Here is a 144,179-nt window from a genome sequence, read left to right on the forward strand (position 1 = left end):
TGAGTTGTAACAACTGCCCCATTCTCCTTGCAATAACTGCTGACTTTGGCTTCTGTAAATAAAACTGCTAGTTTGCTCTGAAAATTGCCCACTAGGTAAAGCTGTTTACCTTTTCTTATCAGTAACTGCCAGAATTGCTGGCCTTTGCTTATCAGAATAAGCGGCCCAAGCTAATTTCATCTTGGCTCCTGTGACTTGTAATAAGTAAATAAGATCTGTTATTTCCACCACTACCCAGACAATGTGTAAACTAACATTTATCTTGACTTCTGTAAACCACTTAGGTAGCAATCGGAGTGAAAATAAGTCCCCTAGCCCTTGGAATGTCCGGAGGCCCCCACCCCCATCCCTGCCCAGAAGGTGATTTATGGAATCCCCTGGCCCTCAGAATGTCTGAATCCCTTCAGCCCCACCCCCACCCCACACCTTCCCCCGAGATGGTTTACGGGCATAAAAGGTCCTGTCGCCCTCCCTACCGCTGGCCGCGGGTTAGAGAGACGTGAGTCCTCCGTGGTTGCCGGCAATAAAGGCCCTGCAATTTGGCATACTTTTGTTTTGGTGAATTATTTTAATCTCGCATTTCAATACAGCAGTAGGAGAATTGCTTGAACAGGGGAGAAGGTTGTAGTGAGCCAAGATCGTGCCACTGCACTCTAGCCTGGGTGACAGAGCTAGATTCTGTTGAATAAAAAAAAAAGAAGAAGGAAAAAGAAAAAAAGACGGGGGAAGAACTGGAGGGAATTCCACAGCAGCACTGAATATGTTCACTATCTTGATTTTGGTGATGGTTTCATAGGTGTATACTGTAAAGGAACATAAAAAATCTCAAAATCCCCAAACTCATTATGCCAAAGGGAAATTTAAGCCTGGTTACTTCAAAACCTTGTGTCAAAGTGCTATACATTAGCCAGATCCCTACAAAAGGAAAAGGTCTCAGGTATCTCCAGATGACTGCCCTCACAAATTGCTCATAAAAAAATTCTTTCCTGGCTCCTAAACCTTTCAAGATGTATAATAAATCTTTCCAGAAACAAGGACATGTCAACTGTCACTTTAAGTCTGCAACTTAAGTCTAATTCCTTGACCAGAAACCTAAAGTCTGGTAAAATTCACACTGAGGATGTCAATTATAAGCTTTATCTTCCCAAGTGCAAAACAAAGGCAAGATGAGATCAATTATTCTTCTCCCTATCCTGAGAAGTCTGCATAATGAATTCTTCCTTTACTCTCTATTTTTGAATGTTTGCCTTGGCTCATGTATAGCATGGATTTACTGGGCACCAATTAAAATCTCACAGGAATATCATCATTTGCCTCACTGCCTATCTCCCTTCTCTGTATGCCTTTTCTCTTAAAGAGATGTGTAAATACCAAGTCTCTTGAAACCTCTCCCAAGGAGCACAGGCCATAGACTCACGTTTCTGTGACTCAGGGATTTCCTGGGCACACCTTCAAGCTCTGGCTCAGTACACCTGGATTGATTGAGACTCTTGCCTCAGTCTCTCATTTGCATTGACAACACAGATGTCAGGACATTAGATTGCATTCTGTAAACATGCAAAATTGCCAATGTGAAACTGTCAAATATACCTCAATAAAGCCGTTAAAATTAAATTTTAAAAATCACATACTGATATGTAATGTTTGTTATTTTACTCATTTATTTGCCTTTTCTTTCATTTAACAAGAGTTTATTGAGTGTCTAACTGTTGTGCCGGAGGCTGAAAGAGGAATGAGATGGTCTGCTTTCAAGTCTAAGTGGTGCCAGTTCTCCTTGATATTCTTGTTGAACATGCCCATAGGAAGCTAAGAATATAGGAAGATTAGTGTGTAGGTTGGTGTGTTGGGGAAAGACTTCAGAGGACCTTCACCTTGAGCTGAGTTTTGAAGGATGAGGAGGTGTTTTGGACAGTGAGGAGCGGTTGTGGGTGGGAGGCAGTGGCAGCTTTCCATCTTCAACAAGGCCTAGGGATGAGAGAGCAAAGTGCTGTAGGAGGAAAAGAGGCAGGATAGGTTAAGTTGGGACTGATCAGCAAAGGCCTGGAAAGCTGTGGTCAGGAATCCAGCTCTACCGCTGAAGGTCTGGGGAGCTAGAGCAGGTTTTAAGCAAGGGAGAACACATTCAGATAGCCTGGTGATTTAACAGCACAGGCCAGTCGAGTTGAGCAAGAGAAACCATCTTGCCCTTAGGTTGGCTATCATTATGGTTAAACAAGTTTATTTAATTAGTTTCCAAGTCATGCTAAGAGCTCATCCTTAATCATTTTCAGATGTTCCAATTCTTTCCGTCCCTGCTGCAGTTACCTTAGTTCTGCCTCCATTATTGTTTGCTTAGATTACCCTAATATCCCCCAATGGCGGTTTCCTTGTCTTCAGTCTTGCCTCCCTCTAAACTCTTTGCTACCTGCAGCATAAAACATTTTTCTAAAATTCAAGCCTGATCTTCTCACCTTTAACTGAAAGCCTGATCAACACCATCTCTGTATTTCCAATAATGATCATCACTGTAATAGCACACTTAGCAAGCATTTACTATATGCCAGGAACTCTGCTAAACACCATGTGCTTTTATTTTATTAAATCTTCCCAAAACATTATTATTATCATCACTAGTTTATAGATGAAGAAACTGATTATTAGGAAGGTTTAGTAATGTGTCTAAGATTATATAGCTAATAAGTGTAATTGAATAACTTGTCAAAAACCAAAAAACCCTTAAAGACAAAGTTGGGTAGGGAATATAATTTTTTTTTTTTTTTGAGATGGAGTCTAGCTCTGTTGCCCAGGCTGGAGTGCAGTGGCACTATCTCGGCTCACTGCAACCTCTGCCTCTCGGGTTTAAGCGATTCTTGTGCCTCAGCCTCCTGAGTAGCTGGGATTACTGGCACCTGCCACCACGCCCAGCTAATTTTTGTATTTTTAGTAGAGACAGGGTTTCACTGTGTTGGCCAGGCTGGTCTCAAACTCCTGACTTCATGATCTGCCTGCCTCGGCCTCCCAAAGTGCTGAAATTACAGGCATGAGCCACCACCCAACCGGGAATATTTGCAAGAGGGACTAATTATTAGAGAACTGGCTTTTTAAACAAAAATATAGGCCAAGTATTTGAAGTAAAAATCACAAGGATAGACAACAGCTCAAATTGTTATCAGTTACCAAGGCTGCTTGGATGTATGTGGGTCAATTTTGTTAAAATCTAGATGGTCCTTTCTATTAAAAAAGTTACAACACATCAACACCAAACAACAGAAAAGAAAATCCGTATGTCCCTGTTTTTCATGGTACATCTGGGACTATAGGAAGCATAGGCCTTTTCTAGACTATGGAATCTAAGTTTCAAGAAAAAATCATTGGCTGGGCGCAGTGGCTCACGCCTGTAATCCCAGCACTTTGGGAGGCTGAGGAGGGTGGATCACGAGGTCAGGAGTTCAAGACCAGCCTGGCCAACATAGTGAAACCCCATCTGTACTAAAAATACAAAAAAATTTAGCCAGGTGTGGCAGGCGCCTGTAGTCCCAGCTACTTGGGAGGCTGAGGCAGGAGAATCGCTTGAACCCTGGAGGCAGAGGTTGCCGTGAGCTGAGATCATGCCACTGAATTCCAGCCTGGACAACAAAGTGAGACTCTGTCTCAAAAAAAAAAAAAAGAAAAAGGAAAAGAAAAACAACAACAAAAAAAATAATTTAAGCTGCAATATAAAGAATAGTCTTAAGGGAGGCAGAATAGACCAGTTATAGGAACCCAGACAAGCCATCATAATGCCAAACTAAGGCAATGGCAGGAGGAGTGGAAAGAACTGGACCAGTTTTAAAAAGATTATGGAACAGGAAAGGTATGCTGCAGTCCCTTCAGCCAAATTGCAAGTTTTGAATAAAGAGTTATCCAAACATTATCAAATGCATCCTCAGTGATGACTAACTACCAAGCTTTTTACTAGAAACCCTCTTTACAAAAGAGGGTTCTCTCTGGTTAGAACACAGAAGCTGGTTAAAAACAATATTTCTTAGGCAAATTGATCTTGAACATGTATCAAGGTTCACTGCCAGCAGGAGAATCGGAGAGTGTGTGATAATGAAAAGTTATTATAGTTGAGAAAACAAGAGTTTACATCAGCAACTAAGAAAAAAGCAGCTCATAAGTGGATGAATGTGTCATAAACACATTATATATGAGTTATCATGTAGGAAATCTAAAGCAGAATACTGTGAAATGAAAGGTGTGTAGCTTATCAACAATAATATAGCAAATATGCCACTCAACTAAGAAGGAAATGATGAGTCGGCACCTGGGGCTGTTGACTGGAATAATGAAGTTTCCTTTTCTTATAGTAGTTCCTCAAGATTCCAGTTTACATGGAAAGACAGAAAGTTGTTACACCCGTCTCAGGAACAGAACACCCAAGCAACAAATTCTAATTTTGAATAGGCAGGTGCCAGTGCATTTCTCAAACTGCAGACTAAGATGCAGAAACACGATTTTCCTGTTTTAAAATTTTGGACCACTTTTCCCCCTCTAGCACTCCAGAGCAGGTTTTAATTGTTGTCAGGTGAGATGGTGAGTTAACTTTGAGTGTTGAGGGGACAGTGGGATGTGAGTCCAGTTGAAAGGTGGATATATATAGATCCAGACTCGAGTGATTTAGGTTGCAAATAAATTGATAGTGCATTTATGAAAATCATTAGAAAAGAAAGGACATTCATTATGATTTAATCGCAGTTGAATGTAAGCAGCACAAAGGGCTTATACTTATTTTTTTTTTTAATATGCTGTGTCTCTTTTGTTCACTCTATGCCTGGTTCCTGGAAGTGCGACTGGCACATAGTAGGTGTTGCATGCATACCTAGTTTCAGAATGAGTTTTTTAGAAATCAAAATTCGCCAAACGTGCACATGGATTTAATGTTCCCTTTTTTTCCAGGCGAGGTCAGGGCGCCCTTCGGTTTCGCGCTTCTGCCCCTTTAAGAAAGTGGAGGAGAAAGAAAGCGCTGCTGGGAAAGAGGGCGGGGCCACGAAGTGCCGCTGTCCGCCCCGTCCTCGCCCGGGCTACCGCCCTCTGCTAGCGCCTGGTTCGTTTTTGGGAGCGGGACCCCGAAAATGTAAAGAATGCGTGGGCAGAGTCTCCAGGGCGAGTGACAGGCGAGCCCTGTTCTTTACTTCCGAGGGCGGTGTCAGCAAAGCTAGGTAAGGAGACAGGCAGGACGGTGCCTGCCCCTTTAAGATCGACTCTACCCCGCCTCTGGAGGAAAATAACGCCGTCGTCTGCACTTTCTGGAACGTAAACCTTTTCATCCCGCTCCTTCTCATTAACAGAAATACCAAGTGGCCACCATAGTCACATACTTCATAACCCATGCCTCATTGGTGCTGGAGCGGGAGAGGGAAGCGCTGGTCTAAATGACATGGGGTCCAAATCCAAAATAATCTCATACTTGCTCTGGGTTACTTTGAAACCTTAGGCTGTGTTGTGTGATTCAAGGGACAACCTGGTACTGCTGAACAGAATTAGTCTAATGGGATACCAGGCCCAGAGAGACCCCTGCGATCCCAGGACATTGATGTGGGGTAACTAACCCGAAAGTCTCTGCTGAGTTCACAAGCTATGACCTGATGTACATTTTGGCCTGCCCTATTTTGATCCTTGAATGAGTTGCTGATGTTTAAACGCAGAAGCTGGCCAGGTGTGGTGGCTCGCGCCTGTAATCCCAGCACTTTGGGAGGCCTAGGTGGGCGGATCACTTGAGGTCAGGAGTTCCAGACCTGTCTGGCCAACATGAGGGAACTTCGTCTCTACTAAAAACACAAAAATTAGCTGGGCGTGGTGGCACGTGCCTGTAATCCCACTACTCGGGAGGCTGAGATAGGAAAATCGCTTGAACCAGGGAGGTAGTGAGCCGAGATCAGGCCACTGCACTCCAATCTGGGCGACAGAGACTCTGTCTCAAAAAAAAAAAAAGAAAAAGGAAACCAACTTGTCAATATCTACATTTTTTTTGATGATTTTGAGAAATTGGAGGATCCAGCAGCATGTTCCTGCCCGGCCCTTTTGAACTGTTTGAAAACAGTCTCCAGCTTGCCACAGCCCTTCTGTTATTTTACAGCCTACATCACTCATTTATGATGTCCAGCCCCTTGTAGGCATTTGGATTTTTGACCCTATTCTAAATACTTCAGTGGATTTAAGACAATTTAAAACATGTATACAGAAGAGATCCGAGGTCCCCAAACAACGGGGTGTATAGTTGTGTTAAGTTGCTGTTTCTCATTGTCATTTATTCTTATCCAGGTGTTTTTCTATATATATATATATATATATATATATATATATATATATATATAATTATTATTTTTTAAATAAGTCTTAGTGATCTATTGCACGGGTGTTTTTCTATTGGATCAAATCTTTTCGGTTTAGGCTTTGTAAAATTGAACTATCAGATACTTTTACAAAAAGAGATTTAGGAGTTGATGTTCTTTTATGATATGATAATCTTTAATGAAATAGTGTAGTCTAAAAATACAAAATGAGCCGGATGTGTTAGCGGTCGCCTGTATTTGCAGCTACTCGGGAGGCTGAGGCAGGAGAATCCCTTGAGCCTCGGAGGTAGAGGTTGCAGTGAACCAAGATCATGCCATTGCACTCCAGCCTGGGCAACAAGAACGATACTCTGTCTCAAAAAAAAAAGATTGGATTTTCCCAAATTGATGCAACAAAGCTTTCATCTGAAATGAACTTGCACATGTGAATCATCAGATACAGAGCTTATACTGTAATATTTTCTTATTATATAATAGGTTCTAGAAATGTTGCTCTTCCTCAGAATTTTCAGGTTTTTTGTTTTTTGTTTTTTTACAGAGAGCAAGAGATTCCACTTGAGATCAGGGTGGGAGACAGACCCTTGTTCATTCTCCATGAGAAGCAGCCATTATCAACAGAACATTGACGGAACCTCGTTTGACAAAAGGACTGATGGCTCTGAGTCTAGGTTGGAAAGCACCCAGGAGCCGCTGTGGTCTCCTCCTCCAGGCTGTGCGAAACAGTGGTCTTCTCTTGTTTCCCTGTGGCCAGTGTCCCTGGAGAGGAGCTGGAAGCTTTTTGGACCCTGAAAAAAAGGCTTTCCTGGAGGAGAACACTGAAGTCACCAGCAGTGGCAGCCTCACCCCTGAAATCCAGTTGCGGCTTTTGACCCCCAGATGCAAATTCTGGTGGGAGAGAGCTGACCTGTGGCCCCACAGTGATCCTTACTGGGCAATCTACTGGCCAGGAGGCCAAGCCCTATCTAGGTACTACCCTATCGAAATGGGAACCTTTAAGGCTGCTACAGATCTTTGCCCTTTTCAGTCCCCTCTAACTCCAGCCCCTACAAAAAAAACAGAGCAACACTGGGCATGGTGGCTCATGTCTGTAGTCTCAGTACTTTGGGAGGCTAAGACTGGAGGATTGCTTGAGCCCAAAAGGTTGAGGCTGCAGTAAGCTGTGATCCTGCCACTGCACTCCTACCTGGCCTATCTCAAAAACAAAACAAAACAGAAACCAAAAAGTCTTCTTGTTTTCTTCTTTATTTCTTTCTTTCTATTTTTTTTTTTTTGGCAGAGACAGGATCTTGATATGTTGCCCAGGCTGATCTTAAACTCCTAGCCTCCTCAGCCAACCCCAATTCCTGGTATTACAGGCGTGAGCCACTGAGCCTGGCCTTATTTTCTTATGTATAGCAGTTTAGCCATAATTTTTGGTTGCTTTGTTACATAATTTCCCCTTGTAACCCGAGCCCATCAAGGTATTTTCCCAAGTAGCTATCTCCCCAAGAGAAATCCTAAAGTCAGCTGTCAAGAGCCTGGATAGCTATAAGTGATCCAGAAGTCTCACCTGTTATGAGCTTCACGGTTCATAGTGCATGACTATTGCAGAGTTCCTAGATGGAACCTAAACACCCAGTCCTTCAGTTCTCCTTTAATTCAGTGAATGTCGCTCCATCAACCTCACATTCCTTCCAGAGTTGCTTCTTTTCCCATAGAATAGTAGCTGTGAGTGAGTGGGCTGCTCAAAGATCCCTCTTCTATTGGGTGCAGTGCCTGTTATCCCAGTGCTTTAGGAAGCCAGTGCAGGAGGGCAGCTTGAAGTCAAGAGTTCAAGACCAGCCTAGGCAACATGGTGATACCTCTATCTCTACAAAAAACCTTTTTTTTTAAATTAGCCAGTTGTGTCTTGTGCCTGTAATCTTAGCAACTCAGGAGGCTGAGGTGTGAGGATCACATGAGCCTATGATTTCTAGGTTACAGTGGGCTATGATTGCGCCATTGCACTCCAACCTGGGCAATAGAGCAAGACCCTATCACCATTTTTAAAAGAAGAGGCTGGATGCGGTGGCTCACGCCTGTAATCCCAGTACTTTGGGAGGCCAAGGTGGGCGGATCACCTGAGGTTGGGAGTTCAAGACCAGCCTGACCAACATGGGAAACCCTGTCTCTACTAAAAATACAAAAATTAGCCAGGCATGGTGGCGCATGCCTGTAATCCCAGGTACTGGAGGCTGAGGCAGGAGAATCACTTGAACCCGGGAGGCAGAGGTTGCGGTGAGCCAAGATCATGCCATTGCACTCCAGCCTGGGCAACAACAGCAAGACTCCGTCTCAAAAAAAAAAGAGAGAGAGAAAAAGAGATCCCTATTCTCCAGAGGCGTATGGAAAACTTGGGCCAACTTTGGACTTGAATCTGTATTTTAAGCCCGCCTCCCTGCCTTCTAACTCTCCATATTGCAGAGGTCTTAGGGCATTTTCTGGCATAGCCACACTATATTTTTTACTGAAACACAGTTGATGAAATAAAGGCAAGACCTTTTAGCATTTTGATCTGGTCTTTGTTGTAGGATTGGTAAATGATTTCATCTGTTTATACCCTGGGGTTATAAAGCTGTGAAACAAAAAATGTGATAAGGACTTCTGCTTCACAGGAATGGTATAGCCTACATAATTAGTGTTAGATGTAGTTTTATTTATTTTTTTATATGTAGTTTTAAAATAAGTATATAAATGCAAACAGAGCTTTTTGGGGGGAAATTCCAAGAACTGGAAAGCTTTCCAGTTGGTACAAAATAATGCCAATTTTCTGATTGTAATGTTACTAGACATTCAAGCTTTATTTAGTTACATCCTGTTTTTAGGATGCAGACATCTTGATGTCTATCTATTAAAGTGACTGTTTATCAACTTGAAATAAAATCAACTTGTTTAAGAGACAGTTAGATGTCATAAATTGGTGACCCATAGGTGTGTTTTTTTTTGGCCTGTACTTGTAAACTTCAAAAAAATTAGTTGCTGATATTTAAAACTGGAGAGATTTCATGTAAAAATCGACTTAGCTTTGAAAAACAGGGATACCTGGTAAGCAGGGATCCTGCGTGGCAACCGTGAGCTGAAGACAGGTAGCAGCTATTTATTTATTTATTTAGAGACAGAGTTTTTGCTCTTGTCACCCAGGCTGGAGTGCAATGGCATGATCTCAGCTCACTGCAATCTCCACCTCGTGGGTTCAAGCAACTCTCCTGCCTCAGCCTCCTGAGTAGCTGGGACTATAGGCACCCACCACCATGCCCAGCTAATTTTTGTATTTTTTATTTTTTAAAAAATTTTTGAGATGGAGGCTTGCTCTGTCACCCAGGCTGGAGCACAGTGGCATGATACCGGCTAACTGCAACCTCCGCCTCCTGGGTTCAAGTGATTCTCCTGCCTCAGCCTCCTGAGTAACAGGACTACAGGTGGATGCCACCATGCCTGGCTAATTTTTGTATTTTTAGTAGAGATGGGGTTTTGCCATGTTGGCCAGGCTGGTCTCAAATTCCTGACCTCAAGTGATCCGCCTGCCTTGGCCTCCTGAAGTTCTGGGATTATAGCCGTGAGCCACCGTGCCCAGCCTACAAATTTTTTTTTTTTTAATCGACTTGAATAGCATGATTAGTCAGTTGTGTGGTACTATGCTTCACACCTGCTGAAGAGAAAGACCAAATGACTAGGTTCTTTCTTCTGCCACCTCTGCCCAGCTCTGGAGATGGACTTTTTGTGTCACTCTAGTCAGACCAAACTTGCCAAGGTTGGACCAAGTTCTTCTGCTAAGTTCCACTATTTCTTTTGTCAAGTCAACCTAAAGACATCTGTTTTCTTTCCTTTTCCTTCTTTTCCTTTCCTTTTCTTTTTTTAGATACCTCTTACCTTTTCTCATCTCTCTGAGACATGTTTCTCCTTTCTTTTTAATTTAGGTATCTTTTGGATAATCCTGATGTTGTCAGAGGAAAATCTGTATTAGATCTTGGGAGTGGATGTGGAGCTACAGCTATTGCTGCGAAGATGAGTGGGGCATCAAGGATCTTGGCCAATGACATAGACCCTAGTAAGGATGCATATTTTAAAATATTTAAGGCTCATCTTTTTTTTTTCCCCTCCAGGATAAATGTGTACACGTGCTTAGTGTGGTAGTTTATCGCTACATGTATTTTGTGATCGGACCGTGTGAATCTGTATGCACTGGGACATTATCTGTAGGAATCCTCTCAGGTCTGAGTTGATGGTGCATTTTACCCAAGATGATTTATGTCTGCCAGACATCCTGGAGGGAGCACTTATTTTAATGTATTGGCTAGGAATTTCCTGAAATATGTAAATGGTGTTTATTTGGCTGGGCATGGTGGCTCACACCTGTAATCCCAGCGCTTTCGGTGGCTGAGGTAGGCGGATCACGAGGTCAGGAGTTCGAGACCAGCCTGACCAACATAGTGAAACCCCATCTCTATGAAAAATACAAAAATTACCTGAGCATGGTGGTGCGCACCTGTAATCCCAGCTACTTGGGAGGCTGAGGTAGGAGAATCGCTTGAACCCGGGAGGCAGAGGTTGCAGTGAGCCAAGATCGCACCACTGCACTCTAACCTGGGTGACAGAGCAAGACTCCGTCTCAAAAAAAAAAAAAAAAAAAAAGGGAAATAGTGTTTATTTAGCCCCAAACCCACGTGAGTATTGGCCTGTCTTCAAGGGTGATTTTTATTCCATTAGAATCCAGGTTGAGACAAGTAAGTTTTTATTTGATCTGATTTTCTTCTGGTCTACCCTTTCACTGAGGATATAGACCTTGGAAACCTTTATTTTGTAGAGGGGTCTCAGTTCTAATTTATTGCCAGGCTCAATCAAGCCCAAGGCTTGTTTCCCTGTCCACAGTGAAAAACCAAAATCTAAAATTGAGCCATCTTATGATTCTAGATTTCAGACATCCTAGAATTCTAGCATTCACATGTCTTACAATTCTATAATTCACACATCTTATGATTCTGAAATTCAGATATCTAACATTCCAGAATTTAGCCATTCTATGATTCTATAATTCAGATAGACAAGGATTCTAGAATTCGGCCATCTTATGGTTCTAGGATACAGATATTTGTATCATTTTGGAATTCAGACATTTTACGATTCTGGAATTCAGACATCCTATCTTCCAGAATTCAGATAGTTTATGATTCTAGAATTCAGACAGGCCAGGATTCTAGAATTCAGCCATCTTACAATTCTAGAATTCAGACATCCTAGAATTCAGATGTGTTACAATTATAGAATTCAGATATTTTATGATTTTGGAATTCAGACATCCTGACATTCCAGAATTCAGCCATCCTATGATTCTAGAATTCGGAAACATTTATAACTGTAGAATGCCGATGTATTAGGATTCTGGATGTCAGACATCTTAACTTCCTGATAGCAGACATGTTATGATTTTAGAATTCAGACATACTAGGATTCTAGAATTCAGCCATATTCCGATTCTAGAATACAGACATTTTACGATTCTGGAATTCAGATACCCTAACTTCCGGAATTTAGACGTTTTATGATTCTAGAATTCAGACATGCCAGGATTCTAGAATTCAGGCATCTTATGATACTGTAGTTCAGAAATATTTAAGATTCTAGAATTCAAGCACCTAGATTCTAGAATTCAGACATTCTATGATTCTAGAATTCAGACATTTGACGATTCTAGATTTCAGACGTACGTGGATTCCAAAATTCACCCTTCTGACGATTCTAGAATTCAGACATCCTAGAATTCTAGAATTCAGATGTCTTACAATTCTAGAATTCAGACTTCTTCTGTTTCTGAAATTCAGACATCTAACATTCCAGAATTCAGACATATTACGATCACACAATTCAGATACAGAAGGATGGTACAATTTAGCCGTCTTATGATTCTAGAATTCAGACATTTTTACAACTGTAGAATTCAGACATTTTATGATTCTGGAATTCAGACAGCCAAACTTCCAGAATTCTGAGAATTTAGAATTTTAGAATTCAGACACACTGGGATTCGAGAATTCAGCCATTTACAATTCTGGAATTCAGACATCCTGGAATTCATACGTCTTATACTTCTACAATTCAGAAATTTTATTATTCTGAAATTCAGACATCCTAATTTCAGGAATTCACACATTTTATGATGCTAGTGTTCAGACAAACTAGGATTCTAGAATTGAGCCATCTTATGATTCTAGATTTCAGACACCCTAGAATTCTAGCATTCACATATCTAACAATTCTATAATTCACACACACACACACACACACACACACACACACACACCAAAATCTCTTGGTGAATGAGATCAGCAAATGTTCCTAAAATCCTAGCATTTCTAGATGTTTTAGATTGTTTTGTTTTCAGGATATCCAGTCATATATTTGGAATTGTGGTACAGCTTTTGGCATAAACTTTACACTTCTTTACTTTAAAAAACAACTTTCAACAAAAAGGGAGAAAAATATATTGTTAGCAAATTTTCTAAATTATTTAATCAGGGAATTATAACAGCACAATTCATTTTGTGCTTTTATTTTTAAGTTGCAGGAATGGCTATTACACTAAATTGTGAATTGAACCAACTGAATCCTCTTCCTATTTTAATCCAAAACATTTTGAATTTGGAACAAGATAAGTGGGACCTTATTGTTCTTGGCGATATGTTTTATGATGCAAACCTTGCAGATAGTCTTCATCAGTGGCTGAAGAATTGCTTCTGGACCTATGGAACTCGAATACTGATTGGTGACCCTGGGCGGCCCCAATTCAGTGGACACAGCATTCAGCACCACCTGCACGAAGTGGTAGAATATTCACTTCCGGAGCCTACAAGGCAGGAAAACAATGGACTGACAACAAGCACAGTGTGGGATTTTCAGCCTTGAGTTGTCGAAGTGCTCCCAAGTGTGAATATAGTAATGTTTGGATTTGACCCTAAAAGTTTTCTCTATAGGAGATACTCTCCAGTTTAATGAATGTAATTCTTGTTAAATGGCAAATCTTGTTTCTAAATATGAAGGTTTAGAGTTTAGTCTACTTTTGTCATGTAACTGGTTCTGCATTTCTATGCATGCCAATTATACACATTTCTATCTGCAATTTTTTCTATTTTAACTGCTGAAGGAATATGATTATACAGTGCCATACTCATTGGTGGCAGCATTTAAGTAATGGAGAGGAATTAGACATTGTAGCCAAATCTATTTCTATAGTTGAGGGCAGCTGTGATGTAACTTTGAATTAAACAAAACAAAACATAGAAGAATACTATATATGTATTTTTTCTTTTTTTAGAGACGGAGTCTCACTTTGCTCCCAGGCTGGAATGCAGTGGCTGTTGAGAGGCTTAATCATTGGGCACTGCAGCCTTGAACTCTGGGCTTTTTTTTTTTTTTTGAGATGGAGTCTCACTCTGTTGCCCAGGCTAGAATGCAATGGTGCCATCTCAGCTCACTGCAGCCTCCGCCTCCCAGGTTCAAGTGTTTGTCCTGTTTTAGCCTCCGGAGTAGCTGGAATTACAGGCGCGTGCCACCATGCCTGGCTAATTTTTGTATTTTTAGTAGAGACAGGGTTTTCGAGAGGCAGAGGTTGCAGTGAGCCAAGATCGCGCCACTGCGCTCCAGCCTGGGCAACAGAGACGTCTCAAAAAAAAAAAAAAAAAAAAAGAGAGAGAGACAGGGTTTCACCATGTTGGCCAGGCTGTTCTCGAACTCCTGACCTCAGGTGATCCACCCACCTTGGCCTTCCAAAGTGCTAGGATTACATGTGTGCACCACCACACCTGGCCTGCCAATGTTTATTTCTATCACTTCCTTTTGATTTTTTCTTATAGCTTCTATCTCTGCTTACGTCAGCCGTCATTCTTGCATGTTGTATGCTTTTCCTATTAGAGCCTTTGCATGTTAATCAGTTATTTTACATTTGTGATCTGATAATTCTAAAATCTCTGCCATATCTGAGTCTGGTTCTGATGCTTGTTTTGTCTTTTCAGATATTTTGTCTTGTAGCATGCCTTGTAATTTTTTGTTGATAGCTGGACATGATGTATTGGATAAAAGAAACAGCCAAACTAAGGTAATGTTAGGTTTTAAAATCTGGGTAGGGCTACTGTTTGCTGTAGTGTAGGTGTTACAGGCTAAATTTTCCTTGCTATAGTGTCCTTGCTATTATCTCCTTTGTTATCTTTGAGTTTCCTTAGAGATTCCTTCTTCTTTCTTTTTTTTTTTTGAGACGGAGTTTCGCTCTTGTTACCCAGACTGGAGTGCAATGGCGCGATCTCGGCTCACTGCAACCTCCACCTCCTGGGTTCAGGCAATTCTCCTGCCTCAGCCTCCTGAGTAGCTGGGATTACAGGCATGCGCCACCATGCCCAGCTAATTTTTTGTATTTTTAGTAGAGACGGGGTTTCACCATGTTGACCAGGATGGTCTCGATCTCTTGACCTCGTGATCCACCCGCCTCGGCCTCCCAAAGTGCTGGGATTACAGGTATGAGCCACTGCGCCCGGCCGAGATTCCTTCTTATGTAGAGTCTGAGGCTTGTAGTTTTTTCACCTGTAATTCCCTGTTATTATACAGTAGCCTAATTGATATAATAAGGTATGGGAGAAGGTATGTTTTATAGTCCTGTGATTAAGTCTCAGTCAGTTAAGTCAGCCTGCGCCCCTGCTATGACCTTCACAAGTGCTTTCAGCTTTTTTTTTTTTTTTTTTTTGGTCCGTTTGGTGAGACAGGAAGGCTAGAGGCAGCTGGAGTTGGGTACTTCCTTTCCCCTAGATCAGCAGGGCTCTGGTAAAATAGTTTCCCTTGAGAGCTGGCTTTTGTTAAGGAGAATTGAACACTTGGGCATACTGCAAAATGGTTACTTTCCCCATCCTCGTACCAGAAGTAAGAGGGGATTTTTCTCTGATCCTCACCTGAGAACCCGGTAGGTATTCTGGAGGTAAAACTATAAAAGTGTGGTGTCTCCCCTACGAGTGGGCCCACTGGAGTTTGTTTGTTTTAATTTAACAAAGTTTAATTGAGCAAAGAAAAATCTGTGAATTGGGCAGCTCCCAAAAGCAGAATAGGTTCAGAGTAACTGCAGGGTTGCCACACATGGTTAGATAACATTTATGGACAGACCCCTGGAGCTTTTGATTCTTTTTTTTTTTTTGAGATGAAGTTTCACTTTTGTCGTCCAGGCTGGAGTGCAATGGCATGATCTTGGCTCACTGCAAACTTTGCCTCCTGGGTTCAAGTGATTCTCCTGCCTCAGCCTCCCAGGTAACTGGGATTACAGGCACCTGCCACCATGCCCAGTTAATTTTTGCATTTTTAGTAAAGACAGGGTTTTGCCATGTTGGCCAGGCTGGTTTTGAACTACTGACCTCAGGTGATCCACCCACCTGAGTCTCCCAAAGTGCTGGGATTACAGGCGTGAGCTACTGCGTGGGGCTGGAGCTTTTGATTCTTAAGTCCATCCACACGGAGCCTCCAGCAACTCAGGAATTACAGCATAAATGTTCCTACTGGTACTGGCTCCAGCAACAGGCTTCTGCTCCCTGTAAGCTGTGGTTCTTTGTATTTGTCTTTCTAATTTGTGAGGCATTTTCTCTTTAACCTTAATTCTCTAATGGGTCTAAGTGTTGCTGATTTTTCAGTTTATTCAGCTTTTTTCTTACTGTGAGGATGGGAGTGAAGACTTCCAATTTCTTTTTTTTTTTTTTTTTTTGAGATGAGGGTCTCACTCTGTCACCCAGGCTGAAGTACAATGGTGTGACCTTGGCTCACTGCAATCTCCACCTCCCAGGTTCAAGTGATTCTCCTGCCTCAGCCTCCCGAGTAGCTGGGATTATAGGCATGTGTCACCACCCCCGGCTAACTTTTTGTATTTTTAGTACAGATGGGGTTTCACCATGTTGGCCAGGTTGGTCTTGAACTCCTGACAGGTGATCCACCCACCTCAGCCTCCCAAAGTCCTGGGATTAGAGACATGAGCCACCACGCCCGGCTCCAATTTCTTTATATTAGAAAATATAAATCAGACTAGAGACTGGAAATGGTGTTTTTTTTGGGTGGTGTTGGTTTTTTTGTTTTTGTTTTTAGACAGGGTCTTGCTCTCTCATCCAGACTGGAGTTCAGTGATGTGACCATGGCTCACTGCAGCCTTGATCTTCCAGGCTCAGGGAACCCTCCTTCCTCAGCCTCCTGAGTAGCTAGGACTGCAGGCATGCACCACCATGATGCCTGGCTAGTTTTTTTATTTTGTATGTTTTATAGAGATGGAGTCTTGCTACATTGGCCAGGCTGGGTATTACTGGGTGTTTCTTTCTTTCCTCCTTTATTTTTCTGTATTTACTTATTCAGTGAATAGTTGAGTGTTTATTATCTACCAGGCACTGTTCTAGGCACTGGAGATATGGGGATATAACAATGAAAAAACAAGATAAATATTTTGTCCTTATGAAATTTATATTCTTGAGTGGGGAGACATAAGGAACAAATAAAACAGGCATCAGATGGTGATAGGTAGCAAGGAGAAAAAGAGGTAAGGGTGATAGGGAATACTGGGTACTGAATGGGGTACAGATATTTTAAACAGAGTGGTGAGAAATAGCTAATACAACTAGCAATATAAAGAAGGAAGAAGATCAAACTAAAAACCGTTTTAGGAAGATAAATCCTTCATAGATCCGAAGAAGCTCACAACTTAGATGTCGAAACTAGTTTCTGCAAAAAGGGGAAAATGCAATTGACTTGGTTAAATATTCAGTTTAAATTTTATTGAATTTGTCTTTAGAAAAGTTTCATAGATAGAACAGGCCTTACCCATTTTGCACATATATACATATGTGCCACCTTTGCAGTGGCAACATATATATCCACACTGTACACATCTCACATTTATAAAGTAATAGTAAGGATAAGAAATGGAGTTGAATAAGTACCCCCCAAACATACACAAGAAAGTTAGCATACTTTCCCTGTTTTTCACTACATCAGAGGCAAAATAAGAAATCTTTTAAGAAAAATCCCAAGACAGGCTCATGGCAAAATGAATATGCTAAACTTGGAGGTTAGTTTAAGCATAGTATGTGTCAGGTAATTTTGTGATTACCAAAGAGTTTTCACTTGAAAACTAAGACCTTTGCTGTTTATTTCACAATGTGAAATCAGTAGAACCTGAGGATACAAATCTCTGCAGTGATATTCTGTATTTACTCATTTTTACACATTTTTGAGTGCAATTTTGCTAGGGAAGAAACGCTTACAGATGAATAAAATGTAATTGGGAAGAGCAGCCATAAAAATCAATGAAATAAGTAGCCGGGCAAGAGTCTCTGCAATACTAATATGCTGAATGGCTAACAAGTTACTTCATTTTGGCAAAACAAATAATACCTAAATTCTTCTTGAAGAATTAACAGGCCTGATATTCAGGTTGGCTTTTGGCAAATGGGCATTTAAATACTCCAGAAAGGTAAGAGCCAGAAAACAGGAAGGTAAACTATGCTTTTAGAAATACTTTTACTTAGATTCTCCCAAGGTTTATACATACAGGTAAATTTCTCTTATAACAATAGCTCAAATACCTACATAGGAGAAGGAAATCTCAAGGGAAAACTGTTAATTTTAAACTTTGTTATTTAAGAAACAAAATCCAACACCCTCCCTCCCCCTAAAATAGATCAGAGTTCATGCTAGGATTATGGTTTCAAAAGTAATAATTCATCCAACAGATATTGAATAATAGCACTATTAAGACGTTTAAGAATAAAGCACAAACCATGTATATACAAAGACTTTAATTCTCTGAGTTATAACTTAAGGACAATGAAATAATTAAAATTATTGTTAAATTAAGTAGAATGCAAATCTCTATAGATGGTTTCCTGGGAAAGTGTTTTTGATAAGCTTTCCTAGTGTTGATCATCTTCAAAAAAGCATCAATAAACAGTCCATGTCACCTGCTTTAGTTTGTTTGGGCCTACTAATTGTTCCAACACTTCTCGTGAATGATCTATAAAAGAAAACAATGAAACTATATTAATTCACAATAATAAAAAATGTTTAATGTTTCCTCATGTCTAACTGGAGGTGATGTTAACTATTATACAATTATTTAGAGGATTAAAGGAAGTGATTTATAAAGCACAGTATACAACTAATTCACTAATAATTAGTTAATGGTAGCCCTCACTATTATTAGGTATAGTGCACCTATCATGGTAATGGTAATACTTGTTTAAAAAAAAAAAAACAGGCATTTGTTGTTTTCTCTGTAATTTCATCATAATTTCACCAACCAGAGTAATGGTGTAATTTCACCATTAACCTGTGTTAATGGTTAATAACCTTTTTCAGGGTCTTAGCCAGAAATGGATGATTCACTGAAGTGAGGTGGCTGAACAGGATTTAATGAAGGGAATATTTACCAAAACAGTGAGCAGGATTAAAGAAAGCCAGTAGGGATGTTAAACCACCTTGGGAAGCTGCAACACATCCAGAGTTAGAGGAGGTAGCAGTGACCAGAATGTGACGAGTTGACCAGTAGTTGAACATCTTTCCATGTCTGTATAATACTATTATAAAGCATGATTTTAAATAGATAACCATTATATAAATATACTCCTGGCTAAGATGGCAAAACCCTGTCTCTAGTAAAAATACAAAAAAAGTTAGCCAGACATGGTGGTGGGTGCCTGTAATCCCAGCTACTTGGGAGGCTGAGGTAGGCGAATCGCTTGAATTTAGGAGGCAGAGGTTGCAGTGAGCTGAGATGGTGCCACTGCACTCCAGCCTGGACGACAGAGCAAGACTCAGTCTTAAAAAAAAAGAAAAGAAAAAAGAAACACCATTTGACAAGAACCAATCCATTCCACCAACTAAGAATAGAAGAGAACTTCCTCAACCTGATAAAGGGCATCTGTGAAAAAACCATAGCTGGCAGGGTGCAGTGGCTCATGCCTACAATCCCAACACTTTGGGAGGCCATGGTGAGAGTATCACTTGAGCCCAGGAGTTCAAGACCAGCCTGGGAAATAGAGTGAGACCTTGTCTCTGCAAAAGAAATTTAAAAATAAAGTGTAGTGGCACATGCCTGTAGTCCCAACTACTCTGGAGGCTGAGGTAGGAGGATCTGCTTGAGCCTGTGAGGCAGAGATTGCAGGGAGTGTGTTTACGCCACTGCACTCCAGCCTGAGTAACAGATCAAGGCCCTGTCTCAAAAACAAACAAGAAAAACCTATAGCTAATATCATACTTAACAGTGAAAAATTAAATGTTTTTTTCCTAGGATCAAGACAAGACAAGGATGTTCACTTTTTTTTTTTTTTGAGACAGAGTCTCACTCTTGTCCAGGCTGGAGTGCAATGGTGTGACCTTGGCTCACTGCAACCTCTGCTTCCCAGGTTCAAGTGATTCTCCTGCCTCAGCCTCCTGAGGAGCTGGGATTATAGGCACCTGCCACCACACCCAGCTAATTTTTTGTATTTTTAGTGGAGACAGGGTTTCACCATGTTGGCCAGGCTGGTCTCAAACTCCTGACCTCAGGAGTTCGAGACCTGATTCACCTGCCTTGTCCTCCTAAACTGCTGGGATTACAGGCACAAGCCACTGTCCCCAGCCAGGATGTCCACTCTTGCCATTTCTATCCAACATTGTACCAGAGGTTCTAGCCATGCCATGGAAATTAGGCAAGAAAAAGAAATAAAAGGCATTCAGGTTGGAAGGAAGAAGTAAAACTATTTGTAGATGATATTATATTGTACATACAATATCCCAAGGAATTCACTAAAAAAATAGAATAAATGAGTTCAGCAAGGTACAAGAACAATATATAAAAATCAAATGTATTTCTATACAAGAACAATTAATAATCCAAAAATGATATAGAAAATAACTCCACTGATGTTACCATCAAAAAGAACAGAATACTTAGGAATAAATTGAATGAAAGTGAAAAACCTTTACTCTGAAAACCATATGACATTATTGAAAGAAATTAAAGATCTAAATAAACAGAGACATCCATGTTCATAGATCAGAAGACTTAGTATTAATAAGGTAACAACGTTTCCCAAATTACCTACAGATTCAATGTAATTCATATCAAAATACAAGCTGGTTTTTTATTTTTTGCAGAAACCAATAAGATGGGGCCTAGCAGGGTAGCTGACGCCTGCAATCTGAGCACTTTGGGAGGCCACCGCAGGCAGATCGCTCGAGCTTAGGAGTTAGAGACCAGCCTGGGCAACATGGTGAAACCCCATCTCTACTAAAAATACAAAAATTAGCCAGGAGTGGTGGTGCACACCTGTTGTCCCAGCTACTTGGAGGACCAAGGTGGGACAGTCGCTTGAACCCTGGAGGTCAAGGCTGCAGTGAGCCGAGGTGGTGCCACTGCACTCCAGTCTGGGTGACAGAGACCCTGTCTCAACAACAACAACAAAAATAAATTGATGATTCCAATATTTGTATGAGAATTGGAGGGACCCAGAACACTCCAATGCAATTTTGAAAAAGAACAAAATTAGAGACATACATTTCCCAATTTCATTTTAGCTTGTGTTTCTATGATTATTTTGGCATTTTTCAAGTTGTGAATGTTATCAAACATTATATATAAATATTTATCTTCTGTCTACATTTGTTACTCTTCTGTGGGAATTCACTATTGCACATTATAGGAAGATGCTTTTCCCTCCAGTAGTAAGCATGTAACATTTGAATGTAATTTAAAATTTTTGATGCTAGATGGCAGTATTATATTACAGTCTCCTTAGGCAGCTTCTTCCCATGAAGATAGAGTATTTAGGACTGTGGGTTTAAATAGTAGGAATATTCAATGCCTTTATTATGCTTCAGGGAAAACTATGGGGTTGCTAAGTATTTCATAATCCCTTGGCAGAATATTTTATAGAAACATATACTATGCAGACTGAAAAAGAGCTAATGGGTCACTTATGCTAATCACATGACTGATGCTTGATGGCACCTCCTATCTGTTTCCCTATCCTAGTAACAGTTAAGCCACTTTACACCAAAGGCTCAGGAAAGAATTATAGATTGTGGTTCAGATTACTTAGGTTTTACTTCCAATTCTATCAACTATTTCTAAGATGTGGGGCAAACCACTTAAATCAATTGTATCTCTGTTCCCTTCTCTTTAAAATGAAGGAGTTGTATAGATGACCCTGTTGGGGCTCAGAAAACGATTCCCCAAAGTGTGGCACTTTGGCATGCTAAGTACTTTGAACTAAAGGACATTGGAAGGCCTCAGAATCAGCCTCAAAACCAAGGTCTTTGACCTTTTCCTGCCTTCCTATCTCTTACCCTTTATTCTCCCCAGGTGAGTCACAGAAACCAGGATTCCTCTTCCCCCAGGTGGGTCAGAGAGACTTGAACCCTTTTCCCCAAAGTAAGCCATAAAACCTAAAAATATTACTCTAAACTTCCCCAGCCTTTCTACCTAGGAGGTGGCCATAAAGAAATTCTCTGATCTATCCTTGTTGGATAGGAGGTCAGAGGGGCCCCACCCTGTACCCTGATTCCAGAGGGGCCCCACCCTGTACCCTGGAAAAAGGAATGCCACAAAGTAAGGCCAAGAAGAATCTGAACAAACAGGCCTTGCAGGGTTTCTCCACTCTGTTATTATTAGCTCATTCTCTTCTCCAATCACATTTCTAAATGGCTGTTCATGCTTCATAAGCATAAAAACAAGCAGTTTTTCCTAGGTGTTTGGTTCTTCATTTCTGAAGTCTCCTATAAATCTTTGACTAAATAAACCTGCTATGACTTTCTCTTATTAACCTGCCTTTTCCTATAGGACTGTCAGCCTTGACCCTTATGATGGGTGAGGAAAGGTATTAAACCTTTCTGCCTCCCAACCTCTAAGCAACTGTTGACCACCTCTGTAAAAATCTATGACAATATAGATGACAAGATAAATGTATCTTTCAAAGATACATGAATCTTTGAAAGATTCATGGCAGGAGCATTTGGAGCACCAAGAATAAGAAGAAACTATGGGAAATACAAACTATTAACAAAGTATTTTTTTTTTTCAAATGTTCAAGGAAAATGTAATTTACAGTTTGTTTGTTTGTTTGAGACGGAGTCTCGCTCTGTCGCCCAGGCTGTAGTGCAGTGGTGCAGTCTCAGCTCACTGCAACCTCCACCTCCTGGGTTCAAGCAATTCTCCTGCCTCAGCCTCCTGAGTAGCCAAGATTACAGGAGCGTGCCACCATGCCCGACTAATTTTTGTATTTTTAGTAGAGACAGGGTTTCATCATGTTGGTCAGGCTGGTCTCGGACTCCTGACCTTGTGATTTGCCCGCCTCGGCCTCCAAAGTGCTGGGATTACAGGTGTAAGCCACCATGCCCGGCCCAATTTAGATGTTATTATAGAACACACCGTGAAAAAAGTATGGCTTGAGCATATTTTTACAAATGATGATCAAAGTCCTAATGCTTCATTACAGTGATCTGGCAAAAAGTTATGTCATGTAGGATCAGGAATGAATGAATGAATGAATGAATGATGAGAAAACAATATAGAATTAAGACAACTATGAAATAAAAAAAATGAGTTATCACTTTAAGCAAAGAATCAACTTTAATTAAAGGGAAACCCTGAAGCAAACCACTTGGGTCTTAAAATACTGTTTTGGGGCCAGGCGTGGTGGCTCACACCTGTAATCCCAGCACTTTGGGAGGCTGAAGTGGGTAGATCGCTTGAGCCCAGGAGTTTGAGACCAGTCCGACCAACATGGTGAAACCCTGTCTCTATTTCTAAATAAATAAATAAAATTTAAAAATACTGTTTTTGGCTCTTTGTTGTAAATCTTAATGTTTATATTATCCAGAATCTAAGTAAAGAACTTGCCTTTAATTAGGTTGAAACAAATCCTCAGATATGACTAAAATTCAAGTCAACTAAATTGAAAGTGGCAGATTTCCTGATGGATTTTCCTGCCTCTCAGTGTAAAACATAAGGACTCTCTAACTGCTTTATTGCCCTTCTAAAATCCTCCATGTCTTTGAATACTGTGAAACATGCTTAATTACGAGAAACAGAAAAGCATGTCTGTTGTAGGAGATTACAAAGGTATGTAAGTTGAACTTACTGCCAATCATTGCAGACATAATTGAATTAAAACGATTTAGTAAGTTTAAAAACTATTTTCATGCTGTTATGACATCTATAAAACTATAATTTTCATATTTCAAATAGCAGCTTAGTTTTTATCTCTTCTGCAGAAACCAGCTCAGAGTGCTTCTAACAGTTTCAAGTCTTAATTGATAATGTGAAGTTACATTTTAGTCTGACTAATGTTAAGAAATTTTATAAATACTTAGAAACATAGTAGAGAAGATAGGTTAATTCAGGAGATCTGATGGGAAATGACAGTGAGCACTGCTAATTTAATTTGGGAGTCAGGTTGTTTTGAGGGTAACAATATTATAATTGCACATGCATATGCAAGTATAGTAAATACTTTCTATAGAGTATAAATGTTATTGTTTTAAATATTCATATGTGAGCAATCATGAATATATAAGTAAGAAGAATCATGTTATATAAAGTGTCATGAAGAAAGAAAGGACCATCAAACAGAAAAAAAAAACCCCACAAACACAACAAGCATTTATCTTCCTTGGAAAAAGAAGAAATTAAAAATCAAATGTAAGGTGAATATGTTAGCCCACTTTACTTCCATTCAATAATGTTAGCAAAAATACATCATTATAGAAGATTTAGGGGTATTGATGGGAAAGTGGGAGAAGTAGGAATGATCTAGATAGTTAAAATTTCTTCAGCTTTTTTCTCTTTAGAGAAACTTTATTAATAAAAGCCATTTTATATGAACTACTTAAAAAAATTTATTTTTTTATGTGACGACTCAAGGTTGAATATATTGTATGAACTCTTGCATTATTATGTTTATTTTTTTAAATATTTGAGATGGAGTTTCGCTCTTGTTGCCCAAGCTGGAGTGCAGTGGCACAATTTCAGCTCACTACAATCTCTGCCTCCCTGGTTCAAGCCATTCTCCTGCCTCAGCCTCCCAAGTAGCTGGGTTACAGGCATGCACCATCACACCCGGCTGATTTTTGTATTTTTTGTAGAGACAGGGTTTCACCATATTGGCTAGGCTGGTCTTGTAGTCCTAATCTCAGGTTATCTACCTGCCTTGGCCTCCCATAGTGCTGGGATTACAGGCATGAGCCACCACGCCCAGCCTCTTGCATTATTATTAATATTAGATCTCTCAATGTTATGATAATTGGCCAATATGCACATGGGAAAGTTGAGATCCATAAGAGTTAAGTGATGCATTCGATGTTTTGGAGAGATGGCAATGGATGGGGTCAGTGCTCATTTTGCTATATCTTAAGATTTTAGTTTTAACTTAGCACTATTATTGTTTTTTTAGAGACCGAGTCTCAGTTAATGTTGTGCAGCCTTGTTTCAAACTCCTGGGGCCTCAAGTGATCCTCCCACCTCAGCCTCCTGAGTAGCTGGGACTACAGGTGTGCACCACCATGCCCAGCTAATTTACAATTTTTTTTTAATAGATGCAGGGTTTCACTATGTTGCCCAGGTTGGTGTCGAATTCCTGGGTTCAAGCAATCCACCCACCTCAGCTTCCCAAAGTGCTGGGATTACAGGCGTGAGCCACCGCACCCTACCACAAATGACATTTTAATATCTCACTTTCTTATTCTGTGAAATCAGGGATCAGAAAAATAATACAAATGGAGTTGGCTAGGTCAATTAAAAAAGTGTTCCATGCTAGAAATTCGGAAATGCTTGGATAAACAAAGTTAAACAGTTTCTTATCTACAGTATTTCTCAGAGGTTTTGACAAATTAACATTCATAATAGTGGCATGTTGCACTTCACAAACTTTTGGACATATAAACACTTTTTATTTTATGTTATGCCATACTATGTAACTGTAGTTAATCTGAAGCATTTCAGGGCAGAACAAAGAAAAAGAATGTGACCACAAGGTGGCAGTGGGACACAACAAGCTCTTTTTGGACAGCGCTTTGACAGGTTTGCATGCAGGGAAGTCCCTCACAGCATGAAAGCTGCCAAAGGCAACAACAGTGTAGGGCAGCCACTACTCAGAAGTGGGAGGGTAAGAGAATTCCTGGACGACTAGAGAGAAGGGTGTATGTGTCATGATGTTGTTTAGCAGAAAGATGGGGGGATCTCTGGGTTAGAGAGCTCCAAAGGACAGCAGTGGGTTGGGGTCTTTTATACGCCAGGGTTTTAATCTTATATATGGGTAGTAGATGTTGAGTGTAGTTTGCAGGGTATGTAAAGCAGGTGGGCTCTAGATGGCTAACAGTTTGCTTATTTAGGCTATACTTAAACAATTGGATGCGTAAAAGTTGGATTTGGTGCTGAGGGGCTTTTGAGCTAACAGTCCTGGTTGCTGTGAAGAAGTAAACAACACAGGGCCCCAAAGGTCATTTTTAGATCATTTATGTAATAGTAACACCTAGTCTAGCATTTACCAACTGTGATCCAAAAATATTTTTATTCTATTCCAAATATTTTGAACTCCTGCCATTTCTATGTCTACTTTCACCACTTCTGGCAGCTACATGAAAATATAAGAAGTGATTTGGAAGGGATATGCTATTCTTTTCTTTTTTTTGAGACAGAGTCTCACCCTGTCACTCAGGATGGAGTGCAGTGGCACAGTCTTGGCTAACTGCAACCTCTGCCTCTCAAGCTCAAGTGATCCTCCTGCCTCAGCCACCAGAGTAGCTGGGATTACAGATATGTGTCACCGTGCCCAGCTAATTTTTGTATTTTTAGTAGAGAGTAGGTTTTGCCATGTTGGCCAGGCTGGTCTCAAACTCCTGACCTCAAGTGATCTACCTGCCTTAGCCTCCCGAAGTGTGGGGCTACAGGCGTGAGCTAACATGCCTGGACAGAAAAGGATATGCTATTCTTGCTGCAAATCCTGAAGTTGACTGATAATTTTTCTTTACCATAAAGCAGTGGTTCCCAAAGTATGATCTGCATTTTTTTTTTTTTTTTTGAGACAGAGTCTCCCTCTGTCACCAGGCTGGAGTGCAGTGGCACGATACCAGCTCACTGCAACTTCTGTTTTCTGGTTTCAAGCAATTCTCCTGTCTCAGCCTCCCGAGTAGCTGGGACAACAGGCACGCACCACCAGGCCCAGCTAATTTTTTGTACTTTACTTTAGTAGAGATGGGGTTTAACCATGTTGGCCAGGATGGTCTTGATCTCTTGACCTTGTGATCTGTCCGCCTCAGCCTCCCAAAGTGCTGGGATTACAGGCATGAGCCACTGCGTCCAGCCTGATCTGCATATTCTATAGTCTGAGACCCTTTCAGGGATGTGAACTGAACTAGTCACTTTTCTCATGGAACATCATTTTTACTTTTTAAAAGAATGACTGATACGGTTTGGCTGTGTCACCACCCAAATCTCATCTTGAACTGTAGCTATCACAATTCCCACATGTTGTGAGAGGGACCCGGTGGAAGGTAATTGAATCATGGGGGCAAGTCTTTCCTGTGCTGTTCTTGTGATAGCAAATTAGTCTCATGAGATCTGATGGTTTTAGAAGGGGAAACCCCTTTCACTTGGCTCTCATTCTCACTTGTCTGCCGCCACGTAAGACGTGCCTTTTGCCTTCAGCCATGATTGTGAGGCTTTCCCAGCCATGTGGAACTGAGTCTATTAAACCTCTTTTTCTTTATAAATTACCCAGTCTCGGGTACGTCTGTATCAGCAGGGTGAAAACAGACTAATACAATGACTGGCAGTGTAAGGTTATTCTTATTTGAGTACTTGGCAGAGTATTTTATGAAAATGGGAGAAATGAGGCTGTCATTTCAAAGAAAAAAAATGACAAGGATTTGTTATCAGTGATAAAACTTTAGCTTTCAAGTGAATTTTGGAAGCCTTGTAGCTGCCACTGTGATCTTGAAAGCTATCCAGGTCCTTTCTAATGACATCAGTCATGATATTAACAATTGATTTTTGTTTTGGATAATGAAATATGTCCAAACTGCCAATGCATGATGTTACAAAATCATGCATGGGTAAAGATCAACTCAAAATTCAAGACAGACTAGTGGATCATAACACAAATGTATGAAAAGTTCATTGATATGTTTTTGACTTCCACATTGCAATAATCCTTAAGCAATTACCATGAACTGAGTTTTGGGGTATCAAAGAAAAGTATCCACAATGATCTGAAAAGTGATGATCTGAATGAAAATATATCTCTTTTCTAGGTAATAGATTTATAATTTTTAAAAAATGTCTTAAAAATTTATCTGTTTTAATAGAAATTTTAATTTAACGATTATACAATACATAAACAAAAACTCTTTGGGATCCTGTAAATGGGTCCTGGGGCCGATTTGAAAAATACTACCAGAAAGTATTATTTCAACTATTGAAACCTACAAATGGTTAAGTATTTTCTCATCACCAATATAAAAATATGAAGTAAAACCAATAGAATTGCTCTGAAACATAAGGAGAAATACAAAATCTAAGGTGCTTCTTCAGTGAATTACATTTATATCATATATCTTTTAGATTTTTATAATTGTAATTAAATTTTGTTTTCTATAATTTTTTGTTGTTGTTCAGATGGAGTTGCCCTCTGTTGCCCAGGCTGGAGTGCAGTGGTGCAATCGCAGCTCACTGCCACCTCTGCCTTCCAGGTTCAAGTGATTCTGCCTCAGCCTCCCAAGGAGCTGGGATTACAGGCGCCTGCCACCACACCCAGCTAATTTTTGTACTTTTAGTAGAGACAGGGTTTCACCATGTTGCCAGGCTGGTCTTGAACTCCTCACCTCAAATGATCCACCCACCTCAGCCTCCCAAAGTGCTGGGATTACAGGCATGAGTCACTGTGCATGACCTATAATGGTATTTTAATTTGCATGTTGAACAAGGATGGCTCTTAAGGTACAACATTAACAGCAACTCTACTTTTTCTCCCTTGGTCCCTCTAAAGCTGTTCATTGAAGAATTATTCTTCCCCTGCTCCTGAATGAAAATTTAGTTAATACTATGACTTTCTAATTGTTTCCATTATATATGCTAAATCACATTTTAAGTTGCAAAATATAGACTCTCTTTGTTGAGATCCCACCCATCGCACCATGCACCCATCCTTCTATAATGGCTCTCCCTCCCACTATGCCCAGTCTGGCTGGTGGGAAACACGTACACATCCTCAAATTCTGGGAATTTAGGCTGATAATGAAGCAGTGGCAAACCTCTTCACTTCTGTCTGAGCAGCTGATCTCTGCCCACTCCCAACTGCAGAGGACACATGTAACAGGCCCTCTGCCACCCTCTCGTGGGGCTCTAGGTGAAAGGTGAAGCAGCAGCATGAATTTAGTTCTCAATATTTCTTTTGAAAAGCTGCAGCTCTGCCATTTCTTTCACTTTAGAATTTTATATCTACTGAGTCTTGCTAACTTAATTGCAATTTCAATTATAGAATAATATAATTTTAATTTTATAATAAAGAATTAATTATACCTATTTATGAGTATATATTATATGTATAATACTGTACTATATATGAAAGACAGACAAATACTTACATGGCATAATCCTGTCCTTTAGAAGTTTACAGATTACACTTTCCTGGTTTCTGTAATCAAACCAACTAGGCATTTATCTTAAATCCATGATCTGTTAACATATCTTTGGTTACTAGTGATCTCCGTAATGACATAATTTATCTCAAAAGACTCCTTGGTTTGAAAATCTGATTAACCACTCCAGTATATTTTCTAGACTTGAAAATTGGTATGTAGGCCGGGCATGGTAGCACACACTTGTAATCCCAGCACTTTGGAGACCGAGGTGAGTGGATCACCTGAGGTCAGGAGTTCAAGTTCAGCCTGGCCAACATGGTGAAACTCCATCTCTATTAAATATGCAAAAATTATCTGGGCATGGTGGTGCATGCCTGTAATCCCAGCTACTCTGGAGGCTGAGGCAGGAGAAGGGCTTGAACCTGGGAGGTGGAGGTTGCAGAGAGCTGAGATTGTGCCACTGCACTCTAGCCTGGGTGACAAAGTGAGACTCTGCCTCAAAAAACAAATAAAAAAGAAAATCGGTATTTGTTCCTTACCTCTACAGATGCTTTTCAACTTATGATGGGGTTATACCCTGATAAGGTTATAAGTCAAAAATATACAAAATCGAAAATGGATTCAATATACCTAACTTACCAAACAACATAGCTTAGCCTAGCCTACTTTAAACATGCTCAGAACACTTAAATTAGCCTAGAGTTGGCCAAAATTATCTGACACAAAGCCTATTTTATAATAAGTGTTAACAATCTCATGTAATCTATTGAATACTATACTGAAATAGATTCTCGAAGTATGGCTTTACTGAATGCATACAGCTTTTGCACCACTGTAAAGTCAAAAAACTGTAAATTGATCATTGTAAGTCAGGGATCATCTGTGTTCTGACGGCCACCACACCTGGCCAATTAATTTTTAATAGTTTAAAAATAATTCACATGATATAAAATTCAAAAGATACAAAAGGGTATACAATGACAGTGTTCCTACTCTCATCCCTTTACAACTTTCTGTGGAGTTAACCACTGTTAACAGTTTCTTTTTTTTTTTTTTGACACAGGGTCTCACTCTGTCACCCAGACTGGAGTGCAGTGGCGTGATCATGGCTCACTGCAGCGTCGACCTCCCAGGCTCAAGTGATCCACCCACCTTAGCCTCCCCAGGTGCTGGGATTACAGGCATAAGCTACTGCACCCAGCCACCAGTGTCTAATGTGTCCTTGCTAGCTCTAGTTTCTTAAGAAATGTGTTTGCATAAAGTAAGATATAATCTTCACTACAGATGTCACTGATACCCAAATACAATCTATGGTTACAGCCTCAGTTAAGGTTAGCAATCTAAAAATAAAAGTGAGAAGTTGTCAAAGGGACTTCCTAAAAATAAAAGAGAAGTTGTCAAAGGAACTTCCTAAAACTGAAAGAGAAGTTGTCAAAGGAACTTCCAGGATAATAACTTAACCTACAGAATAATCGTTTAGACTGGCTGGGCTCGGTGGCTCACGCCTGTAATCCCAGCACTTTGCGAGGCTGAGGCTGGTGGATCACAAGGTCAGGAGTTCAAAACCAGCCTGGCCAATATAATGAAACCCCATCTCTACTAAAAATACAAAAATTAACTGGACATGGTGGTGCAGGCCTGTAGTCTCAGCTACTTGAGAGGCTGAGGTAGGAGTATCACTTTAACCTGGGAGGCAGAGGTTACAGTGAGCCGAGATTATGCCTCTGCCCTCCAGCCAGGGTGACAGAGCAAGACTCCATCTCAAAAAAAAAAAAAAAAATTGTTTAGACTGTAATTAAAGAAATGAGCTGGAATTAAAGAAATGACTGGGCATAACTACTGATTTACAAGTGAGATCCAGTTTATATTATGGTATGAGATCTATTATAGGGGTAATCTGAAAGGGTGAGGCACCATGGTTTCTGCAGTAGGAGGATATATACCATGGCTCTTATACAGGCTAAATGGCCTATTGCTACTTCGTTCTCCTTCAGTGAAGAGCCGCATTAGCCTAAGAGTCCAAATTATTCTGATCTTAATGTCTACAGTTTGGTAACAGTTAAGAAGTCATTTAGTGTATCTGATAGATGTAATATTGTAAATTTGAAATTTTCTTATTGTTTATATAGAGCATCATGTTCAATATCATGAACACAACCATTGCTCCCATCATCATCCTCTTCATAGCTAACATTTATTGAGCACCAGTCACCACCACCACCTTCATTATCATTATCATGACTAACATTTTTTTTAAGAGACAGAGTTTCACCATGTTGATCTCCTGACCCTCGTGATCCACCCACCTCGGACTCCCAAAGTGATTACAGGCGTGAGCCACCGTGCCCAGCCTTATCATGACTAACATTTAGTGAGCTCTTACTATGTGCGAGGCCACCATACAAAGAATTCACAGATAATCATGACCAAGTCTATGAGGTAGGTACATTCGTTATGCCTGTTTTACAGATGAGGAAACTGAATAATGAAATGGGTTAAGTAATATACTCAAGGTCACACAGTTAGTAAAAGATGAAGCCAGGATTTGAACCCAAGCAGTCTATCGCACTAACCTGTTATCAAGGGGCATCCATGGAAGAGTAATATACGTATCTGAGGACAGTAAGTAAGGACAGCTTCAACAGCCCCATCAGTCAGATTTACACAATGTCCCATATGAATCTCCTATGCAAAAATAAAGAAAATAAAGTCTAATGAAAACATAGATCTATAATAACAATATGAACAATTTTGAGAAACCCTCTGATACAAAAAGTACCAAATATCTACTTACAAGAAAAACTATATAGAAAAGACCAGTATAAGTCTGAAGTAATTTGGAAGGAGCACCCTAAAAGTTAAATGCCCAACCATTTTATAAAGTAATGTGTAATATCTATTAAAGCTGGAGATGAGTATGCCCCAGAACCCAGCAATTCCAATTATTAATATATGCTATAGAGAATCTCTTCTACATGTGCACAAGGAAACAATTTATAAATATGGCCTTTGCAGTATAAATTGTAATAGTAAAAAAATGGAGAACAGGAAAATCAATGGTTTATAAATAGAATAGAATAAGAGAAAATAGCTACAATGAAAAATACTTGTATTAATAGATATAAATCTCAAACATATTAGCTCAGACCCTTTGGAAAACAGTATGGTAGTATCTTATAAAACTAAACATGTATTTGCTATATGACCCAGCAATTTCACTCCTAGGCATTTACCCAAGAAAAATGAAATATATGTCTACACAGAGGCTTGTATGCAAACATCTGTAGCAGTATTTATAACAGTCCAAAATTGGAGCAACCCAAATGTCCATCAAATGATACAATTATTATTATTTTTTAATTTCCATAGGTTTTTAGGGAACAGGTAGTATTTGGTTACATGTTTAAGTTCTTTAGTGTTCATTTGTAGATTTTGGTGTACCCATCAACTAAGCAATATACGCTGAACCCTATTTTTAGTCTTTTACCCCTCACCCTCTTCCTGTCCTTTCCCCCTGAATCCCCAGAGTCTATGGTGTCATTCTTATGCCTTTGCAACCTCATAGTTTAGCTCCTACTTATGAGTGAGAATATATGATGTTTGGTTTTCCATTCCTGAGTAACTTCACTTAGAAGAATAGTCTCCAATCCCATCCAGGTTGCTGTGAATGCCATTAATTCATTCCTTCTTATGGCTGAGTAGTATTTTATTGTATGTATATATATATATCACAGTTTCTTTATCCATTTGTTGATTGATGGGTATTTGGGTTGGTTCCATATTTTTGCAATTGCAAATTGTGCTGCTATAAACATGTGTGTGCAAGTATCTTTTTCATATAATGACTTCTTTTGCTCTGGGTAGATACCCAGTAGTGGGATTGCTGGATCAAACGGTAGTTCTACTTTTAGTTCTTTAAGGAATCTCCACACTGTTTTCCACAGTGGTTGTACTAGTTTACATTCCCACCAGCAGTGTAGAAGTGTTCCCTCTTCACCGCATTCATACCAACATCTATTATTTTTTTCTTTTTTTTTTGAGACAGAGTCTCTGTCATCTAGGCCTGAATGCAGTGGTGTGATCTTGGCTCACTGCAACTTCCACCTCCTGGGTTCAAGCGATTCTCCTGCCTCAGCCTCCCAAGTAGCTGGGATTACAGGTGCATGCCACCACGCTCAGCTAATTTTCATATTTTTAGTAGAGTTGGGGTTTCACCATGTTGGCCAGGCTGGTCTTAAACTCCTGACCTTAGGTGATCCACTCATCTCGGCCTCCCAAAGTGCTGGGATTACAGGCATGAGCCACCATGCATGGCCTGATTTTTTTATTATGGCCATTCTTGCAGGAGTAAGGTGGTATCACATTGTGGTTTTGGTTTGCATTTCTGCAATCATTAGTGATATTGAACATTTTGTCATTTTTTTGGCCATTTGTACATATTTTTTTGAGAATTGTCTATTCATGTCCTTAGCCTACTTTTTGATGGGACTGTTTGCTTTTTTCTTGCTAACTTGTTTGAGTTTGTTCTAGATTCTGGGTATCAGTCCTTTGTCAGATGTATACATTGTGAGGATTTTCTCCCACTCTGTGGGTTATCTGTTTACTCTGCCGACTGTTCCTTTTGCTGTGCAAAAGCTCTTTAGTTTAATTAAGTCCCAGCTATTTATTTTTGCATCGAATGGTAAAATTATAAATAAATTGTAGCATATCCATGCTATGGAATACTACTTAGCAATAAAAAGGAATGAAATATTAACATATGCAACAACATGGATCAATCTTGCAAACATTATGCTTAGTGAAAGAAGTAAAAGAAAGAAATAAAAACCAAAATACTATATTATATTTTGCAGAATTCCATTTATATAAAATTGAATTTATATACAATTGTAGAAAAGGCAAAACAATGACAAAGTAAATCAGTGGTTGCCAAAGAGAGGGTCACAGAAGGGGATCAACTGCAAAGGACAAGAGACCAAAAAAAAAAAAAAGAAAAGAAAACCACAGAGAAAACAGAAAACTTTTTAGGGTGATGAAAATGTTCTATATATCAATTGTGGTAGTGGTTATATGGCTGTATAACATTTGCCAAAATTTATCTAATTATACACATAAAATGAATGAATTTTCTTGTATGTAAATTATACCTCAATTACACCTGAAAATTTTCAGAAAACGTAATTCTGAATAACACAAGTTGTAAAGGGACATATATAATATGAAACTATATAAAACAATGCTATATCTTATTTATGGATTTATACATAATAGAAAAAGGATCCATTTCTGTCTCAGCAAGGTCCACAGGAAAAAAAGAAAGAAAAAGTATCCAAACATGCAAGAAGAGATACATAATCATATTTAGGATAGTGGCTACCTTTGAAGGCAGAAAGGGAGAATAATGGAGTGGGGCTTTAGATGTAACTTTATTTTATTTTATTTTAGATGAAGTTTCATTCTTATTGCCCAAGTTGGAGTGCAATGGCACAGTCTCTGCTCACTGCAACCTCCGCCTACTGGGTTCAAGAGATTCTTCTGCCTCAGCCTCCAGAAACCAAAATCCTGGGAAAGAAGACTTCTTAATATATTTAGAAATAGGTTACAAGTGCATTAGTCATCCAATTCAAAGGATGTACACAAATTCGAAATCTCTTTTAGACCAGGTGTGGTGGCTCACACCTGTAATCCCAGCACTTTGGGAGGCTGAGGCAGGAGGATCACCTGAGGTCAGGGGTTTGTGACAAGCCTGGCCAACATGGTGAAACCCTGTCTCTACTAAATATACAAAATTAGCTGGTGGCACACGTCTGTAGTCCCAGCTACTTGGGAGGCTGAGGCACGAGAATTGCTTGAACCTGGGAGGTGGAGGTTGCAGTGAGCAGAAATTGTGCCACTGCACTCTAGCCTGGGCAACACTGCAAGACTCTGTCTCAAAAAAAAAAAAAAATCTTTTTAAATGATCATACAATGTGGCTATTGAAAAATAGAATGACAGGATGACAAGAGAATTAGTACTCCTGGTAGAAATATCAGTCAGACCTGAAATCCTATTATAAATTTAGACTAATAAATATTTACAATCTTCATCCATAATAAGATGATTCTTAAATCTGTTAGAAGCTAAAGCTTCTGCCAAAAAAGACATTTTACTAGAAGTAAAATGAGTTTTTACTTTAAAACACCTTTATTTTATTTCCTTACTTAACAGCTTTTATTTACTCTGGTAATAAAGAGATAGAAACCCCCTCCCCCAAAAAAGTCCATAAAATACTTAACTGATAAAGCATTGGTTATCTGCTAGGTTTTAGAAATAATTTCTGAGAATATAAAAATCTAATCACCACTATCTTAAAAATTATTTTAAAATTACCTCTAATTTCTTGGCACAAGGTCCACTAACAAGCGCAATCACACCACTGTCAGATACCTAAGCAAAGGGGAAAAGAAACACAGCCCATGAGAGCAGACAATGGAAATAGAATTTTTAAAAATGTATTACTTATTTAGATATAGTCTCATTGCTTCCCATTCATCAAACATGTTTTAGCCATATATACCTTCCACCCTTGTTACTTGAGAGGAATGTGCCAAAATATATTGCAATTACTTAACCATAAAAGCATGAAATAGTCAATAATTTCAACAAAACCAAAATGAACTAATTATTATACGTTCTTATTAGTCATGAAAATACATTTGGCAAACACATTTGGCCTATATGTCATTTACCTGAGTAGCTGAAAAGTCAACACACTGCAAAAACGGGCAGTTTTTTCCTAATGCATGTAAGGACACATCAGTAATACTTAAGCAGCCACCTAAATCGATGATCTTTAACAGCTGGCAATTGAGTGCAAGAGCAACGACTCCTTCATCAGTGAGATTGCAGCATCGTTTCAATGAAGCTTCATGTAGGTATGAACAAGATGAAGCCACAGCTTTTATTCCTGAGGGAAAATATATCTTAATACAAACCCAATATTGGGAAAAAAAAGGTCTATAGAGGGGAAAAAAGGTAAAGATTCACTAATTCATCTAATAGTGACATTGAACAATGAAGTCTGTCTAGCTATAAAAAACTATGCTTTGCACAAACTGATAGGAGAGTGCCTGGTAAATTTAATCTAATGATTAATTCTTTTGTAATACAGCATCAAAGAAACCTTAACAAAATATGAACTGGTCATTTCTTGTTCCACTATACCAGGCAAAATATTTAAAATATAGACATATGCATCCATGATTTCTTTAATCTTTATTTTTTAGTTATTTGAGACAGAGTCTCCCCATGTCACCCAGGCTGGAGTAGCGGTGCAATCTTGACTCATTTCAACCTCTACCTCCCAGGCTCAAGGTATTCTCCCGCCTCAGTCTCCCAAGTAGCTAGGACTACAGGGTACACCAGCATACCTGGCTAATTTTTGTATTTTTTGTAGAGACGCGTTGTGGGTGGGAGGCAGTTCACCATGCTGGCCAGGCTGGCCGAACTCCTCAGCTCAAGTAGTCCACCAGCCTCCCAGCTAAAAAAGTGCTGGGATTACTGGTAGAAGCCACCTAGCCTGGCCCATGTTTATGTTAAATATGTTTAAAATACAAGGTAATGACTTACCCAGTGTCTTTCTTAACATTGAGCACTGATTATAAGCAAGAATTCTAACTTGGATTATTTTCTTAGTCTGAATGTTTTTACTGATAAATATAATTTGTATTTCTTTGACATCTTCATACTCTGTTTTGATGTATTTTCTCCCTTACTCCACAATTTTACCAGATAGTGAATAGTAATCTACCAATGTACTCAGTATTAATAAACATACCTTCTGAAGTTACGGAAGCTCGATTCCCTTTTGAACAATTTAAATTTAATTTCTTTAGTTTTCTACAGGTAGACAGGTGCAGGAGAGCAGCATCTGATATGTCGCAGCTCCGTAGGTCTAGAGTTTGGACTTCAGGATGTAAAATCTGTAACAAATAAGTGATTTTGAAAAATTATTTCTTTTAAAAATTTTATCATTATTATTATTGTTATTTTGAGACAGTCTCTCACTCTGTCGCCACACTGGAGTGCAGTGATGCGATCATGGCTCATGGCAACCTCGACTAGTTCAAGAAATTCTCCTGCCTCAGCCTCCCGAGTAGCTGGGACTACAGGTGCACACCACCACGCCCAGCTAATTTTTGCAGTTTTAGTAGGCGGGGCCTCACTATGTTGGCCAGGATGGTCTCCATCTCTTGACCTCGTGATCTGCCCATCTCGGCCTCCCAACCCAAACTCTTGGGATTACAGGCGTGAGCCACCGCAGCTAGCCGATTATTTCTTTCTATAAATACATTTATTCCACATTCAGTGTTTTGGTGGTCATAACAGACAAGTGGCTGATGTAAAATACAGCAAAGAATACAGAAGCATATCCATGTAGAGACAGACACATAAAGCAGGAGAAAACCAAGTCGACATCCAGCTGGAGGTGCAGCTTTCACTGCTAGCAAAGTCCTTATTGGGACAAAAAGCACTGTTGAGATGGCTTATTCAGGGAAAGGATCCACAGACCTGAGAAGCTTAACCAATGTGACAGTGAGTAATAATCTTCTGGTAGCTGCTCTCATTAGAGACTCTCCCTATGAGCCTCTGGGCTTAGGAAGTATGAGTCTTTAATCACTTGCGTACCAAGTGCTTACAGAGCACTAGAATTGCTTATCTAGAACATTTGCCTTCTGTGAGATATGGCAAGGATTTCTCTTCAAACAGCCTGCTCAACCTTTTATTCAATTCCCAGTACCTCCCCCTACTTTCTTCTTTTCTTCTTTGCCCAGACCTGCCACAACACCATGGAGTTATCAGCACCAGCTCACATTCCTACACTTATTTAAAAAAAGACTGAGTCTCTAGTCCACCACAGACAACCCCTTCCACCTTTCCCCTCTCTCCCATCATGGGTCCACCTTATCTAAAGTAGTTTAAATGTTTAGCCAATTTGGTCTAGTGTAGATTGTGCAGTCCGACCCCAGCCAATGGGGAAAGGACACAGAGACAAGAGTCGCATTGGAAATAAAAGCTTCTACTCGCCTTTATTTGGGGTGCTCTCGTGGCCAGCCTTACAGGAGGCATCCTGGTACACAGAAGTAAATTTACTTTACTGAAAAATCCTTTGTCTGAGTACTCACTTTTCCTTACAACTCCAAGCTTTATTTCTAACATATATCATTATTTTTGGGATCTAATACAAACAATCCCAGAATTATTGGGTGTTTTCTTGAGGTCGACAAATAATAGATTAATTCCTAAGCATTTTGAGTTCTTTCCTAGGAGTATTTTTCTGTTCTTTATTTTTTTCCAAAATAGAAATGGCTTTACCTTTCTGAAAATAAAAATAATGTATTATTATTGTAAAACATTCAGACAATAAGCCAGGCGTGGTGGCTCATGCCTGTAATCCCAGCACTTTGGGAGGTGGAGGCTGAGGCTGGTGGATCATGTGATATCTGGAATTTGAGACCAGCCTGGCCAAAGTGGTGAAGCCCCATGTCTACTAAAAATACAAAAAAAAAAAAAAAAGCTAGGTGTGGTGGCACACACCTGTAATTCCAGCTACTCAGGAGGCTGAGGCAGGAGAATTGCTTGAATCCAGGAGGCGGAGGTTGAAGTGAGCTGAGACTGTGCCACTGCACTCCAGCCTGGGCAACAGAGCCAGACTCTGTCTCAGAAAAACAAAAACTAAACCAAGAACAAACAAAAAACATTCAGACAATATAGAATAACTATAATAAATTATAATAATGATTTATATTTATTAAGTGCTTACCAAGAAGGGTACTAAGTGTCATCATATATATTATGTTATTTAATATTCTCTCTCTCTCTTCTCCCCTAAGGGGTTGGTCATTGTCATTTTACAAATAGGAAATTGAGACCCTGAGAGCTAGTAGCCTACATAAAGAACATAGCCAAAAGGAGCAGAAGTAGGATTGGAACCCAGGTCCTTTCAATTCCAAAGCCTATATTTTTAACCTCTATAACTAAAATTACCCATAATACCAATACCCAGAGATAAAATTATATTAGTTTTTTAAAAATTTTAGATTCAGGGATACCTGTGCAGGTTACATGGATATACTGCATGATGCTAAAGTTTAGCTTCAATTGAACCCATCATCCAAACAGTGAACAAGTACCTGACAGGTAGGTTTTCAACCCTTGCTTCCCTCCCTCCTTCCTCCCTTTTGAAGTCCTCAGTGTGTATTGCTTCCATCTTTATGTCTGTGTGCACCCAATGATTAGCTCCCACTTATAAGTGAAAGCATGTGGTATTTGGTTTTCTGTGTCTGCATTAATTCACTTTGGATAATGGCCTTCAGCTGCATCCATGTTGCTGTAAAGGACATGATTTTGTGGCTGCATATATTCATTTTGATGTTTTTTTGAGTTTAAAAAACCCTTTGAAGAACAACAGGATCAGATCACATATAAGATGAGCCCTTTTTTTATAAAATCAATAGATTGTGGTTGCATACTATTCCATTTTCTGCAAGTACCGTAACTTATTAAATGCACTGGCAAACACTTGAGTTGAACATTTAGGTTGTTTTATGGAGGCAACGTTGTGCTATGATTAAGAACATGTGCTCTGTGGGCAGACTGCCCAAGCTGGAACCCTATGATTGTGATCAAGCTCAGTTTTCTCTCTGTGCTTCACTAGCCTTATTATTAAAACAGATGATATGTTGTGAGAAATAAAGGTGTCTTGCTTATAACATACGCTATACAAAACTATGCTTATTATTACAAATGATATTATAATGACTATGCCTGTGTACTTTTCTATTATCGTCCTGAGATTTCTACAGGAAGTAAACTGTTGAGTTAATAATTAAGCAAATCTGTAGAACTTTTGACAGTTAATGCCACTGTCCTTCTAAAAGGTTATTTTGAAATCAATTTACACTCTCACTAGCAGGAGATAAAAGTGACAGTTTCTCCACATTATTGCTAACATTGGGTTTTGGGTTTTTTCTTAAGTCTCTGCCAAATTGAAAGGCAAACTGTCACACTGATGACTAGTGAGGTTAAATATCCTTTGATATGTTATTGGAGATTTGTATTTTTTCCTCTGAGTATTTCCTGATTCTTCTGGTTTTTTATTTGGTTGTTTTGTTTTTCTTATTGGTTTGAAGGAATTCTTTATATTGTCAAGATAAAAAAGCCCTTAGATTTTCATAGATATTGTAAATATTTTTCCAAGTTTTTGACTTTGTTTCTTTTTTCTTCTTGCCATAAGGAAATCTGTATTTTTATGTAATCAAATCCATCCATCTCTTTTTTTCTTGGTTTCCAACTTTGGTATCCTGTTTAAAAAGGCCTTCTCCATTCAGAGAGTATAAAAAGATTTGATTTAGGAAATACTTCAAAAACAGTCATCCAAAGATGTGTGTAACTTTGTAACAGATGTTGTATCTAGCTTTTTGAATAATGTCATAAGCAGGACTCTCGTTAAGGGTAGAGACTAGAGGGAGAATATCCAGAAAAATCATGTCTTGTTTTTCTAGCTCATTCACTCTCTTTACTTCTCCTTTTTATTCAGCTAAAATAAGCTTTCAAAAATGGTAAGGATTGCCATCAAACAAAAACCTAAGTCATTGAAGTATAAGCTAAAGGGATAGAAAGAAATGAGGATGGTGGAAAAGTGAAGAAAACCACCATTTTTCCACAGAGTCATAATGATTAATCTATGAGTCACACATAACATTACATACTTCAACAGAACCATCAACAATAAGAACCTGAGATATGATTCTACTTCCACAGAGCCAAGCAAACTACACCACTAAGATGTCTATGTTCAAATGCAAGCTAACATGAAGAAAATAAAGCATTATAATAAAGGTATATCAGGTTAATGCAGAAGAAATGTTAGGGACAGGTTGACGTGCAATTCCAATGTAAAGTCACAGGGCTAGTCACATGCTCTACCATGTGGGCTGGGGCAGTGGCTCACACTTGTAATCCCAGATCTTTGGGAGGTCAAAGTGGGCGGATTGCTTGAGTCCAGAAGTTTGAGACCAGCCTGGGCAACATGGTGAAACTCTGTATCTACAAAAAATACAAAAATTATTTGGGTGAAGTGGTGGGCACCTGTAGTCCTAGGTACTCAGGAGGTGGGAGGATCACCTGAGCCCAGGAGGTTGGGGCTGCGGTGAGCTGTGATTATGCCACTGCACTCTAGCCTGGGTGACAGAGATCCTGTCTCAAATAAACAAACAAACACCACAGAAAAACATATGCTGGAGTGCTATCATCAGAGCTTACTTACTTTGATTACGGGCATTAGGTAGAAGGTAAGGTGAAGTCAGAGAAATTGTGGAGTCCTAATTATGGAAAAGCAGTCAGGCTGGCAGGACCAGGGTAATAAAAACATAAAGCAGATAAGCTATAGGTCTGCCTTTCTTTGTGGCCCAGAACATATAGCCCTCCTGTGCAGACAACGTATGTAATTTACAAACTTCTTGCTTATCACCAAATGATTTATCATCAAACACCTCGGCTGCCAGAAGGATGCAAGTTAGCTCCCTGCTACCTTGGTGTTGTCAATCAGCCCAAGTTCCATTCTATATAATCCCCAGCAAGCCTTTGTCTCCTGGCAGTTGGCTCCTCTCTTGCTGGCTCTGCCCGTTGCTCCCTTGCAATGTATTTTCATATTTTCTCTAACAAATCTGCCTTTCTTTACCTATAACTGTCTTGGTAAATTATTTTCCCACCATCCCACCAGCCCGGATAGTTGTCATTCACCCTTAATAGCAATTAGCAGTTCTAGTCTCTGCAGACTAGATGGTGATGACTGCAGAGTGGTGATGGCTGCAAACCCGAAGACAATATTTAAATATAAGTAGTGTAGAAATTGCTAACTAGCATTTTCAGTTTTTGAAACACAAATACCAAAAATACAAAAGATAACACAGAAGTAATAGCAAAGGAAATTATCTACTCTGTTATTTAATAACCTTTAAAAATCAGGAGCTGAAGGTTAAGCCCTAATCTGAGGGGCTGTTTAGCAGAAGGAAGAGTGATTAACTGTCTTTTCCTGGTGCTTGGGGTTCTCTGCCTTGAAGCTCATCCCTCCAGCCCCTCTCCAGGCCTCCACCCGCTATGTCAGCTCAGTAGGGCTAATACAGTCTTGTTTGTAAATAAAAAGAGGAAGCAGATAAGCTACAGGTCTGCCTTTCTTTATGGCCCAGAACATATAGCCCTCCATGAAGCACCAAAGGAGGATCTGGCCTCCTTTACTCTTGCCACTACCAGAGAGTCTACACAGATATGCTCACAGGACAGAACAAGACACCTAGAGAGTATCACTATTTCAAAAGAAAAACAAAGATTACTGATTCCATCAGGAGCAGAGGATTTAGAACACAGGGGCTAAAGGTATTAATAAGCATAATAGTATGCTAAAATAAATAAGAAAAGACTAACAAGATAAAACAAGAAACCATAAAATGGTAAATTGGAAATACTAAATATGAAAAATATAGCAGTTGAAAAAAGAACAGTATAAATGAGAAGAGTGATAGATTTCTTTTTTTTTTTTTTAAGACAGAGTTTTGCTCTTGTTGCCCAGGCTGGTGTGCAATGGCACAATTTTGGCTCTTACAACCTCTGCCTCCCGGGTTCAAGTGATTCTCCTGCCTCAGCCTCCTGAGTAGCTGGGATTACAGGCATGCACCACCACACCCGCCTAATTTTGTATTTTTTTTTTTTTTTAATAGCAGCAGGATTTCTCCATGTTGGTCAGGCTGGTCTCAAATTCCCAAAGTGCTGAGATTACTGGCGTGAGCCACTGCTTGAGAACAGTGATTTTTAACTACTGGTCATTATTTATGAATGGATTACAAAATCAGTTTAGCAGGCTGTGATCAACATTTTTTAAATAAAATAAGACTAAGTAGAAAAAAATAAAATAGAAAAGACCAAATGTACTGCACATTATACTGTTACACATAAGTGTGGTTTATGTACTAGAGTCACAATGTAACATATATTTCTTATGTGAGTCTTGACCAAAAAGTTTTAAAACTTTTTGAAAACATGGAGGTCAAGGGTACAGGTACCATGAAAACAAGTGTGCATGGAAGGCTAATGGGAGCTGACCAGAGCAACATCATTTACTTCCTGAACGTCATTCTGCAGCTGCTTGACCGTAGAATGTACTTGCTGATGCTGCAGATGAAATTGCTGCTACTTATGAAAAGACTATGATACGCTGATGACTGAACTTTTTCCAAACCCCTGAATCAAGGACTTCTGCCTAGAAACCCTTATTCTAACTAATGAATTGTTTGATAGCCCTTTCCCACCTTTTTCTTTAAAAGACCTCATATATCTCTTAGGACATGTGAATTAAGTAGTTAGGGCATGATTTCAGATGCCTCTGGAGTCTGTGTTCCTTGAATTGCAATTCTGAAACCACCAATAAACCTTTTTGCTTGGATTTTCAGTCTCCATGAGTGTGGCTGACATGAGAAAAGTGACTGAGACAATGGTGGAAGGAGACATTTTAGGAACTGTTACAAGTGGACATTTTGGTTATCTGGAGGGAATAAAACAAACTCTGGGCCGGGCGCTGTGGCTCATGCCTGTAATCCTAGCACTTTGGGAGGCCGAGGTGGGTGGATCACCTGAGGTCAGGAGTTCAAGACCAGCCTGGCCATCATGGTGAAACCCCATCTTTAAAAAAAAAAAAAAAAAGGGGGCCAGGCGGGTGGCTCACGCCTGTAATCCCAGCACTTTGGGAGGCCGAGGCGGGTGGATCATTTGAGCTCAGGAGTTTGAGACTAGTCTGGTCAACATGATGAAACACTGTCTCTACAAAAAATGCAAAAATTAGCCAGGCATGGTGGTGCACACCTATAGTCCCAACTACTCAGGAGGCTGAAGAGGAATCACTTAAGCCCAGGTAATGGAGGTTGCACTAAGCTGAGATTCTACCATTGTACTCTAGCCTGGGCAACGGAGCAAGATCTTGTAACAAAAAAAAAAAAATTAAAAATGATTGCCAGTCTCACCATATACCATTGTTCCAAAAATCTAAAACCATATCTAAACAGAAAATATAATACCCTTGCTTTACAGTTAATCATACTCTTACCTCGCTTATATTTGAATCTGTTATCCGCCCCTGCATGCTCATTATTTTAATCAGTCTATCTTTTATGTTGGGAGGCAAAGGTTTAATGTCTGTGATATATCTGGAAATATTCTTCATGAAGCACCAAAGGCATCTGAAATACAAATACAATACAGTAAATCACATTGGGCCTGCACTGATTCCTAACATTTGTCTTAATGCTATTTGTTAGCATTTAGCCCTTTCATACAAGTGTACTTTTTGGCCGTGTGTGGTAGCTCACACCTATAATCCCAACACTTTGGAGGCCCAGGCAGGAGGATCGCTTGAGCTCATGAGTTTAAGACCAGCCTGGGCAACATGGTGAAAGCCTGTCTCTACAAAAGGAAATAAAAAAATAAGCTGGGCATGGTGGTGTGGGCCTGTAGTCCCAGACACTTGGGAGGCTGAGGAGGATAACTTGGGCCCAGAAGGTTGAGACTGCAGTGAGCTGTGATTGTGCCACTACACTCCAGCCTGGGCAACAGAGCAAGAACCTGTCTCAAAAAAAGTATATTCATCTTACATTAATACTATATTTAAAACTCTAGCTCTGTAAGCTTCAAAAACCTAGTCTGCATTAAATTATGGACAAGATGCTCTTCCTCTACATTTTTTTTATGCATACCTCATGTACCAAAATGCATTTTAAATGACCAACAAGAGTGTTTTTCCTAAGTTTCTAATTCCTAAGACACATATTCCTAAATAAGCATTATACTGGGACCCACTAATTGAAAAGTTTTATCTGTTAATCCAGCAAACTTGTTTTCACTATTTTTCTTGAAAATTACGTGGATAATGAAATCACTAGAGAAAGAACCATAACCACAAAGATTCTGCAAATAATACAAATCACAGAGATATCAAACTTAGTGCCGGCATTATACATACAGAGAGGAGAGTTATCAGGCAACAACAACTAAGAATCTTGTGACCAACATATCTATCTGTGGACTGAAATTCAACCATCTGAAAAACCCATACTTCAAACAAACAAAAATCTTATTAATTTCTGTGTACAAATGTCCCCACATATACAAAATTTTACATTCATGAATGACTGTGATCTTATACCTGTAATTAATTTTTTTTTTTTTTTTAGACTGAGTCTTACTCTGTTGCCCAGGCTGGAGTGCAGTGGCGAGATCTTGGCTCAATGCAACCTCCGCCTCCTGGGTTCAAGCAATTCTCCTGCCTCAGCCTCCCAAGTAGCTGGGACTACAGGTGTATACCACTACACCCGGCTAATTTTTGTATTTTCAGTAGAGACAGGGCTTTACCATGTTGGCCAGGATGGTCTTGATCTCTTGACCTTGTGATCCGCCTGCCTTGGCTTCTCAAAGAGCTGGGATTACCCGCATGAGCCTCCATGCCCAGCCACCTGTGATTAATTTTTTAGTGCAATTTTAATTTTTACTTTTGGTTGCCTACACAGTTTCCTCTCTTATTCTTCCCCCTCCATTAGTTTAGCTCTCCACACCAATGTAGCATATATTCTTTCTTATTTTTCTCTGTGCTTGTACACACACACACACACACACACACACACACACACACTCTTAAAGGCTTGTGTGGGGGAGGGGTCATTGTCTCCTAAAATGGCACCACCGTACACTTACTTTTCTATACCATCTTTCATTCAATATCTAATGAAATCCCTTCAAAGCATTAAGCACAGTTCTGATGCTCCTTGAATGGCCACATCATATTTCACAGTATGGATCATCTAATTAGTGACCCCCATGCCGACAAGCATTACCACTATTTCTAGGATATATTGTCAGGTTATTTTTCAGAAAGTCTGGAAAACACTTTATATTTCTATTGGTAGTGTTAGAAGGCTCCTTTTCCTCTACATCCTTCCAGCAATAGGTATTGCGGCTAGTTTTATTGACTTATTTTATGTTTACTTTTATTTATTCATTCATTTTTTTCTGTTACTTTCTTATCTCCATTTCCCACTCCCATTCCTCACCATTCTAGGAAACCATTCTAATGTTTAATAGGTATCTTTTCATTTTATATTTCCTTTAACACGTTTGTTGTATGCATGCTTTCTGATTTGTATACATGGGACTTGTCATAGATTTGTTGCTTTTCACTCAGCACTATGTTTTCAGGATCACCTACTCTTAACTGTTGGAAAGCCTAACAGGTAAAAATGGTGTCTCACTATTACTTTAACTTGTGTTTCTCTAACTACTAGTAAACTTAACATCCTTTCATGAGCTTGCTGGCTATCTGGGTTTTTATTTTTTTATTTTTATTTTTGAGACGGAGTCTTGCTCTTGTCACCCAGGATGGAGTGCAATGGCATGATTTCGGCTCCCTGCACCCTCCACCTCCAGGGTTCAAGCAATTCTCCTGCCTCAGCCTCCCGAGTAGCTAGGATTACAGGCACCTGCCACCAGGTCCAGCTAATTTTTGTATTTTTAGTAGAGTAGGGGTTTTGCCATGTTGGCCAGGCTGGTCTTGAACTCCTTACCTCGTGATCTGCCTGCCTCAGCCTCCTAAAGTGCTGGAATTACAGGCATGAGCCACTGTGCCCGGCCCTGGATATGCTTTTCTTTCTTTCTTTTTTTTAAATTTATTTTGTTAACTACACTGCATTACTGGATATGCTTTTCTATAAAGTCTATACATATCCTTTGCCTGTTTTATTTTAAAACTGATGCATAATAGATGTACATATTTTCAGGGTACATGTGATAATTTGACATGTTCATATGTATAAAGATCAAATCAGGGTAACTGGGTTATGCATCACCTTAGATATTTATCTTTCATTTATGCTAGGAACATTCAAATTATTCTCTTGTAACTTTTTTGAAGTATAAAATAGATTATCATTAACTATAGTCACCCTACTGATCTATGGAACACTACTATTTCTTTTATCTGTGTATTTATACCCATTAATTAACCTCTCTCTATGCCCCCATTCCCTACCCTTCCCAGCCTCTGTTAACCACCCATTCTACTCGCTGTCTTCATGATATCCACTTTTTTTTAGCTCCCAAATATGAATGAGAACATGTGACATTTTTCTTATTGTGTTTGGCTTACTTCACTTAACATAATGAACTCTAGTTCCATCCATGTTGCTGCATGTGACAGAATTCATTTCTTCCCTCCCTACTTTCCTTGTTTCCTTCCCTTCCTTCCTCCCTCTTTCTCTCCCAAGATGGGGTCTTGCTCAGTTGCCTAGGTTGGGGTGCAATGGTGCAGTCACAGCTCACCACAGCTCACTGCAGTCTTAACTTCCTGGGCTCAAAAGATCCTTCTGCCTCAGCCTCTAGAGGCATGCTTACCACACTTGAGTAAGATTTCATTATTATTTTATTTTATCTTATTTTACTTTTTTCGAGACGAAGTCTTGCACTGTCACTCAGGCTGGAGTGCAGTGGTGCAAGCTCAGCTCACTGCAACCTCTGCTTCCCGGGTTCAAGTGATTCTCCTGCCTTAGCCTCCTGAGTAGCTGGGATTACAGGCACACGCCACCACACCCAGCTAATTATTGTATTCTTAGTAGAGATGGGCTTTCGCTACTTTGTCCAGGCTGGTCTCGAACTCTTGACCTCGTGATCTGCCCACCTTGGCCTCCCAAAGTGCTAGGAATACAGATGTGAGCCACTGCGACTAGTGGAATTCATTATTTTTTTAGTGGCTGAATAATATTCCATTGTGTATATGTACTATACCACATTTTCTTTGTTCATTCATCCACTGATTCCATATTTTGGTTATTACAAATAGTGCTGCAATAAACATGAGAGTGCAGATATCTCTTCTATGTATTTACTTCTTTTCTTTTGGACATTTACCCAGTAGTGAAATTGCTGAATTATACAGTAGTTCCATTTTTAGTTTTTTGAGGACCATTTTGTTATTTTTTGACAAATATGTAAGAGCTCTTTGTTGTGGCCAAATACATGCTTTATATATTCAGAGAATGTATACTATCTACATGAGAGATGTAATGTTCTATCTGTGTCTTATATATATGTGTGTATATAAGTATCTCTCTCCACATATGTGTATGTGTTTGCCTATAAATATGTTTGGTGTATATGTTTATTTACAGCATTATCTAATTCTACTATATTCTCATTTTTCTACTAAATATGTGTAATTTCTATTTATGATATTTGTAATTTAAAATCAAGTTTTCCTTTCATTTCTGCAAGTTTTTGCTTATTCTTGTTTTATAATAAAAATTTCAAAAATACAGAAATATAAAATAGGATGATATACATCTATGTACCCCAAACCTAGAATTTTACTACCCTTTTATCATATTTTTGTCAGATATCTCAAGACAAAACATTTCTGATTAAGGCCAAGCATGGTGGCTTATGCCTGTAATCCCAGCACTTTGGGAGGCTGAGGCAGGAGGCTCACTTGAGCCCAGGAGTTCAAGACCAGCCTGGGCAACATGGCAAAACCCTGTCTCTACAAATAATAGAAAAATTAGCTGGGTGTGGTGGTGTGAACTTGTAGTCCCAGCTACCTGGTGGGGTTGGGGGGCTGCTGAGGTGGGAGGATCATTTAAGCCCAGGAGGTTGAGGCTGCAGTGAGCTATGGCTGCACCACTGCACTCCAGCCTGGATGACAGAGCTAGACCTTGTCTCAAAAAAAAAATTTTTTTTTCAGATAAAATTAAAGCCTCTTTTATATACTTGCCTGGTTTACTCTATGTATCTCTCTTTGTAGAGACAATTACTACCATTAAGTTTTAAAAATAGTTCCTGTCCATAATTTTATTATACTTTTAATACTTATATTTATCTATAAATAAATTATTTTTTAAAAATATAAAGTTCCCTTAAATCATTTCACAGGAGTTGCTACAGCAGCATGGAAAGTTATTTTAGTATTATGATTCTCTCAAAGCTGTACTATGAGTGGGAGGTAAAGAAAACAGGCCAAAAAAAGGTTTCAATTCTCAAATTATCAATTCTATAGCAGGAAAGTATTAGAACACACCCCCACCTGTAACATAATGCAAGCAAACCACTAAATATCTCCAAGAGGAAGCTTAAGATTCCCTCTAAACTCTTCTCTAGAAACACAATTTGTGCCTTTAAAATTTTTATTTATTTATTTATCTTGAGACAGGGTCTCACTCTGTTGCCCAGGCTGGAGTGTAGTGGTATAATCACAGCTCATTGCAGCCTCAATCTCCAAGGCTCAAGTGATCCTCTTACCTCAGCCTCCCAAATAGTTGGGTTACAGGCATGAACCACCACAATCAGCTAATTTTTTGTATTTCTTGTAGAGATGGGGTCTCTATATGTTGTCCAGGCTGGTCTTGAACTCCTGGGCTCAAATGAGCCTCCTGCCTTGGCCTCCCAAGCTGCTGGGATTACAGGCATGAGCCCTGTGCTCAGCCTTAATCTGCCTTTTAAACAGTAACACAGAACAAAAAAAGATTGTTTGCAAATAAACATTTGAAAGAATATAGCAACAGCTGATCAGGGTTGAGGCATTGAAACAAAGCAATGATTGCAGAACAAGACAATATAAACAACTCTGGAGCAAGAAACTCAAAAGCAGAGACTTTGCAGTAGTGTGTGTGCTGGTTATTTCCATTGACCTAAAGGCTCTACCTGAAAAAAATATAAACTAGGAGGGTCTTGATAACTTATTACCTGAATAGAAAGAAGTCAGTCACTGCCACCAACAACACTGTGCAATTTTATTAACCATTCAAGTCCAGTAGCATCTGGTAAAATTAGGACGGAATTGGGATTTAAAAATGAACAAATATTCAGTATCTCACAGTTCAAAAGAAGCCACTACATACTCTTTTTCACAAAATGTTTCACAAAGCCAATACAGTACTAGCCATTAACCCAGTATACCAAGTGTACTGAAGTAGTAAAGATGCAACAAGAAAAATAGCTACGTGAGAAAGACCAAGACTTTAGAAAGAGTAAAACTCTTTTAGTTTCTTCCCTTTAGCTCTTAAAACAACATCATATAGTCTGAATCTACCTATCTAGTCTTATGTCAGCTAGAATGTTTGTTAGGAGCAAAAAATAAAATGACACTGGCTATAGTCTGGACATTCAGGAAGAAGAGCAGGGAGAAAGTCAGTTCTCAGAACAAATTAGCTTCAGTCTCATCAGCAGGATCTCTGGATTCTTTGCTCTTCCGCATTTCTTCAATGTGCTTATCTTTCTCTGCAAACACTCCAGTGTGGTAGTCATTTGCGACTTCCTGTTATCTTTATTAGCTTCCATTTTGTGGGTCAGCTTCTCTTCTGTTTTAGTGAAGCTGTTCTTTTTATTTATTTATTTATTTTATTTCTGAAGCACTTCTTTCTCCTGCTTTCAATTTTCAGCAAGCTCCTTCAAGATCTCAGCTTTGCAGGGCTTGTGCCTTTTTTCTGAAGCTTCTAATTTATTCTCAATTTCCTCCAGCGAAATATCTTTCCTCTTTGGAGGGGAACTCTGGGATAGATTATTTTGACTGGGGTCTGAGAATCAGCTCAAAAGCCTGGCCTGAGACACACTTCTTCAGTGTTTTCACCTGGATATCAGAAGAAGCCACGGTGAATAAAAGACAAGAGGCTGGGACGGGCGCAGTGGCTCACGCCTGTAATCCCAGCACTCTGGGAGGCCGAGGTAGGCGGATCACCTGAGGTCAGGAGTTTGAGACCAGCCTGACCAACATGGAGAAACCCCATCTCTACTAAAAATACAAAGTTAGCTGGGCATGGTGGTGCATGCCTGTAATCCCAGCTACTTAGATGGCTGAGGCAGGAGAATTGCCTGCACCCAGGAGGTGGAGATGGTGGTGATCTGAGGTCGTGCCATTGCACTCCAGCTTGAGCAATGACAGCAAAACGCCATCTCAAAAAAAAAAAAAAAAAAAAAGACAAGAGACTGGCAGTGTATTCTACAAAATCCACTGGGATAAGGAAAACCCTGCTCGGTCCGAGCCACCTGACCATACTCCGAGCTGTTTTATTTATTTATAAAATTTAAGAGTAGTATATTAAGTCTCCTAACATGACTAAATTTGACTAAACTACATGACAGGTTTCCTTTTCATAAGACTGTGGTGTTAGTTGCAAATTCATGGTCACATTTTCTTGTGGAATATTCCTTTTATCATTAAGTATGTCTCTATCCGTATTCATGGTTTTTACTTTACGGACTATTCTGTTTGGTTTCAGTATTGCTCCATCATTTTTCCTTGGTTTCTTTTGCTCAACATTATGTTTGTGAAATTCATCTGCATTTTTGCAGGTAGCTATAGAGTCTTCATTTCCATTTTCACTGATGTATCATATTCTGTTTACCAATTTATTCTACAGTGACTATACAGTTAGGTTGCTTGTAACTCTTTTACTATTACAAATAATATGAATATGAATATTCTTAGACATGTCTTTTGGTACACACGTATCTGTTTCTGAGTATGTATGAGCGGGAACTGCTGGCTCATAGAGCAGACATATGTTTAGCTTAATTCCAGTTTTCCAAAGTGGTTGTGCCCAATCACAATCCTACCATTGGTGAATGAGCATTCCTGTGGTCTGTATCCTTGCCAACATTTGGCATTGTTAGTCTTTTAAATTTTAGCCATTTTAGTGAATGTATAATAGCAATGCAATGTGGCTTTAAATTGCAATCTCTGATTAATATGAGTACACATTCATCTTTTTATTGTCTAGTTGGATATCTTCTTTTGTGGAGTATCTACTCAAGGATTTTGCCCTCTTTCATTTTGGGTTATGTTTCTTACTGATATATAGGAATTCATGTTATATTCTGGATATAAACCTTCTGTTTGTTATATCTGTTGCAAATATATTCCCCCATTCTGTGGATTGCCTTTCCACTTTCTTAATCATGTCTTTTGCTGAAGAGTACATTCTAATATAGTCCAAATTATCAGTGTTTTCCTATACGGCAAGTGATTTTTTGTCCTGTTTATAAACTTTCCCTGTCCTAAGTTCATGAAGATATTCTCCTATGTTTTCTTCTAGAAGAATTCATTAAGTTATTGTTTCACTTTTACTTTTTGACTTACAAACCACCAGGAATTGATTTTTTAAAATAATTTTTATTTTACTTTAAGTTCTTGGATATCTACCTAGGTATTAAGCCCCACATGCATTAGCTATTTGTCCCGATGCTATCCCTTTTCTCACTCCCCCCACCACAGGCCTCAGTGTGTGTTGTTCCCTTCCCTGTGTCCATGTGTTCTCATTGTTCAGATCCCACTTATGAGAACATGCTGTGTTTGGTTTTCTGTTCCTCTGTTAGTTTGCTGAGGATGATGTCTTCCAGCTTCATCCATGTCCCTGCAAAGGACATGATTTCATTTCTTTTTATGGCCGCATAGTATTCCATGGGGTATATGTACCACATTTTCTTTATCCAGTCTATCATTGATGGGCATTGGGGTGGGTTCCATGTCTTTGATATTGTGAATAGTGCTGCAATAAACATGTGTATGCAATAAACAAACATTCATTATAATAGAATGATTTATATTCCTTTGGGTATAAACCCAGTAATGGGATTGCTGGATCAAATGGTATTTCTGGATAAACACATTCTTTATGAAGAAAGATTAAAAAAATTATTCTCTAGTATCAAGGTACTTTAAACTTGTTTTAATTCAAGACTCTACCATGGTACCTTCTAATCTGTCTACATACTGTCTAATTTAACTCAAAAGAGGCAGTATCAGAAACTGGGATTTCTTTGTAACTAAGATTTATAGCTATCTTTTTTAAAATTTAAGTTCTGAGATACATATGCAGAATGTTCAGGTTTGTTACATTATATATGTACCATGGTGGTATGCTGCCCCTATCAACCCGTTATCTAGGTTTTAAGCCCTGCATGCATTAGGTATTTGTCCTATGCTCTCCCTCCCCTTGCCCCTTGGTGTGTGATGTTCCCCTCCTGTGTCCATGTGTTCTCATTGTTCAACCTGAATTTGAATGTTGGCCTGTCTTGCTAGTTTAAGGAAGTTCTCCTGGATAATACCCTGAAGTGCATTTTCCAACTTGGTTCCATTCTCTCTGTCACTTTCAGGTACACCAATCAATCACAGGTTTGGTCTTTTCACATAGTCCCATATTTCTTGGAGGCTTTGTTTGTTCCTTTTCATTCTTTTTTCTCTAATCTTGTCTTCACACCTTATTTCAGTAAATTGATCTTCAATCTCTGCTATCCTTTCTTCCGCTTGATAGATTTGGCTATTGATAACTTGTATATGCTTCATGAAGTTCTCATGCTGTGTTTTTCAGCTCCAGCAGGTCATTTATATTCTTCTCTAAACTGGTTATTCTAGTTAGCAGTTCCTGTAACCTTTTACCAAGGTTCTTAGCTTCCTTGCATTGGGTTAGAACATGCTCCTTTAGCTCAGAGGATTTGTTATTACCCACCTTCTAAAGCCTACTTCTGTCAATTTGTCAAACTCATTCTCTGTCCAGTTTTGTGCCCTTGCTAGAGAGGAGTTGTGATCATTTGGAGAAGTGGCATTCTGGTTTTTGGAATTTTCAGCATTTTTGCACTGGTTTTTCCTCACCTTTGTGGATTTATCTATTTTTGATCTTTGAGGCTGATGACCTTTGGATGGGGTTTCTGTGTGGGGGCTCTTTTTGTTGATGTTGATGGTATTATTGCTTTCTCTTTGTTAGTTTTTTTTCTAACAGTCGGGCCCCTCTTCTGCAGGTCTGCTGCAGTTTGCTGGAGGTCCACTCCAGAACCTGTTTGCCTGGGTATCACCAGTTGAGCCTGCAGAAAAGCAAAGACTGCTGCCTGCTCCTTCCTTCCTCAGGAAGCACTGTTCCAGAAGGGCACTGGCCTGATGTCGGCCAGAGCTCTCCTGTATGAGATTTCTGTTAACCCCTTTTGGGAGGTCTCTCCCAGTCAGGAGGCATGAGGGTCAGGGACCCACTTGAGAAGGGAGTCTGTCCTTTAGGAGAGCTTGAGGGCTGTGCTGGGAGAATCCTCCTTGTCAGGATCAGCTGCTCTCTTCAGAGCTGGCAGGCAGGAATGATTAAATCCGCTGAAGCTGTGCCCACAGCCACCCCTTCCCCCAGGTGCTCTGTCCCAGGGAGATGGGAGTTTTATCCATAAGCCCCTAACCGGGGCTGCTGCCTTTCTTTTAGAGATGACCTACCCAGTGAGGAGCAATCTAGAGAGGCAGTCTGCCACAGCCTCTTTGCTGTGCTTTGGTGAGTTCCACCCAGTCTGAACTTCCCAGCCTCCTTGGTACTTTGAGGGGAAAACCGCCTACTCAAGCCTCAGTAATGGTGGACGCACCTCCCCTCACCAAGCTTAGTCATCCCAGGTCAACTTCAGACTGCTGTGCTGGCAGCGAGAATTTCAAGTCAGTGGTTTTTAGCTTGTTGGGCTCCATGGGAGTGGGAGCCACTGAGCATCTCGAGACCACTTGGCTCCCTGGCTTCAGCCCCCTCTCCAGGGGAGTGAATGGTTCTGTCTCACTGGGGCTCCAGGTGCCACTCAGTTGGAAAAGCAGAAATCACATGCCTTCTGCATTGGTCTCGCTGGGAGCTGCAGACTGGAGCTGTTCCTATTCGGCCATCTTGCCAGATCTTCTATAGTTATAGTTCCACATGGCCAGGGAGGCCTCAGAATCATGGCGGGAGGCGTAAGGCACTTCTTCCATGGCAATGGCAAGAGAAAATGAGGAAGCAGGAATTGATTTTTGTGAATGTCAAGAATTACGAAGCGTTTGTGATTGTACCCTACTTACAAGCATACAAGTTAACCTATTGCTATTTCATGAATGCTGGCAGAAAACATGAGATTCCTGGACCAGAGTAAAAGGACTTTATTACTTATGACAAGAGGAGTAGTTGGGGCTTCGTGTTTGTGTTGGTTCTTCCATGCTCTGCAAGTCTCATGGGCATGATGTTGGTGGGCCTAGATAAATGCTTGCTGTCATGAGCTGAATGTTTGTGTACCACTCAAATTCATATGTTGAAATCCTATCTCCAATGTAATAGGGCCTTTAGGGGGTAATTAGGTCATGAGAATGGAGCAATCATGAATGGACTTAATTCCCTTTAAAAAAAGACCCCAGAAAGTTCTTTAGCTCTCTTTCTACCACGTAAAGATACAATGAAAAGTTTCCAGATTGCAACCCAGAAGAGGGCCTTCCCATGAACCCAACCATGCTGGTACCCCTATCTTGAATTTTCAGACTCCAGAACGATAAGAAATAAAATTCTGTTGTTTATATGCCATTGGGACTATGGTACTTTGTTAGAGTAGCCTGAGCTGACTAAGACATTTGCCTATGTAGCGGGTTCAGTTACAAGACAGGAACCCTGTGCTTGGGAAATGTGCTGCTTTTATAGGAATCTGAAGCAAGTCTGCTCTTTGTTCATGGGGAGACGGTACTTCTTCGTTCAAGCTTGCTTGCTACAAGTACGACCTTGAGAAATGGCCAAGGTAGACAGCAATCAGAGTCTTGCATTTTTGTGGGGTTTTGTTTTTCTTTTAACTGATAACCAGAGAGACAGAAGGGCCTTGCATTTTTCTACAAAGCCAGCAGAATGGGCAGATCCATGGAAAATTCCTCTCCCAATAACCCACTCCAGCCTGTTCTTGGCTGAGCTCAAATACTTACATGTAAGTATGACACCTTGCCAGTTACTCTAATTAATTTGACCAACAGAAGCTGAAATCAAATCTGTTCAATCTGTCTCTCAAAGCATTTCATTAAGGCTACATCAACAGTACTCTAAGCAGCAGGTTAAGGCCAACCTGCAATAATGACTTCAATGATTACCCCAGGGTACCAGATCCAGTTAACTGTGAATAAGCATGAGAGAATGGGGGGGAACAAGTAGGTCTTATTTTAGACAGAAGTGGTCAAAGTCCAGCATATGGTCCATCAAAACATGCAAGGGAATTTAGACTATTTCAATGACATTTTTCTTTTTCTTTTTGAGACAGAGTTTCACTTTGTTGCCCAGGCTAGAGTGCGATGGCACGATCTTGGCTCACTGCAACCTCCACCTCCCAGATTCAAGCAATTCTTCTGCCTCAGCCTCCTGAGTAACTGGGACTACAGGCATATGCCACTACACCCAGCTAATTTTTCATATTTTTAGTAGAGACAGGGTTTCACCATATTGGCCAGGCTGGTCTCGAACTCCTGACCTCGTGATCTGCCCACCTAGCCTCCCAAAGTGCTCCCCAAAGTACAGGCATGAGCCACCATGCCCCGCCAACATTTTTCTTTCCTGAGCCTGCTAATTTAAGCAAAAAAAATTCTGTGTTATTTTAATCCATATTCTTCCCTTAAGGATAATTGGTTCTGCTATTGATTTTAATTATTTCCAACATATTTATTTTAAAATACCTTTCAAATTGTTCTATTATCTGTAGTTCCTAAAGTGTAAATTCTATTTGTTACTGAGTCTTTTTCATGTAATTTTTTTCCATGCAAATTTTTTAATTTTTGACTGTTACTAAGCCAATATGCCATGTATTTTTTCTTTAGTTGCTTCTCCTTTTTATGTCATCTTTAAGAAACCACTGTCAGATCTAAAGTTGCATAATCTTTCCTCTGTTTGCACAACTCTGTAGTGTCTCTCTGCATCCATATTTCCTTTTTTTTTTTTTGAGACTGAGTTTCACTCTTGTTACCCAGGCTGGAGTGCAATGGTGCGATCTCGGCTCACCGCAACCTTCGCCTCCTGGGTTCAAGCAATTCTTCTGCGTCAGCCTCCCGAGTAGCTGGGACTACAGGCGCATGCCACCACGCCCAGCTAATTTTTTGTATTTTTAGTAGAGACAGGGTTTCACCATGTTGACCAGGATGGTCTCCATCTCTTGACCTCGTGATCCACCCGCCTCACCCTCCCAAAGTGCTGGGATTATAGGCATGAGCCACCACACCCGGCCCATATGTCCTCTTTTTATAAAGTCAGACTGGATTAGAGCCCACCCTAATGGCCTCATTTTAACTTAATCACATCTTTAAATTACATCTCTGTAAATACAATCATAATCTGAGGTGGGATTTAACATTTCAACATATGAATTTTGAGGGAACACAATTCAGCCCATATCAGATGGCAACAATTTGTAAATTGATCCACAGATTTAACAAAATTCTGTCAGAATCCCAGGGGGCTTTTTGCAGAAATTACAAGCTGAACCTAAAATTCATATGGAAATGCGGTAGTCCTAGAATAAACAGTCAAACACAATCTTGAAAAGAAGAACAATGTTTGAGGACTGATACATCTCTATTTCAAAACTTGCTACAGAGGTACAATAATGAAGACAACGTGGTGCTAGCATAAGAATACACACATATATCAATGGAATAAAATTGAGAATTTAGAAATAAACTCTCACATTTATGATCAATTGGTTTTCAACAAGGATGCCAAATAATTCAGTGGGGAAATAACAGTCTTTGCAACAAATGGTTCTGGAATAACTAGATCTCCACATTCAAAAGAATGAAGCTTGAGCCCCACCTGATTTCATATACAAAATTTAACTCAAAACTCTAAGTGGGCCTAAGTGTAAGAGCTAAAACTATGAAAGTCTTAGTCTATGAGAGTCTTTCATCTACATTATCTAATTTATTGCTATAGAGTTGTTCATAGTATGTCCTATAAGACAATTATCAGTACTTTTTTTTTTTTGAGACGGAGTTTTGCTTTTGTTGCCCAGGCTGCAGTACAATGGTACGATCTCGGCTCACCGCAACCTCTACCTCCCAGGTTCAAGCAGTTCTCCTACCTCAACCTAGTAGCTGGGATTATAGGCATGCACCATCACACCCAGCTAATTTTTTGTATTTTTAGTAGAAACGGAGTTTCTACATGTTAGTCAGGCTGGTCCCGAACTCCCGACCTCAGTTGATCCACCCACCTTGGTCCCCCAAAGTGGTGGGATTACAGATGTGAGCCAGCATGCCCCACCCATCAGTCCTTTTATTTATAAGGTTGCCAGTAATGTTTCCTCTTTCATTACTGATTTGGTAATTTGAGTGCTCTCATTTTCTGGGCAATTTAGCTAAATGCCAATTTTGTTGATCTTTTCAAAGAATCAAGTTTTGGTTTTGTTGATTTCCTTTATTGTTTCTCTGTTCTCTAGTTTACTAGTTTCTGCTCTAATATTTATTATTTCCTTCGTTCTGCTTGCTTTGGGTTTAGTTTGCTCTTCTTTTTCTATTTTCTTGAGGTCAAAGAATAGCTTATATATTTCAGATTCTTCTTCTCTTCTTCTTCCCTCTTCCTCTTCCTTCTTCTTCTTCCTCTTCCTCTTATTCCTCATCCTCTTCTTCCTCTGTTTTCCTTATCATCCTCTTCCTCCTTCTCCTTCTGAGACAGCATCTCTCTCTGACACCCAGGCTGGAGTGCAGTGGTGCATTAATCACAGCTCACTATAACCTCAGACTCCTGGGCTCAAGTGATCCTTCCACTTCAGCTTCCCAAGTAGCTGGGACTACAGGTGTGCACCACCACACCTGGATCATCTTAAAAAAATTTCTTCTAGAGACAGGGTCTCACTATGTTGCCCAGGTTGGTCTTGAACTCCTGGGCTCAAGCAATTCTCCTGCTTCAGCTTCCCCAAGTGTTGGGGTTACAGGTATGAAACACTGTACCTGGCCCTTATTTTTTAATATAAGCATTTACCATCTACAAATTTCCCTCTAGTGCTAATTTATTTATTTTTATTTATCTATTTTTTTTTATAAAGATAGCTGGGTTTCACCATGTTGGTCAGGCTGGTCTTGAACTCCCGACCTCAGGTGATCCACCCACCTTGGCCTCCAAAGTGCTTGGATAACAGGTGTGAGCCACCATGCCCGGCCTAGTACTAATTTAACTACACACATCTGATAAGTTTTAGTATGTTGTTCTTCATTTTCATTCATCTCAAAAGCATTTTATAGTATCCCTTGTGCTTTATTCCTTATCCTCTGGTTATTAAAGAGCATATTATTTAATTACCACATATTTGTGAGTCTTTCAAATTTCTTTGCTATTGATACCTAATTTAGTTCTATTGTGATCTGAAAACATACACTGTATGCTTACCATCATTTTTAACTTACTGAGTCCTGTTCTATGGTATAACAGAGAACATATATTCTACTGATATTGGGTGGACCATCCTAGAGATCTCTGTTTGGATTAGTTTTTAGTAATACTCAAGTATTATAATTCTTTATAGGCCTTTTGTCTGGTTGTTCTATCCATTATGGAAAGTGAGGTGTCAAAGTCTTCACATTATTGCTGAATTGTCTATTTCTCTCTTCATTTCTGTCAGGTTTTGCTTCATGGATTTTGGTGCTCTGTTGTTAGGTAAATGTATGTTCATAATTGTTACATCTTCCTGATGGATTAATCCTTTTATCACTTAAAAATCTCTTTTGGCCAGGCACAGTGGCTCACACCTGTAATCCCAGTATTTTGGGAGGCTGAGGTGGGTGGATTACCTGAGCTCAGAAGTTAGAGACCAACCTGGGCAACATGGCGAAACCCCATCTCTACCAAAAATACAAAAAATTAGCTGGGTGTAGTGGCATGTGTCTGTGGTCCCAGATACTTGGGAGAGGCTGACCTGGGAGGATTGCTTAAGCCTGGGAGGTAGAGGGTGCAGTGAACCTAGATGGCACCACTGCACTCCAACCTGGGTGACAGAGTGAGATGCCATCTTAAAAAAAAAAAAAAAAAAACCCTCTTTTTATATCTACGAATCTTGTTTTGTTTGAATATATAGTTTGTCTGATATTGGTATATTCACTCCAGTTTTGTTACAGTTGCTGTTTGCATAAAATATCCTTTTCCATCCTTTTACTTTCCACCTATATGTACCTTAGAATCTAAAGTGGGTCTCCTACCAGTCTGGCCAACATGGTGAAACCTGTCTCTACTAAAAATACAAAAATTAGCCAGATGTAGTGGTGCAGTCCTATAATCCCAGCTACTCAGGGGGCTGAGGCATGACAATCACTTGAACTCAGGAGGTGGAGGTTGCAGTGAGTAGATATCGTGCCACTGAACCCCAGCCTGAATGACAGAGTAATACCCTGTCTAAAAAAAAAAAAAAAAAAAAAGTGTGTCTCCTGTACTCAGCACATGGCTGGATCTTGTTCTTTTTTTCTTTTTGGACAGGGTTCTCACTCTGTCGCCCATGCTGGAGTGTAATGGCGTGATCTCCGCTTACTGCAACAGCTGACTTGCAGCTTCAAGCAATTCTCCATGTAACTGGCCATGCCTGGCTAATTTTTGTACTTTTAGTAGAGACAGGGTTTCACCATGTTGTCAGACTGGTCTCAAACTCTTGACCTCAGGTGATCTACCTGCTTTTGCCTCCCAAAATGCTGGGATTACAGGCATGAGCCACTGCACTCAGACTGGATCTTGTACTTTTTTTTTTTTTTTTTTCCTTAAAAATCCTACCTCTCAACACTGTTGGATCTTGTTCTTTTTATCCAGACTGACAGTCTCTGCCTTTCAATTAGATTGTTTAATTCATTCACATTTAATGTTGTTAGTGTTACCAATAGATTTACATGTTGTTTTATTTTTTGTTTGTTCCATATCTTTTTGTTCTTCTATTTTTTCTTTACTGCTTTTCTTACATTAAGTGATTTTTTTCTAATATCTTATTTAATTCTCTTAATAGTTTCACTACATATTTATTTCCTTAGTGGTTGCTCTAGGAGTTATCATATACATCTTATCACAATCAACTTCAGATTTATCCTAGCTTCATTCAAGGGAAATACAGAAATGTTACTTCAATACAGTTCTATTCCATCCTCTTTTGTGTGTGTGTGTGCTATGATTAATAAACATACCACATTTTTTGCATTCTCATGTTACAAACTCAGCCAATATAGTGGTGTAACTATTACTTTATATAGTTTTATCTCTTTTAAAGAAGCTAGGCCAAGTGCAGTGGCTCACACCTATAATCCCAGCACTTTGGAGGCCAAGGTGGGAATATCTCTTGAGTCCAGGAGTTTGAGACCAACCTGTAACAAGCAAATTGTAATTCCCAATGTTGGAGGAGGGGCCTGGGAGGAGGTGATTGGATCATGAGGGTAGACATCCCCCTTATTGTTCTTGTGATAGTGAGTCAGTTCTCACAAGATCTGCTGGTTTAAAAGTATGTAGCACCTCCCACTTCGGTCTTTTCCTCCTGTTCCAGCCATATATGACGGGCCTGCTTCCTGAGGCCTCCCTAGCCATGTTTCCTGTACAGCCTATGGAAATGTGAGCCAATTAATCCTCTTTTCTTTATAAATTACCCTGTCTCAGGTAGTTCTTTATAGTAATGACATAATGAACTAATACAGTGAGTTATCGTATTCTTGATTGAGGTTTTACTTTCAGTGATTTTTTTTTTTTTGAGACAGAGTCTTGCTCTGTGGCCCAGGCTGGAGTGCAGTCAATCTCAGCTCACCGCAACCTCTGCCTCCTGGGTTCAAGTGATTATTGTGCCTCAGCCTCCCAAGTAGCTGGGATCATAGGCCAGTGCCACCAACCCTGGTTAATATTTGTATTTTTAGTAGAGATGAGGTTTCACCATGTTGGCCAGGCTGGTTTCAAACTCCTGGCCTCAGGTGACCCGCCATCCTCGGCTTCCCAAAGTGCTGGGATTACAGGCGTGAGCCACCGTGTTCGGCCACTTCCAGCAATTTGAATATGTCATCCCACTACCTTCTGACTGCCATTATTTCTGATAAAAATTCCACTATTAATCTTACCAGGGTTACCTTACACATTTCTCTTGCTGCTTTCAAGATTTTCTCTTTATCTTTGGCTTCAGGATTTTTACTATAGTTCTCTGTGTGAATCACTTTGCATTTATACTACTTGAAATTAATCAGTCTTCTTTGATGTGTAGGTTAATGTTTCTCATTAAATTCGGAAAGTTTCTTAGCAATTATTTCTTCAATTTTTTTTTTTTCAGACAGTCTTGCTCTCTCACCCAGCTGGAGTGCAATGGTGCAATGTCGGCTCACTGCAACCTCTGCCTCCCAGATTCAAGCAATTCTCCTGCCTCAGCCTCCCGAGTAGCTGGGATTAAAGATGCCTGCCACCACGCCTTGCTAATTTTTTTGTATTTTTAGTAGAGACAGAGTTTTTCCATGTTGGCCAGGTTGGTCTTGAACTCCTGACCTCGGGTGATCCACTGGCCTCGGCCTCCCAAAGTGCTGGGATTACAGGCACGAGCCACTGTGTCCAGCCTCTTCAAATATTTTTTCTGCTTCTTTCTATCTCTTGTTCTGCTATTCCCATTATACATACGTTAACATGTTTAACAGTGTCCCATGATCCTCTGAGTTTCTGTTCAGCTTTCTTCATCCTATTTTCTCTTTGTTCTTTAAATTGCATATCCTCTATCAATTTATCTTCAAGTTCATTAATTCTTTCTCCTGCCAGTTCAAATCTACTGTTGAATCCCTCTAGTGATTTTTTAAAATTTCAGTTATTTTACTTTTCAATTCTAGAAATTTCATTTGCTTCTCTTTCTTTCTTTTTTTTTTTTTAAGACAGAGTTTTGCTCTTGTTGCCCAGGCTGGAGTGCAATGGCACGATCTTGGGTCACTGCAATCCCCACCTCCTGGGTTCAAACGATTCTCCTGCCTTAGCCTCCCAAGTAGCTGGGATTACAGGCATGTGCCACCACGCCTGGCTAATTTTGTATTTTTAGTAGGGTTTCTCCATGTTGGTCAGGCTGGTCTTGAACTCCCGACCTCAGGTGATCCACCCACCTCAGCCTCCCACAGTACTGGGATTACAGGTATGAGCCACCACAACCAGCCTGCTTCTCTTCCTTTATAAATAATTTCTCTTTATTGGTATCATCTATTTGATGAAACACTGTCAACATACACTGCTTTACTTTTTTCTTTAAAAAATTGAGATGAAAGTCAGATAATATGAAATTAATCATTTTACAGTGTGCACTTCAGTGGGATTCTGTACATTTACAATGTTGTGCAACCACCACCTGTATCTAGTTCCAAAACGTTTTCACCAGCCCAAGAGAAAACTTATCCCTATTAAGAAGTCAGTCCCAGCTGGGTGCAGTGGCTTGCACCTGTAATCCCAGTACTTTGGGAGGCCAAGGTAGGCAGATCACCTGAGGTCAGGAGTTCGAGACCAGCCTGATCAAACTGGTGAAAGCTTGTCTCTACTAAAAATACAAAATTAGCCAGGTGTGATGGCGAGCACCTGTAATCCCAGCTACTCGGAAAGCTGAGGCAGGAGAATCACTTGAAACAGAGAGGCAGAGGTTGCAGTGAGCTGAGATCACGCCACTGCACTCTGGCCTGGGCAACAAGAGTGAGACTCTGTCTCCCATCCAAAAAAAAAAAAAAAAAATGAAGTCAGTCCCCATTCCTCCTTTTTCTCACAAATACCAATTATGGGTTGTAATACCTCAGAACTACTAATTTGCTTCCTGTCACTATTGATTTATCTGGATTTATACAATATGCAGCCTCTGTGTCTGGCTTTCTCCAATTAATGTCATGTTTTCAAGGCTCATGCACATTGTACAGTATTTCATTCCTTTTTACAGCAGAGTAACATTCAACTATGGAAATAAAACACATTTTGTTTATTGATTCATCGACTGATGGACATCTGTGTGGGTTTTCTCACCTTTTGGCTAATGTGAAGAATGCTATGAACATTCATGTATAAGTATTTGAGTACCCAGTTTCAATTCGATTGAGTATATACTTAGCAGTAGAATTGTAGTAATTTTGTGTTTAACTTTTTGAGGAACCATCAAACTAATTTCCCCATTACATCTTTTAAGCATGTCTTCCTTTAGTTCTTTGAACACCTTTAAATGGCTTCTTTGCTGAGTCTAGTATCTGGGGCCTCTCAAAGGCAGTTTCTGTTGCCTGCTTTTCCTCCATGCTTGGGTAACATATTTTCTTTCTTTGCTTGTCTTATAATTTTTTGTTGAAAATGAAACAGTTTAGATACTATAGTGTAGCACCTGTGGACACTGATCTCTGGGACATGTTGTTACTTGTTTATTTGTTTAGTGACTTGGCCTGATTATTTTAGTGAAGTCTATTTCCCTCACTGAATGCAACCTCTGATTTTGCTCCTCAGTCACTCTGTCACTGTCATGCTGCAATGACACTGGTTTTAGTAGAACTCTTTTTTTTACTCTTTCTCTAATTACTCTTGTTAACTTTCTGTTGGTACCACATCCAGGGGCCAGCTTCCACTCATTGGTGATTGATTGCGCTACTATTTTTGACAATGTGTGGGATAGAAATTGCTCCACAATCATATTCAATTCACTTGTACTCCTCTGCAGGGGTAGTTTTTGAGGGGAGTGTTTGAGTTTTTTTCCTGCCCCCGAGCAGGCTCTTAGATGTTTCCTTCCCTGGTTCTCTCTGGTAAACCAGCTGACCTATGGCATAGGTTTCAAATGAAGCTACCAGTTTCTCTTTAACTGCTTAAATGCCAAAATCTGCACTGTCTTTGAGAGTGCCCTTAGGCTTGAATTTCCCCATACTATACTTCAAATAGGGTCAGTATCTTAGGGAGAGCTTTGGGACTTTTTGCTTCGTGGCCTGCCACTCCCCCGGAAAAATCTCTGAGTTACAGTATCAGAGCTGAGAACAAGGACAATGATGTACCTTTTTTTGAGTGACACTGTACTTTAGGAGCAGGGTGCTGGGCAGTAGCCTCTGGCCTTCTTGAATTGCTGCTTCTGGAACAGAATTTTTGCTCCACAAATGAGCTGTGATGAGGGAGATTGGGACCCAGTATTCCCATCATGCCATGCTTAGATAAAACTTCTGCCCTATGAGTGGAGGTGGCATAAAAGCAATAATCCTCCAACCTCTTGGCCATACTCACTCAGAATTTAGTGTCTGCATTAGCATCTGGGATAGGGAGAGAAGAGAAATGCTGGCAGCCTTCCCCTCTCAAGATTATGAAGCCACTGACAGAAAGCTGGAGGGAGGGGTAGCCTCATGATCTTGGCCAGCCTCCCTGGAATGGAGCTTCCAGTTAAGCTGAACTGGGGGCAGGCAGTGGAGGGAGGGAGCAGATTGTCATTCAAATGCTACAGACTTTTATTGTTCCTATAAAGTTGTAATAGATTTAATAAATGTTTCTTCTTTTCTATATATCCTAAGGAGAATTTCCAAAGACTTTAAATGGTTGTTTTGCTTTATATTTTCAAAGGTTATGCTTATTTCACTGGGAGGAGGTCTATGGGGGTGCCTCACACTGCCATCCAATAAACCTTTTTAAACTATCATCAATCTTTTCATCCATTTACAAACAACTGACCAAGCATGGTGGCTCACACCTGTAATCCCAACACTTTGGGAGGCTGAGGCAGGCAGATCATCTGAGGTCAGGAGTTCAAGACCCACCTGGGTGAAACCACATCTCTACTAAAAATATAAAATATTAGCCGGGCGTGGTGGCAGGCACCTGTAATTCCAGCTACTCAGGAGGAAAATCACTTGAACCCAGGAGGAGGAGGTTGCAGTGAGCTGAGATTGTGCCATTGCACTCCAGCCTGGGTGACAGAGAGAGACTCTGTCTCAAAAAACAAACAAACAAATAAACAAAAAAAATCTGGGGCTGGATGTGGTGGCTCACACCTATAATCCCAGCACTGTGAGAGGCCAAGGTGGAAAGATCACTTGTACCCAGCAGTTCAAGACCCACCTGGGCAATAAAGTAAGACTCTGTCTCTATAAAAAAAAAAATTATGTATAAAAAGTTGTCCTACCCTAGTAGTCCTAGCTACTCAAGAGGCTGAGGGTAGAGGATCACTTGAGCCTGGAAGTTCTAGGCTGCTATTAGCTGTGATTATATCACTACACTCTAGCCTGGTCAACAGATCCTATCTCAAAACCAGCAAACATCTTGATCCCATTAATAAGAAATGCCATGACTCCTCTTCTTTCAAATATATACTGTCTCTTTTCAAATGAATTGGTCATTTTAAGTGTGCTTACTTTTGAGTACCAGGTCTTTCCATCCTAATGGGTTCCAAAACAATTTTGGGGGTGGAGGTGGGTATGGAGTTAATATTCATGTATTTAAAAAAATATAAAATTGTTGAAATGTATTAAAAATTGAGGTGAGGTAGTTTCCCAACCCATGGCTGGTGGCCACTCCCTTTGTGTCTTTCTGGGTATGCCAAGAATGTAAGGCCCTAACTGCTCTTTATTTGGGCCATTTTTAAGAAGGTTGCGTTTGCAGTGAGCAATTTTGAGAGATGGAGTATTGTTTCCCCTCAAGAGGGCAAGTTTGCTTACTACTTGCCATAAAACAGTACATTTCCCAAGTGCACTACTTCTGTCCTATAACATACACACAGCATGTGTAGACATCCATCCATCTATCCTCTATGTTGCCCTGTAAAATGTGGGGTAAAGGAGAACTGAAGCAATCATGCTAATGCTCATGTTGCTTGTGCTATGAGCTATGAGTAACAAAGTCCTTTGTCTTTAACCCAGGAATCTTGTGTCTTCTTTCAAAATTCATGAAACAAAGTAACTGTCTAGGACAGGTGTGGTGGTTCACACCTGTAATCCCAGCACTTTGGGAGGCCAAGGTGAGTGGAGTACCTGAAGTCAGGAGTTCAAGATAAGCCTGGCCAACAAGGTGAAATCCCATCTCTACTAAAAATACAAAAATATTAGCCGGGTTTGGTGCCGGGTGCCTGTAATCCCAGCTACTCAGGAGGTTGAGGCAGGAGAATTGCTTGAACCCAGGAGGCAGAGGTTGCAGTGATCCGAGATCACACCACAGCACTACAGCCTGGGCAACAGAGTGAGACTCCGTCTCAAAAAGAACAAAAAACAAAAACAAAAAAACAAGTAACTGTCTAACCTCTTAGCATATATGTAATGTAAAATCAAATCAAATCCTAGTTTGGCAATAAAAATTAAACGCTGACAGAGACATGGCGTTACGGAAAAGGAAGGACAAAGATCTTGTGGACCAGGTTTCGGGGTATGAGAAGATTCCCTAAGATCTGGTAGTGAATGCTCTCACTCAGGTGGTGGGTGAAGGAATAAGGGTCCCCCACTGACCTACCTGTTCATGAGGCTGAATGATTAGAAGTAGAATTGAAATAAGCCACCTGAGTGGTGTTTTGATTGTTATTCACTGTCCTCCATTGGAGAGGAGGAAGGAATGTTATTATGACAATTGAGTATCAAGCCCTGTGGCTCCAGTTAAGAGGCAATATGACTGTGGTTTGCCAAGCAATTAATTCCTACTGCTGAAATAAGTGGTATCAATAATGAGGACCCTTCGATTTGGTAGACTAAAAATGTTAAAAGTTTATTTGGTTGAGCCACAGGTAAGCAGTCTCTCAAAGCAAAAGTAAATGTGGAGTCTTACCTAACAGTGCAAAGCCAGCTGCTTATATATCTGGCTCCCGCCACAGTCTGATTTGATTGGTGAGGATGATGGGGTGCTGGGCATACAAGTGGCCAAAATTATGAAGGACTGTGGAGTAAAATGTAGTGGTTTCCACTGGGGAACAAAGAAAAGGACCTCTGGGCCTGGATGCTCAGTGGGAGGTACCCAGGGGAGGAACCTGGGTATCTGATGCTCAGGCATCAATACTGGGGTGGCATCAATATAGGAGTAGGCAACAAGGGAGAAATATCATCCTCACCACCCTCAGCATTCCCTGTGAGCCAGCCTCCCTGCCACTTTGCATTCCCCACACTTCCAGCTGGTGAACAGCAGTCTCCTGTCGGCTGTTGCTATAATTCATAACTTGGGCACACATTAAGCTCCTTGGTCTTTGATCCCTTAGGGGAAAAAGGCAACCAAATGCAACTGATGGAGTCTGGGTAAAGTCCTCAGTGGGGAAGAGAGGCTAAAGTGACACTGTAGGTGGAGCCTACAAAGTTTGCCAACATCTGTCTTAGTCAACAAACAACAGTCCTTGGTCAAGGCATATTATATTTTTACTGACTCTTGGACTGTTGACAATGTCACCTGGTCTGCCACCTGGAAGAATACAAACTAGTGGATTACAGACACTCCTCTTTAGGACTGTGAACTGTGAAAACAAATCACAGCTGACAATCAGACAGATGTCTGGGGTAATGGCTCATTCTCTAATGGAATGGACTGCAATGATGCTGCTAATCAAGTATGTACCACCCAGACTGCTGCCACTGCTGCCAGGATCAGCAGCCTGCACACAGCAACAACACACTGCACATAGCAACATCTGCCATCATGGCCTGGCAACAAAGTAAAGATTACATGTGACTACCATTGCATGCTGGTCTTGTGCTTCCTTTCAAAAGTCAGTCTGTTTTGACTCATAATGAAATCAACTGTATTGCATAGGGTGTGGTCCCTGTTTTGACTCATAATGAAATCGACTGTATTGCATAGGGTGTGGTCCCTCTTTTGACAAGTTGACTATATCAGGCCTTTCTCTCTCTCTCTCTCTCTCTCTTACACACACACACACACACACACACACACACACACACACACACAGAGTCTCTCTCTCTCTCTCTCTCCACCCCACCCCCCCAACCCCTGGGGCTATTGTTAACATGTTACAGTTGTTGACTTTTTTTGGGTTATGGTTTCATTGTTTCAGTTCAGTCAACCATGTTTTTGTTTTTCCAGACCACTAGGTAAAATGGACTTTTAAAAAATCCACTGAAAGACATTTCTGACTCTAACTTCTTCACACTCTCCTGGTCCATGAGTCTCATTTCTTGTTTCTTAGTAAGGTATTTTGGTCACCAAAAAATGTATGCTGAAAGGGTTCATAGTCTCCTGGCTACCTCCTAAATAATGATCAGCATGAAAAGGAGAGGGTTCACTAGACTTAGTCTGAAATTCTGGGATTCTACTCTGACAACGCCTGGGCATGATGCAGCTTTCTTTCTCCAAACAGCGACTCCAAACCAGGCTGGTTGGTAAAAGGGAACTTAGGAAATTCAAACTTAATTCTGGTTTAGCCACCTGGATTCTCTTGTTGGACTGAAACCTAGATCAGGGGTCAGCAAACTATAACCTGTGGGACAAACCTGGTCAGCTGCTGGTTTTCAGAAATCAAGTTTTACTGGAACACAGCCTTTGACACACACACACACACACACACACACACACCCCACCCCTGGGGGCTACTGTTAATGTATTACAGTTGTTGACATTTTTTCAGGTTTCATTGTTGAAAAATTTTTATATTTCATTGTTCCAGTCTGATCAACCAACTCCAACCACACTGATCAAAGTGTGTTATGCTTTTGGCTTTCCAGATCACTTTCACTCTGACAATAATGTCTTTTACTGCAAAGGTTGCTCAACATGAGCCAATAGTCAAGGTAGTCAACGTATATTTCACACCCCTTATCATGGTCAGGCTGCTGCCATTTCTTTCTGTGTTGTCTGTGGCTGCTTGTGTTCTACAATGGCAGAGCTGAGTAACTGTGTCAGAGGATGTGTAGCCCACAAAGCTGAAAATATTACTATCCAGCCCTTCACAGAAAGTTTACAAACTCCTGCCCTACATAACGAAGATAACTACCACTTGGTTGAGGACACTGCTCACCAAGTACCCCTATAGTGACCCACGCCAGTCAAGGTGGGAAACAAGGTAAGTCTGTACAAACTTTGTAAAAATGCCCTTGTTCCTCTTGCACATGACCTCTGTGAAGAGGGGATAATTAGAGAAAAGTAAAGCATTTGAAGTGACTGATAATCACTCCTGTTATATAGCAGACCCCCCTTATCCATGGGAAATACGTACTAAGACTCCCAGTGGGTGCCTGAAATCATGGATAGTACTGAATCCTAAATCCCATATATACCCTGCATTTACCATGCATACATACCTATAGTAAAGTTTAATTTATAAATTAGGCACAGTAAGAGATGAACAACAACAATAATAAAATGGAAGAGTTACAACAATATCTACAGGGATTGGGTGGAAAAATAAAAAATATATGTAACAATACACCAGCATTACTACTCTTGTGCTCTGGTGCAATTATTAAGTAATATCAGGATTTTGTGAACACAAGAGCCCTACGACAATAGCTCTGATAACCGAGAAAGCTACTTAACAGACAGCATGGACATGCTGAACGAAGGCAGAATTCATGTCCTGGGCAGACAGGGCAGGATGGCATGAGATTTCATCATGCTACTCAGAATGGTGGACAATTTAAAATGTATGAATTGTTTCTTTCTAGAATTTTCCATTGAACATATATTTTTTTACCATGGTTGAATGCACGTACCTGAAACTGCCAAAACAAAATGGCAGATAAGGAGAGACTACCTTACTTTGCTTCATGCGGATTTCAGGTATATTTCAATATGTTATCTTTTTCCCACAACATGGCTCTCTGCCCCTCACCGCCACCCTCTTCTTTCAGTCTTTTTCATCTTAGCCCTTTAGTATTCTCTTCTCTGAGCTCAGTAGTACAGGCTGTACCATGTGTTTCCCAAAGTAAATGGTTTCCTCTTTCTGCTCCAGTTCCCTCCAGCTGCAATTAGCAGGGAGTTGGGACAGAAACAAATCAAATAGTTCTTAAAATTCTGGGAAGATTATTCAGTGGCCACAAAGCCCATTCAGAAAGCCTGCTGGTCAAGCAAAGTTATTAAATTTGTCAAATCATGTATTAAATTTACTATGGCAAGGGAGATCACCTTGACAGGGTTTGGTAATGTTTCAATAAGGGAAAGTTAGGCAAGAGTATACATAAAGTTCTGGGATATAAACTCCACCAGTTTAAGTGGGTATTTCTCCTTCCAAGGTGGAGAAGGGGTAAGGATTAGGCAAAGTTTGTGACTTAGTAGTTTAAAACTGATGGATACAAGAAATAAGCCCTGATGAGCAATCTGTCCAGATAAACATGTTTGCCCTAAAAATAAAAATGTTTGTCCTGATAGCTGTTTATTTAGATAAACTGATTTGCAAAAATTACCTAGAGCAAAAAATTATGTTGACATAAGTGGTGTTGATTCTCAGGCCCAACAGTTTGCATGGACAGTCTCATTTCTCAAAATAAGTCAGCTAAAATTTAAAATCTTTAAAAGCTGTAAAACAATCAAGGAGACGGGTAGATATCCCATCCAATATTAGTTGCTCTATGTTTTATAGTTAAAAGAAACAACCTATTAGTATTTGGCCAATTCATTATATGGTGAATTGATCTAACAAAGAAAAGAGTTTGGCAACATGGATTGCTTCTAATGTAAGTGTTACATTAAATTTTGTCCTTGACTTTCTGTTTTTCTCTCTATAGCCACTCCTTTAAACTAAACCACAACTTCCTAACATCTACAAAGTTTTACACCTAATCTTAGTTTCAATCCTTGATCTTTCATTTTATTTATTTATTTATTTAGAGATGGAGTCTCACTCTGTCACCCAGGCTGGAGTGCAGTAGCTCCATCTTGGCTCACTGCAGCCTCTGCCTCCCTGGTTCAAGCAATTCTCCTGCCTCAACCTCCCAAGTAGCTGGGAATACAGGCGTGCACCACCACACCTGGCTAATTTTTTGTGTATTTTTGGTAGAGACAGGGTTTCATCATGTTGGCCAGGCTGGTCTCAAACTCTTGACCTCAACTGATTCGCCTGCCTCGGTCTCACAAAGTACTGGGATTACAGGCATGAGCCGCTGTGCCTGGCCTAATCCTTGATCTCTCTTTCAGATTCAAAATTATATTCTAACTGTCTGCTTGACATTTCTACTGGATATTCTGATTCATTTTCCCCGTAAGACATTTCTTCCACCATCATAGTCTAATCATCATTCTACCTGTCAACAAAGCTAAAAACTAAAAGAGTAACTTCTAATTCTTCTCTTTCCTTGGTCTCTCTATTCAAAACTATTCATATCCTAGATCCAAAGGATTCTCTAAGGCAGTGTTAATCAAAGTGCTGGTCAGTGAGGAGATAAGGAGTTTATGGAAAAACATAAACCAAGCACTATTTCCCTCATGGAGAAAGCCTCATCAGCTGGATGAAATGGTGCACTTAGTGACACAGTTAATTACTAGTCTGGCTCAAGCTTCTTACTCTGTTACAAACTAGAAATAGCTTGCTGACCAACTGCCAGCCTCAGACCGTACCTTGTCCCAAAAGGGTACAAAATTTGGTTCTAAGGGCAAATATGGACCTTTACATAGGACCACAGCTCTATTCCAGCTCCATGCCACCCTAGCATGACACTGAAGATCATGTGGTCATCCCTTTGCCTTGCCTGCAAGTTGTGAAAAATTTTTCTTAACATTGTTAGTCTGTTTCTTCTTTTTTCACTGAGCACTGTTTTAAAGTTCCATCCATGTGAATCTACCCTTTGCTTTCTTTCATTTTTTAATTTATTTAATTTTTATTTATTTATTTTTGAGACCAAGTTGTGAGACTGGCTGTTTTATTTTTGGTAGAGACATGGTTTTGCCATGTTGCCTAGGCTAGTCTCGAACTCCCAGCCTCAAGCAATCCACCGTCCTGAGCCTCCCAAAGTGTTGTGATTACAGATGTGAGCCACCATGCCTGGCCTACCCTTTGCTTTTCTAACAGCTGCATAATATTCCATGGTACCTCGCCTCTTCCCGCTCCTTGCCACCAGAAACAATTCTGTAAAGAACATCTTCACATGTCTCCTGGTTTAGGCTTTCCACCCCTTAAGATTTTCTAACACTTAGGAAGTGTCTCCCTGTTTCCAACTTCTGCCTAATTCAAATCTCACTTTGATAGCTAAAACCTTTGATAGCTAGCTCCCCATGACTAAAAGAGGAAATGCTCTTACTTCATCCTGGTCCCTAAGATTCTACTCCCAATTATTTGGCTTTATGTCTCACTACTATGCTATTCATATTGTATCTTCCATTCACATTGGAGTGCTACTTTTTGGTCTTATCTCATTTTTCTAACTTTCCTGCCTGTCAAAACTTTACTCTTTTTATTTCACTCTCTCGGATGCATTTCCTCTCATTTGCAACTGTCAGATACTATCAATCTTCAAAAATAACCCCCTTTACAAAGCTTTCTCCTATTCTTTTCCTCATTAGAAATTTCAAAGTTTGTTACTCTCTCATTTATGATATTATTCTATATATATTATAGTTATTTATTTATTTATTATTTTTTTGAGACAGTCTCGCTCTGTTGCCTACGCTGGAGTCCAGTGGTGCAATCTCGGCTCACTGTAACCTCTGCCTCCTGGGTTCAGGCGATTCTCCTGCCTCAGCCTCCTGAGTAGCTGGGATTACAGGCATGCACCACCACACCCAGCTAATTTTCTATTTTTAGTAGAGACCAGGTTTTGCCATATTGACTAAGCTGGTCTCCAACTCTCCTGACCTCAAGTGATCCACCTGCCTAGGCCTCCCAAGTTTCTGGGGTTACAGGAGTGAGCCACCATGCCTGGCCATATTATAGTTATTTATCTATTTTGAGACAAAGTCTTACTCTGTCACTCAGGCTGAAGTGGTGCAATCTGCCTCACTGCAGCTTGACCTCCGGGGTTCAAGCCATTCTCCCACTTCAGCCTCCCAAGTAGCTGGAATTCCAGGTGATCGCCACCACGCCTGGCTAATTTTTGTATTTTTTAGTAGAGACACAGTTCACCATGTCGGCCAGGTTGGTCTCGAACTCCTAGTTGGTCTTGAATTCCTGACCTCAGGTGATCCACCCACCTCAGCCTCCCAAAGTGCTAGGATTAGAGGCAGGAGCCAAAACGCCTGGCCAGCAACCATTCTTTTAGTGATGGAAATAAAATCCCATTTGGATCAGGTGTACAATTTATGCCAAGAACTGAAGCAAGATCTTCTCAGGACTACCTAAGTCTGAATCTACACAAGATCAGTCATCTACATCACAGCCAACTGATTCCTGTTTTATGAAAAATGGCTGTGGACTGCGGGCCAGGAGTTTATGAAATATAATGTGAAATATCAGATTCTATTGTTTTAGAAAGCCTTCAGTAGATTAAGGAGATTGTTCTCCTTATCCTTAAGATGTCTATTTTTTACATGACTGAAAATTGCCCTTGTAACTTCCATTTCCAGTACAGTTTCTGGTAGGAAATAGCAATAACACTTAGTGGTGTTTATCATTTGCTGGGCATCCTTATAAGGGTTTTACATGGGTTAAATTTATCCCTCAGGACAACTCCATGAGATGGGTGCTATTATCACATTAATTTTATAAATAAAGAACTTAGGCACAGAGAGAGGTTACGTTCGTTACCTGTCCATGGTCACGTGGCTGGTGAATGGCGGGGGGGCAGGGGGGGGCTGAACCCAGCAATCTCAGCCAGGGATCCGTACTCTCAACCACTTTCCTACGCTTATCCCAGGGTCTCTCAATGTTTATCCCCGTTACAGAGGTGGAATTCTGCTGGAAGCTTTTGACAGCCTCATCTAGTGTTGTGTTTTGTTCTACCAAGGCTTTTAGCTGCTGAGACAGGCCACTGCCAGGAACAGCCAGGGCGCCGAGCTGTCAAGGCTGACTGAAGAATGGACACTCATCGCGCAGCGCGCAGGGCACAGGGCGGAGGGGCAAGCCCGCCCGGCGACCCACTTTGCACAATTGTCCTCAGCCAGGAAATGACAGATCGGGAACCCAGGCACAGAAACACGCGTGGGGCCTCTTCAGAGATCGGGAAGGGTAGGTGGGAAAGGGGCGGGGAGGAAGAGAGGAAGAGCAGCGCAGGGCCTGGCCGTTTGGAGGAGATGCCCGGGCGGTGCGAGGGGAGGCGGGACAGGGTAGACTCACAGATCCAGGAGCTGACTGACCCGCCGTGGGCGAGGCATCGCTGCACCGTCTGGAGCCTCTTCCGCGGTCCCAAGGCCTACAGAACCCAGCCAGGGACCGTCCGCCAACTCCCGCCCCCTGCGCGACGCGTAGGTTTTATGACGTCACACGGATTTTTTCGGTGACAGGGGCGTGGCCGCGCTTCAGACTCCACAAGGAAAGAAGAGAGCTCCCTTTAGGGCGGAGCCACTGAGAGCTGCGCGGAAGAGGCTGGGTGTGATAAAATATACAGAGGCCCTAAGCTCGGGTGCGGCCCGACGGGAGTTGTAGTTCTTTCACCTCACTGGCTTCCGCCCGGGTTAGGCTGCAGGAAGTTTCTCAGCAGTTCATCCGAGCACGGAACCCTGCCGCGACGCCACGAGCCGAGAACGCTCCTGTGGCGAAGGGAGCGTCGAGAGGTTGCAGCTCTTACTAAAAGTTTGAGGTGGACGCTAGGCCATACCGTTGGCGATGCACACCGGAAACCCGCTCGGATACGGACTCAGTTAACATCAAATGGAGCGTTTTAGAGGATCTGCGTTTACTGAGCACTTTCTAGGAAGCGTCCACTGAGCTACGTGCTTTCTGTGCCTTAGTTCAACAATTAACCATATTTTTAAAAAATTAACCATATTCATTATAATCCGGTTAAGTCAGAATTACTTAGCCTGTTTTACAGATGAGGACATTGCGTACCAAAAGGTAACCTCGCTAAGAATTTCGTCATCAAGGAGGAGGGAACCAGTATCCAAATTAGGAAGGATCCTAAAGAAAGGGCACCTTTCCCCAGGTGGAATTTTCTCTTTGGTTCTGCTGCAGAGTACTTGCTGCTTTTTAGTGTTTTTGTTTTATTCTTTGTAGATTAATCTGTTGTTTATATGCTGGGTTTCTTTTTTAAGCTCCTTGAAAGTTGGAACCCACTCCTGTTCGCCTGTGCTGGATGCTGCGCATTCAATCAACATGCATTTATTAAGCGCTGAATGAGGGCCAGGGATCGTGCTGGGTGCTAAGGATTGAGTGGCGAACACTTGCATCAGACAAGTAAAGGGTAATTAGAATAACTGTTAAATGCTTAGATGGGGTTAGTTCTATAGAAGCACCCATGGTTGGGGGGTACAGATCAGAGAGAAAAGGGTGGTCTGCAGATTGTTTGGGATGGTTGCAATGGAGAGTGATCGAGTGAGTGTAGGGTAGGGGTTACCGACTTTTTCCATGAAGTGCTCTGAAAGTTGCGGATTCTAGGAGAAACTATTGTCAAACCTAGACAAATTGGAGCCCAGAGACCATAAAGGAGGGGAACTTATGCACGTATGTCTGAGATAAGAACTGTACAAGGCCGGACGCCTGTAATCCCAGCGCTTTGGGAGGCCGAGGCAGGCGAATCACGAGGTCAGGAGAGTTCGAGACCAGCCTGGCTAACATGGTGAAACCCTATCTCTACTAAAAATAAAAATAAAAATAATAGCGGGGCGTGGTGGCAGGCTCCTGTAGTCCCAGCTACTGAGGCAGCTGAGGCAGGAGAATCGCTTGAACCCAGGAGGCAGAGGTTGCAGTGAGCCGAGATGGCGCCACTGCACTCCAGCCTGGGCGACAATGACAGAGCAAGACTCCATCTCAAAAAAAAAAATTGTCTCAAGGACTTAAAAACATAAACTAAAAAACACACAACAATTTCTTCATGTCTTTCATGCATTTCATGTTTTGCACAACTAGCTCATTTTGCAAATATGCACACATTTCTATGGCACCATTTATTGCTAAACTGCAGCAATTCAGATAAGCTACTGTCAAAAGGATGTTTGGCCCAGCAGCAGCACCTCCATCAGTGAACGAACTCCAGTTCTTTCTTTGAGCCTCAAGAACCAATGACCTTTGTTTCCAAGACGTTTATGTGAACTTCTTTCCTTCACCAGTAAAATCTTGCCCCTATTCTTCCCTTCTGCAGACCAGTGGCTTGCATAGCTATACATCTTGGATTATAATTCTTTTTGCTTACTCCAAAAGAAACTCAGTATCTTTGGAGAAACCCTTCTCTTGTCTTTTAGCTTCACAGTGCCAAACAATAAATATTTTAGGTTTTGTGGGTCATGCTGCTTGGTCACAGCTATTCAACTTGTAGCTTAAAATCAGCCATAGACAGTATGAATAGGTGGGGCTGTGTTCCAATAAAACCTTATCCTAAACACTGAAGTTTGAATTTTATGTAATTTTCAACTGTCATGAAATACTCATCTTTTGATCTTTTTCAGCCACTGAAAAATGTAAAAGCCATCCTTAAGTTGTTGTACAAATACAGGCAGTGGACTGGATTTGACCGTTGAGCCATTTGCCCATGTGCCCTCCCCTGATCTAGAAAGCTAAGATGCAGCCTGATGGCCTAAATGTTAAACAGTTTAGGCTTTTTCTATAGAACTTTGGGCAGTCATTGATGGGTTTTAAGCAAAGATAGGGCATGCATAGGAAAGATGTGTTTTAGAAAGATAACAATAGCTGTTATATGGTAAATGGACAGTTCACAGGTGGAGGCTGGGTGAACAGATAGAATACTTTTTTTTTGGAGATAGAGTCTTGCTCCGTCTTCTAGGCTGGAGTGCAGTGGAGTGATCTCGGCTCACTGCAACCTCTGCCTCCTGGGATCAAGTGATTCTCCTGCCTCAGCCTCCTGAGTAGCAGGGACTTCAAGCGATTCTTCTTCCTCAGCTTCCTGAGTAGCTGGGACTACAGGCGTGCATCACCATGACAGGCTAATTTTTGTATTGTTAGTAGAGTCAGGGTTTGACTCTGTTGGCCAGACTGGTCTCAAACTCCTGACCTCAGGTGATCCGCCTGCCTCAACCCCTCAAAGTTCCTGAGATTACAGGCATAAGCCAGTGCACCTGGCCCAGATAGGAGACTTTTGTTGATAGCTTAAACTGAAGTAATAGCAGTGGAATGGACAGATTCAAGAGGCGATGGAGGCTGGGCATGGTGGCTCGTGCCTGTAATCCCAGGAACTTTGGGAGGCTGAGGCAAGTGGATCACCTGAAGTCAGGAGTTCGAGACCAGCCTGGCCAACATGGTGAAATCCTGTCTCTACTAAAAATACAAAATTAGCTGGGCGTGGTGGTGTGTGTCTGTAATTCCAGCTACTTGGGAGTCTGAGGCAGGAGAATCACTTGAACCTGGGAGGCAGAGGTTGCAGTGAGCCGAGACCAGGCCACTGCACTACCTCCGGGATGTATGTGTGTGTGTGTGTGTGTGTGTGTGTGTGTGTGTGTGTGTGTGTGTGTGATAGAGTCTTGCTCTAAAATATTTATTGTTTGTCACTGTGAAGCTAAAAGACAACAGAGAAGGGTTTCTCCAAAGATGTTGAGTTTCTTTTGGAGTAAGCAAAAAGAATTATAATCCAAGATGTATAGCTATGCAAGCCACTGGTCAAGAGTAGGGGCAAGATTTTACTGGTAAAGGAAAGAAGTTCACATAAACGTCTTGGAGTCACATAAGAGTCTTGCTCTGTCTCTCTCTCTCTCTCTCTCTCACACACACACACACACACACACACACAGGAGGTAATGGAGGTGGAATTTATAGGGTTTAAAGGTTGATTGGGATGGGGTTGGGAGTAAGGGAAAGTGAAGAGTTGACGCTAAATTCTAGACTTTGGGTTTGGCGAATTTGGTGGCTCATGGTAGTGCCATCTATTGAAATGAGAGGATTAGAGAGGTTTTTATTATTATTATTATTAAGAGGGGAGAGGTTATTTAAATTTTGGACATGTGGATTTTGAGATGTGTCTATGAAACTACAGGCTTGGAGCTATAGTTCTGGAAATGGTGCTGGTTTGATTTTAAAGAAGAGATTGAATAGCAGTGATAAGACTGTACAGGTATTTACTCATGGATACAGTAATTTTTTGGACAAATACTCAGCTGCTCTGGAGCCAATTAGACCTCGGAAGACCTTAACAGAGCAGATTAGGGCGGGACCTCATGGTGCTTTCTTCTGTTATAACCAAGTGAGTTAGATGGAAAGGACCACACTCTGAGTTTGAATCATGAGTCCTTTATTGCTGGCAACCGAGAGTCAGCTCAACGCTCAAAATCTCTCCGTCCCGAGGAAGGGGCTTGATTTCCCTTTATACCTTGATTTAGGTAGGGGAGGGGGAGCCTAGCTGAAGCAGAATTTTATAGAAGCAGAATACACAGGTTAGGGGAGGAGGCTCCTATGATTGTTGATTAACTAAGGAGGGTATACACAAGTGGTTCCCATGATTGCTGGTTACCAAGGGGGGGCATTCGGTACTTTCCATATAATTAATCAAGGGGTGTTCACAATAGCAAGAGGGCTTGTTAAGCAGGATATGTTTACAATGGTTATATGTTTCTATGGTTCTAAGTACAACATGACACAGCACTGTGTGACCCAGATACGCACTAAAAGGAGAAATGGCAGGAGGGGTGAGGCAGAGATTAAGTTGGAGTCTGTCTGGCTTTCAGTAAGATGGAGTCTGTTAGGCTAACACAGGATAGGTTAGCACACTATCTGTTGAGTGCCATATAGCTGTCCATATAGGTCTTTCCAGCGAGCACTGATTCTTCAAGACCAGGAAAGTGCAGATCACTGCACCAGTCTTATGACGTGTTCAGTGTTTGGGTTCCCATGTGCTTCCAGAGAGTCAAAGGAAGTTGTCACAACTGCTTTTATTCTTTTCTTTTTAAAAAATTACATAGTGAAGTAAAATAACCAAATTATTTCTAGCCAATGTATTATAAATGTCCATGCTGAGTAAGCCCGCATGATATCATAGTCCTCAGGACTGTTTGTTTTTTTTTACAATTATTTCCTGCAGATTTTAGCACCTTTGGTATCTCCAAGCCTGCCTCCCAGATGCTTAGCATAACTGTATCAAGAATTTCTTATTTTGGGTCTCCTGCCATAGATGAGATAGATCTGATGTACACCTTGCCATACTTGTTTAATTCCTTCCTGGTTTTATAGCAGCCACATGGTTTGGGGAACTGACTCCATCTTCAGAGGTGGGCCCAGAATAAAGCTAATCAGTGACTACTCTGGTGATTGATTCAGGGATTACTGAGCCTAAAGCAACCAAGAAATTATGATATAGTCAACCCCCCCCCGCCCCCATATCCACAGGCTCTGCATCTGTAGATTTAACCAGCCATAGAGAAAACTATTCAAGTAAAAAAAAAAAAATCAATAAATGTGAATTTAAAAACCAATACAGTATAATAACTGTTTACCTTGTATTAGGTATTACAAGTAATCTAGAGATGTTTAAAGTATGGCCAGGTGTGGTGGCTCCGTTCACGCCTGTAATCCCAGCACTTTGGGAGGCTAAGCTGGGTGGATCACCTGAGATCAGGAGTTCATGACTGTAAGGTTTAAATGAAGCAATCAAGGTTCGAATGAGGCAACTGAGGCCAGTTATTGAAATAAAGAAATTTAATCGGCTCCTGGGTGAGGTTCTGCCGTCCAACAGGAGGGGCCAGAGAAGTCGCCCTTGACTCCTCTTGGGCGTGGGGTTTTATAGGGAGTGGAGGCGTTCTGATTGGTTGTGGGGAAGCAGGATGTGGATGGGGTCAGCTGCTATTGGCAGGTAGGCGGGATTTCCAGTGAGCGGGCCGCCCACGGGGAATGGGACCTGGACGGGGCAAAATGCTATTGGGCAGGTTCTGGTGGGGCTTCTTTTAAATTTTGGTGGGGTTCTTCAATGGTTGGCTAGCTGCTGAGTGCAGAGGCTAGTGTCGAGTGCAGATTTGCGTGCTGAGTTCAGAAGTGGGCGTGGAGTGGTGATGTGGTTTCTAGGCGTGGAGAGGGGTGGGCGTGTCCGAGCTCCCGGCGAGGCGACCGGCCTTACAATGACCAGGCTATCCAACATAGTGAAACTCCGTTTCTAATAAAAATACAAAAACTAGCTGGGCGTGGTGGCAGGCACCGGTAGTCCCAGCTACTCAGGAGGCTGAGGCACAAGAATCACTTGAATCTGGGAGGCGGAGGTCACAGTGAGCCGAGGTGGCATCATTGCACTCCAGCCTGGGCGACAAGAGCAAAACTCCATCTCAAGAAATTAAAAATTAAAAACATAATAAAGTATATGAAGGCTGTGCATAGGTTATACATGAATATTACACCATCTTATATAAGAAACTTGAATATGTGTGAACTTTGGTATCCGTGGGGGTCCTGGAACAAATCTTCCACAGATACTGAGGGAAAACTGTATTCCCTCGGCCACAGGGATTGGTTCAAATATAGGCATGGGGGAAAGTACTTGTTTGGGGTCAACAACAAGAAGAAAACATTTTGCTGGAAATTTCTGGGAAAGCTTTCCCAATCTTACAACAATGCTTTGTGAAGCAACACTCTCTCTCTCATTGCCAGGTTGAAGTTAGAGGAAGGCAGAGTATGAGAATATAGAAGAAAAACTATGGTCCTTATTGAACATGCCTGAGCATCATCCTTCCTCTTACATAACTCAAGTCAGTTCCTTCTCTTGTTGATAAAATCAGTGGAGTTGAGTTTTCTGTTTGTTGCTGCTCAAAACACCCTAACAGCTACATATTTGTAGCAGGAATCACCAGTATATAGGTGAAAATTGAAGGTATAGGAATGGATGAGATCACCTGACAGATATGTGTAGAGAACAACAACAACAAAACGTCCTCCGAGGCCAGTCGAGGTGGCTCACGCCTGTAATCCCAGCACTGTGTGAGGCCAAGACAGATGGATTACAAGGACAGGAGTTCAAGACAAGCCTGGCCAAGATGGTGAAACCCCATCTCTACTAAAAATACAAAAATGAGCCAGGTGTGGTGGCACATGCCTGTAATCCCAGCTACTTGGGTGGCTGAGGCAGGAGAATTGCTTGAACCCAGGAGGCAGAGGTTACAGTGAGCCCAGATCTCACCACTGCACTCCAGCCTGGGCAACAAGAGTGAGACTCTGTCTCAGGAGAAAAAAAAAGGTCCTCCAAGAGAGTGAGCATTTGCTGACTGGCAATTGACACAGAGCAAGCAGCTAAAGAGGTGGGAAAAAACAGGATGTGGGGTGCTACTGAAGATAAACAATTGATGAGATTGCCACTTGCTATAGAAAGGTCAAATAAGGGAAGACTTGCAATTGATTTAACAATAAGAAAGTCATTAATGGTCATTGAAGTGGTGGTGGAGGAGGATGCAGTCTGATTTTAATGAGAGGAATGACTGGGAATGAGGAAGTGAACACGTAAGAAACTCAGCTCTCAGTCACTCAAAAACTTATTGAGGCCAGACAAGGTGGCTCATGCCTGTAGTCCCAGCCACGTGGGAGGCTGAGGTTGGAAGATTGCTTGAGCCTGAGAGATTGAACCTGCAGTGAGCTATGATCACACCACTGCGCTCCAGCTTGGGCAACAGAGCAGACCTTGTCTCTAAAAACAAAAGCAAAACCTAAATGAAATGAATGCTGCTTCTGTTCAGACTCCTACTGAGAAAAGTATTGCTCAAGGGTATAGATGTACTTCAAAGTAGGTAGCATGGGACAGCTGAGAATTATTGTTTATAGAGCTTTCAGGTATCAAACATGGTAAATATAGGTTGGTGCAAAAGTTAATTGTGGACTTTGTCATTACTTTTAAATGGCAAAAAATAAAAAAACTCGATTACTTTTGCACCAACCTAATACATGATCTCATAAGCATCAAACACATCTGTGGCATCATGCTATTTTATAGAGGAAGGTGAGAGCTTTCTCAAATAAAAAGGTCTGTCAGATTCCAAAGATGCTTTTTCTACTCTATTTGGGTACCCAGGAGAAGTCAATGTTGCATCCAAAACCAGCAATATAATTTGTTTTTTAAACAAATGATGAAGAATTTCATGGTGGTGATAGCAGAGCGCTAAACCCAGAGTGGGACCCGTGTGACTGCACATTTTACCCACCCATGAAGCCAGCCCTGGGTGCGCCCAACTTCAGGACTCCCCCCGACAATCCATTCAGGAACCCTTGGTCAAAATAAAGTTCAGAGACAATATAAGTACAGAGAGACATTTTTACTTGCAGTTCAAGAAAATCAGGCTTTGAGAGAGTGGCTCGCTAAATAGATAGAATAAGAGGAATTTATAGCTCAGATGAAATGGCAGATATTTATAGCTCAGATATGGCAGCTCATTCCGATTGGACAAGAACAAGATGTTCCTGGTTTTTGGTTAAGAAAACAGGATGTTCTTGTTTTTGTGCCTTATCTCTGGAGGCAAAGCTTTTAGGATTTCCCCTTAGTCCAGGCTTTTAGGAGGTTCCTGCTATTCATGGTTTATCTTGGAATGCAAGGTTATTGGGAATGAAAGTCTTTTCTAGTGTATCATAAGTGATTTGTTGGCAGGGCTAGGCTAAGGGCAAGATATTTCCCCTTTCTCCTGTTTGCTGTGCCCACTTTAATATTGTTTCCTCTACCTCAGAACCTCCTCCACTTCCTGTGATGGCTACCATATAAAGTAAACGTTATGATACATTGTTGCTCTGGGTTGGTTATATAAAAATAATTAACAAAATTACTTTTCTCAAATCATGCTGTTAATTCATAATATAATATATGAGCGGTATGTGGCCCCTTGTTTTAAAGTATAATAAATATATATAAAATGATTAAATGTATCTTATTTATACAAATGTGTGCATTCACTCGAACAGAACGGAGCTAAGCCAGGTGACCCCCTACTTTATTACCCTACCATGTATAGGTTATTTTCAAATAGGAGCGCTCTTAACTCTCAGTGTCCTTTGAGAAAATAACATGTGCTCTTTTTATTTCGTTTCTTTTCATAGCTTGTTTTATAATATCACACTCTAAATTGGAAATAACAGCGCCCATGCGCATGGACTGTTATACATTGTTAACATTTCCCATTGGCTACAAACATTTGCTTTAATTTGTTTCTAGGTCATAGATCTGTGACTTTCAAATTCTCAGGAGTCTGAGGCATATGATGAATGACTCAGGATCCAAGCAGGTTAAGAGTTGGGCAAGTTCAAACAGGAGAAGCAAGGAGATGCTAATAAAGGAGCTGTTCCCAAAGGTGTGGACAGAGTTAGGGCAGAGCAAGGGTAAGTGCAGTTCCAGACGGTAGAGCTACAATAGCAGGAAGCCCTTACCTCTTCTAGTCCTGGAGGACAAAACCAACACCTTGCCAGAATGACCACAGGTGAAGCCACCTGAAAGGAACTGTGACCTTTGAATCTGTAACCACCCAAGGGGTTCACCTTGCCCCTGGCCTAGAGAGAACTGATTCATCAAAACAGGAGAACTGCAATAGAGAAAGAGTAATTCACACAGAGCCAGCTGTGTGGGAGACAGAAGTTTTATTATTACTCAAATCAGCCTCCCCAAGCATTTGGGGAGCAGAGTTTTGTTTTTGTTTCAGTTTTTAGATGGAGTCTTGCTCTGTCACCCAGGCTGGAGTGTAGTCATGCTATCTTGGCTCACTGCAACTCCAGCCATCTGGGTTCAAGTGATTCTCCTGCCTCAGCCTCCCAAGTAGCTGAGATTGCAGGCATGCACCACCACACCTGGCTAATTTTGTATTTTTAGTAGAGACAGGTTTCACTATGTTGGTCAGGCTGATCTCAAACTGACCTCAGGTGATCCACCCACCTCAGCCTCCCAGAGTGTTGATATTACAGGCGTGAACCACTGTACCTGGCCAGGAGCATAATTTTTAAGGACAAATTAGTGGGTGGGGGGAAGCCAGTGAGCTGGGAGTGCTGATTGGTCAGGTCAGAAATGAAATTATAGGGAGTCAAAGAACTGAGTCAGTTCCTGGGTAGGGGCCACAAGATCAGATGAGCCAGTTTATCTATCTGGGTGGTGCCAGATAATCCATCAAGTTCAGGGTCTGCAAAATATCTCAAGCACTGAGATACGTGAAGAAAATCTGGAAGCCTCTAGTTGCATGACTCTTAAACCATAATTTCTAATCTTAACAGCTAATATTAGTCCTACAAAGGCAATCTTGTCCTCAGGCAAGAAGGAGGTCTGCTTTGGGAAAGGGTCCTATCATCTTCGTTTTAAACTATAAACTAAGTTTCTCCCAAAGTTGGTTCACCTTATGGCCAGGAATGAATAAGGACAACTTGGAAATTAGAAGCAAGATGGAGTAGATTAAGTTAGATCTCTTTCACTGTCTCAGTCATAATTTTGCAAAAGTGGTTTCAGTTTGATACAGCAAGCTAGCTAGCCTGTGGTGATCCAGCCAGAAGCTACAGGAATACTCTTCAAGTTCCATTCCTTTTTTTTTTTTTTCCTTGCATCTCATGTTTTAGCACTTCAGATCAAGTTCCATTCTTCATCCCACTTTTGATGTCCTGCTGTTGCCTGTCATTGCTTCAGCCAACCAGGAGTTAGAGGTCAAAGCATCCCCATTTATGCTGTTGATAAAAGTCAGCTTCTCAGAGCCCAGAATAGAGAAGGAGAGAAATTAGAAAATATGTAACTCATCAACAGATTACTGATTTTTTGATAAAGTGATTAAATATCAAATACATTTTGAAAAGTAATAAGAATAGCTTCATCTGAGCCAACATAATTATTATAGTTTCATAACAGTGAGAGGGATGACAATTGTGGTCTTTCACTAAGATGCTGAGAGCCAGTGCAATGACAGCTTAAACTACTGTCTTTTTTTAAATTAGCTTCACTTGTTATTTTCATTTTTAGTAAGTTATATAATTCCTAACTCACAGTTACTGGTCATTTGCAATGGAATCAAATGCTTGGTATTTCTGTCAGATAATCAGACTTTGAAACTCCATTACTTACATTCATTCAAACCAATACTTAATACCTGTACCAATCAGTACATGAATATGTCCTCTAGGAGCTTACTCTCTGGTGTGAGAGATAGAAAAGCACACACTCAAAACAGTATATGGAGATACGAGATATAAAGAACAAGATGGGAAGGAGGGATTGAGAGAGAGATACACGGAGAGATTTACTTTTGCTCAGGTAGTCAGGAAAGGCTTCTCTGAGGCTGTGACACTTTTGCTGAGATCTGAGGATTAAAAAGGAGACAGCTATGCAGAGATTTAGAGAGAGGGAAGAGAAAGACACCAAAGTAAAAATATGCTTGATATCATTTGAAGGACAGGAGGTCAGTGTGGCTGAATGGAGCAGGGAGTAGGAGGAAATGAAATTGGCTGAGCCTGGGGCCAAATCAGGTAAAACCTTGATGATCAAAAAACTTCTTTTGACTGGGCATGGTGGCTCATACCTGTAATCCCAGCACTTTGGGAGGCCAAGGCGGGCAGATACTTGAGGTCAGGAGTTTGAGACCAGCCTGGCCAATATGGTGAAACCCCTTCTCTACTAAAAATACAGAAATTAGCCTGGCATGGTGGTGGGTGCTTGTAATCCCAGCTACTCAGAAGGCTGAGACACAAGAATCTCTTGAATCTCAGAGGCGGAGATTGCAGAGAGCCGAGATGGTGCCACTGCCCTCCAGCCTGGGCAACAGAGCCAGACTGTCTCTAAAAAAAAAAAAAAAAAAAAAAAAAAAAAAAAAAAAAGACAAAATCCCAAACAAACTGTCTTTGAGTCAGGTTGCTCATGCTTATAGTCATGGCTGAGGTGGGAGGATCCCTGGGGCCCAGGAGTTTGAGGCTGCTGTGAGTTATGATCATGCAGCCTAGGCATCAGAGTGAGTAAGACTCTCTTTTTCTTTTTTTTTTTTCTTCCTGAAGTCTTTGACAGAGTAGAGAAACACCCTATCTCTAAAAAAAATTACCACAACAAAAAACCAAACTGCCTTTGATGCATGACGGCTATGAAGAAGCAACGCGCGCGCGTGCGCGCACACACACACTCTGACTTTGAATCTTATTGAAAATGACAGTATTGAAGTTTTAAAGAAGAGGAATAATACCCATGTAGGACACGTGAGTCCCCAAACTATGGCTTACCCTGGGGAGGTCCTTGACTTTGCCCAGGAAAGAATTCAAGGGTGAGCTGATAGTAGAAAACAGCTTTATTTACTTATTTATTTATTTTGAGACATGGTCTCACTCTGTCACCCAGGCTGGAATGCAGTGGCATGATCTCAGTTCACTGTAGCCTCTGCCTCCCAAGTTCTGTAGCAGGAGCAGCTGCAGGAAACAGATCTCTTGAACACCAAATAAAGGAGGGAAGAGTTTATTCGGCCGGGAGATCAAGCAGTAATTTGTCAAAAGCCCAGCTCATTTAACAAAGGAAGGTTCTGCCTTTATATAGGCTTATACTTTAGATGTTACACGTGGAAGAATCTTAGGTTTATAGCTTTAGGAATCACATATGAAAGGGTTCTGGTTTACAGTTTTAGGACTCACATGTGAAAAGGTCTCTGTTTACAGTTTCAGGAATCACATATGAAAGGGTTCTGGTTTACAGTTTTAGGACACACATGTGAAAAGGTCTCTGGTTTGATCTTGTTTTAAGTAAAAATAGTGTCTTCCAGAGAGTTTCCCCAAGACAAAGCGTGTTATTTTCAGGAAGGAGATTCAGGAGGCACCAGCTGGCCTGTTCTCTCTTCTGTTGAGCTGCACTGTGGATGACAGAGGGGGAGGGAATCCCAGATGCCTGGGTCTCCTTCCTCAGTTCCAGCAATACTCCTGCTCCAGCCTCTTGAGTAGCTGGGATTACAGGTACCTACCACCATGCCTGGCTAATTTTTGTATTTTTAGTAGAGACAGGGTTTTACCATGTTGGCCAGGCTGGTCTCAAACTCCTGACCTCAAGTGATCCACCCACCTTGGCTTCCCAAAGTGCTGGGATTACAGGTGTGAGCCACCGTGCCCAGCTGGAAAACAGTGTTTCTGATGTGGCAGTGTGACAGCTCCATGACTCTTCCTGTAGAGCGGAGCTACCTCATAGGCAGTGTATTGAGAGCAGCAGCTCAGAGGCAGTTGTGCAGTCATATTTAATTACATGCAAATTAAGGGGCAGGTAATTCAGAATTTTCTAGAAAAGGGATGGTAATTTCCAGGCCATTGATATGGAAAGTGGTGGTAACTTCTAGGTGTTGCCGTAGCAATGGTAAACTGTCGTGTCACTGGTGGGAGTGTCTTATGGAGAAGTGCTTTCTATGCCTCTTCCCTGCTTCAGCCAGTCTTCAATCTGGTCCGGAATTGAGTCCCACCTCCTACCTCAATACCATTTGGGCTGTAGTGTGAAGAATGGAGGGGGCTTTGGGGAGTGAATCACAGCATGTTTTAAATAGGTTAGAGCCTGGTGGTAGCTTCCACAAAGGCTATGCCTCTCCTTAGCTCCCTCTAGAATCTTTAGCTTCCGCATAAGGTGGAAAGCCCTTCGGGGACCAAGAAGGAGGTGATGGTGGTGGCAAGCAGCATTGCATTTGCAGGACCTCTGGGCCTGGCTCTGTTGCCTTCAATCTTGCATTGCTGTGATGACAGTGATAGCACTTGATATCTTAACATCACAGTCTCTTAAATCTCAGAACCATTGAGCCTGCATGTCACTGAGTTTGGTTTCTGACTTCAGCTTCTGAATCCTTATATTGGCCTAAAATGAGTCATTGACTCCTTAGTAATTCTATTTTTTCACCTGTAATATGGGGATAGTAATATAATGCCTTATCCAAAGCACATGTGGACAGGCGATTCTCAGAATTCAAAATTTTCAATATTTTAGAAAGCTATCATGGTACATATTACCAGATATTATGAGACACCCCATTTTGAGTTGGGTTTTCAGCCACACACACGTATTCTACTTAAAAATCAATTACATCACCCTCTTTTACTTTTCTCTTAGCAATTAACATTCTGTCATATCTTGTTTGTTTGTTGCTTGTCTCCATCAATTAGAATGTAAGTTCCTTGAAATCGGGGACCTTTCTTTTGTTTGCCATGGTGCCTGAAACACCTAAAACAGTACCTGATACCTGGTCAGTAGCCAATAATTACTAATTGAAAATGAATAAATGAACAAAGCTTTGATTTGTCTCTTTCCAATCTTTACCTCCTTGCCTCAATCCTTCAATGAGTTTCTGGGCTCAGTCTTCAAAATGTACTCAAATTTGACCACTGCTGAACATCTCTGGGGCTGTCAACTGGATGAAAGTGTCATCTGACTCTCCTGTTCGTCTGGCAAACTCTTCACTCCTCTTCCCATTTATTCATTGATTCCACATTTATTGAGGTGCACGCAGGGTGCTAGGCATGAACACAGTCTAGTGGGGGAGGTGGGAGAGGGACACTGATACAGATCCTTACTGCATAAGAAATGAGGAATGCAGGCAGGGCATGGTGGCTCACGTCTGTAATCCCAGCACTGTGGAAGGCCGATGGGGGTGAATCATTTGAGGTCAGGAGTTCCAGACCAAGCTGGGCAACATGCTGAGACCCTGTCTCTATTAAAAATACAAAAATTAACCGGGAGTGGTGGTATGTGCCTGTAATTCCAGCTACTCAGGAGGCTGAGGCAGGAGTATTGCTGGAACTTGGGAGGCAGAGGTTGCAGTGAGCTGAGATCGTGCCATTGCACTCCAGCCTGCGCAATAAAGCGAGACTCCATCTCAAAAAAAAAAAAAAAGAAATGGGAACTGCAGAGGTGGGTGTGGTGGTCTGGACAGGTGGAGGCCTGCAGCCCCCACTCCAATTGCACAGAAGACTAGGCCAGAGACAAGGAGCCACTCCTCTCTGCTCTGTGCTGTGGTAGAGATAGGGGTTAGGATTAGGGTGTGAGGGCTTCTTCTGTGTATATAGCAGAGCCCAGGCAAACCCTTGCATCTGTTCTTCCCCTCAAATGATATTTTAAAAAACAAACAAGCCCAGTCCAGAGTGAGAACATCTTGTCCTGCCTCTTTTCTCATACGTTTAGGTGGGAGTGACCTTCCAGCCCCATTTGACAGCAGAGAACCTAAGGTTAGGCAAGGAGAAACCATTTCCCTGGTTGTGCACCTCTTCAGGACCAAGGCCGCAGACAAACTGTGTGCCATTCACTCAGGAGCAATTCTTATTGCAGCTCACTGAGCACCCAGTCCAGAGCCTCCTCCAGAACAGGAGCTGAACCCGCTTTTTGAGAGCTTCTCTGAGGGGCCCTCCTATTAAAAATGGGGAAACTGAGGCCCAGAGAAGGGAAGTGACTTGCAAGGAATAACAGAGCAGTCAGAGAGACCTGCCCCAGGACTTCTAATTCTAATCACAACAACAGCTATTGTTTATTGAGCCCTTACTGTGTGCTGAATCTTGTTCCAAGCCTTTACAGATAGTGTCTTGTTCCATCCCCCAGCAACTCTGTGGCTATATACTAAAAGCCCACAGTCCCTTATCTGCAATTTGGAAGCCCAAAGACTCTGAAGCCAAAGAGTCTTCCTGTAATTTGCTGCCCAGACTCTTCCGTGTGAAGAGTGGATAAACGTGGAATCAATGAACAAATGGGAAGGGGAGTGAGGAATTTACCAGGTGAAGCAGAAGAGTGAAGTTACTTAAATTATTTATTTTTTGTTTGTTTGAGATGGAGTCTCGCTCTGTCACCGAGATTGGAATGCAATGGAGCGATCTCGGCTCACTGCAACCTCCGCCTCCCAGATTCAAGAGATTCTCCTGCCTCAGCCTCCTGAGTAGCTGGGATTAGAGGCACCCACCACCATGCCCAGCTAATTTTTGTATTTTTAGTAGAGAAGAGGTTTCACCATGTTGGCCCAGCTGGTCTCAAATTCCTGACCTCAGGTGATCTGCCCACCTTGGCCTCCCAAGGTGCTGGGCTTAAAGGCGTGAGCCACCTCACCCAGCCTATTTATATTTTTTAATAATTTTTTATTGATAAATTTTTAAAATTAGGGGGAAAAGATGTGCATAGCCATACCTTCATTAGCATTTCATTGTTTTGTAACAATACACCTCTACCGTGGATCGGGAGTCTGATCGTGCTTGACTGGGTCCTCCACTTACCGTCTCACAAGGCTACAATCAAGCTGCACCAACAGCTGCGGTCTCACCCGGGGTTTAGATGGGGAAGGACTCACTTCCAAGTTCACTCATGTTCATGGCAGAATTCAGTTCCTTGAGGTCATAGGACTGAGGGCTTCAGGGTTTTTTGTTGGCTGTTGGCCGGAGGCTACCCTCAGCAATGAGAGACTGCCCATATTTCTTGCCATGCAGAGTCCTGTAATGTGGCTATCTGCATCCTCAAAGCCAAACTGGGGAAGGGCGAGAAAGATGGGTGCTACCATCTTACATGACCTAGTCATGTACACACAATCACATACATCCCATCATCTCTATGGCTTCTTTCAGTTAGAAGCAAGACACAGATCCTGACCACACTAAGGGGAAAGGATCACATAAGGAGAGACAGGAATCATGGGGCCAACTAAGAGCCTCTCCACCGCAAAGCTTTCCAATGCAGAAATATTACTGTGTTTGGTTGTGTCCTAGAAAAAAGTAAGATTTTTATCTCACATGAAAAGTCAGAATGCTAACCTGGGCACTAAAACCCCATCTCTACAAAAAAAAAAAAAAAAAGAAAATTATCCAGCTGTGGAGGCACATGCCTGTGGTCCCAGCAACTTAGGAGGCTGAGGTGGGAGGATGGCTTAAGCCTGGGGGTGTCAAAGCTGCAGTGAGGCAAGATTGTGCTGCTGTACTCCAGTGGATAACAGAGTGAGATCCTGTCTCAAAAAAAAAAAAAAGAAAGAAAGAAAGAAAAAGAGAGAAGGAAGGGAGGGAGGGAGGGAGGAATGTAGTTTTCCCAGGCTTCAAGATGCTCAGCATGTGTGGCCTTCAATAGACTTGCAGCCAGGATTAGGTGGGATTTTTGCCTAATCTGAAAGGCTTCTTCTTATTCTATTTATTATAACTTTTTGTAGAGATAGGGTCTTACTGTATTCCCCAGGCTGGTCTTGAAATCCTGGCCTTAAGTGATTCTCCTGCCTCAGCCTCCCAGAGTGTTGGGATTACAGGTGTGAGCCACCGCACCCAGCTTATAAGGCTTCTTCTATACTTAATAATTCTCCTTATGTGTGACATCTGGTCTACTACTTAACCTGGTGATTTTCCACTGGATATAAGCCTTAGCAATAGATGTTACCCAATTTTCTCTTCCCCTTTTATGGTTGAGGTTATTTTTGTTGTATTTTTTTTCCTGATTTTGCACAACTGCAAGAAAACATTTTATCAGAGCTAGGTTATGCACATTGCAGCTGGGCCTTTCAACTTCCTGCGGAAGTGCAGAAGTGCAACTGAGCATTCACTAAGAACTGGCACTTGTCCAAAGCTTCGCGAAAGAGGGAGTGCAAATCTGTCTCACACACATAATTGAGGAAGGAAAAGAAAGCCAATGTTGCTGCAGCTTAGGGAAGGAGATAAAGACAGAGAGGTCGGCAGAGACTAGATCACATAGGGCCTTGAGAATCATAGAGATTTAGTTACAGCTAAGTGCAATTGGGAGGATGTTGGAGGGTTGTTCTAAACAAGGACATGACAGGATCTTATGTGCATTTTTAATAGATTAATTTTGGGGAAAATATATGTAACACAAGTAACTGAAGAGGATGTATACCTAGATTTTAAAAGGTACTACAAATCAATATGATAAAACACACACACACACACACACACACACACACATCCCATAATTGGAAAATCGGCAAAACACTTAAGCAAGAACTTCCTCAAAAAAAGGAAATCTAAATGGTCAGTAGATACATGAAAAAATGTTCTGTCTTGCTAATCAACCAGGGAAATACATATTCAAACTTCCACATGTTAAAACTTGTGCGAAAGCCAGGTGCAGTAACAGATGCCTATAATCCCAACTACTCTAGAGACTGAGGCAGGAGGATTGCCTCAGTCCAGGAGTTGAACCTATGGTGCAATATGATTGCGCCTGTGAATAGCTACTGCACTTCAGCTTGGACAACATAGCAAGACTCCATCTGCAAAAAACTCACAAAAAAGCTGTACAAGCCACTAGGTTGGTAAAAGTAGGAAAAATAATTTGACACTATCAAGGAACTTCGACAATACCAATGGAAATTCACCCTTTGGTAGTTAGATTCTCTTGTTAAACTGGTTATAACCATTTTGGAAAAGAAAGGATGTGCATCTTCAAGTTTGTTAGACAGTCCAATGTCTACATCTTCCTAGGTATGTATTTTAGAGAAACTCTTGCACGTGAGTGCCAGGAAGCATATATCAGAGTGTTTATTGTAGCACTAATAATAATCAAAAACACCCCAAAGTCCATTAAGGAGTATAATAAATTATGATATTGATTACAATAGGTGAAATTCTATACAGAGCTACAGCTGTATGCATGAGGACAGATTAAGCTCACAAACATTACATGGAGCTAAAAAGAAGCAAGTCACACAGAAAAAAAAAACAGTGAAATTTCATTTTTATATCTTAAAGATGGGTAAAACCTATGTTGTTTAGGTTGTAATATTGGTGATATTGCTTATGGATATGATAAGTATGAGATAAAATTAAAGCAAGAGAATGATCACACACACACAAATACGTGCACACAAAGAACTACATTTATCTTTGCAGAAAGGGAGGAAATGTGAGGAGGAAGAGGTCTTGTGATGTCCTGAAAGTGTTCCGTTTCTATAAAGCACAAAAATGTTTAATTTTGTTGAAGTCCACCTATCTATTTTTTTTCTTTTGATTGCTTGTGCTTTGGATGTCATATTTAAGAATTCCATGCTAAATCCATGAACACAAAAATTTACACCTATGATTTCTTTGAAGAGTTTTATAGTTTTAGCCCTTACATTTAAATCTTTGGTACATTTTGAGTTAATTTTTGTATATGGTGTGAGGTAGGGTGCCCAACATTATTGTATTCCAGTTCTGAACCTGTGTGTTTGGATACATGGATATTTACTTTATAATATATTTTATAGACTCTTATGTATGTATATTTTATAGATTGAAAAGTATAAGAGACAAAGCCTTTGGGTACTGTTTAGAGTATCCTGTCTGTGGAGAATAAGTTGTGAAACAAAGAGAAAATCAGAAAGACCATTTGGGATGTTTCATGGGTTTCTGGCTAAAGTAACAGTATGGATGGTGGTGACATTAACTAAGACAGCAATGAATGCAAAAAGAGCAAGTTTTGCGGGGAGACACAAAATTACCTCTAGGATATGTTAAATTTGAGAAGCATTTTAAACATCCAAGAGAAGAAGTCAAAATGCAATTGGAGCCTGGTGTGGTGGAACATGAATGTAATCCCAGCTACTCAGGCTTAGGTAGGAGGATTACTTGATCCCAGGAGTTTGAGACCAGCCTGGAGGGCAAAATAGTGAGACCCCACCTCCACAAAAAATTTAAAAATTAGCCAGATGTGGTGGCATGCACCTGTAGTCTCAGCTATTCTTAGGAGGCTGAGGCAGGAGGATTACTCGAGTCCAGGAGTTCAAGACTGCAGCACGCTACAATCACACCTGTGAATAGCCACTGCACTCCAGCCTGGACAATGTAATGAGACCTCATCTATAATAATAATAATAATAATAAAGCAAATGATATATGAATTTGGAATTCAGGGAAGAAAACAGGGCTCTAGATATTTGGGAATCTGTAACATGCTTGTCATAAAGCTATGGGATTGATTGAGATTAAATAAGGAAAGAGTGTACACAGAAAACAGAAGAGCATCAAGGACCCAGCTCTAGAGAATCCTAATATTTATAAGATGAGGAGAAAAAAAGAGGTAGATATTAAGCAAGGAGATTCAGAAGAAGCAGCCAGTGATAACGTGGCTAAACAGTGTGGCTCCAGGAAAACTTCCAGAAGAAAGTGTTTCAAAAAGAAAGTAATGGTCAACTACTACTGAGAAATTAACTGTAATTTGGACAGAGAACTAATCATTAGATTTGGCAAGATAAAGATGGTTGGCAAGCTTGATAGGGGATGTTTTATGGCAGATGGCAAGTGTGGGTGGCTTCATCCAGTTCTGAACAGGATATTTGCTAGCATGCACACAGACAGTAATTCCTCTTTCATAATGAATGCTATTGATGTTACACAATGTCAGTTGAGTCACTTGACAATGTAATTTGCCAGTAGCAGTGTGTTTTGCTTTCTCTCTGAGCATATTTTCAATAATTTCACATCAGGTTTTTACAAACCTTTTGACAGCAGTGAGAACTATTTTAGGATATAAGAAGTGAAAATCTGATGGATAGCTGTAGTTTTGGCCTCTTTCTGACGTCAGCGAAAGAATTATTTATTTTTTTACTCTGTTGTTTTGTTCTAGAAATGGAAAATTTAATTGGTTTACCAGAGCGTAGCGTTTTGTTAGAAATCAAAATGAAAGCATCATTAACTTCATGCCAAACTTGACAAACTTACTTAGAAGATAAACATGGTATGAAAAAAAAGAGTGGCTGGATTGCTCATTTTCAGATACCCACTTTCACATTTCTATTCATACTTTTCTTTTTTACTTGTTTCTATAAAATTATCATATTCACCTATTCCTCAACTAAAATAGGGCTCTTATTAATATATATATATTTTTTGAGATGGAGTCTAACTCTGTTGCCCAGGCTGGAGTGCAGTGGCGCAATCTTGGCTCACTGCAACCTCCGCCTCCAGGGTTCAGGCAAATTATTCTGCCTCAGCCTCCTGAATAGCTGGGACTACAGGTGCGTGTCACCATGCACGGCTAATTTTTTTGTGTTTTTCACCATCTTGGCCAGGCTGGTCTCGAACTCCTGACCTCGTGATCTGCCTGCCTCGGCCTCCCAAAGTGCTGGGATTACAGGCATGAGCCACCACACCCGGCCGTTAATTTCTTTTATATGTATGACATTCTGAACTTTAATATTCACATTACGATTTTTTTTAAATTTTTTTGAGATGGAGTTTCACTCTTGTTGCCCACGCTGGAGTACAATGGCATGATCTAGGCTCACCACCACCTTCGCCTCCTGGATTCAAGCGATTCTCCTGCCTCAGCCTCCTGAGTAGATGGCATTATAGGCATGTACCACCACACCTGGCTAATTTTGTATTTTTAGTAGAGATGGGGTTTCTCCATGTTGGTCAGGCTGGTCTGGAATTTCTGACTTCAAGTGATGTGCCCGTCTTGGCCTCCAAAAGTGCTGGGATTACAGGCGTGAGCCACTGAGCCCAGCCCACATTATGATTTTCATCGCTATGTTTTGGTTTAGTGAAACACTTTCAAAGTCCTCAATGACATTTATTTATTTACTTACTTATTTTTTGAGGCAAAGTCTCACTTTGTTGCCAGGCTGGAGTGCAGTGGCGCAATCTCGGCTGACTGCAATCTCTGCCTCCCCTGCCTCAGCCTCCCAAGTAGCTGGGACTATAGGTGTGCACCACCACGCCTGGCTAATTTTTTGTATTGTAGTAGAAATGGGGTTTCCCCACGTTGGCCAGGATAGTCTCAATCTCCTGACCTCATGATCCGCCTGCCTCGGCCTCCCAAAGTGTTGGGATTACAGGCGTGAGCCACTGCACCTGGCCAATAACATTTTTTTAAACATAGGAGATGTAAGTCCACACTGGTAACCACATGAAAAATCAAAGTGTTGTGAATATATATATATATTTTATTTTATTTTATTTTATTTTTGAAAGAAAGAAAGAAAAAGAATAAAGAAGAGGAGGAAAAAGGAAGAGAAAGAGAGAGAGAGAATGGGAGTATTGCTTTCTAGCCCAGGCTAGAATGCAGTTTAGTAATGGGTATTGAAAACCTCTTTTATACCAATAATTATACTTGATGTAAACAGGAAGGAATAAGGGAAGAAAATAACAAACGAGCAGCCAACCAATATTTCATTTAAACCTATGAAATGCTATGCGATTACTGAGGAGTGATTTACTTCCAATTATGTAGTCACTTATGGAATAGGTGTGAGGTGGTAATGTATGTTTTATGTATTTGAAGTGGAGAGTTCTATAAATGTTTATTAAATTTACTTGTTCTGGGTCTGAGTTCAAGTCCTGGATGTCCTTGTTAATTTTCTGTCTCGTTGATCTATAGAATCGTTAGCTCTTCTTGTTACATTGATCCTTTTGCCATTATGTAATGTCCTTCTTTGCCTCTTTTGCTCTTTGTTGCTTTAAAGTCTACTTTATCAGAGGCGAGAATTGCATCTCCTGCTTTTGTTTATTTGTTTATTTTTACTCTCTGGTTGGTTGATAAATCTTCCTCCTTCTCTTTGTTTTGAGTCTTTGTGTATCGTTGCATGTGAGATGGGTCTGGATGCAGCATACCAATGGGTTTTGGCTTTTTATCTGATTAGAATATATATAACTTTAATACTGGCATTTGATGCTAGCTGGCTGTTTTGCCCATTAGTTAGTGTAAATTTTTCGTTGTGTTAATGTTCTTTTCTTTTTGATATATTTTTGGAAAGGCTGATATTGGTTGTTCCTTTATATGTATAGTGCTTCTTTCAGAAGCTCTTGTAAAGCAGGCCTGGTGGTGGTGAACTCTCTAAGTACTTGTTTGTTCACAAAGGATTTAATTTTACCTTTGAGTATAAAGCTTAGTTTGGCTGGATAGGAAATTCTGGGTTGAAAGTTCTTTTCTTTAACGATGTTAAATATTGGTCCCCACTCTTTTCTGGCTTGTAGGGTTTCTGCTGAGAGATCTGCTGTAAGTCCGATAGGTTTCCCTTTATGGGTAACCTGACCTTTCTCTCTGGCTGCCCTTAGTATTTTCTCCTTCATTTCAACCCTAATAAATCTGGCAATTATGTGCCTTGGGGTTGGTCTTCTTGAAGAATATCTTTGTGGTGTTCTCTGTATTACCTGGAGTTGAATATTACCCTGCCTTGCCAGGTTGGGAAATTTTTCCTGAATGATATCCTGAAGAGTATTTTCCAACTTGGATTCATTCCCTTCATCACATTCAGGTACACCTATCAAACGTAAATTAGGTCTTTTCACATAGTCCCATATTTCCTGGAGACTTTGCTCATTCCTTTTCATCCTTTTTTCTCCAATCTTGTCTTCTCATTTCATTTCACTGAGCTGGTTCTCGACTTCTAATATCCTTTCTTCTACTTGATCAATTTGACTGTTTAAACTTGTGCAAGCTTTGCGAAGTTCTCGTGTTGTGTTTTTCAGCTCCATCAATTCACTTATATTCCTCTCTAAATTGTCCATTCTCATTAACATTTTGTCAAACCTTTTTTCAAGGTTCTTAGTTTCTTTGCATTGGGTTAGAACAAGTTCTTTCAATTCATAGAAGTTTCTTATCACCCACGTTTTGAAACCTGCTTCTGTTATTAGAACACACTCGTAATCTATTAAGCCTTGTTCCGTTACTGGAGGAATTGCGATCCCCTGTAGAGGGACAGGCATTCTGATTTTGAGTATTCTCTGCCTTTTTACGCTGATTTCTTCCCTTCATTATATATTTATCCATCTGTTGTCTTTGTTATTACCGTCTTTCTAACTAGGTTTCTGAGCAGACGTCCAACTTGTTGATTCCCAGAGCTGAAATGTGAGCAATCCACTGCGCCGGCCAAAACAGCGGTGTTAAGATTGATGGTGCTTTTCTGCCTGGGAATCTCCGGACTCTGCACCAAAAACTGGCGCGCTAAGGCACCAGTAAAACCGCCGCGCCAGCCACAAGAGTCGCCCTGGCGACACGTGGGGCTCCTCTGCTGGGAATCTCCTGGTCCGTGAGCAACAAATGTTCGTCTGAAAGTGTGGCATCCTCTCGTTCTCTGCGCTTTCACTGGCAACTACGAGCCTGAGCTGCTAGTGATCAGCCATCTTGGATCTCTCGCTCATGAATATATATATACTTTAAAGACGGGGTTTCACCGTGTTGGTCAGGTTGGTCTTGAACTCCCGACCTCAGGTGATCTGCCCACCTTGGCCTCCAAAGTACTTGGATTACAGGCGTGAGCCACCACACCCAGCCTGTGAAAATATTTTAAACCAAGATGAGTTTTACCTGGTAAATTAATGTTAGTGGAGACATATTGCCAAACACAATTTTTCAAGTACTTGTATTTTCAAAATGCAAATATACTTTAAAGCTATAGTACTTTGAAATATGTTATCTTCAAAAATGACATTATCACTAAGAATGTAGAAGGCCTTAAGATTTGAATGTGGTAGTTCAACGTTAGTGTTTTTCATTTTTGTAGGGGAAATCACTCAAAAGTAACAAGCAGAATTGTAACCACCTGACTGGTTCTAGCCCACTGCACCAGATAAAACCAAAACACTGAGCCAGCAGGAGTTGCAGCAGAGAAAGAGTTTAATTATTGCAAGGCAATAGAGTGAGGAGGATGGGATATATTTCCCAAATCCATCTTGCCAAGAATTCAGAGGCTAGATGGTTTTTTTGTTTATTTGTTTGGTTGGTTGGTTTTTTGTTTTTTTTTTGAGATGGAGTCTCACACTGTCGCCCAGGCTGTAGTGCAGTGGCGCGATCTCAGCTCACTGCAATCTCGGCCTCCTGGGTTCAAGCAATTCTCCTGCCTCAGCCTCCCGAGTATCTGGGACTACAGGCGTGCACTACCACGCCCAGCTAATTTTTTTGTATTTTTAGTAGAGATGGAGTTTCACAGGCATAAGCCACCACGCCCAGCCAAGGCTAGAGTTTTTAATGATGATTTGGCAGGCTGGGCATTAGGAAATGGATGTTGTGGATTGGCTGGGGATGAAATCATAGGAGTGTTGAAACCGTCTTCATGTGCTGAGTCATTTCCTGCAGGGGAGTGGTCAGAGGACCAGTTGAGTGAGTTTCTTTGTTGCTGTCACAGGTCACTGTTCAAGCTGGTGTCAGTTGATTCATCTGAAGGCAAAGTCTGAAAAATATCTCAGAGATCAGTCTCAGGTTTCACAGTAGTGCTTGTGACTGCCTGTTACATAACTCTTAAACAATAAGCAATTGTAGAAAAGCAATGATGGGCTATCATTTATGCCTAGAGTTTATCATTATGCCTAGAGCTTAACAGAAAAGTATGTGCAAGGTGAGCTCCCCAGTGATTGAAACTGCTTGCACTCCTCAGCTGATCCAACTTCTGGAGGATACCAAGGAGGTCTGCATTACTTAAGGATCATTGTTTCTTTAAAAAACACGTTCATCAGCCGGGCGTGGTGGCTCATGCCTGTAATCCTAGCACTTTGGGAGGCCGAGGTGGGAGGATCACCTGAGGTCAGGAGTTCAAGACCAGCCTTGCCATCATGGTGAAACCCCATCTTTTAAATTAAAAAAAAAAAAAAAAACACATTCATCAATCTGTGGGCATCTCACCTGGGGGCTAGGATAGGAAGATAATTATTAGTGACTATTACTTATTGAAAAGACTATGTGGCCAGGCTCGGTGACTCATGGCTATAATCCTAGCACTTTGGGAAGCTGGGCAGGTGGATTGCTTGAGTTTAGGAAGTCAAGATCAGCCTGGGCAACATGGTGAAACTCCATCTCTACCAAAAATACCAAAATTATCTGGGTGTGGTGGCATGTGCCTGTAGTCCCAGCTACTTGGGAAGCTGAGGTGTAAGGATGATTTGAGACCAGGAGGCAGAGGTTGCAGTAAGCCGAGATTACGCCACTGCACTCTAGCCTGGGTGACAGAGCCATTCCAGTCTTAAAAGAAAAAAAAGGACTATGTGCAAGTAATCATGCCTGGTAGGTGAAAATGTCAAAGGGAAAGAAATTAAATATAACAAACATCTTATGATTTAGCTGTGCCTCTATTTTAACAAAATTTAGGCCTCTCTAAATTACAAAGTAAGTGGAATGATTGGGTGTGGGAGGGCATTAGGGGTGCAGATTTTAGAAATATTTTATTAGATTTAAGGTTTGGGATTAGATTAGATGAGGGGGCAATAAATGATTACAAGGGAGAATGACTGGATCAGGGAACAGATAATTAAGTTGTAGGTAGTTCTCTTTGGAATTAAATGATCCTTGGAGAGAGTCAGTCATTATCTTGAAAAAGGGTCTGTTCAAGTGTGGTTACTTTTTTTATCTTACAGGTATTATCAAAACACCCAGGATTCAATCTAGGTCCTGCTGCTCCCCTCACAGAAAGCCAATCATTAGGACAATTAGTATTGACCAGGCACCATGGCTCACGCCTGTAATCCTAGCCATTTGGGAGGCTGAGGCGGGTGGATCGTGAGGTCAGGAGTTCAAGACCAGCCTGGCCAACATGGCGAAACCTCCGTCTCTACTAAAGATACACAAAGTTAGCCGAGCCTGGTGGTGCATGCCTGTAATCCTAGCTACTCGAGAGGCTGAGGCTGGAGAATTGCTTGAACCCGGGAGGTGGAGGTTGCAGTGACCCAAGATCATGCCGTCGCACTCCAGCCCAGGTGACAGGGAGAGACTTAGTCTCAGGAAAAAAAAAAGACAATGAGTATTGTCAGGGAAGAAGGCTTTAATACAGTGCTACAGCAGAGGAGATGGGAGATCAGTCCCCAATCCATCTCCCTGACTGACTACTGACTGACTACAATTTGGGATTTGAGATTTCCTTAGAGGGAAGAAATGTAACCGTGTGTGGAAAAACAGGAATTTTAGGGAGGGGTAAGGAAGAGAAGGTGGTCAATGGGAAGCAGGCAATCATGATTGGTGAGGGGTCTGGCTCTCACTGTCCAGATGTGATGATCTAGTAAGTTTCAGCTCCTTGATACTGTCTGGGAGGACTGATAGTTCCTTTCCTGAGAAAGCAACTCAGATAAGACAAATGTAACTTTCTCAAGTTTTAAGACTAGGAAGATAAATTTCTGTGTTTATTCAAAGGAACCATAAATATCAATTCTACAGGACAATTGGCCAGGTTTCCCAGGGAAGGGAAGAAAACTATTTTCCTTGGTGGGTCTGGATCTTAGGCAGGTAAAGGAACTTCAGCTTCTTTGGGAGAGCTGCTGAGGTGTGAGTAGATCACAGAGACCTTGAGACTTCTTAATTCAGCATGTAAAAATGCCATATTTTGGGGTATTGGTTTCTGAGCCTCAATTTTATGGACAGGAATGAAAACCAACCTTATCTGGAGGAAACTTTCCAAGTTTGGTACAGAGGACTCCCACAGATTATGATCAAGCCATGAATTCACAAACAGGATTACCAAACACACAAGAAGGCAATCACCATGAGAGTCAGAAGAAACAGCCAAGTGTGGTGGCTCACGCCTGTAATCCCAACACTTTGGGAGGCCGAGGCGGGCGGATCACCTGAGGTCAGGAGTTCGAGACCAGCCTGGTCAACAAGGTGAAACCCTGTCTCTAAAATAAATAAATAAATAAATAAATAAATAAATAAATAAAAAGAGAGTCAGCAGAAACAACAGATTTAGATTTCTCAAATATTTCAAGTATTAGAATTATAATTACCTATATAAGACATCAAACAGCTGTGTATGAAGTATTTAAAGAAATAAAGTATATAATTTAAAAAGTGAACCTTCAACTAGAAATAGGAATGAACAGAAACATTTTGGAAACAATCCAAAAAGAACCTGGAATTAAAAATATAATGGGTTGGCTTACACCTGTAATCCCAGCACATTGGGAGGCCGAGGAGTGTGAATGCTTTGAGATCAGGAGTTTAAGACCAGCCCAGGCAACATGGCAAAACCCCATCTTTACTGAAAATACAAAAATTAGCCGGACATGGTAGCACATGCCTGTAATTCTGAAAAGGGAAATTAAATAATATCAATAATAGTAAAAACAAAACCTAGTAATTTGTAGTTGCTATATAATAAAGTTTACTGTGTTGTGTTCAATATAAGACCTAACCCCCAGCTCTACTTGAAATTAACTAATTCCCTGTAAAATCTACCTTATGTATTCTCCCCACTTTCTCAGCAAAGTTCCCAGGCATCTCAAGATTCCTGTTTTTCTTGCAGACCAGCTGCAAGGTCACAGGGCAAGATAACACCAAAAGAATGTGCAATATGTTTCTCAAAATGCTATTTTACAAATTAATTAACTGTTCTTTGTTCTGGCTTCTGTAAACCTGTTAGCTGCTACGTCATCCTGGATGTATAAAAAGTCAAGACCGCTGGGCGCGGTGGCTCATACCTGTAATCCCAGCACTTTGGGAGGCCGAGGCGGGTGGATCACGAGGTCAAGAGATCGAGACCATCCTGGTCAACATGGTGAAACCCCGTCTCTACTAAAAATACAAAAAATTAGTTGGGCATGGTGGCGCATGCCTGTAATCCCAGCTACTCGGGAGGCTGAGGCGGGAGAATTGCCTGAACCCAGGAGGCAGAGGTTGCGGTGAGCCAAGATCATGCCATTGCACTCCAACCTGGGTAACAAGAGCAAAACTCTGTCTCAAAAAAAAAAAAAAAAAAAAAAGTCAAGACCTTTCTTTGTTAGGTGCTCAGCCTTGGGATGCAAGTCTGCTGATCCAGTGGCCACCTTAATAAAATCCTCCTGTTTCACTTATTGGTCTCTCCTGTCTCCTGAATATTCTGTAACATTTTCACCACTTTGGGAGGCTGAAGTGTAGATCATTTGAGGTCCAGAGTTTGAGACCAGCCTGGCCAACGTGGTGAAATCTCATCTCTACTAAAAAGACAAAAACTAGTCAGATGTGGCAGTGTGTGCCTATAATCTTAGCTGCTTGGGAGGCTGAGGCAGGAGAATCACTTGAACCCAAAAGGTGGAGGTTGCAGTGAGTCGAGATCGAGCCATTGCACCCCAGCCTGGGCCACAGAGTGAGACTTCATCTCAAAAAAAAAAAAAAAAAAAAAAATTGGGGTCAGGGCGATGGGGAGATGGTGATAAGAACTCAGTGGAAGAATGAACTAGCAGATGAGATAACTGAAGTGAGAATCTGTGAAACAGAAAATAAATCTAGATAACTGATCCAGAATGAGCAGGGAGAAACAAGGAAATGGAAAATATGAAAAAAAGGTTAAAAGATATGTAAGATAGGATGAGAATGAGACAGGATTGTTCCCTTAACCTTGACCCACTTCATGGGCAAGAACTGGAGTGACTCGTTTCACTCAGCCTGCAGTCCATGGATGGCTAAGTGTTAATAGCTCAGGGTGACAGCCTTCTGTACCTGCCTTTCTTGATACTCAAGTTCTTATTCAGTGTCCAGGAAGAATCAGGTCACTAGAACTTTTTGAAGAGTAGTATATATGGGGAATTTTATTGGGTGATAAAAGTGGCTCTCAGCAGGATGGGGAATTGGAAAGGGGATAGGGTGGGAAGAAAGTGGTCCTTCCCTGAAGCCATACCACCTGAAGTTAGCTGCATCTATCTATAGTATCTCATGCTCAGCTGCATGTATTCCTGATGCTCAGCAGCTTGTATCCCCACCACTTGCATTAGCTGCTGGAGTTGCTCTTTTTCTTCCTTTTTTTCTGCCAGCAGATCTGGTATTTATGGGCACAGGATGCGGGGGGAGGGGTAGGCCAAAAAGCAATCATTCAGGTCAGTTGCTTTCACTTAGGACTGAGATTCCAGGCTTGAGAGTGGAGTTTAGCCAGGAGCCCAGGAATGAAATATTGATACATGCTACAACACAGATAAGCCTTGAAAACATCATACTTACCCCATTGCTACTAAAAGTACAAAAAATTAGCCTGTCATGGTGGCGGGTGCCTGTAATCCCAGCTACTTGGGAGGCTGAGGGAGGAGAATCGCTTGAATCCAGGAGGTGGAGGTTGTGGTGAGCTGAGATTGCACCATTGCACTCCAGCCTGGGCAACAAGAGTGACTCCATCTCAAAACAAAAACAAAAACAAAAACAAGTACAGACAACCTTCTCTAGTACCAAGGCAATACAACTAAGTCAATAATATAAGGAGGAAACCAAAGCCCCTACATATTTAGAAATAAAATATCTTGAGTTAAATAGCTCTTAGGCCCAAGAGAAAAATCCAAATGAAATTGCAGACTATCTAAAAAGTAATGATAATAAAAATATTGCATATTAGACTCTATATGATACTGCTGAAGCAATTGTTCAGAGAAAATATTGTATTTTAAATATCTTTATTACAAGTTATGAACAATGAAATAAATTTCTGAAATTCTTTTCTACACCTATCTTAAAGAATATTATATCAAATTACTGTAATCACCTGTTGGGCTCTTCCTGCCCATTGCACAGACAAAAATCAATTTACTGAGACCTCAGCATTGCAGTAGATAAAAAGTTTGACACAAGGCCAGGCACACAGAAGATGGTGTTACTCCTCAAGTCAGTTTTCTTGAAGGCTCAGAGGTTTGGATTTTTAATGGACAATTTGGTGGGCAGGGAGCTAGGGAATGGGTGCTGCTGATTGGCTGGGGATGAATCACAGGGGTGTGGAAAACAATCCTTGCATGCTTAGTCCACTTCTGAGTGGAGCCACAGGACCAGCTGAGTCATGAGTCATGAGTCCTGATGGAGTCAGTCTAAAAAAATCTCAAATTTCAGAAAGAAAATGAGGGATTGTAGCAATAAGGGATTGAAGAAAGTTTGCCTACATTTTAGCAGAACTCAGGCCCCTCCCATAATCCTAAACTTATGGCCTTTCATTATTTTTACAAAGGCAGTTTCAGCCCCTAAGTGGGGAGGGAATTCATTTTAGGGAAGGGTTATTATCATCTTTGCTTCGAAGTTAAACTTTTTTTTTTTAGATGTAGTCTGGCTCTGTCGCTCCTGAACTGGAGTGCAGTGGTGCAGTCTTGGCTCACTGCAACCCCTGCCTCTAGAGTTCAAGCGATTCTCCTGCCTCAGCCTCCCAAGTAGCTGGGATTACAGGCACACACCACTGCACTTGGCTAATTTTTTGTATTTTTAGTAGAGATGGGGTTTCACCATGTTGGCCAGACTGGTCTTGAATTCCTGACCTCAGGTGATCTGCCTGCTTCGGCCTCCCAAAATGCTGGGATTGCAGAATGAGCCACCATGCCTGGCCCAAAGTTAAAGTATTAACAACTACATTCCTTCCAAAGTTAGCTTGGTCTATGCCCAGGAATGACCAAGAACAGGTTGGAAGGGAGAAGCAAGATGGAGTCAACTATATCAAATTTCTCTTACTGTTATAAATTTGCAAGGGCAGCTTCATTACAAATGCAGAACTTAGTAATAAAGTCATATTAAGAAACAAAGCAAACAATTTGGTTGGGTGTGGTGGCTGATGCCTATAATTCCAGCACTTTGGGAAGCCGAGGCAGGTGAATCACTTGAGCCCAGGAGTTTGAGAGCAGCCTGGGTGACATGGCAAAACACTGTCTCTACAAAAAAAATACAAAAAATTAGTCTGGTGTGGTGGCGAGCACAAGTAGAACCAGCTACTCGGAAGGCTAAGGTGGGAGAATCACTTGAGCCTGGGAAGTTGAGGCAGCAGTGAGCCATGATTACATCACTGCACTCCAGCTTAGGTGACAGAGCAAGACCCTGTCTCAAAAAAAAAAAATAGGAGCTGGGCACGGTGGCTCACGCCTGTAATCCTAGCACTTTGGGAGGCCAAGGTGGGTGGATCACCTGAGGTCAGGAGTTCAAGACCAGCCTGATCAACATGGTGAAACCCCATCTTTTAAAAATAAAAAAATTTAAAAAAAAAGGAAGAAACAAAGCAAAAAATAAATACTTTATATGCCACAATGACAGGTATATTGACCTGGATTTGTTTAAAGTAACTAGGGATTGTACTGTGGGATTTCAAAAACCTGCTGCATATATAAAATATTTACACTATTTAATAAGTAAAACTCACTAGCAGCAAAATTGTCTAAAAATCAGTGGAGTTCTAGGAATCAAAGTATCTCTTGTGGTGTCAAAGCAAAAATGCAAGTCTAGACCTTAACAAGGCAAGACTTCATCAAAGGAGGCTATGACAACAGGAAGACACTCAAAGCCTAAGCTAGAAACATCTCAGGGAAGGGGTGTGTGAGCAGAAACTGTGGAAATGGCAGCTGTGGAAAGAGAAAGGGGAGAATTCAATTTGCCAGGGGAAGTCTTGACCTTAATGAACTGGGTCAAAAAAAAAAAAAAAAAGGAAGAACAAGGCAGCAAATTTTAGTTGGTGGATAGGTATATGGAGTGGGGTTTGGGTCTTGCAAACAAGTTACGATGCAGAAAGTTTGCATAAAGTTCAGGGCCTAGCTGTCCTTGTCAAAGCAGACTGAAGTTACATGAAGCACTAAGTTTAGGTGCACTGGCTATCAGTGCACACTTAAATGGTTTTGTTTTTTAAGCAGATATAAATTGCATATATTCTAAGTCATGTTGACACAAACATATCCTAGAATCTGGCTCTACAAATATTCAAACTAGGTCACATCCACAGGTGAACAAATCAAAAACCAGCTGGAAAACTTCACTGTATTACTTAAGAGAATAGGCCAGGTGCAGTGGCTCACGGCTATAATCCCAGCACTTTAGGAGGCCAAGGTGGGTGAATCACTTGAGATTAGGAGTTTGAAATCAGCCTGGCCAACATGGTGAAACCTTGTCTCTACTAAAAAAACAAAAATTAGCTGGGCATGGTGGCGGGCACCTGTAATCCTAGTTACTCACGAGGCTGAGGCAGGAGAATTGCTTGTAACTGGGAGACGAAGATTGCAGTGACCCAAGATCACGCCACTGCACTCCAGAGCAAGACTCCGCCTCAAAAAAGGGAAGGGAAGGGAGAAGGGAAAGGAAAAGGGAAGGGACAAGGGAAGGGGAGGGGAGGGGAAGATGAGGGGAAGGGGAAGGGGAAAAGGAAGGGGAAGAGGGAAGCGGGAAGGGAAGGGAGAGAGAGAAAACAAATGTAGGCATCCAAATGAATGAAGTTAAAGACCAGCAAAACAAAGCTAAGAAAGCAAAGAGATTGAAAAGATGAAAATAGAAACTACTTAATTAGAAAAAAAAGTAGAATTAAATATGTAATCCAAGACAAAAACATTTTAATTATGAAAAAAACCACATAATTAATAAAGGCAGAAAAGGCCTTCAACAAAATTCAGCAGCCCTTCATGCTAAAAACTCTCAATAAACTAGGTATTGATTGAACATATCTCAAAATAGTAAGAGCTATTTATGACAAACCCACAGCCAATATTATATGGAATGGGCAAAAACTGGAAGCATTGCCTTTGAAAACTGGCATGAGACAAGGGTGCCTTCTCTCACCACTCCTATTCAACATAGTATTGGAAGTTCTGGCCAGGGCAATCAGGCAAGAGAAAGAAATAAAGTGTATTCAATTAGGAAAAGAGAAAGTTGGATCATCTCTGTTTGCAGATGACATGATTGTATATTTAGAAAGCCCCATCATCTCAGCCCCAAATCTCCTTAAGCTGATAAGCAACTTCAGCAAAGTGTCCGGGTACAAAATCAATGTGCAAAATCACAAGCATTCCTATACACCAATAACAAACAGCAAAACATGAGTGAACTCTCATTCACAATTGCTACAAAGAGAATAAAATATCTAGGAATACAATTTATAAGGGATGTGAAAGACCTCTTCAAGGAGAACTACAAACCACTGCTCAAGAAAATAAGAGAGGACGCGAACAGATGGAAAAACATTCCATGCTCATGGATAGGAAGAATCAATATCGTGAAAATGGCCATACTGCCCAAAGTAATTTACAGATTCAATGCTATCCCCATCAAGCTACCATTGACTTTCTTCACAGAGATTGGAAAAAAAAAACTAGTTTAAATCTCATATGGAACCAAAAAAGAGCCCATATAGCCAAAACAATCCTAAGCAAAAAGAACAACACTGGAGGCATCATACTACCTGACTTCAAACTATACTACAATGCTACATTAACAAAAACAGCATGGTACTGGTACCAAAACAGATATACAGACCAATGGAACAGAACAGATGCCTCAGAAATAAAACTACAGATCTACACCCATCTGATCTTTGACAAACCTGACAAAAGCAAGCAATGGAGAAAGGATTCCCTATTTAATAAATGGTGTTGGGAAAACTGGCTAGCCATATGGAGAAAGCTGAAACTGGATCTCTTCCTTACACCTTATACAAAAATTAACTCAAGATGGATTAAAGACTCAAACGTAAGACTTAAAACCATAAAAACCCTAGAAGAAAACCTAGGCAATACCATTCAGGACATAGGCATGGGCAAGGACTTCATGACTAAAATACCAAAAGCAATGGCTACAAAAGCCAAAATTGACAAAGGATCTAATTAAACTAGAGCTTCTGCACAGCAAAAGAAACTATCATCAGAGTGAATGGGCAACTTATAGAATGGGAGAAAATTTTTGCAATCTATCCATCTGACAAAGGACTAACATTAGAATCTACAATCTACAAAGAACTTAAACAAATTTACAAGAGAAAAACAACCCCATCAAAAAGTGGGTGAAGGATATGAACAGACAATTCTCTAAAGAAGACATTTATGCAGCCAACAAACATGAAAAAAAGCTCATCATCACTAGTCATTAGAGAAGTGCAAATCAAAACCACAATGAGATACCATCTCACACCAGTCAGAATGGTGATCACTAAAAATTTAGCAAACAGATGCTGAAGAGGATGTGGATAAATAGAAATGCTTTTACGCTGTTGGTGGGAGTGTAAATTAGTTCAACCATTGTGGAAGACAGTGTGCAATTCCTCAAGGATCTAGAACTAGAAATACTATTTGACGCAGCAATTCCGTTACTGGGTATATTCCCAAAGGATTATAAATCACTCTACTATAAAAACACATGCACACATATGTTTACTGTGGCACTGTTCACAATAGCAAAGACTTGGAACCAACCCAAATGCCCATCAATGATAGAATACATAAAGAAAATGTGGTATATATACACCATGGAAAACTATGCAGTCATAAAAAAGGATGAGTTCATGTCCTTTGTAAGGACATGGATGAAGCTGGAAACCATCATTCTCAGCAAACTAACACAATAACAGAAAACCAAACCCTGCATGTTCTCACTCATAAGTGGGAGTTGAACAATGAGAACACATGGACACAGGGAGGGGAACATCACACACCTGGGCCTGTCAGGGGGGCTAGGGGAGGAATAGCATTAGGAGAAATACCTGATGTAGATGATGGGTTAATGGGTGCAGCAAACCACTATGGCACGTTTATACCTATGTAACAAACCTGCAGGTTCTGCACATGTACCCCAGAACTTAGTATAATTTAAAAAATAAAAAAAAAAGAAGAGGATCTGGAACAAAAATGAGCAATCAATAAATGCAGCCTTTCCTAAAAAAAATTTGCAAGTTATAAATCTGGTAAAGAGCTTGTATCTAGAATATATACAAAACTCTAACAGCTGAACAGTAAAAGAAAATCCAACTAAAAAATTGACAAAGGATTTTTCTTTCTTTTTTGAGATGGAGTCTTGCTCTGTCACCCAGGCTGGAGTGCAGTGGCTCACTGCGACCTCTGCCTCCTGGGTTCAAGCGATTCTCCTGCCTCAGCCTCCTGAGTAGCTAGGAGTACAGGCTCTCGCCACCACGCCCAGCTAATTTATTATGTTGTATTTTTAGTAGAGATGGGTTTCACCCACGTTGGCCAGGCTGGTTTCAAACTCCTGATCTCAAGTGATATGCCTGCCTCAGCCTCCTGAAGTGCTAGGATTACAGACGTGAACCATCTGCAGACCAAGACAAAGAATTTGAATAGGCATTTCTTCAAAGAAGACATACAAATGACCAATAGGCATATGAAAAGATGCTCAATCAAATCGTTAGGGAAATACAAATCAAAACTATGAAATACTACCTCATACCTGCTATGATGGCTACGATATATTTTTTTAACTATTAATTTTTTTTTTTTTTTGAGATGGAGTCTCACCCTGTGCCCAGGCTGGAGTGCAGTGGTGTGATCCAATCTCCGCTCACTGCAACCTCCACCTTGCAGATTCAAGCAATTCTCGTGCCTCAGCCTCCTGAAGAGCTGGGACTACAGGCATGTGCCACCACACCCAGCAATTTTTTGTATTTTTAATAGAGACAGGGTTTCACCATGTTGGCCAGTCTGCTCTCAAACTCCCAACCTCAAGTGATCTACCCGCCTTAGCTTCCCAGTGTGCTGGGATTACAGGCATGAGTCACTGGGCCCAACCATTTAATAATTTTTTAAAACGATTACAGGTGTTGATGAGGTTGTGGAGAAATAGGAACCCATGGAGACTGTTGGTAGAAATATGAAATGGTAGTAAAATACAGTTTGGGAATTCCTTTAAAAGTTAAACTTAGAGTTGCTAATATGATGAGCAATTTCACTCCATGGTATATACCTTAGAGAATTGAAAACATATGCTCATATAAGATGGCAAAAACATGGAAACAACCGAAATGTTCATCAACTGATGAATGGATAAACAAAACGTGGCATATCCATACAATTGAATATTATTTAGTCATAAAAAGGAATGAAGTACTGAAAGATGCTACAACATAGATGAATCTCAAAAACATTGTGTTGGCCTGTCTCACACCTGTAATCCCAGCACTTTGGGAGGCCAAGGAGGGTGGATCACAAGGTCAGGAGTTCAAGACCAGTCTAGCCAATGTGGTGAAACCCTGTCCTACGAAAAACTACAAAAATTAGCCGGGTGTGGTGGGTCATGCCTGTAATCCCAGCACTTTAGGAGGCCGAGGAGGGTGAATCACAAGGTCAGGAGTTCGAGACCAGTCTAGCCAATATGGTGAAACCTTGTCCCACTACTTGGGAAGCTGAGGCAGGAGAATCGCTGGAACTGGGAGGCAGATGTTGCAGTGAGCCGAGATCATGCCACTGCACTCCAGCCTGGGTGACAGGGTGAGACTCAGTCTCAAAAAAAACAAAAAACATTGTGCTAACTGAAAGAAGCTATATACAAAAAGCTTCCCTGGCCAGACGCGGTGGCTCACACCTGTAATCCTAGCACTTTGGGAGGCCGAAGTGGGCAGATCACAAGGTCAAGAGATCGAGACCATCCTGGCCAACATGGTGAAACCCCATCTCTACTAAAAATACAAAAATTAGCCGGGCGTGATGGCACGCGCCTGTGGTCCCAGCTACTCGGAAGGCTGAGGCGGAAGAATGGCTTGAACCCAGGAGGCAGAGGTTGCAGTGAGCCGAGATTGTGCCACTCCAGCCTGGCGACAGAGCAAGACTCTGTCTCAAAAAAAAATTTTTTTAAAGCTTCCCTTTTATAGGAAATGTCCAAAATAGGCAAATCCACAGAGACAAACAATAGACTAGTGGCTGGCTGCCAGTGCTTGGGGGAAGGAAGGATGGGAGTGGCAAATAATGGCTATGGAATTTCACTTTGGGATTATAATAATGTTCTGAAATTAGTGGTGATGGTTGTACAATCTTGTGAATATACTAAAAATTATTGACTTACACACTTTAAAATGGTGAATTTTATTGTGTTTGAATTACATCTCAAAAATATGGTTAAGTTTTAAGTATATTATAACAGAATTAAACTCCCAAAAAAGGGAAAAAAATAATTTTATAGGGAAAGGTGTGTGGTAATTTTATAAATTACTTCTAGATGATATGATTATATACATGGAAAAACATAAAATTTTACAGATCATAAGAGAATTCAGGCGGACTAGCATGAAAATAACAGCCAGAATCAATCATTTTCATATATACAAACAATAAGCAGTTCAAAAACATCTATTTACAATAGCAACAAGAAAAGAATTTCTGGGAATAATCTAACAAGAAATGTGCAAAATCTAAGCAAAGAAAACTTTAAACTCACTACTAAAGGAAAAAAAGCAGCCAGGCGTGGTGGCTCACACCTGTAATCTCAACACTTTGGGAGGGCAACGTGGTCAGCTCAGGAGTTCAGGACCAGGCTGGGCAACATGGTAAAACTCTGTCTCTACAAAAAATTTAAAAATTAGCTGGGCGTTAGTGGCTTGAGCCTTTAGTCCCAGCTACTTGGGAGGCTGAGGTGGAAGGATGGCTTAGGCCAGAAAGCAGATGTTGCAGTAAGCCAAGACTTCACCACTGCTCTCCAGTCTGGGCAACACAGCCAGAATGTCTCAAAAAAAGAGGTTGAACAAACGAAAAGATGTAACTTGACCTAAGATAAGATGCCTCAACATGGTAAAACTTCAATTCTTTCTAAATTAATTTATAAAACTCCCCTCCCAAATCCTAAGGATTAAAAAAAGAGAGAGAGGCTGATTTTAAAGTTCATACAGAAAAAGATAAAAAGTCAAAATACATTTGATGAAGAAGGGAAGTGACAGAAAACTAGTCAAAACAAAGAGGAAAGCCTAAATTGACATTTGTACAGTTATTTATTAAGACCTTCTTTGTAATAAAGAAAACAATCCTTGTATCCATTCAGGAATTCTCAGGCCAGGCATGGTGGCTCACTCCTGTAATCCCAGCACTTTGGGAAGCCGGGGCGGGTGGATCACGATGTCAAGAGATCAAGACCATCCTGGCCAACATGGTGAAACCCTGTCTCTACTAAAAATACAAAAATTAGCCAGGAGTGGTGGCATGTGCCTGTAGCCCCAGCTACTTGGGAGGCTGAGGCAGGGGAATCACTTGGACCGGGGAGGCGGAGATTGCAGTGAGCCAAGATTGTGCCACTGCACTCCAGCCTGGCAACAGAGCACGACTCCATCTCAGGAAAAAAAAAAAAAAAAAAGAATTCTCTGCAATGGAGTGATCTTGGTTCCCTGCAGCCTCCACCTTCTGGTTCAAGCGATTCTCCTGCCTCTGCCTCCCAAGCAGCTGGGATTACAGGTGCATGCCACACGCCTGGCGAGAAGGGTTAATAGCAATGACATCTGTTGGATGGGATTGCTAGGAAGGAGACAAGGGGAAGACTTTTACTTCTTTAAATATTTCAAATATAAAGATGGCACAATCATGAAGGACTTTATTCATTTTAGCATTTTTGTTTTCCAAATAAAAACATAGGGGAAAAATCAAGAGTTTCAAAACAATAAATAAAGTTATTTCTTCACATAATTAAAACAAATTATCATATATCACTTTTCTACCTCCCTTCATGGAATAGTACAAAACTTGGTACTCTGCTTTTATCTGCTAGATAGTCTGTATTTGCCTTGACCCTTGTTAAATGAAGTCTATCTTTGTTTAAGAAAAATGTACAGTATATCAAAGGATGAGACTGCCACCCCAAAGCTAGACTGATCAGTCTTGTTGAACAAAGAAAATGCAGGGTTTATGGGAAGGGTTTGTTTTGGAAAGTATTGGTTACTGAGGCAGGAGTAGTTTGGGAAATCAGTCATAAAAGCGTGGGTTACAAAAGTTACAAAAGTTCATTTTCTGTTACCTAGATGTGTTTGCTGAAGCAGCTATCACTGATCAATTATAACAGGTTTAAAACCAGCATTGGTGTTTAGTTGTTAGCATGGTATAAGAATTTCAGTCTTGGCCAGGTGCAGCGGCTCACACCTGTAATCCCAGCACTTTGGGAGGCCGAGGCAGGCAGATCACTGAGGTCAGGAATTGGAGACCATCATGGCCAACATGGTGAAACCCCATGTCTACAAAAAATAGCGTGTAGTGCATGCCTGTAGTCCCAGCTACTCAGGAGGCTGAAGCAGGAGAATCGCTTGAACCCAGGAGGAGGAGGTTGCAGTGAGCCCAGATTGTGCCACTGCGCTCCAGCCTGGGTGACAGAGGGAGACTCTGTCTAAAGACAAAAAGGCCGGGCACTGTGGCTCACGCCTGTAATCCCAGCACTTTGGGAGGCCGAGGCAGCTGGATCATGAAGTCAAGAGATTGAGATCCTTCTGGCCAACATGGTGAAACCTGTCTCTACTAAAAATTCAAAAATTAGCTGGGCATGGTGGCGTGCGCCTGTAGTCTCAGCTATTTGGGAGGCTGAGGCAGGAGAATCACTTGAATTGGGAGGCGGTGGTTGCGGTGAGCCGAGATCGTGCCATTGCACTCCCCCCTAGGTAACAAGAGCGAAACTCCATCTCAAAAAAAAAAAAAAATATATATATATATATATATATATCCGTTAGGATTACATTTGACTGCTTAAATAAGTAAGTGATCTCTTTGTCTCCTATAGCAGGAAATCTGGGAACGGGAAGCCCAAGGCTGATTGCGACGGCCTCAACAATGCCATCAAGGAAACTGACCCTTATGTCCTGCTCACTACCATGCTTAGCAATGACTGTTTAGCCTTAGGCATCCTCATGGGTTCCAGGCAGGAAGAAAGAAATGGAAGGGGCAGTACTAGCAAAATTCAGCTTACATTTTGTTAGCCAGAATTGAGTCATGGGACCAGCCCTAGCTACAAGGAAATCTGAGAAGGGAAGTTTTTGGCTTTCCTCCTTCTGTAAAGAAGGGAGGAAAATTGAAATAAGAGTTGCCATGTGTGTACCTATACAACAATCTTGTATGTTCTTCACATGTACCCCAAAACCTAAAATGCAATAAAAAAAAAAAGATACTCATAAGTAGAATCAGTGACAGTTGCAGCTATAAACAAAATCTTCCAAGTATGGACTAAGCCAGGCATGGTGGCTCACACCTGTAATCCCAGCACTTTGGGAGGCCAAGGCGTGTGGATCACTTGAGGTCAGGAGTTCGAGACCAGCCTGGCCAACATGGCAGAACCTCAACTATCAATAGAGAGACAGAAGTCCATATTAAAACCAGAGGCATTAAGGTGAACTGAAAATGACTCATTGGATTAAGAAGCAGAAGAGGTAAGGTGTGTTTTATGACTTTAGGCAAATCAACCTAAGAGACAGTTTTATCTTCTGCAGGGTTTTAGGAAAGTCACAAATTAATGTACTTGAAGAAGTATTCAATACAGTAGTAGTATTACCAAATCCTAAAGTTCTTATTGTAGAAAATCTCTGAAATATTACCTGCCTACGTAAATACCAACCCTTGAGCAATGCAGACAAGCTGATTATCCTTTCTGTTTGAATTAAGTGTCCACAGTTTTGTACCTCTTCAATAAAAAAAAAAAAAAGAGTTGGAATGACCACTAGGTGAGCTAACCTACAGAACTGACTACAAGTAAGTGATTGAGCAAACAACTTTAATAATCCAATTATTGAAGAGCAGGACTCAAGTATAGGAATTTAGTGGACTAATTGCCTTCTGCATTACTCAATATCTGTTGGTCCCAAGATCAAAATTTTTAAAAAAAGGCTCACAAGTCACAATACGTTCCCCATACCTGTTTACTTAGCTTTAAAAAGTACACAGTAAGGCCAGGCACAGTGCCTCACACCTGTAATTCCAGCACTTTGGGAGGCCAAGGTGGGTGGATCACCTGAGGTCAGGAGTTCAAGACCAGCCTGACCAACATGGAGAAATCCCATCTCTACTAAAAATACAACATAATAAATTAGCTGAGCATAGTGGCAGGAGCCTGCAATCAGAGCTACTCAGGAGGCTGAGGCAGAGGAATTGCTTGAACCCAGGAGGCGGAGGTTGCGGTGAGCCAAGATCACACCATTGTACTCCATTGCCTGGGCAACAAGAGCAAATCTCCGTCTCAAAAAAAAAAAAAAGAAAGAAAAAGAAAAAAAAAGGTACAGAGTAAACAATGCAAAGGCTAAACTGCAGAAGTCTTCTGGTGTCTGGCAATGATGGGTGCAGCTTCCATGCCCCTCCGCCACACAGTATGCTCAGTTGCAAGAGGTGAAATTGAAGCAGGTGCACAAGACTTGACCTCTGGGCAGCTACCCTTTCCATTCTCTACCTATGTGTAGTCTATGCTTATTGCATAGTCTCTGGGAGTAAATGCTAAATCACATGGCTGCGAGGACAGCTGCAACTCATCAATCAGGGGTTTCACAATGAATGCTTCTGTAAGCCAGGGGCAATCTGACCTGCTAACATTCCAAGTTTATCTTGTATCAATACATTCTGGGGAGCAGAGTGACAAAAAGGTAAATCTAAGGTCATATCCCCAGGGTCCCTGGGTCTGAGGCAAGAGTTTAGAAAAGCCAAAAGTTCTTTCCTTGGTGGGCTAATAAATAGTATCTTTCTTCCTCTTGAATTCAGAATCGATTGAGAGAAATACAGGAATCAGATAGGTGAGTTTCAAAATATCACCTTGGGTCAGGTGCGGTGGCTCACGCCTGTAATCCCAGCACTTTGGGAGGCCAAGGTGGGTGGATCATCTGAGGTCAGGAGTTTGAGATGAGCCTGGCCAATATGGTGAAACCCTATCTCTACTAAAAATACAAAAATTAGGTGGGTATGGTGGTGGGCACCTGTAGTCCCAGTTCAGGAGGCTAAGGCAGGGGAATCGCTTGGACCTCAGAGGTGGTGGTTGCAGTGAGCCAAGATCACGCCACTGCACTCCAGTCTGGGCGACAGAGTGAGACTCCGTCCCAAAACAAACAAACAAACAAACAAACAAACAAAACAAAATATCACCTTAATAAAGTCATCTGGAAGATGTGGCCAAGTGGGTATGCTCACACTCTCCACAGACATCCTCACCTGGTTGCTGGCACAGCTGAACAACACAGGTTTCCCAGCAAAGGCAGGTCATAGGAAAGAGATCCACTCTCTGTAACACACGGGTCTAGAAAGGTTGAGGAAGAGCTGAGCTCAGTCTGTCCTTCCCAACTCAAATGTCTGACTGCTCACTCCTATTTCCATAGGGAGGGGTGAATGAGGAGCAGGCAGATACTCAGTGATTCTTAGCCAATCTTACGGTTCCCGTCTTCCTTCCCTTCCTTCCCTTCTTTCCGTCCCCTCTCTTTCTCTCTTCTTTCTTTTTTTTCAGAGTCTCCAACCCAGGTTGGAGTGCAGTGGTATGATTACAGATCACTGCAGCCTCAACCTTTTGGACTCAAGGAATGTTCCCACCTCAGCCTCCTGAGTAGCTGGAACTACAGGTGCACACCACCATGCCTGGCTAATTTTTTATTTTTTATAGAGACGGGGGTCACCTTATGTTGTCCAGGCTTGTCTTGAACTTCTAGGCTCAAGCAATCCTCCTGCCTCAGCTTCCCAAAGCATTGGGATTACAGATGTGAGCCACCGCACCTGGGCCTGAGTTTTTAATAAACCAAATAATTAATGTACCATCTGACTGTATTAGAACCTGAAACACATTTTCTGGCTATGGATTCCCAAGCGGAGCAGGAGTCCTGACCAGTTCATTGATTCCCTGCACTGGCTCTGGCAGAAAGCCACGAAATTCATTGTATTAGATCTCCCCTCAGGCACTTGAAGATATGATCTTCGGATTTCTTTTCAATATTCCAGGGGAAGGGGCCCTACTTGTTTCCAAGATACTGACTTCTCATGCTAATAGCGATGCTCCTATAGACATTATATTGTATCCCAGAACTTTTGAAATCTGTGGTTCCACCTAAAATTTTATCTGGTGAATTGTCAGTTCCTGCCTAGGTGCCAACCGGTACAGCAGTGAGTGTTCATCTTACTTAGACTTCAGAGCCATGTAATGGATGAGCATGCGCCCAAGCTCCCCTTCCACCACTCTGCTTGCTGGCATGTGAGCTTGCTCTCCTCTACAGGGTCCTGGATCTTCTTTCTCACTGGCTACTAGTATGTAATGGCTTTTGCTCTGTGCTGTTGTAAAATCACCTTGTTGGCCTTCTGTGTCTAGGAAGAATCACAGTCACTACCCTAAAGAACTCAGAGCCTCAGTTTGTAGAAGGCCTGTCGTTAAACATAAAATGAATTTTGAACCATTGAGAAGACTTTCTGCTTCTCTTGAGCCAGTGGTTGAACTTACATTCTTGGACAACCTGCTGGTGACGGAGACCCTCTGTTAAATGCTGACCTAATGTAGACTGTTGAAGCAGCAGTGTTTACTACTAGCATTGAAAACTTCATTGGAATTGTTCTCAGCTCTGAAATGCACCATCAACGAGCAGTAGGAAGCCCAGTGGAGACAGGACTGTATGTGTGTTCCTTCTGAATGTTAATATTGGGAAGTCTGTGCGATCTCCAAGAATTTGATGGTCTTTTAAAACTAAAGAAGGCTGGGGAAGCTACTCGGGAGGCTGAGGCAGGAGAATCACTTGAACCCAGGAGGCAGAGGTTGCAGTGAGCCGAGATCGCACCATTGCACTCCAGCCTGGGCAACAAGAGTGAGACTCCATCTCAAAAAAAAAAAAAAAAAAAAGAAGGCTGGGGAGCCACTGTGGCTCAGGCCAGTTGTCCTGGCACTGGAGGAGGTGAGGCTGCACATTCGAGGCCAGCCTGGGCAACATTAAAAAAAAAAAAAAAAAAAAAACCCTCTCATTCATTAAAAAAAAAAACTAAACTAAAGAAGGCTGGACACAGTGGCTCATGCCTGTAATCCCAGCATTTTGGGAGACTGAGGCAAGAGGATTGCTTGAGTTCAGGAGTTTGAGACTGGGCTGGGAAACATGGCAAAACCCTGTCTCTGCAAAAAAATATAAAAATTAACTGGGAATGGTGGCTCATACCTGTGGCCCCAGCTATTCAGGAGGCTGAGGGAGGAGGATTGCTTGAGCCCAGAAGGTGGAGGCTGCAGTGAGCCAAGATTGTGCCACTGCACTCCAGCCTGGGCAACAGAGCAAGAATCTGTCTTTAAAAAAAAGAAAAAAAATTAAAACTAAAGAAAAAGGGCTGGGCATGGTGGCTCATGCCTGTAATCTCAGCACTTTGGGAGGCCAAGAGTTTGAAACCAGCCTAGGCAACATGGCAAAACTCCACCTCTACCAAAAATACAAAAAGAAAAATTAGCTCATAAAAATGGCTGGGCATGGTGGCTTATGCCTGTCATCCTAGCACTTAGAGAGACCAAGGCAGGAGGATTGCTTGAGGCCAGTAGTTAGAGACTTGCATGGGTAACATAGTGAGACCCCATCTGTTGTTGTTGTTGTTTTTTTTTTTTTGGAGATGGACTCTCGCTCTGTCACCCAGGCTGGAGTGCAGTGGTGGGATCTCGGCTCACTGCAACCTTTGTCTCCTGAGTTCAAGTGATTCTCCTGAGAGTGCCACCACTCTCAACTAATTTTTGTATTTTTAGTAGAGATAGTGTTTCACCATGTTGGCTAAGCTGGTCTCAAACTCCTGACCTCAGAGGATCTGCCCACCTCGGCCTCCCAAAGTGCTGGGATTATAGGTATGAGCCAATGTGCCTGGCTCCCATCTGTATTTTCAAAAAAATAAAATATAAAACAAACAAAAAAGTAAAGAAAAAAAGGTTTGTGGGTAATTTTAGATTTATTTTGTGGATTTTCACTGGGTAAGAATGGAATGTTAGAAATATATGTTTATGGTAAAGCTTACCTCAAAGGATCTCATATTATTTGTTTGTTTGAGTCAGGGTCTTGCTATGTTGCCCAGGCTGATCTTGAACTCCTGGGCTCAAGAGATCCTCCCAACTCAGCCTCCTGAGTAGCTGGGATTACAGGTGTGCACCACAGCACTCAGCTTTAGATCTCATATTATTTGGGTAGCTGGACGGTGATGATTCTACTTCTCCCTCTTTTCCCCCAGTAAATGGAAATAAATGACAGTATTGTATTATATTGTATTTATTCATTTGAGGTAGAGTTTTGCTCTGTTGCCCAGACTGGAGTGCAGTGGGGTGAACACAGCTCACTGCAGCCTCAACCTTCTGGGTGCAAGTGATCCTCCTATCTCAGCCTCTAGAGTAGCTGGAACCATAGGCATGTGCCACCATCCCTGGCTAATCCAATAATTTTTTTTTATATAGAGAGACAGGATCTCGCTATGTTTCCCAGGCTGGTCTCAAATTCCTGGGCTCAAGCTTTAGCCTCCCAAAGTGCTAGGATTATAGGGGTGAGCCACTGTGTCTGACTCTATTTTAAATAAATAAATAAATGAAACTAAAACACAATTGGAACTTTATTTTCTTTTTGATGACCCTTCATAGCACCTCAATTTTTCATGGCATGCCTCTTGCTTGGCTTACATCATAGACTTTCTGGCATAATAGGCCAGGCGCGGTGGCTCATGCCTGTAATTCCAGCAGTTTGGGAGGTCGAGGCAAGTGGATCACCTGAAGTCAGGAGCTCGAGACCAGCCTGGCCAACATGGTGAAATCCATCTCTACTAAAAATACAGAAATTAGCCAGGTGTGGTGGCAGGTGCCAGTAATCCTAGTTACTCAGGAAGCTGAGGCAGGAGAATCGCCTGAACCCAGTGGGAGAGGCGGAGGTTGCAGTGGGCCGAGATTGCACCATTGCACTCCAGCCTAGGCAAAAGGGTGAAACTCCATCTCAAAAAAAAAAAAAATTCTGGCATAATCTCAGAAGATCTGGCTGGGAGTGATGGCTCACTCCTGTAATCCCAGCACTTTGGGAGGCTGAGGCAGGCAAATCACTTGAGGTCAGGAATTTGAGACCAGCCTGACCAACATGGTGAAACAATGTCTTGCCGGGCACTGTGGCTCACGCCTGTAATCCCAGCTCTTAGGGAGGCAGAGGCGGGAGGATAGCTTGAGCCCAGGAGTTTGAGACCTGCCTGGGCAATATGATGAGACCCCGTTCTCCACAAAAAGGAAAAAAACAAAAAGACAAAAACAAAAAACAAACCGAAAAAAAGTCCCAAAAAAAGGGAGACTCTGCCTCAAAAAAAAGAGAAAATCTCAGAAGATTCTTAGAAATTTCTTACCACTGGTAAAAGAACTTCAGCTGAGTTAAATTTAAAGGAGTTTAATTGAGCAATGAACAAAATTTGCAAATAGGGCAACCCCCAGAATCACAGCAGATTCATAGAGAATCTGGCACATTCACGTGGTGGAAGAAGATTTACAGACAGCAAAAGGAAACTGACGTACAGAAAACAAAAGTGAAGTACAGAAACAACTGGATTGGTTACAGCTTGGCATTTGCCTTATTTGAACACGGTTCAAACAGTTGGCTACATTTGATTGGCCAAAACTCAGTGATTGGCAAAGGTGTGGGCTATGGCTGGTTTAGTCCTCCACTTGTTACAGTTCGTGATGTACAGAAAAACCTTTAGGTCAAACTTAAATATGTGAGAAGGCAACTTTAGGCTAAACTTGATTTAAATCCACCTTGTCCCAGTTCTGGTTTCCAAATTATCTTCTCTAGCTCAGAAGTATAGTGATTATCCATCACTTTTTCCAGCATTAACGCCCTCAAATCTCTTACTCTTCTGTTTCACTTGTGCTATAATCATCCAGATGACAACAGAACTAGCTAAAGAACATACATTAGGTGTCACATCTGACAAATACAGATTCTGCTATTTGATCTGCTGTGGACATATTTGCTCATCTTTGCTTACCGTTATCCAGCCTCCTTTCTTTGGCAAAACCATCTTAACCTGCACAATGCTGTATTCCAGTCTTGGAGGCAGCTCCTCAACTAAGAATATGACTTTGGCTAAGGCAGACAGTGTCTCCCCACCATTTGCTCTCTCAGAATTGGACTCTGGGGTGGAGTGATCCAAAGATACTAAGGAATATACAGGCAGCTATATCCTAAAGAATCCGTCTATTCGTTTTTACTACGGAGGCCTGTGAAATGCTTTGGTTTTGTTCTTTACATATTGGTTCATTAACCTCCCTCTTTGTTTTGGCCCTCTTGTTTCCACATATTTTTCCTATGAAATGCCTTTTATCTTGTGATAAAAGTGATTTTCTGTTGTTTGCAACCACGAAACCCTAACTAGCAGTGGCAGCTTGTATTAGTGACTTAAATTCTGCAAAATCAGGAAAATTATATTTACATATTTAGATGTCAGGAGGATTAAATGTGAAAACAAATTAAAGGGTCTGAAGCCGGGCACGGTGGCTCACACCTGTAATCCCAGCACTTTGGGAGGCTGAGGTGGGAGGATCACCTGAGGTCAGGAGTTTGAGACCAGCCTGACCAATATGGTGAACCCTATCTTTAAAAAAAAAAAAGGGTCTGGAATGCAATAGCCACAATAAATCCATGCCCTCTAAACTCAGGTGAACCTCCAGAATAGCTTAGCAGTCTTTTCATTTGATCTGAGCCATCTGCTTCTCCAAATCCCCTCAGCAGGTTTTACAAACATTTACGATTTTCTCCGGGCTGCCCACTCTATCTCTACCTCAATCTCAACAGCCTGTCTGGAATGTTGCAGGAGAATATCAAGGAGATAGAGATACCATGTTTGCAGAATCTCAGAAGTCTTTTACGATCTTGTGATTCATGCCAGGGTCATGATTTCTGAAACTCAGTTTGCAAGAACGTACTTTTGAAAAAACACATTAGGACATTGATTAGAATCTCCTTATCAATACCTGCATCCTATAATCAGTGCTTTGCAATACTCAGAGTGGCACAGTGGAGTGAGTGAGGTTATAATCAGTGCTGCTGCTGAAATTATTCCTTACAATTTGATAATGTTGGACTTGAAGGTCACATCTGGTTTACATAATAACTTACCATCTTACTGTGGGTTCTGGTATGCCTAAGAAGGCAGTACTCTCCAGTCTTTGTTTAAACAACTCTAGGATCAGAATGTTCCTGGTTTGACCTGGTACCAGAGATATTGTCTGAAATTTTGTGTTCTTTTCAATTAATCATTCAAACATCGAGATTACATGCAGCTACAAAAAAAGTATGTATGTCTTAATTATGAAAGCATTCTCAACATACCAAACTACAAACATGCCAGCATAAAGCAACACCAGCCATAAATTTCTGCAATCTCAATATATAATAAACTCTATATAAAAATATAGAATCTCAATATAAAATACATTATAAATATATAATAAACAGCACTATGAGATGAAGGAGTGTTGATCAACTTGAAAAGATAGTTTTGGGGTATCCAGAACCAAAGCCTCTGGCCTTTCTCATTGATTTCCTCCTTTATGTATTTTTTCTTTTTACCCTCTTTCTTTCCCTTCCTTCCTCCCTGCCTTTATAAAGTTACCTAAACAATCTAGGACTAGCATTAAGTTTGTTAGACATGGCATTTTCTTAGTACAAATATTTCAATTTTTCTTTCTGTTTAGAAATTAATTTTATTATATTTATTTTTAAATTTATTTATTTATTTATTTGAGATGGAGTCTTACTCTATTGCCTAGGCTGGAGTGTAGTGGCACAATCTCGGCTCACTGCAACTTCCACCTACTGGATTCAAGCTATTCTCCTGCCTCAGCTTCCCGAGTAATTGGGATTACAAGTGTGAGCCAGGCTTTTTGTATTTTTAGCAGAGATGGGGTTTCACCATGTTGGCCAGGCTGGTCTTGAACTCCTGACCTCAAGTGATCCACCCGCCTTGGGTTCCCAAAGTGCTGGGATTGCAGGCGTGAACCACCACAACTGGCCCCTGAAAATTTTTAATGTTTAAAAACTCACGTTTCCAGCAGAACATGGTGGCACACGCCTGTAGTCCCAGCTCTTTGGCTGGCTGAGGCTGGTGGATTGCTTGAGCCCAGGAGCTTGATACCAACATGGGCAATACAGTGAGACCTTGCCTCTATAGTTGAAAGAAAGAAAAAAAGAAAGAGAAGGAAAAGGAAGAAAGGAAGAAAGGAAGAAAGGGAGGGAGGGAGGGAGAGAGGAAGGAAGGGAAAACTCACGTTTCCTTGGATGAAATGTGTGTTTCTTCTTGTGGTCCCTGACCAGTTTTAAACTTTAGAACTGTGGCACTACTAACTGGCTTCTAGGCGACCTCTCCCACTAGATGGGTTTGAAGTACAGAAATGATTTCATCAGTCTTAGAATGGAGGCTCCATAGAGTCAAGCATGTGGAGAAGTTCTGAGTGTTCAACCTCAATGCCAAGCATTTCACTGGTGAAAATAAGGTTCATAGTTTGAATAAGAGGCAACATCTATTCACCTGACATCAGGTTTTGTTCCTGAGGAAAGGTACATATTGATATTGGAGTGCTAGGAAGGGAAGAGTGTGGTCCCTTTAAATAATACAGAATGGGGGAAGGGAAGTGTTGGGTAGAGAAAGGCTCCACCCCCACGGACCTAGGTGAGGACAGACATTTCCTGCCCACATGTTGCATTTCCCAAGACCACCCTGGCCTGCCACACCCCCATCCTGGAACTATAAAAACTGAAGACCCTAGCAGGCAGGTAGACAGAAGTGGCTGGACATTACAAAGAATGCATTGGCGGAAAGAGGTGCAAGTGGCTGGTCAAGAGGAGCACACCAACAGGTACCAGCACACCCCAAGCCACCAATCGGTAAGCGGGTTGAGGTGAAGTTTGACCAGGGCAGTTGGAGGAGAGCCTGGGCCCCCGAGTGGCCCAACTCCAGGGAAAGACCATCTCCTTTCTGGTTCCCCCATCAGCTGAGAACTACTTCTACTCAGTAAAACTTTGCACTCATTCTCCAAGCCCTCATGTGATCCGATTCTTCCCGTACACCAATACAAGAACCCAGGATACAGAAAGTCCTCTGTCCTTGCAACAGGGTAGAGGGTCTAATTGAGCTGGTTAACACAAGATGGCAAACTAAGAGCAGCCTGTAATACATACCCACTGGGGTTTCAGGAGCTGTAAACATTCACCCCTAGACGCTGCCGTGGGGTCGGAGCCCCACAGTCTGCAGGGCTACATGCTGAGCATCGGGACACTGAATAAGTGAGCCACACCCCGATCGCACGCCCTGCCAGGGGGACAAGGGAACCTTTCCTGTTTCAATATCCACTTGCAAGTGAGAGTTCTGATATTGTATATGCATAAGGAGGCTGCTGCTGCATGTGGCTTGTGATTGGACATTATGATGTTATTTCATAATAATATTTAGTGCATAATTACTGCATTATATGCAAATGTTGTATTGCATCATGAACTCTTGCTGACAGCACGGTTACATCATAGAAATGTGCGAACAACAGCTACAGGATGTAGAGCCAGTGTCTATCTGTGCTAGAGACGCCCTGGGGAACACAGCTCTTAGAACTTGGTTTCATAACATTGGCTTAGGAGAAATTTAGGTCTGAAATCTAGAGCATTCCAGGGAGGAGTTGGTCTTGAGCAATTTGTGTAGGAGTGGATTTGGTAAGGTTCTGAGTCTTGGAATAGGCACCACGAAGCACCTGAAGAGGTGCCAGCAGACCGGAGTTGATTATGAGGCTAGGTGCAGCTCTTTTATATTTTCTGCATAAACTGATAATTAGGGTGAGCCTTCTGCTTTTATGTTGAGCTAAAAGTATAAATAATGGTTTGGTGGACATATCAGTGGCTTCCTCTGCAAAAAAAAGGGAAGCTTTTGCTATTTACACATTCCATCATGCCTTTGCTCTAGAGATTGGTACAAACAGATGCAACTTGTTTTGGAGTTAAAGTTCCCTGTGCAATACTTTTAAAAAATATTTGTTCGCTTAGGCCAGGCACAGAGGTTCATGCCTGTAGTCCCAGCACTTTGGGAGGCCGAGGTGGGTAGATCATGAGGTCAGGAGATCAAGACCATCCTGGCTAACATGGTGAAACCCCATCTCTACTAATACAAAAAATTAGCCAGGCTGGTGGCAGGCACCTGTGGTCCCAGCTGCTCAAGAGGCTGAGGCAGGAGTATCACTTGAAGCCAGGAGGCAGACCAGAGTTGATGATGAGGCTGGGTGCAGCTCTTCCTTTTATATTTTCTGAATAAACTGGTAATTAGCATGAGCCTTCTGCTTTTATGTTGAGCTAAAAGTATAAACAATGGTTGCTGTGAGCCAAGATTGTGATACTGCACACAGCCAGGGTGACAGAGCAAGACTCTGTCATATATATATATATATCTTTGTTCCTTTACTTATTTGTAGAGGTGGGGTCTCCCTCTTGCCCAGGTTGGTCTGGAACTCCTGGCCTGAAGTGATCCTCCCACTTCAGCCTCCAAAAGTATTAGGATTATAGGGATGAGCCACCACATCTGGCCTGGACTACTGTTAATAAAAAATGTTTCTATTCCCAATCAAAAGCTCCCAGAAGTAATCAATCCTCTTAAATAGAGTCAATATAACTATCAGTTGGGAAACCTGTGGGACTGTCAGACTCTTGAGCAAGGAGTTGGATATAATAATGGAACTAGGCTGGGTGCGGTCACTCACACCTATAATCCCAGCACTTTAGGAGGCCAAGGCAGGTGGATCACCTGAGGTTGGGAGATCAAGACCATCTTGGCTAACACAGTGAAACCCCATCTTTACGAAAAATACAAAAAATTAGCCAGCATGGTGGCACATGCTTTGTAATCCTAGCTACTTGGGAGGCTGAGACAGGTGAATCGCTTCAACCCAGAAGGTGGAGACTGCGGTGAGCCAAGATTGCGCCATTGCACTCCAGCCTGGGGAACAAGAGCGAAACTGCGTCTCAAAATAAAAACAATAATAATGGAACTAAAAAAAGAGGAAAAAATCTGGGAATTGAGATTTGTAAGTCATCAGCATACAGATGGCAGCTAAGGGCAATGACACAGAAAAAGTTAGAAAGGGAGAGTGTTTAGAATAAGAAAAAAGAGGCCGGGCATGGTGGCTCACGCCTGTAATCCAAGCGCTTTGGAGGCCAAAGTGGGCGGATCACTTGAGGTCAGGAGTTCAAGACCAGCCTGACCAACATGGTGAAACCCTGTCTTTATATATATATAAAAAAAAGAGATGAGGACTAAACTATGAAAAATACCAACATTTATAGAGAGCTAAAGGAAGAAGGCCAGCAGCGGATAAAAGCCAGGGAAGACTGTTATCACACTAGTCAAGGCAAAAGAGTCAAGGAAAACAAGATGGTATAGAGTGAAACCTCAGAATATAGTTACAGAGTATCCGGAACCAAGATGGGGAAGAACTAGTCAAGCGGAAGTAGTCAAACAGTAAGAGCAAGTGGGTAACAAATGCAGCAAAGTTCCTGAAGAGATGGGAGAAGATCATAAAGAATACAACGGAAGTCTGGTAGTCAGCCTCCAAGATGGCCCCCAGTCATCCTTTCTCCTGGTAGTCATGCCCTTTTGTCAGCCCCTCCCACAATGGTCTGAGTGACTGATTAAATATGGCAGAAATGACATTGTGTCATTTTGGAGGTTAGGTTATAAAATCTACTGTGGCTTCTGTCTTGGTGACATTCACTTGCTTTCTCTCTCATCCCTGATTATTTGCTCTGGGGGAAGCCAGCTGCTATCTGTGGAGAAGCAGATATGGTGAGGAAGTAAGGCTTCTTGCCAACAACCATGTGAGGGAGCTTGGAAGGGAATCTCCCAGCTCAGTTAAGTCTTCAGACAATGGCAGCCCTGACTGACATCTGACTGTGAACATCAGGAGAGACACTCTGAGCCAGAACCACTCTGCCATGTTGCTCCCAGATTCCTCACATCCGAAATGGTGTGCGATAACAGATTGTTTTTGTTTTTTGTTTTTTGTTTTTGTTTTGACACAGAGTCTCGCTCTGTCACCCAGCCTGGAGTGCAGTGGCACAATCTTGGCTCACTGCTCACCTCCCGGGTTCAAGCAATTCTCCTGCCTTAGCCTCCTGAGTAGATGGGATTACAGGCACATGCCACTGTGCCTGGCTAATATTTTTTTGTAATTTTTAGTAGAGATGGGATTTCAGCATCTTGACCAGACTGGTCTTGAACTCCTGACCTCATGATCCACCTACCTCGGCCTCCCAAAGTGCTGGGATTACAGGTGTGAGTCACTGTGCCTGGCCGATGTTTGTTGTGTTAAGCCATGAAGTCTGGGTAATTTGTTACATAGAAATAGATAATACAGGAGGGATTGGCTTTGAACAGGAGGGTAGACTGCTTCCTCTGAGAAGTTACCATGTATGGTCATTTTTGTAAAATCTTGTTCTTCAAGTTTACCCTTTATTGCTTAGGTTTGGTATCTTAAAACATTTCAACTTTAAGTTATGACTAGACCAAAGCCATTTTTATTGCTCATCAAAAAAATATTTTAGGCTGGATGTAGTGGCTCATGTCTAAAATCCAAGCACTTAGGGAGACTGAGATGGAAGGATTGCTTGAGGCCAGGAGTTCAAGACCAGTCTGGGTAACGTAGTGAAACTCTCTCTATTTGGAGTTTATATATATTCTCTCTCTATTTGGAGAGAGAAAGATATATATTTAAATATATATCTTTAAATAAATATGTTTATATGAATGTATATATTTATTTATAAATATATATATATAAAGTTAGAATTTCCTACTTTTTGTAATATCCTACTCAAATTTGGCTATAATACCTCTTAGCTCATATCCATTTAATCATTCATTTGATAAATATTTATTGTATGTGACATTAGTATTAACTTATACAAAGCAATGTTGCTTTTAAAGTGATTGGTAGGGTGATAAATGAGCTATTTTCTAGTATATCCAAGTTGTCTAGTAATAAGAGTTTACTGAACAAAGAAGTATGGGTAATAGCATAAAAGTATAAACAAGTACCCAAACGGTATACTGGCAGAATAAAATTATATATATAAAAAACCCAAGCATGTGTGAAGAACAGTGTGAGATTGTATCCAACCAAAATTATATTCAAAGTAAAAATCATATGTGCATGACGAACTGTAGAGCGTGAGTTAAAACAAATGAATACCCCATCACAGAACAATGAGAAATTCCTGCAGCAAGTGGGCGTAACTGCCAAACGGGATAACATCAAAGAAGTATGAAGGGAAAACTAATTTTGAGGATGTAACCATGTGGAACTGAAGCTGATTCTTCAAGTTCTACTTCTACAGGAATTGTGCTCCTGTAATTTAACCATTTATGATAAGTATAAGATTTTCACACAGAAAAAATTACTATACTGTTGGATGTGAACTAAGACATCAAACTCGTAAAATTTTCTATCATTTTCTTTATTTATCTCAGACCTTTACTCTTATATTGTTTTGAGGAAGGACTTGTGTGCAAATCATGGTACAAAGTTTAAAATACCAAATGCACTTTAAGGAAATTAGAGTTGTTAGCTACCTTCTGTTATCCTTTGTTGTATTTTGGGTTTCACTGGGTGCTGGAGCCGCTATACCACAGTGATAGTCTGGGGCTTGGCCAGGTCATGGGGCTGGGCAAAGGTGGTGAGGAAATGAACAGATCCAGCTGTCAGCATACCAAGGAGGTCCAATCCTGTGGCCCAGGCACAGCCCTCATGGTTTTTAATTCATCGTCTGTGAGAAAAATTATGCTACTTGAAAGACCTTGACTTCAATTCTGGCTTTACCATTTGATAACTCTGTGGTGATACTGATCAAGAGACTTTACCTCTGTGAGCCTCAATGTCTTCTCCGCAAAATAGAGCTGAAAAAAATCTCCTATAATTACAGCTTGTTTTTCTTCTTAAAAGTCAAATAAGCCTGGTATCAAATATGTATGAAGCCATTTTTAAAAACTTTAAAGTCCTATAAACAATTTTTTTTTTTTTAAGACACAGTCTCACTCTGTCACCCAGGCTGGAGTGCAGTGGTACGATCTTGGCTCACTGCAACCTCCACCTCCGAAGTTCAAGTGATTCTCATGTCTCAGCCTCCTGAGTAGCTGGGATTACATGTGCCACCACACCCAGCTAATTTTTATATTTTAGTAGAGATGGGGTTTTACCATGTTAGCCTGGCTGGTCTCCAACTCCTGATCTCAGATGATCCACCCACCTTGGCCTCTCAAAGTGCTGGGATTACAGGTGTGAGCCACCACGCCCAGCCTTAAACAGAATAATACTGTTATCATTCCTTTTTGCTTGAATCTTTATGTTCTTGGAAAAAGCTCAGATAGGCTTTAAACTGTGAACACAACTTGGTAAGGGCTATAGCTAATTCTTAAAAAACAAACAAAAAAACCCCCATCTTTTCTGAAAATCATTAAAACAATTGAAGTTAGTTTTTAAATAACAACAAATCCCTAAACAAATATATATCACTAGGCAACATTAAATCTTTATCTCCTTGAGATTATAAGGGCTTTCTATCTAGTACACAAGAAAAGGACCCATTTCTCTAGCACCAAAAAGCCAAGCCTGTTAGCACTTACTATCGCAAATGGTTACCACAAAAACAAAATAATACAGGTTAAATTTATGGCTTATGTAAAAGTCAAGCCTCTAGGATCTTTAAAAGTATTTTTTCTATTTTTAAATATAACACATTCACTGTAGAAATTTTGGAAACTTAGTACAAGTATAAAGAACAAAATTATTATAACTTAGAATCCCATTGCTCATAGATAACATTGTTACTGTTTTTGCATAGTTTTTTTCCCCAATTTTTGTCTTCCTCTTGTCTGCTTTTTTTCCCACATATTTTTTATTATGAACAGTACCATAGCATTACATCAGGTTTTTTTTCTTTTACTTTTCTTTCTTTTTTTTTTTTTTTGAGATGGCGTCTCACTCTGTCGCCCAGGCTGGAGTGCAGTGGTGCAGTCTCTGCTCACTGCAGCCTCTGCCTCCCAGGTTCAAGTGATTCTCCTGCCTCAGCCTCCCCAGTAGCTAGGATTACAGGTGCCTGCCACCACGCCCAGCTAATTTTTGTATTTTTAGTAGAGACAGAGTTTCGCCATGTTGGTCAGGCTGGTCTCGAACTCTTGACCTCAAGTGATCCATCTGCCTCGGCCTCCCAAAGTGCTTGAGCCACCGTGCCTGGCCAGCATTACATAAGCTTTCAAAACATGATTTTTACTATCATATTCTAAAAAGATTATTTTTTAATCTGAAATTATTTCTAGGGTAAATATTTTTCTTCCAGGTATTTTCCTAAGAACCCAAGTTCAAAACCTTGCATTACTCTGGTCTCCCCTTCTTTTTTATTTTTCTTATGAGAAATCAAGTCTGAATTGATTTGATTCAGAATTAAACCTGAATCTGATCACTAAATTCTATTAATTCTTCTCTTTCTATATCTGTCCACATGGCTCTGGGCCAGGCCCCTGTTTCCTCAGCTCAGATTATTGAAGTCCTTTTCTGATTTATTTATTTCATTGTAGTCTCTTTTCTCTATGGTATCTATTTTACATATCTCTTTGCATCATGACCCTGCTCAAAAACACTGACTGCCTCTACCTTATATAGCAGAGGTCCCAAACTTGAGCTCCAAGGCTGAACATAGTCTACAAATTGCCGGGCGTGGTGGCTCGTGCCTGTAATCCTAGCACTTTGGGAGGCTGAGGTAGGTGGATCACCTGAGGTCAGGAGTTCAAGAACAGCCTGGCCATCTTGGTGAAATCCCATCTTAAAAAAAAAAAAAAAAACATAGTCTACAAATTTGTTTTATTACAACTCCACAGTGCTCTGACCATTATTTTAAAATTTGCTGGAATCCTTTCAGTGGTCCATATGTTTCACTGATCTGTGTTACCTGCCTGGCCTCTAGGCTTCCAGGTATGGCTGAGTAGACTTTGCATTTTATAACTCCAGAGGGCACTGTGCACATAACATCTAAAGTTGTGTAGTGCACAACCTATACGATCCACACAACTCTACTTGGTGGCCCTACAGAAGCCTATGGACGTTTAGTGTAAACTCTAGTCTGTAAAACTACTATCATGTCTAGCCCTGCCCACCTTATCGATTAATCATCCTGTACCATAGTCTGGAAAAGGCTGACATTCCTAAAAGCTTTGCACTCTAAGATAAGCCATGATGAGAACCAGAAATATTTGGAAAGCCTTGCATTCCAAGATAACCCATAAAGTTATTATTTAGGCAAAGACAGAAACATTTGGTTTTTCTTTTATCCAAACCACCCCAAAGTTATCCAATCAGAGTAACAATCAGCTATCTCCTGACCTTTTTGGGGTTTTTGTTTGTTTATTTGTTTTTGTTTTTTTTTGTTTTTTTGGAGTCAAGCTCTTATGCCCAGGCTGGAGTGCAATGCCGCGATTTCGGCTCACTGCAGCCTCCACCTCCGGGGTTCAAGTGATTCTCCTGCCTCAGCCTCCCGAGTAGCTGGGATTACAGGTGCCCACGACCACGCCCAGCTAACTTTTGTATTTTTAGTAGAGACAGGGTTCCACAATATTGGCCAGGCTGGTCTTGAACTCGTGACATCAAATTATCCACCTGCCTCAGCCTCCCAAAGTGCTGGGATTACAGGCGTGAGCCACTGGGCCTGGCCACAAAGTATCTCTTTTGTCAGGTGAGTTTTTAAGTATTAGAAATATGCGATGAAGTGAGCTGGGCTTGGTGGCTCAGCCTATAATCCTAGCACTTTGGGAGGCTGAGGTGGACGGATCACTTAAGGTCAGGAGTTCAAGACCAGCCTGGCCAACATGGTGAAACCCCATCTCTACTAAAACTACAAAAATTAGCCGAGTGTGGTGGTGCACGCCTGTAGTCCCAGCTACTCAGGAGGCTGAGGCAGGAGAATCGCTTCAACCCAGGAGGCAGACGTTGCAATAAGCCCACATTGCACTACTGCACTCTAGCCTGGGCAACAGACAGAGTAAGACTTTGTCTCCCAAAATAAATAAATAAAAATTAAAGAAAAACTATTGGATTGGTCATTGATACTTTCCGCATCTAAAGAAATGTATCTTGTTTTCAAAAGGGCAAAAAAAGGAGGGTTTCCTCCCCCAGGTTAAAATATAGTAAAATCTGAGTAATTCATAACAAATAAAGCACTTTCACACTACCATAAATCTCCACACGGTGTTCCAATCTGTTGAGTGCCTGAATCCAATGACAGCTTTGGCAGTCCCCTTCCTTCATAAACTCTGTGCAGACCCTCTACCTCACCCCAGATGCCTTTTGGAGTTTTCATTCTTTATTATAAAAAATAGTTTCTCAAACTTTTATATGCAGTGTAAAGAAAATCCATACCCTTACTACTGCACTAGGGGCACAGGGTGGGGAAGAGACTCAACGAATACTGGCCGGGTGCAGTGGCTCACGCCTGTGATCCAAGCACTTTGGGAGGCCAAGGTGGGTGGGTCACAAGGTCAAGAGATCAAGACCATCCTGGCCAACATGGTGAAACCCTGTCTCTTCTAAAAATACAAAAATTAGCTGTGCATGGTGGTGCAAGCCTGTAGCCTGAGCTACTTGGGAGGCTGAGGTGGGAAAATCCACTTGAATCCCAGAAGGTGGAGGCTGCAGTGAGCCAAGATCACACCACTGCACTCCAGCCTGATGACAGCGAAACTCCATCTCAAGTAATAAGAGCTACTGTTTGCTGAACACCTATGTAACTCAGTACATTCCATCCTCAGAAACCACCCTTATAAACTGTTATCCTCATTTTACAGATGAGGAAAAGGAGGCGGAAGAGTCAACTAATCTAAGAGACCTTTAAGTCCTAGCATTTTCCACGTGGACCATTTTCCCCTGCAGGTCCCCTTTGCCTGCAGTTCTTCCTTCCATCTCTTCCTGTGCAGGATCTTAGCCCCTAACTGTTCCTCCCGTCCAGGCTGATAAATCCAACCTGCTCAAACAGTGGCTGCTCATCTGCAACAATGATTCCTCCTTCGTTCTTTTATTTTTTTCTTTTTAATTTTTAATGACCAAAACAAAGCATCTAAAAGCTCAGCTTCTAGAAGAACCACTTGTTCCTGCCTATATGGTATCGCTCTTCAAACTTGACCTCGGCCTCCTGCCAGGCCTTGGGTTTAAGAGCAGGATCTCTGAAGACATCCTTATTGCTAACAGTTCTGTCCAAGGGGATATCCACAGAGTACCTTGTGGGCATCAGATGATTGTAGTTATAAACTTTCAGAAAAGACTTGATCTTTGACCTCTTGGCAATCTTCTTCTTGCCCATGGCAACTGTCACTTTGCGGGGATTGTGGTCAATTCCAGCCACCAGAGCATGGGTGTAGGGGCGATCTGAGGTGCCATCATCAATGTTTTTCACGATAATGGCTTTGTGTCCAGAGTAGCATCCAGCCAGAACAAGCACCACCTTCCCCGCTTTCATGAACTTGCCCATTTTGGCAGCAACTACTCAGGCCTACAGCAAAAAGGGCTCCACCCTCTTTCAAGAATCTCTTTGACCAACTTTTCCCCAAACTAGCAGCATTCTGGCTGACAGTCCCTTCTCCCACTCCAGCTAAAGTTTAATAAAAATTCTTTCCATTTCCTCCCCCAAGACAGGCCATTTTTTAGCTCTTTCTCAGGCCTTTTTTTTTTTTTTTTTTTTGAGATGGATTCTTCCTCTGTTGCCCAGGCTGGAGTGCAGTGGCACCATCTCTGCTCATTCCAACCTCTGCCTCCTGGGTTCAAGCGATTCTCCTGCCTCAGCCTTCTGAGTAGCTGGAACTACAGGTGTGTACCACCACACCTCACTAATTTTTTGTATTTTTAGTAGAGACGGGGTTTCACCATGTTAGCCAGGATGGTCTCTATCTCCCGCCTTGGACTCCCAAAGTGCTTGGATTACAGGTGTGAGCCACCAAGCCCAGCCAGGCCTGACATTTTGAATAAAGTCTATGCTAATGGTGCTCTGGCTGATTTTTTTTTCCACATTAATTTTCCCAAAGCCACACACCTTCACACACACTGAAGAGATTCAGAGCCTGTCTTCACTGCTGTACTATACTGGTAGTTTGCAACTTTAAAAGTCACTGGTGGAATTGTTTGCAATGGGAAGCATCCTTTCTCATAGAAGTGATTGCATGGTCTGAAGCCAGTCTTTTCCGTTGTTATAATCATCCTGAAGCTGCCATAACTGGAGGAAACAAGGCAGTAATGAAATAAAAGATTGGATTTGAGTGAATGAAAGAAACCGTTTCGGTAGAGTGACCATATTGAAGCAGGAGCAGCTGCAAACAAAACTCTCCAACACTGAACGGGGAGGTAGTAATTTATTCGGCCGGAGCCTGCAGCAGGTGAAAATACCTTAACTGGAGCTCCTCGACAAAGAAAATCCTTGCCCTTTTAAAGGCTTACAATTCTAGAAATTACACGTGAAAAGGTCTTGATTCATGAAGTAGGCGTGGAGTACGTGACTAGGTGGGGGTTTGATCGTGTTTAAGCAAAAACAATGCCTTCCAGAAAGATTCCTCTATACCATGCCTGCGATCTACAGGAGTGTAATTAAGGGTGGCGGCTGGTCTGCCAGCCTTTACTTCTATTGAAATGCAATGTAGAAGTCTAGGGGAAAGGAGTCTCAGAAGCTTAAGAGGATTAAGGGTCTCCTTCCTCAATATAATTTACTATCCAACTAGGATACTCTGGAGAGTGAAAAGGTGCTATTAATAATTACACCAGGAAGCCCGGATACGGTGACTCACACCTATAATCCCAACATTTTGGGAGGCTGAGGTGGGCAGATTACAAGGTCAGGAGTTCAAGACCAGACTGGCCAACATGGTGAAACCTTGTCTCTACTAAAAATACAAAAATTAGCTGGGCATGGTGGTGGGCACTTGTAATCCCAGCTACTCGGGAGACTGAGGCAGGAGAATAGCTTGAAACCCGAAGGTAGAGGTTGCAGTGAGCTGAGATCACACCACTGCACTCCAGCCTGGGCAACAAGAGCAAAAACTCTGCCTAAAAGAAAAAAAAAATTACACCAGGATGATAGGCATAAACTGAGGCTATCCTGGACACATCAGGACATATGTTCACTCTAGGTTTAGGTCACAGCAGAATGGTTTTGAGCAATTCACCCTAACCTCCTTGAGCCTCAATTTCTTTCTTTCTTTCTTTTCTTTTTTGAGACAGGATTTTATTCTGTGACTCACACTATCGTGCAGTGGTGTGATCTGGGCTCACTGCAGCCTCAAACTCCTGGGCTCAAGCAATCCTCCTGTGTCGGGGTTCACTCAGGGTAGTGGCCAAAAATATTACAGGAAAAACATTAGAGATAGCTTTAGGGAATAGTCACAAACATTTTTGGAAGGCCAAAGCTTACATAGCTTGTAATGATTGAGTGTGTTGAAGGCCACCGGCTCTTACCCTAAGGCATTAGGACAGTAGAGTAAATACTAGAAATTGTAAAAGAAGTTTATCCAGATAAGTCTGTTTACCCCCACCTCCACCAGCAAAAACCTTTTCTTAACTGCCTTCTACTCAGGGCATCGGCAGAAGTTAATTACTCCCTGATGGTGTCTATCTAAAGACCCTTGCCCTTTGGTATACTAAATAAAAGCCTGGAGTAGGGGCTGCTAGAGGCTGGCATTCTTTTTTGCTGAGTTGTGCTCAAGCCTAGCAGCCTCAGGCAACAGTGAGAGATAGACAGATGAGGCTGTGTGTACGGAGGGTTGGCACTTTAGGAAAGGAGCTGTGATATGGATCTGGTAGTTCATACAGGAAAGAGACAAACATTCCCCTCTCTCCTCCTCAAAGGAGAGAGAAAAAGCTTTGCTCCCTAAGGTAAAACCAATTTTCCTTAGGAACAAAAGGGAAAGGATTTTGTGAATTCTTACCTTTTGGAATGTAAATATCTATCTCAGCTGGGAAGATAAAACCAGCCTCTTTGAGGGTTTTCTCCACTTTTATTATACAAGTTCATAGAGAGAAAGTCCTCTACATTCTTTTGGAGGTCTTTCTAGGGAGAAGGGGAAGTTCCCTATCCTGGAATGTAAGGCTCTGACTCCAGGTAAGGTAAGAGAAGTTTTGGCCGGGTGCGGTGGCTCAAGCCTGTAATCCTAGCACTTTGGGAGGCCAAGGTGGGTGGATCACCTGAGGTCAGGAGTTCAAGACCAGCCTGGCCATCATGGTGAAACCCCATTTAAAAAAAAAAAAAAAAGATAAGAGAAGTTTTATTATCCTTTACGTGGAAGCCAATGGCTCCATAATGAAGGTTGTAGAGAACAAATATTTAAGGGGGAAATGAAAGCAAGCATTCTCATTTTCATGTAGATCAATATCTGGTTTAAGAGGCTGAGGTTTTGCAGGAACACTGAGTAATACAGGGAAAATGTATTTCCCACAGACTACAGTGCAAAACTTCAGATAAGATTTGTCAGATAGATAAGATTTGTCTTCAGTTACACATGGACATCCCTTCTGCCTCCTTCCCTTCCATTTAGAGCACCTTTTCTTTGACCTTTGGTCCTCTCATGGGACTCTACTCTGTCACTTCTATTTTGGGGTATGGATCCCCTTCCCAAAAGACTCTCTGTTACAATATTGCTTTTCCCAAATTTTAAATCCTACACTTTTAGAGTAGCTTATCTCAGCTGGTTGTTAGAAGGAAAGCAAACTAAGTCAAAATTAGTAATCAATGAGTTATTAGCTTTTATTATTGCAGGAGATTTTTTTTTAAGAGTACCAATACTTGTTACATGGGTGGGGAGATACTGTAAAAATAAAGTGAGGCGAACAAAAAGGTTTGTGAAAGCATACTTGTAAGTCATGAAATACCATATAAATGAAAGTAGATGTGTGTAATAATTCTAAATCAAAAATAAAATTCTAAGCACTCCCCACCCCTACCTCCCCCATCCCCACCCCTACCTCCCCCATCCCCACCCCCACCCCCGCAAACATCTGAATGGACTTTCTCCTGGCCAGGGCACTTTTAAAATTTAACCTGAAAGACTGGTTCAGGCCATGATGGAAAGTGAGGGTCAAACATGCCTTATGATACCTCTCTGGCATTAACATCAACACAGATTTAAGTCTGATAAGAAACATTGTACAGCCTATTCTCTCTGAAGCCCACTATCTGAAGGCCTCCTCTGCAAATCAGAACTTTGGTCTCCATCATCTTTCATCTTAACCCAGAACTTTCCTTTCTATTCATCCCAGGTCTTTAGATAAACTCAACCACTTGTCAACCAGAAAATGTTTAAATCTACCTACAGCCTGGCAGCCTCTCCTCTAACCCCCTTCTTGTTTTCTTGCCTTTCTGAACTGAACCAATGTATTTCCTAAATATATCTGATGGAAGTCTCATGTCTCCCTAACATGTATAAAACAAAGCTGCCCCTCAATCACCTTGGGCACACGTACGTTCTCAGGATTTCCTGAGGGCTATGTCACGGGCCATGATCGCTCGTATTTGGCTCAGAATAAATCTCTTCAAGTATTTTACAGAGTTTGAGTCTTTTCATCGACATAATTACTCCCTTAGACCTGGGAAGGAGAAGACACTTATGACAATAGATTTTAATACGTATTATGTTGACTTCTTGTGCTTTAGTGCATAGGTCTTCATTTTCCTGCCTCTGTTTCATGGCCACAAGGTAGCTGCTGTACCGACAGACTCACATTTACATTCCTGGCAGAAAGAGGAATATAAAGTAAAGGATGAAGAAGGCACAAAAGCATTCTTATCTTTTTTTATTCTGAAAAGGACACTACCCCTAGAGACGCCACCTTCATCTTATTGCTAAGAGCAGCGTCCCATGACCAGTCCAAGTGCAAACAAGGATGGAAAAATGAGTTTTTAAATTGAACCCATGGCTATTTCAAACAAAAGCAGGGCTCTATTATGAAAAATGATGTGTGGGGGTGTGTGGGGGTGTAAAGGGGGATTTTTTTAAATAGACAACTAATAGTGTTAGCTCCATCCAGCAATTTTACCTCCAGGAATTTATCCTATAGTAATATTTGAGGACTCAGTGCTGATTTATTTTATCTTGTCCAAATTCCTATATAAGGAGTCTGGGGAGTCATGTCCTACAAACCTTCAATTCTCATCAGATGGGTTTTATTTAACCCTGTATATTGCGACTTACTTTCCAATCTGACTGTGGCATAACAAGGAAGAAAATCAAAATATTTTACCCCAAAACATGTTTCTTTGCCATATCTTGAATTGGCCCTGCAAAGCCGTCCCTGTGGGAAAAATCCACATTCTTGCCCCTTAGTTTTCCTTCCTTTCCAGATCCAGGAGATAATCAGCTAAGAGCCAGGTACCCTTTTATGTCCAGTAAGAAACATTTTACAACCTGCTGTCTCTGAAGTCTGCTATTTGAGAGCTTGCACTGCACAATAAAACTCTATCTCCACAATCCTTTATCTTAACCTGAACATTTTCTTTCCATCGATCCCAGGTCTTGAGATAAACTCAACCAACTGTCAACCAGAAAGTGTTTAAATGGACCTATACCCTGGAAGCCCCTGCTTTGAGTTGTCCTGCCTTTCTGAACCAAACCAATGTATTTCTTAAATGTATTTGATTGACATCTCATGCCTCCCTAAAATGTATAAAACCAAGCTGCACCCAGACCACCTTGGGCACATGGTCTCAGGACCTCCTGAGGGCTGTGTCACGGGCCATGGTCACTCATATTTGTCTCAGAATAAATCTCTTCAAATGTTTTACAGTTTGAATCTTTTCATCAAGATACTTGTTAGGCACGTCACTCATGTAAAGAGACCACCAGGCAGGCTTTGTGTGGGCAACCAGGCCGTTTTATTTTGGCTTGGGTGCAAGTAGGCCAAGTCCGAGGAAGAAGTTAGGCAAGGGGAGTAGGAAGGGGGTCTGGCTAAATAGGTTGGGGCAAATGGTTGGTTAAACGTGGTAATCTGTTTTAGCAAGGGGAAGGGTGTCACAGGATGCATGGTCACAAGGGTAGGGGTTATCCATTACAAACATGAATGGTCATAACGGTGGGGGTTATCAGTTGCAAGTAGAGGGGAGGGTGCGGCAAATTATAGTTACAGGGATGGGTGTCCTGAGAAACTCAATGTCCAGGGGAAAGTTTTCACTAGGCTGAGCAGAAACAATGGTTGTATATTGCAGGGGGAGAGCAATCAGTTGACGCAGAAACAAGTTGTTTCACTTCTGTTTGTTGCCATCTGGTTATTTCAGACCTTCTGGCTCCTGGGGACCATCCAGAGGTGCACGTGCAGGTCACCAAGGCTATGATGGCCAGGCTTGGACTTGGAGGCCTGACAATATTCATGGTGGCAGAACCTGCTGGTGTCCCCACCTCAATCCCTGGAGATCCTTGCTACCATTTTGTTGTGCCCATTCCCCTAGGAGCTGGGTGCTGCTGGTAATGGTTTGTACCTACAACCCTGGGGAATTGGACTTGGATGATTAGAGCCACCTGGATGTGAGGTTCATGGGAGTTGTGTGCTGCTTTAGCCAGTGACTGTGACGGGGTATTAATGTGATCCCTTGCCTAAGGGCGGACTGATTCTGCTTGCAGTTCATGCTTCAGGGCTCCCTGTAGGAACAGGCTGAGCCTAGACTTTTCCTGAAATTATTCTTGCTTTCCTTCTTCCCCTCCCCTGGCCTGCTTCCCTCCCTCACTGTCTTAAATTTCTACCTAGACTACTTTCCTAATAAATCATTTGCCTACAAAGTTCCATCAGTCTCAGCTTCTAGGGAAACAGACTGAAGATACTCACACATGCACAAAATGATACATACAAGATTATCCAGTGCTTCATTATTCGTAAAAGACTGTTAACAAGCAAATATTCATCACTAGGCTACTGGTTAAATAAAGTACAACTTCCCCAGGAAAGAAACTAGAGGTTCAGGAACAGGGTGAAAAGTGAACTTTCAGTGTACTTTTAGTGCTTTCTGGTTTTTTTTTGAGACAGAGTCTTGCTCTGTCGCCCAGGCTGTAGTGCAGTGGTACCATCTCAGCTCACCGCAACCTCCACTTCCTGCATTCAAGTGATTCTCATGCCTCAGCTTCCTGAGTAGCTAGGATTACAGGTGTGTGTCATTACACCCAGCTAATTTTTATATTTTTAGTAGAGATAGGGTTTCACCATGTTGGCCAGGCTGGTCTCGACCTCCTGACTTCAGGTGATCCTCCCACCTTAGTCCCCCAAAGTGTTGGGATTACAGGCGTGAGCCACTGTGCCCAGCCTCTTTCTGAATTTTGACCATTTGGATGTACTGCATATTAAAAAAATAATAATGTTAAAATTAATTAAGGCTGGGCACAGTGGCTTACACCTGTAATCCTAGCACTTTGGGAGGCTGAAATAGGTGGCTCACTTATGCCCAGGAGTTTGAGACCAGACTGGGAAACATGGTGAAACCCCATCTCTACAAAAAGTAAAAAAATTATCTGGGTTTCTGCCAATCATATTTATAGAGGAAAAAAAAATCCAGGCATGGTTGTGCACGCCTGTATTCCCAGCTACTTGGGTGGCTGAGGTGGGAGGATCACTTGAGCCTGGGAGGTTGAGGCTGCAGTGAGATATGATTGCACTCCAGCCTAGACGACAGTGAGATCCTGTTTCCAAAAAATTAATTAATAAAAAAGTCCACTAAACAAGTAAATTTGATACTTAAGTGAAAACCTTAAAGGTAAGTACCTAAACACTCTATTAAATGATGTGAAACCAAAGGCCCCTAATGCTATGACCAAAGTCTGAAGCTCTCTATGAGATGCCAGACACTCAATAGTACACTTTTTCTGAAAATATATAAGACTTAGCCAGTCAGAATTATGATGTAATAATTCATTGGTAATGTGGGGAACTCAATAAGTGTCTCAAAGTTTTGCTCTTTTTTTTTTTTTGAGATGGAGTTTCACTCTTGTTGCCCAGGCTGGAGTGCAGTGGCATAATCTTGACTCACTGCAACCTCTGCCTTCCAGTTTCAACCTATTCTCCAGCCTCAGCCTCCCAAGTAGCTGGGATTACAGATGCGTGCCACCAAGCCTGGCTAATTTTTGTATTTTTAGCAGAGACGGGGTTTCACCATGTTGGCCACGCTTGTCTCGAACTTCTGACCTCATGATCTGCCCACCTTGGCCTCCCAAAGTGCTGGGATTACAGGTGCGACCCACAGCACCTGGCCTCAAAATTTTGCTTTTTAAAAATGACTAGAAAATAGTAATAACAAAACTATTATGTATGGAGGGATGAGTCTCTGGCTTATCACTCTTCCCTTTTATGTCTACATTTCTCAGTCATCTACACTCCCTGTCACCTTGTACTTATTCCTCTGACACTGCAGACTAGCTTCATCCTCTCCCACAGAATGACTCTTTCCAAGGTAATTAATGACCCCTTTGCCTCTCCATCCAGTGGTTGCTTCTCTATCCTCATCTTCCTTAACTCTCAGCAGCATTATGTGGCATGATGCTCTCCTGGTGTTCTGCCTGCGTCTCTGCTCCTTTCCTCTTAGTCTCCTTTGTCAGTTTATGCCCTTCTGCCAGACTTTTGGGTTTGTTTTGTTTTGTTTGTTTTTTTACATAGGGTTTCACTCTTAGTCCAGGCTGGAATGCAATGGCAAGACATGATCTTGGCTCACTGCAACCTCCACCTCCCAGGGTCAAGTGATTCTCCTGTCTCAGCCTCTCCAGTAGCTGGGATGCCCAGCTAATTTTTGTATTTTTTTTCTTTCTGGAGACAGGGTCTCACTCTATCCCCCAGGCTGGATTGCAGTATGAGATCTCCGCTCACTGCAACTTCCACCTCGCAGGTTCAAGTGATTCTCCGGCCTCAGCCTCCTGAGTAGCTGGGATTACAGGTGTGTGCCACCATGCCTGGCTAATTTTTTATTTTTGAGGTGGAGTCTTGCTCTGTTGCCCAGCCTGGAGTGCAGTGGCACAATCTCGGCTCACTGTAACCTCCACCTCTTGGGTTCAAGATATTCTCCTGCCTCAGCCTCCCGAGTAGCATATTGGCCAGGCTGGTCTCAAGCTCCAGGCCTCAAGTGATCTACTCAACTCCACCCCCAAGTACTGGGATTACAGGTGTGAGCTACTGCACCTTGCTGGTTCCTCTTCTCTTTTGTGTATAATGGAGTTGGGGTGCGGTAGTATGGAGAAAAGACTGACTTGGCTAGATTTATTATTTTATCAAAGAATCTGTGAGTCTTTTCTAGGTAAAATTAACAACTAGCAAGGGATTCTAGCAGCATGTAATTTCAAAATATTCTAGTATGCTTGTAAAATAAACTGTTCACAATACATAATGGTGAAACCCTGTCTCTACTAAAAATACAAAAATTAGCTGGGCGTGGTGGCAAAAGCCTGTAGTCCCAGCTACTCAGGAGGCTGAGGCAGGAAAATTGCCTGAACCCGGGAGGCAGAGGTTGCAGTGAACCAAGATTTTGCCACTGCACTCCAGCCTGGGTGACAAGAGTGAAACTCTGTCTAAAAAAAGAGAAAAAAAGAAAATAACATCAATGGCTGGGCGTGGTGGCTCATGCCGGTAATTCCAGCACTTTGGGAGGCTCAGGTGAGCGGAGAATTTGAGGTCAGAAGTTCAAGACCAGCATGACCAACATGATGAAACCACATCTCTACTAAAAATAAAAAAAAATAATAATAAAATTTCCCAGGCATGGTGGTGCACACCTGTAATTCCAGCTACTCAGGAGGCTGAGGCAGGAAAATCTCTTGAACCAGGAAGGCGGATATTGCAGCAGGTGGAAATCGTGCCACTGCATTCCAGCCTGGGTGACAGAGTGAGACTTCATCTCAAAAAAAATTCAAAAAAATAAAAAATAGGCTGGGCATGGTGGCTCATGCCTGTAATCCCAGCACTTTGGGAGGCCAAGGCGGGCAGATCACAAGGTCAAGAGATCAAGACCATCCTGGCCAACATGGTGAAACCCCATCTCTACTAAAATACAAGAATTAGCTGGGCTTGGTGGCTCTAGCCTGTAGTCTCAGCTACTTGGGAGGCT

General features: G+C 41.3%; 3 protein-coding genes and 1 pseudogene across 6 annotated transcripts; 1 reads left to right on the forward strand and 3 right to left on the reverse strand.

Annotated features, from left to right (window-relative positions):
• The first annotated feature begins 5,004 nt into the window (after positions 1 to 5,004).
• On the forward strand, positions 5,005 to 18,299 carry ETFBKMT (electron transfer flavoprotein subunit beta lysine methyltransferase). Of its 2 annotated transcripts, none has more exons than XM_012458427.3 (4): positions 5,005 to 5,180; positions 6,853 to 7,280; positions 10,250 to 10,380; positions 12,889 to 18,299. In XM_012458427.3, the coding sequence occupies exons 2-4, from the start codon at positions 6,967 to 6,969 to the stop codon at positions 13,230 to 13,232; spliced, it is 789 nt and encodes a 262-aa protein (XP_012313850.2). In that variant the 5' UTR covers positions 5,005 to 5,180; positions 6,853 to 6,966; the 3' UTR covers positions 13,233 to 18,299. The 2 variants fall into 2 exon arrangements, with proteins under 2 accessions (XP_012313850.2, XP_012313851.2); XM_012458428.3 differs by having other exon boundaries at positions 13,033 to 18,299.
• Positions 17,080 to 75,068, reverse strand: AMN1 (antagonist of mitotic exit network 1 homolog). Of its 3 annotated transcripts, none has more exons than XM_021673807.2 (7): positions 74,878 to 75,068; positions 44,090 to 44,222; positions 36,770 to 36,914; positions 35,682 to 35,899; positions 35,323 to 35,379; positions 31,526 to 31,637; positions 17,080 to 18,348 (listed from the first exon to the last, which is right to left on the reverse strand). In XM_021673807.2, exons 1-7 carry the CDS (start codon positions 74,913 to 74,915, stop codon positions 18,275 to 18,277), a joined length of 777 nt encoding a protein of 258 aa, XP_021529482.1. In that variant the 5' UTR covers positions 74,916 to 75,068; the 3' UTR covers positions 17,080 to 18,274. The 3 variants fall into 3 exon arrangements, with proteins under 3 accessions (XP_021529482.1, XP_021529484.1, XP_021529483.2); XM_021673809.2 differs by having other exon boundaries at positions 74,898 to 75,067; XM_021673808.2 differs by lacking the exon at positions 74,878 to 75,068 and adding an exon at positions 49,318 to 49,487.
• Positions 49,519 to 50,698, reverse strand: LOC105721363 (stathmin-like; annotated as a pseudogene).
• A 59,139-nt stretch (positions 75,069 to 134,207) lies between the features above and the next one.
• Positions 134,208 to 134,744, reverse strand: LOC105721361 (large ribosomal subunit protein eL27-like). Its single transcript, XM_064376738.1, has one exon. It carries the CDS (start codon positions 134,601 to 134,603, stop codon positions 134,208 to 134,210), a length of 396 nt encoding a protein of 131 aa, XP_064232808.1. The 5' UTR covers positions 134,604 to 134,744.
• Positions 134,745 to 144,179: the final 9,435 nt, after the last annotated feature.

This window comes from Aotus nancymaae, unplaced genomic scaffold (genome assembly GCF_030222135.1).
Source record: "Aotus nancymaae isolate 86718 unplaced genomic scaffold, 86718_ANA_hifiasm-v0.15.2.pri h1tg000016l, whole genome shotgun sequence".
Taxonomy (NCBI): Eukaryota; Metazoa; Chordata; class Mammalia; order Primates; family Aotidae; genus Aotus; species Aotus nancymaae.

Excerpts from the sequence above, each read along its gene's own strand:
- AMN1 (XM_021673807.2), bottom strand. The coding sequence starts at position 74,915 with ATGCCTCGCCCACGGCGGGTCAGTCAGCTCCTGGATCT. Across the intron at positions 36,915-44,089 it reads CAGATTCAAATATAAGCGAG|ATTTTACATCCTGAAGTCCA; the intron begins GTAAGAGTATGA and ends TATTTGTTACAG. Across the intron at positions 18,349-31,525 it reads TGGATGCCCCTTGATAACAG|ATCATTCACGAGAAGTGTTG; the intron begins GTTAGTGCGATA and ends TTTCTTTTATAG.
- ETFBKMT (XM_012458427.3), top strand. The coding sequence starts at position 6,967 with ATGGCTCTGAGTCTAGGTTGGAAAGCACCCAGGAGCCGCTGTGGTCTC. Across the intron at positions 7,281-10,249 it reads GGAGGCCAAGCCCTATCTAG|GTATCTTTTGGATAATCCTG; the intron begins GTACTACCCTAT and ends TTTTTAATTTAG. Across the intron at positions 10,381-12,888 it reads GGCCAATGACATAGACCCTA|TTGCAGGAATGGCTATTACA; the intron begins GTAAGGATGCAT and ends TTTATTTTTAAG.
- LOC105721361 (XM_064376738.1), bottom strand. The coding sequence starts at position 134,603 with ATGGGCAAGTTCATGAAAGCGGGGAAGGTGGTGCTTGTTCTGGCTGGA.